This window comes from Apium graveolens, chromosome 11 (assembly GCF_009905375.1).
Source record: "Apium graveolens cultivar Ventura chromosome 11, ASM990537v1, whole genome shotgun sequence".
Lineage (NCBI taxonomy): Eukaryota > Viridiplantae > Streptophyta > Magnoliopsida > Apiales > Apiaceae > Apium > Apium graveolens.
In genome coordinates, this window is record NC_133657.1 from 4,122,431 (window position 1) to 4,254,617 (window position 132,187).

The 132,187-nt window shown below is 34.9% G+C and overlaps 8 protein-coding genes and 7 non-coding genes across 17 annotated transcripts; 9 read left to right on the forward strand and 6 right to left on the reverse strand.

Annotated features, from left to right (window-relative positions):
• Positions 1–5,568: 5,568 nt before the first annotated feature.
• LOC141698803 (U5 spliceosomal RNA) lies at positions 5,569–5,680 on the forward strand. Its single transcript, XR_012565305.1, has one exon. It is a non-coding gene; the product is annotated as a U5 spliceosomal RNA (small nuclear RNA).
• Positions 5,681–6,094: 414 nt separating this feature from the next.
• On the forward strand, positions 6,095–6,197 carry LOC141698907 (U6 spliceosomal RNA). The gene has a single exon (XR_012565404.1). It is a non-coding gene; the product is annotated as a U6 spliceosomal RNA (small nuclear RNA).
• Positions 6,198–7,768: 1,571 nt separating this feature from the next.
• LOC141699349 (U2 spliceosomal RNA) lies at positions 7,769–7,963 on the forward strand. The gene has a single exon (XR_012565818.1). It is a non-coding gene; the product is annotated as a U2 spliceosomal RNA (small nuclear RNA).
• Positions 7,964–8,639: 676 nt separating this feature from the next.
• Positions 8,640–8,754, forward strand: LOC141698792 (U5 spliceosomal RNA). Its single transcript, XR_012565294.1, has one exon. It is a non-coding gene; the product is annotated as a U5 spliceosomal RNA (small nuclear RNA).
• Positions 8,755–26,581: 17,827 nt separating this feature from the next.
• LOC141695273 (uncharacterized) lies at positions 26,582–27,490 on the forward strand. Its single transcript, XM_074499532.1, has 2 exons — positions 26,582–26,780; positions 26,865–27,490. Exons 1-2 carry the CDS (start codon positions 26,582–26,584, stop codon positions 27,488–27,490), a joined length of 825 nt encoding a protein of 274 aa, XP_074355633.1.
• An 8,365-nt stretch (positions 27,491–35,855) lies between these two features.
• On the reverse strand, positions 35,856–39,848 carry LOC141697414 (protein GRAVITROPIC IN THE LIGHT 1-like). 2 transcript variants are annotated; one of them, XM_074501792.1, is made up of 3 exons: positions 39,635–39,848; positions 39,491–39,548; positions 35,856–37,524 (listed from the first exon to the last, which is right to left on the reverse strand). In XM_074501792.1, the coding sequence occupies exon 3, from the start codon at positions 37,508–37,510 to the stop codon at positions 36,143–36,145; it is 1,368 nt and encodes a 455-aa protein (XP_074357893.1). In that variant the 5' UTR covers positions 37,511–37,524; positions 39,491–39,548; positions 39,635–39,848; the 3' UTR covers positions 35,856–36,142. The 2 variants fall into 2 exon arrangements, with proteins under 2 accessions (XP_074357893.1, XP_074357892.1); XM_074501791.1 differs by lacking the exons at positions 39,491–39,548; positions 39,635–39,848 and adding an exon at positions 37,692–39,477.
• Positions 39,849–52,809: 12,961 nt separating this feature from the next.
• On the forward strand, positions 52,810–54,786 carry LOC141698162 (BES1/BZR1 homolog protein 4-like). 2 transcript variants are annotated; one of them, XM_074502791.1, is made up of 3 exons: positions 52,810–53,030; positions 53,247–53,504; positions 53,882–54,786. In XM_074502791.1, the coding sequence occupies exons 2-3, from the start codon at positions 53,274–53,276 to the stop codon at positions 54,566–54,568; spliced, it is 918 nt and encodes a 305-aa protein (XP_074358892.1). In that variant the 5' UTR covers positions 52,810–53,030; positions 53,247–53,273; the 3' UTR covers positions 54,569–54,786. The 2 variants fall into 2 exon arrangements, with proteins under 2 accessions (XP_074358892.1, XP_074358891.1); XM_074502790.1 differs by lacking the exon at positions 52,810–53,030 and having other exon boundaries at positions 53,088–53,504.
• Positions 54,787–66,034: 11,248 nt separating this feature from the next.
• Positions 66,035–72,543, reverse strand: LOC141697317 (uncharacterized). The gene is made up of 5 exons (XM_074501615.1): positions 72,318–72,543; positions 70,144–71,067; positions 69,497–69,697; positions 69,066–69,261; positions 66,035–66,565 (listed from the first exon to the last, which is right to left on the reverse strand). The coding sequence occupies exons 1-5, from the start codon at positions 72,411–72,413 to the stop codon at positions 66,381–66,383; spliced, it is 1,602 nt and encodes a 533-aa protein (XP_074357716.1). The 5' UTR covers positions 72,414–72,543; the 3' UTR covers positions 66,035–66,380.
• Positions 72,544–74,062: 1,519 nt separating this feature from the next.
• On the reverse strand, positions 74,063–86,020 carry LOC141696647 (putative LRR receptor-like serine/threonine-protein kinase At1g53440). The gene is made up of 24 exons (XM_074500765.1): positions 85,889–86,020; positions 85,454–85,628; positions 84,278–84,349; positions 83,483–83,551; positions 83,315–83,386; positions 83,172–83,243; positions 81,078–81,149; positions 80,938–81,009; positions 80,749–80,820; positions 80,566–80,637; positions 80,407–80,478; positions 79,693–79,755; positions 79,482–79,547; positions 79,298–79,366; positions 79,180–79,218; positions 79,054–79,103; positions 78,576–78,940; positions 78,223–78,418; positions 78,008–78,145; positions 76,556–76,677; positions 76,079–76,289; positions 75,746–75,983; positions 75,139–75,289; positions 74,063–74,659 (listed from the first exon to the last, which is right to left on the reverse strand). Exons 1-24 carry the CDS (start codon positions 86,016–86,018, stop codon positions 74,249–74,251), a joined length of 3,069 nt encoding a protein of 1,022 aa, XP_074356866.1. The 5' UTR covers positions 86,019–86,020; the 3' UTR covers positions 74,063–74,248.
• Positions 86,021–86,797: 777 nt separating this feature from the next.
• LOC141696649 (putative LRR receptor-like serine/threonine-protein kinase At1g53440) lies at positions 86,798–98,473 on the reverse strand. Its single transcript, XM_074500767.1, has 25 exons — positions 98,337–98,473; positions 96,583–96,757; positions 95,491–95,562; positions 94,995–95,063; positions 94,796–94,867; positions 94,655–94,726; positions 94,147–94,218; positions 93,970–94,041; positions 93,779–93,850; positions 93,590–93,661; positions 93,438–93,503; positions 92,553–92,621; positions 92,319–92,384; positions 92,120–92,182; positions 92,003–92,041; positions 91,878–91,927; positions 91,435–91,793; positions 91,074–91,269; positions 90,860–90,997; positions 89,817–89,938; positions 89,419–89,629; positions 89,087–89,324; positions 88,553–88,703; positions 87,275–87,798; positions 86,798–86,934 (listed from the first exon to the last, which is right to left on the reverse strand). The coding sequence occupies exons 1-24, from the start codon at positions 98,434–98,436 to the stop codon at positions 87,391–87,393; spliced, it is 3,024 nt and encodes a 1,007-aa protein (XP_074356868.1). The 5' UTR covers positions 98,437–98,473; the 3' UTR covers positions 86,798–86,934; positions 87,275–87,390.
• Positions 98,474–100,282: 1,809 nt separating this feature from the next.
• On the reverse strand, positions 100,283–102,102 carry LOC141695274 (uncharacterized). The gene is made up of 3 exons (XM_074499533.1): positions 101,607–102,102; positions 101,296–101,417; positions 100,283–100,375 (listed from the first exon to the last, which is right to left on the reverse strand). Exons 1-3 carry the CDS (start codon positions 102,100–102,102, stop codon positions 100,283–100,285), a joined length of 711 nt encoding a protein of 236 aa, XP_074355634.1.
• Positions 102,103–103,821: 1,719 nt separating this feature from the next.
• On the forward strand, positions 103,822–103,982 carry LOC141698763 (U1 spliceosomal RNA). The gene has a single exon (XR_012565266.1). It is a non-coding gene; the product is annotated as a U1 spliceosomal RNA (small nuclear RNA).
• Positions 103,983–104,302: 320 nt separating this feature from the next.
• On the forward strand, positions 104,303–104,405 carry LOC141698860 (U6 spliceosomal RNA). The gene has a single exon (XR_012565359.1). It is a non-coding gene; the product is annotated as a U6 spliceosomal RNA (small nuclear RNA).
• A 1,176-nt stretch (positions 104,406–105,581) lies between these two features.
• On the forward strand, positions 105,582–105,777 carry LOC141699266 (U2 spliceosomal RNA). Its single transcript, XR_012565741.1, has one exon. It is a non-coding gene; the product is annotated as a U2 spliceosomal RNA (small nuclear RNA).
• Positions 105,778–106,382: 605 nt separating this feature from the next.
• On the reverse strand, positions 106,383–116,996 carry LOC141696648 (putative LRR receptor-like serine/threonine-protein kinase At1g53440). The gene is made up of 24 exons (XM_074500766.1): positions 116,519–116,996; positions 115,514–115,685; positions 114,291–114,362; positions 113,820–113,888; positions 113,555–113,626; positions 113,402–113,473; positions 112,626–112,697; positions 112,483–112,554; positions 112,296–112,367; positions 112,110–112,181; positions 111,946–112,020; positions 111,228–111,302; positions 110,979–111,044; positions 110,787–110,846; positions 110,670–110,708; positions 110,504–110,553; positions 110,033–110,394; positions 109,679–109,874; positions 109,466–109,603; positions 108,550–108,671; positions 108,038–108,248; positions 107,703–107,940; positions 107,168–107,318; positions 106,383–106,992 (listed from the first exon to the last, which is right to left on the reverse strand). Exons 1-24 carry the CDS (start codon positions 116,613–116,615, stop codon positions 106,567–106,569), a joined length of 3,051 nt encoding a protein of 1,016 aa, XP_074356867.1. The 5' UTR covers positions 116,616–116,996; the 3' UTR covers positions 106,383–106,566.
• Between the last annotated feature and the right edge of the window lie 15,191 nt (positions 116,997–132,187).

Sequence of the window (132,187 nt, forward strand, 5' to 3'; positions counted from 1 at the left end):
AGGTCTAAAGTTTCCTCATGATGATCCTCTAGTTATCACCCCGGTAATTGGAATGGAGCTTACGTGGATATTCTGTTTCATGACGCATTTATAAGGATGGGGTACAATGACTCCCAACTAACCCCTTCAGACGCACCCATCTACGGGTTTAACAGAGTGGAGTGCAAAGTCGAGGGAGGGATACAACTTCCCATGACTATTGGTGAAGAGCCGAGAGAGGTCACGCAAATGCTAAGTTATCAGGTTGTCAAGGCAGTCTCTACTTACAACACAATCTTTGGAAGGACATGAATTCAATCGTTTAAGGTCGTGCCTTCAACCTTTCATATGGTGCTCAAGTTCCCAACCAGAAACGGAGCCAGAGAAGGAAGAGAAGAAAAAAAAGTGGCTGGAAACTGCTATATGGCCGCGCTAAGGCCTAATGGAGCCGCGTGTAGGTCCTCTCAGTAGAAGACATGGATGGCCGCGAGAATGAAGAATATCGAGGGAAGCCAGGTAGGACTTAGTCCCAATTCCCCTAGACTCGTTAGACCCGGATATGGTCACATACATTGTAGCGTCCTTGGAAAACCCCTGAAGGGCCAATTGACAAAGTTCTTACAAGAGAACAAAGATGTGTTTGCTTGGACAGCAGCTGATATACATGGGATCGACCCCAACATTATAACTTATAAGTTGAACATCAATCTAACTTGAAAAGTGGTCCAACATTAGGAGAAAACTTATGCCCTTGATATGCTGGAGGCCATTAAGCATGAGGTTGAGAAGTACCTAGAAGTCAGATTCATTGAGGAAGTTCAGTTCCTTTAATGGTTGGCCAACCCCGTATGGTCAAGAAGGTCAATGAAAAATGGAGGATGTGCATCGACTTCAATGATTTGAACGATGCATGTCCTAAAGATTTCCACCCCTACCAAGGATTGACACTTTGATATATGCCACTTTTGGGCATGAGATGTTAAGCTTATTGATGGTTTCATCAGTTACAATCGAATTAAAATGCACAAAAATGACACACACAATATTGGTGAATAAGATCTTCGCCCATCTAATTGGGAAGATCATGGAGATCTATGTCGATGACATGTTTGTCAAAAGCCTCACCAAGGTCAACCATATTAATCACCTTGGAGAGGAATTCGAAGTGCTGAGGCACCACAAGATGATGTTAAACTCCACCAAGTGTGCCTTCGGTGTTGGGTTTGGAAATTTTTTTGGTCACATAGTTTCGAAAAGAGGAATCAAGGTCAACCCCGATAAAATTAAATCCATCCTAGACATGGAGTCACCACACTCCATAAAGGAAGTTTCAAAGCTGGCTGAAAGAATTGTAGCTTTGGGAAGGTTCATCTCCAAGTCAGGAGACAAATGCCTACCCTTTTTCAAATCCCTGAAGAAGGTGAAGAACTTTGAGTGGACAGATGAGAGCCAAGAAGCCTTTGGACAGATAAGGAAATACATGATCGAAGCCCCATTGTTGGCTAAATCAAGTCTAGAGGACATCATGTAGCTATACCTTGTGGTTTTTTAGCAAACAGTGAATGTTGTCCTTATAAAGGAAGAACATAATGTTCAAAAGCATGTCGAGCAAGGCGCTTCATGGAGCGGAGTTGAACTACTCAACTACTGAAGTTTGTATTTCCCCTGACAACAGCCTCGAGGAATGGGTTACATTAATTTATATTTTTCAGTTTAAGGGTTGTTTGATTTGATCTATCACCCCCCCACACACACATACATATTGGGATTATTTCTAATATTTTACATTTATACACATTCAGGTTTTTTTATGAAAAATTTGATTATAATGTATTTTTTTGTCAAGAATATAATGTTGGATTTATCATACCTGTTGAAATAAATTTTAAATAAATAATTACTAAAATTTATATAGTAACTAGCATAATAGCGCGTGTACGTGCTATTTTCTAGCAATATCGGAATTCCCTGTATAAAGTTTTAGAATTTTATAATATTGAAAAATTTAGAATTTTAGGATAATGAGAAGGTGAAGTTTGAATAACTTCGACCACAGTTAAAGCAAAAACAACTGTGTTCCCACAAATTGAATTCTTGTAATTCAGATATATAGTGATTGTCAGGTTTTTACTGTGCCTTTTTCATATTTTTAGAAAAATGGTAGAATTTTGATTTTTTTAAATCGAGTAGATTTTGATGTTAAGTTCGAAATAAACCTAAATATGTCGGTCTAAATCAAAATTTGAACAAATATATGAATTATGTGTACATCGAACACTATTCCATTTATCTCATAATTGTTGACTTATTTAATTTTTTACTCTCAATTTGGTCAAATGATTAAAATATAGCATTTTATTTTGTTAAATTTTAATTATGTAATATATTTTTTATTGAATAAACACACATTATAAACTTTATTTGTTAATTTTTCGTATTAGTGTGAACTTGATTATTTGACATTGTTAATTAATTCTTATATATAATATCGTAAATATTAACAAGACGATTACTTGGAAACATATTACATTATTTATTAAATATATGTTATGTCATAATTTATTTATATTTTTCGTATAATGGTTATCTTTATATGTTAGATATTGATCAAAATTATGATCTAAATTGTAACTTTAATTATTTAGAAATATACATCTAACTAAATTAATATATATGAACGAAAAAACATGACTACAAATTTATTTCATGAATTGAAATAGGAAGTTCAAATTTTACTCTTTAGCGACAGACAGATAATAAATGCTTGATTAAAAACATAAAAGACATAGTATCGTATTGTAGCGTTAAAACTAATAAGTAGACTGTGGTTCGATTCCCTCCAACACCAATTTTTTAATTATGGTAAATCCGTCATTTCACAGAAAATAATTTTTTAATTATGGTAAATCCGTCATTTCACGGAAAATAAAAAATCCTCGACATGTTAGACTATTATATATATATATATAGAAGAAATATAATTATAAGTATTCAAACTAGCATACATTCATAATTTGTAATACAGTTAAATTTGTTACAATACATTGTAATTAAGTAAAAGTTTATAGTATTTATAGACATGTTGGACTATTATATATAGAAAAGATATAATCATATGTATTCAAACTAACAAACATTCATAATTTGTGATATAGTTAAATTTGTTACAATACATCGTAATTAAGTAGAAATTTATAATATTAATAGGTTTTAAGTATCAAAAAACTGACTACTAAGGCGAGTATTATAAATGAAATACACTAAATTTAAGGGAAAAAAATAATTATCGCAATAAAGGTGTTAATAAATTTTAATACTGATCAACAAGTTTTTTTATCAAGAGATATTATCACTTTAGATTGTATTTCCTCTTTTCAATATTTCACATTTGATTTTTTTGCACACCACTCAAATTATTTTGACCGGGTAAAAGTAATAATTTTTTTGATTATTTGTTTCTAAATAAAAATATATAATTTATACTAAAATTCACTAAAAGAATTTCTTAAAAAGTTATTTTTAATATCTGGTCAAAACATTTTAAACTGCGTGCATAAAAGTCAAATGACCAAAAAAATAAAGGGAGTATTAATTTACAAGGTTCTATGCTCAAAATAATGTTAATGAATTCAGATTTTCTTACATGGGTGAGAGACAAAACAAGCATAGCAAGTACAATGGGCCGTTTGGCTGCTACAAAATAAGCAGTTTATTGGTTTATAAGCATGTAAGTACTTATCGACGAGTGTTTGTCGACCTAACTTATAACTTGAATTTAGAACTTATACGCCCATAAGTCGAATGTTAGTAACAACGTACTTTTATTAACTTATTTTGATTTTTCACTTTTTTATTAATTTTTATTTAAAATTTATGTTTATAATGTTTTTTAAATTTAAAATTCACGGATCAAGAGAATTGTATTTGAAAAATATTTATTTTAGTTCATTGAAATAAAAAAAATCTGACTTATAAGTAAATTATCCAAACATTTATATAACTTATAAATTTTTATCTACTTATCACTTATAAGTTATAATTTACTTATTTTAAAATTTTTAAAACGGGCACAATAGTACCATCCCATTAAGGACAGGTTTTGTTGTTCATATATGTCAAGGGGTTTTGTTGTTCATATGTCAAGGGCTGGTAAAGTTTTGCGCGTTGTATCGAATTAAAAAAGTGCATCCCAGCGCCTCCAAGGAAATTTAGAAAAGTTTTACATGAAAACATCTGCTTCAACTAAAAATCTCAATTCAATGATACCTCATACTACTATTTATCGTCTTAACTAGCTCATTTTGACAGATGCACACCCGTTTCAGAATACAAGTTCACTTAAAAAAAACCAAGCATATTAAGAAAAGTGAACACTGATGAAAACAAATTGTAATTAATTTGAATATAATATTTGAAATATGGTTTATTTTGAAAATATAAATTAGAGAAATGTGAAATAGAGTTAATTTTGAAAATATAAACTTACATAAAGACAACTAAATTGAAACAAAACTTTCTTCCCGAATGGACATGTATTTTGAAACGAAGAGAGTGAGTAACGGAGACAATGACACTCACAATATTGCATTGTTAAGCCTGCACAAACAAAGGTGGGCGTAATACTGCCAAGCATCATTTTAAGATGTACAATTTCAAGCTATCATGACGTATTTTGAAGGGGACAAAATTGCCAGCATAAATTCATCTTCTTGACAAAAAGCCATTCGCTGTTGCAGAATCCACCAAAAAACATAAATTTGTTGCTGTTAAAAATCTGTTGTGCAAGTCCTTTTTTGGCTCGTTAAAGGATAGTTTTATCCTAATTTATTAAGTTGCTATCACAAAAAAAAAACAATTCACTTCTTCAATTATGAGACAATTCACTTCTGCAGACTCATTTCTGCTGTGATGTATATAGTCTTTAGCTTATAAAACCTCGTTTTAGTATAAAGTCCTGTGTTTTCTAAGATTAGAATAAAAGAATTCTATTTCCTAAAAGTTTATAAAATGAATCATCTTAGATTGCAAATGATAAATGTACACATAATATGGATGGTCGAAAAAGACGAACCTAAACTCAGCAAGTACTTGTTTGCATTTGTTACACTCATTAGCTTCGCTGTTATTTCATATTCTATAGTAGTAATACATGTCTTATATGGGGGCCTAGAAGCTACTAAAGGATAGTTAGATTATCTAAAAAAACTAACCAACCAAAATATATGATAAACTAAAAAATATGGTGGACAAGTTGTGAATGTAAGGGTTGAAATTATTATAGAGATCAGTAACACATCGAGAAAACTTAGGAAGAGGTACTACAGCGGTGCATTAAATTTAATATTGGATCTTTCTGGTTTGGGTCCTTGAAAGATCCGTGCCAGTCAATCGAAATGGTCCAGCACGAGGCATGGACTTTGACATGGCATTCCAGCAATGGATTCATCAACTTATGCAACCTAAAAGGTGACAAGTTTGTCACTATGATTCACCCAAAAGCTCTGCTCGAATAAAAACTAATATCTTTAACAGATTTGTAGGAAAAGCAGAACCAAAGTGAGAAGAATTCCAAATGGCAGGCCCAGCCATCAAAATAGTAGTGAGCACAAAGCGAACTATTCTTTAGCCTTTAAAGAATACCGTATGCTCGCTACTTATAGTGGCATAAGACAATATTTGGAGGAAATTCCAGTTGAATGTTGAAGTCCTGATACTTTATTCTGATTTAATTCTAATAATGATATCCCAGAAACTATATAAACTTTATCTCACCTTCTAGTTCCAGTGAAGCATATACGTTAAGATGAATTATGGTTCCAGCATCAACCTATATGGTAAAATCTCTCATGAAAGCCTAGCCAGCCAACTTACGATCTTGAAAATCAAAAATTAACTGGTCAGCTGAATGGTAATCTTACTTGAATGGCCACTATGACGATTCTAATTCAATTTTATTCTGCAATTTCCCCCTCAATTCCAGGTCCCCCCAACCTGCCGCCACTGCCCCAAATTTGAAATTCTGACTTGTTTCCTCAGAATTTCAAATAATGTCCCACATTGGCTATTATCAGTCGCACTAGTATCTAGATATAACCCAGTTCAATGACTAGTAATTGTCCCTTCGGGGACATCCGATAAAATTGGAACGATACAGAGAAGATTAGCATGGCCCCTGCGCAAGGATGACACGCACAAATCGAGAAATGGTTCAAATTTTTTTTACCAATTTAGCAATCAATATTTTTTTACGATTAAACTCTAAGTTGTGACTGTCTTCGGCGGGGATCAACAGACACTCTCTTGCTATTTAATCCCCGTTTTCAATTAATTGGCAATATTTTTTCAGACTACTGGCTATCTTTGGAGGGCACTCCACGCACACTCTGTCTAGCCGACCCTTGTTTTCCGGTTAAAATCACTTAAACTTGGGTCTGGGAGCAACTGACTCATATCTAAACAAGATGTAAGATGAAAAACACTTAATTTGCATAAATCCAAGTTACCATCTCATACTTCACTTGACAATGGAAGGAGCAATTTAAGATTAATGGTCACTTCTATTTGTCATAGTCTTGACTGACTTCCAAAAATAATCCAATTATCATTTGGAACCAGCCCATCCCCATTTTCTTCGTCTTTTTTATTTGTCTTCGTATCAACTTCTAAAAGGCAGAAGAAGATTGAAGATTAACAATTCACTGAGAGCTGCAGGTTGTCCATGGAGAGACCAAAATCTTGAGCATGGCTTTGACATATATTGAGTGCACTGAGTCAACCGAAAAGAACACTTGATATAGTAGATTGCTCGAGAACTATATGATAAGAAGCATAACACGAATGATCGCTTAAACCATCAACTTTTCAACCATTTTTTCATTCTAAGAATAAAAAAAAACTCAAGAACCTATTTTTCCACTATAACGAGAAATCCCGAGGAATATTCTTACGATTAAGAATTACACTTGTATTAACAATAACACAGGTCAGTGTTGCACGTCAGAAGTCCAAATTCAATAACACGAAGAGAATACGAAAGTGTTTCCTAACCATAGATGACAGGAGTTTCAGAATCTCAGGAAGATGATCAGATACTTGTGTTTCATTATTTTAATCACCTTTTTATATTTCATAATGGTCTATAAATTATGAAGTTGACGCAATCATTTTTGTAACTATTTTGCATGATTATGGACAACTTCTATCTATTACACAGTACCGTAAGGTGGGATGGATGCATCCAATCAGGGAGATAAATTATAAAATCGTAATGTTCTTCAGAACACGCACACGCACACAACCTCTTTGGTTGTAGTTCAATAATAGTGTCCACCAATCCTATTTGGTTAACTATAGTTGTACTACAATATATATTTACTTGAAGCATGTGACTGAAATTCCGAGCATTTTCCCTTGATATCTGCTAAGATTACATTACACATACACACAATTTGTATGGGTTGAAAACGAAAAAAAATCTACAAACGCCAAGGAACTGTCAACAAATATAGTTCGCCATTTTAGTCAAAATGTGTTCTAGTCGTCTCTTGTAATATCTCACACTCATTTGAATATTTGTGTATGTTCTGTACCAAATCAAAAAATTCACCGTAGTCCGAAGATCTGTTTCCACTCGGACCAATTCCAAGTGATTTCAGCATACATGTAATTCTCTTCTGTCCATAAATATGGCTGGCAAGCCGTGTCAAAGACCTTGGTACCACATCGGGATAAATTTGGCAGAGGCACAAAGACTGATGTATAAATACAGAATTACACACAGGATAAAGTCATACCTTTCTCGGCCTTTTGGCTAAGATCAAGTGTAGTATCTGTTCTTATCAGTTTAATATCTGATATGTGGGCCATCGGTCCACACGATATTAAATTAATTTTTAAGGGGGAAGGTCCATCACAATAGCTTGCTATTGGGGTCTTCACGTGTCGCCCAAGTGTTGCACTATTGCTCGGGCCTGGCGCACCCCACCAAATCATTTATTCAAAAAGTTTTTGGTTATTTTTTAACATTTTAGACTAGTAATGATGGTAAATTCCTCTCCAACAAAACAGGAACATATGAATGATTTGAAATGACCTCAAGAGCAGAATTTTCAGTATGAATTATGGAAGAAAGCACAATTGAGGGAATTTGTTATCGAATTCATTTCCATAATGCCACATGGCAAAGCAGAAATCATCAAAATATATATGGTCCTCTTTTCCAAAACATAAATAGGATCTTTTATCGAGAATAATTGGTAAAAATGTCATGGCCATTCCTTGGGTGGGCTCATAAACAGGGAATGCATCGGATGAGTCCTGGGAGTGCCTTAGATTAAATGTTTCCGAGGTGTGTGACTACTTGTACTCCTCACGCCCTGCTCACCTATGAGGCAAGGACATATGACGTGAAATTCCAGCAATGGATTCGGCAAGGTGACGGTTTCACTGTGATTTACCCAAAAGCTCTGACAAAAGGCTGATATGTTTTTCAGTGATACGTTTTTCAGATTTGCAGGGAAAACAAAACCAAAGGGATCAGAATTCTCAATAGCAAGCCCGGACATATTTTAGTTCCCAAACAGACCCATATAGAAAAGTTGAAGCAAACATGCTCCTCCCGCAGCAATATGAAGGGGCACTAATTCCAAACACATCTCACGCAGCCATGATGTGAGCACAAAGCGAACTATTCTTTCGCCTTTTACTAAAGAATACTGTGTGCTTGCTACTTATAATGGCATTGCTACTTATAATGGCATATGATAATTTTTGGAGGGAGATTCCAGTGGTAATGAGATAAGGGCACCATTAAAGAATACCGTGTGCTTGAAGCACGTGACTGAAAATTTTTGAGTATTTTCCCTCAATATCTGTTCATATAAATTACATATACACACAATTTGGATGGTTTTAAAACGGAAAAATTCACCGAGAGTTGCAGGTTGTCCATTGAGAACGAAATCTTGAGCTCTTGACCATGGAGGCTAAGGCTTTAACATTTTATAAAACACCCCGAGTCAACCAGAAAGAACACTTGGACAGTATATCAATATTAGATATATCAAAAGAAACAGTAAGCTAAAGCTTTATACACTTCTATTAATTACAATCATAAAGAATCTTCAATCATCTAATTATAGTGCCGATAGCTTATGTGCACGAATAATCCCAAGATATCTTTTTAATATCAGATTATTCTCCTACTCTTTAACTTTTATCAGCAAAATTAGGAGCAATAGATAGAACATTATAACATTATGTACTTAACTTGTATTTTCAATAATATAGGTCACTATTGCACACCATAAGCCAAAGAACAAGAGGGTTAAACAGTGATTTCTTTACCTACTTTGAAGGGGCAGATGAATCTACTCCATGGGTGCAGGAACCGTTTTCTGGATGCCTTACAACTCCAAAAAAGCAGCAGATTGAACAAGAACATTATAATGAGAAGTGCATTGTGACACTCAGCTTATTTGGCATCCATCCAGACCATTATTGCATACAGTGGTAAAGGTTTTGACTTTCTTCTATCATCCACACAAGTCTGACATTGTTAGTTGCAAGTCTTAACGTCAGTGAAGCACAGGAGCAATACGATTTCATTAGCTTTTATAAATCATCTATTGAAATCAAAATATTAGATGTTAGAGTATGCAAAATCAATACCATAATTTGCACTTTGCAGTATATACTACATAACATGTCAACTGCATGCAAACAGGTAACTTTAATTGCAATTGTGGGAAAGAAATACTTGGTGATTAGCTAGTCGAGGATTTGAAACAAAATTCCTATTTAAAATGCTGAAACCAAAACCAGCTACTCATTTGTAATTCAAACAAACAAATTAATGTTTAGATCAATGTTTTAATTAAGTGTTATATGTTATAGAATACTAAATTTGGAAACGAAAAACAAAAGAAAGCAAAGTTTTTACCACATTGTCTAGAAAATGGAGCCTGTGTTTGTTTATACTTATAGTGAAAGGGTTAAACTTTCAGCTTGGTCTTGTAGCGCAGGCCTGTAACCCAAGTGGGAGCTATAAGTTGGTTGAAGGTTGAATTGTTCCAGAAGGTTGGGCCTGTTTGGGGTTATTCACTGGCTTGCCCATTCCAAGTAGGGAGCAGGGTCATGGGCCTTAGGCGGAAGCCTGGAGTTCCTGGCCCCTAAAGAGGAGGGTACTGCGCTAGGCTGGCTTCACAGAGCAGCGAACACTTCCCTCTCCTGTCCGTGGAAGGATAACAGGCCAGTTCTCCACTTGTCCATCAAACACTTGATGGGGCAGTCAACCATACAACCATCTTTTTATACACTTGATGGGGCAGTCAACCATACAACCATCTTTTTATATCATGTTTTCACATGACTACGAAACCAAACACACCTTTGTGTTAAGAATGAGTATATAACAAATTTCGCCATTTTTTTTTAAAAGAGTGGCAGGATTTTTATATCTGGTTTCCATGAGTTAAAACCAAAGACACCCTTTACATTGTGTTAATCTATGTTACTCGGACTCTTCGTTTCATATCCAAGTAAACACACCTTTATATCTGGTTTTCACATGACTACGAAACCAAACACACCTTTGTGTTAAGAATGAGTATCTAACAAATTTCGCCATTTTTTTTAAAAGAGTGGCAGGATTTTTATATCTGGTTTCCACGAGTTAAAACCAAAGACACCCTTACATTGTGTTAATCTATGTTACTCGGACTCTTCGTTTTACCTTCGAGTACCCGTGTCGGACACTCGACATCGACACCCGGAAATGCACACTCGGACCTGGACACCTATTTTAGGCTAAAAACATGTGTGTTTTTCAAAATGTTGACGCGTCCGTTACTTAGACACGTATCTATGTTACTTGGACACATATCCATATCGAAATCAAACACACCTTACATTGTTTTAAGAATGACGTATCTAACAAATTTCGCCATTTTTTCTTTAAAAGAGAGGCAGGATTTTTGTATCTGGTTTCCATTACCTAAAATCAAAGACACCCTTGCATTGTGTTAATAATGACGGACTGGTTTTCAAGACTTAAAACCAAAGACACCCTTACATCGTGTTGATAATGACGTGTATAAAAAATTTCCCCCATTTTGAAAGGAAAAAAAAAGAGAGGCATGATTTTTTATCTATTTTTTCATGACTTACAACCAAAGACACCCTTACATTGTGTTAATAATTACGTGTCTAACAAATTTCACCAATTTTGAAAGAAAAAAAGGAGAGGCAGGATATTTTTATCTGTTTTTTCATGAACATAAAGTTAGTTCACCAGATTCAAGTCTGCCATGGATTTTTCTTGACAAAATTACATGTAGACCCATTTCACTTTAAGCTGTTAAACATATGTCAAAAAACAGTCACTTACACTAAAGTACATAGTTCACGCACGCGCAAAATATGCTCATACAAAATAAAAACCTAAAGTTCATCTCACACGAGCTAATTTACTTTCTATGCCATCAATTAGCCACATAGATATCTTCAAAAAATTAAATTAAATTAAGCAGCACAGATCTCCTAAATCTTTAAATAATACATAAATCTAGATGTTCAAATAAGTAATTATAACATTAAACCCATACTTTTTAAATATACTAATTATTAAGAGAAAGTAGTATTCAATACATATATGTATAAGTACAAAATAACTCTCTATATCTCTCCCTCTCTCCCTCTCTCTCTCTTTCCCTCTCCCCCTCCCTCTCTCTCCCTGTTTCTCTCTCTCTCTCTCTCTCCCTCTCCCTCTCCCTCTCCCCCTCTCCCTCTCCCGCTCGCCCTCTCCCTCTCCCTCTCCCTCTCTCTCCCTCTCTCTCCCTCTTCCTCTCCCGCTCTCCCTCTCTCTCCCTCTCCCTCTCCCTCTCTCCCTCTCTCTCTCTCTGACACATACACATGCATGCCTAATACACTGATACCAAAAACAAGAGATCAAACACAGCAGCGACCAAGAATAAGATAAGAGTTTACTAACCGGAGATGTAAGAAAAAGGTTCAAAATCGGCTGATGATGATCGGAGAGCTATCTCCTAGAAACTCGTGCAAAATAGTAGCGTACGCTTCGTTTCTGCTTGGCACCAATAGTACTAGACTACTTTATGACATACACGCCATTTGTTTGCCATTATTTTCTACCCACTAATTTTAAAATAGATTAAATATATTTCACTTTGTTAACTGTTTAGCATCATTTATTTTAAGTAAATAATATTTTTGTACTACATGTACTTCGTTTTAAATTTGTATTTTCTTTTATATATTTACATATATCTTAATGCAAGAAGGTGATAAATTAATAAATTAATTCTTTTATAAAAATAAATCCAAAAATTATTATCTATTTATACAATATTATTATAAGCGAAACATGGTTTCGTTTATTCAGTTGGTTAACACTTTCCTAAAAAGTCTATTAACACCTTCCAAAACATTTAAACAAATATAATTTAATTAAAAAAATATTAAAGCATGTATTTAATAAAATTACAAACTCTCTGAATTATTATCTAACTTAATTTCTAACCACACTCAACTTCAAGGGAACCAAAAACTTTCAAAAATAATTTTAGTAATTCAAATACTATATTATTATAAGCGAAACATGATTTCGTTTGCTCGGTTGGTTAACACCATCCTAAAAAGTCGGTTAACACCTTTCAAAACATTTAAACAAATATAATTTAATCAAAAAAATTAAAGCATGTATTTAATAAAACTACAAACTCTATGAATTATTATTCAACTTAATTTCTAATCACACTCAACTTCTTTCTTACCTCTTTTATAGGGAACCAAAAACTTTCAAAATTAATTTTAATAATTCAAATTATAATATAACAAAAGAATTAATAAATTAGGAAAAAAAATTAAAAAAAAATAATACTAAAAAAAACAATACCAAATCATTCAAATACAACACTAAAATAGACCAGTGATATTCAAGATCAAAAATCTATAACCCATCTAATATAAATCATTGAATTAAAACTGTACTAAAAGTACATTTTAAGATTTTAATAATCTAAATTTTGAATCCATCAATAATATGATATCTACAAAATAATACGTAAATATTTTAAATGTATTAATCTCTATAATATATTATTATTGTTATTATTTATATAAAATAATAAAATAATAAATTGCACATATTATAGTCAGCCCGTACATAGCACGGGTTATAGGTTAGTATAAGATAAATTATTTTTTTACCTCAAAGTACGCATAAAAATTACTCTCTCCATCTCAAATCACTTGTACCATTTGACCTTTACACGTAATTTAAAGTGTCTTTACCACATATTTCCGTTAATTATTTTTCAAATTTTCATTTTGTGAATAAATTTAAGATTTGAATTTTTATCACAAAAAAATTAAAATAATCAAAAGAGGTATATGGTCAAGATACCTTAAAATACAAAAAAAAAAGTCAAACGAGATAACTAATTTAAAATGGATGAAGTAAACGATTAATGAAAAATGAAAAGAAAAGAGTACGTGGTTGTTTGATCTAGCTATTTTTAACTTCTGATTTTCTTGTAACTAAAAACTCTCGACTTTTTCATGTAATTTTTAGAATAATAAGATAAGAATTATTCAAAAATAATTTAAAAATTAGGATTAAAGTTAGAAAATCGCGATGAGTCTAAATTCTGGATCAGATTTGAGAACAGGTAACTTGTAAGTTAAGAATTATGGTTTCGAAATACTATATATTAATCATATTCGTCCTACTCGTTTTTATTATTAAAATTTAAAAGGATTTTAGGGGTCATTTGTTAAATCTGAATCATTTTTTCTGGACGATTAAAATTCTGAACGATTGATAATCTGAATGTAGGATTGTTAATCCTGTTTGGTAAATAAATATCAAAATTTCTGAACGATAATATTTGTTGATCATATCCTTACGTATATGTAAAAATTAATTTGTATTTTAATCTTAATAATCAATAACAATTTACACGTATTTTGAAAATTTAATAATAATAACATACATATATTTTGAATAAATATTATCCATTTAAAGATTTAAAGAGTAAACAATATTTTCAGTCGTAAACATGAAAAATATATAATTGTAAGTTTAATATTAAAATTATTAAACAAATTTTAGACAAATGTATTCATATTAAAATCCACATTATTATTTGAATATAAACATATTTAAAAACTAAAAATATAAGTATAAATATTAAATAAAATTAATATATGGCATGAAATTTTAATTTTATACTTTTTTTAAGAAAATCACGTATGTATTATAAATAAATATATTATATTTTTGTATTATGGTCTAGTGGCTTGATATCACTTGATAAAACTTACTATATCCTGAGGTTACATGAACCATCCAGCTATATTTTTTTGAATGAGTCATCCAGCTAAATTCTTGGCTCATCCAGCTAACAAAAAAATTTATCAAACAATCTGAACAGGTGATTCAAGTCTCGTCCAGTACTTTTGGTATGGTACAGGGGTTAACAAATGACCCCTTAGACACATAAATTGACTATCTTGTAAAATTTAAAAAAATCATCTTTAAGTTAAAATTCATTGATTATCGACTTTTAAGAATGACATTTTCGTTGTTTACAACTTCATGTTTGTTTTGTGTTAATCAAGAAAACATCTTTTAGAGGTTCGGAATGGCTAAATACATATCTGATCAAAACTGGAATTATGAAAATGTTCGCTATTTTATATGTGTTATTTTTAACGGGTTACTAGTGATCTAATATGTGTTACAATGTTAATTCTTAATTGCGTAATTGAGTTCGGTGATTATTCGTTACTATGTATTTATTGTGTAATCATCTAAATATGTTTGGTTAGATGTTCATAGTTGTAACGTATCTTATTCATTTTTTTATCAAAGTATAATGAATTTAATAAAAAAAACTGGACCGAACCGGGACAAACCCCTAAACGGGCAATACAACCTGGTTGAGAAGCAAATATATGAGTTATACAAATAGTCATTTTATTTCCGGATCGCTGAATATGTAGAATAAATATATTTTTTGAACTAAATAATATTAAAATTGTTTCATGAGAAATATAACCTATACAAACCATCAGTATACCTGCACACAATTAATTGCAGTTGTTATCCAATTCCCAGAAATTTCAGTTGCACCAATTAAAATTAGAGGAACTAATGCTCTCATAATATGAACAATCTTCCATTATGAAAGATGAGTTTTTGCGATTTTCAACATCGTCACAACCTCAATACAGGCTTTCCAAATTTCCAAAATATAAATTGAATCATTATCAAATAGACAAAACAACAAACCGAATAAATACCAAACAGATCACCCAATTCAAATCAGAGGCCAAGCAAACATTTAAAAAATTGGATACATCAACAACCCTAGTAAAAGAAGGATGATTGTTGATGGAAATATAAAAATACAGTGATTGTATGAGGGGGGAAAAGACGAAAATGAATTTTTAAATTAGATCGGTAGATTAGATCAGGTTTATTGCCCGGGCTGAACTGAATATACCCAATCCGGTCCCCGATCCATAAAAAAACAGTTTTAGGTCTGGTCCGGTCCAAGAACAGAAAAAAACTGTCCAACCTTGAATTCATATAAATAATTATTTTAACTTTACTGCAACTCTTAAATTATCATATATTACTTTTATGATCCAAACTAATGGGTAGTAAATTGATGAAATACATAAATCAACACTACCACCTATAAAAAATAAATTGTGTAACCATATACTTAAAAATTGATACTCGTGTATTTACAAAGTACTAATTAATCTTTAAATAATAAAATATGTGCTAATTTTTAAATATTTATTACCTTATGAAGTAGTTAAATTTCTTATATATTTTAATTTATAATAAAAATAAAATTTAATTATACAAGTTAAAATTTTGTATGAACAGTAGCTTAAATCGCGTGTGATACACTATTTTTAGAATGTTCATTTTTCGGTATATTTATTTTATTTTTGGTATTTGTATTTAGTTACAATAAATTTTATAGTGAATATTCTCATTAAAATTGAATTTTAATTAGTGTGCCCATATTTGAATTAAAAACCAATAAGTGATTTAGTTAAAACATGAAATTAAGTATCGAAAGTCAAGTACCTAAATATTATGAATACTTAATTTTGTTTTAGCTTGTTAGGTCCATTTGTACTGATTAAGGTATTTTTCAGTTAGATTCTAATTTTTTTAATACATATCAATAAAATACATTAATTTTATTTTAGCCCGTTAAATTTTTTATACCAGCCACCATATATTGTTTTTGGTTTTAACAAAGAAGTATTGATTTTTATTTGTATTTTAGCCCCTACCATTAATCTATACTAATTTTATTTTAGTCCGCTAAGCCTGTTGTACCGACCAATGAATTATACGAACCGATCGAATAGATTATCTTTAATTTTGTTTTAATTTTGAATTTTCCTATACACTATTTAACCATGTTAGGCCAATTAGACCGATTAACGGTATTTTATATTAGTTTCAATAACGTAGTACATAGGTTTTATTTTAATCCAAACCCCTAATATATATTAATTGAAACGTTCAATCATACTTAGTCTTTATGCTAAAAATAAGCCTGGATTTGTGTGATGGAAGTGTTGTTAAACCTGCTTTTAATTCCGCTGATTTGAAAGCATAGGAACAATGCAATGACCTAGTGTGTTATTGCTTATTATACAATTTCATGAAGTGTCTTTTTTTTAAAACTGCTCGAGAAATTTGGCTAAACCTTGAAGATAGGTTTGGATTCGCCTCCATGACACATATTTTCTCACTCAAACAACAACAACCAACTATCTAAGTAGAATGAAGGAACCAAGTATGTATCTTTTTTATTGAAATTAAGGGGATTTGGGATGCTACGAGTGATATTAGTCATATGCCTTGTTGCACCTGCAACAAGTGCACGTGTAATGTGACTCAGAAGGTGCTTCAAATGATAATCCCTAAAGACGTAAAAAATACTAAATTAATTATGTCCAAAATTGACTTGAAAGTCCGTAGTCAAAGCCCATGAACACCATGACCAAAGTAGGTCGTAGCTACCACCACCCAAAATGGGTCGCGGCGACCATAACCCAAAGTGAGTCATGTCGACCACAACCCAAATTTAGTTACATACTAGTCCCGCCACGGTGACCTAAAAACGAAGTCCAGGATGACCAAAAAAATGTCCAACATGGAAACAGACTCCTACAAGGAAGGTTCTCGAATCCACCGCCTTGAGGAATCCTACTTACCATGTAAGTTAAAGATTTGTTCACTAAGTATCATAACCTAAGTCTAACCCTAAACTCAACATTTATATAAAAGTCTCTACCCCTCAACCTATAACCCCCTTACGGGATGCCTTTGTACCTTGATATTGGAGGAACCGACCTTTCACGTCAAGGGGAAGGACGACTGTCCCAATACATCCGTGGCCTGGCCCCTATTGTTGAAGGACGTGACTTTTTTGGATCTTACTCAGAGAGAGATTCATATTTATCGGAGGAAGAGACCGCTCGAAGGAGGAGACGTGCAAGCAAGGAGCCTGAACAAAGAGCCCATCGTCAGCTTCGGAGGCCCCAATGGACGATTACCCAGGATATCCAAGAGAGGATAAGGGCTCATGAAGCCGAGTTTTAAAGGCTAAAACATGACATGGAGATGCATCAGCCCCCAAGGCCCACGCCAACAGGAAGATCAATGGATTTTTCTCCTGTCATAGACTTGGAAGGTTTATCATCAAGACAAAGGGTTGTTACCCCAAGGGTTGATCCAACTGACTTAATGCCGCTATGAGATCTCGATATTCCTAAGCCCCCATTTACTGAAGAGATTATGAAAGCCCATATCTCAAGGAACTTCAAGATGTCCACCATCAAGGCATATGATGGTACTGGAGACCCGGCGAATCATGTGAGGACTTTCTCCAATGCCCTGTTTCTACAACCCGTGAACAACGATATTAAGTGTCTAACATTCCCTCAAACCCTAGTTGGCATGACTCAAAGATGGTACAGCCGTCTACCCCCAACTTGATTGAGTCCTGCAAAGATCTAAGCCATACCTTCATCATTGGAAAGTGTATAAAAAAGTTGGGCTTCTCACATGAGCCTTGAACAAAGAGTAATTGAATCCCTAAGAGATTATATGAACCAATTCACGAAGGAGGCCTTGAAGATCCCAGATCTTGATGACAAGGTGGCCATGATAGCCTTACAATAAGAAACTAAGAATGAATACTTCAAGATGACTTTATCCAAATGAGCCCCCAAAAACATGTTACATCTCTAAGAGAGAGTCGGAAAGTATATAGAGGTTAAGGAAATCATAAAAAAAGTAGTTGCAAGCAATGAGTCCATAGGCAACAAGAAGTGAAAAGTGGAGCAGAAGTACGATGCCAAGGACAAATATCCGCGAACTGGCAAGAACTTCGACTCTACTTCCAAGAAGAATCAAGGACCGAGGTTCACATTGTACGCAAGATTGAACGCTCTAAGGAACCAAATTATATTAGAGATCGAGAAGGAAAAGGAATTCAGATGGCCTAAGCCACTAAGTGGAGATCCCGATAAGAGAGATAAAGGCCAATATTGTAGGTTCCACAAGGATGTTGGTCATGACACCAACGACTGTAGACAACTTAAGGATGAGATTGGGTATCTGATCCGAAGAGAAAATATGGTCGATTAACCAAGGGTGAAGATAGAGGAGGTCGGAAAATAGATAATGACCGAAGGGGTAATGACTGAGATCGTAACCCACAGCCCCGAGGGCCAGTAATTGACATGATCTTCGGAGGACCAACGACCGCTAGGACAAAAAAGAATTCTTGAAAGGCGTATTCTATAAAGGTAATGAGTAAAGTCAGAGACACACCTACGTGTGCTAAGAATAATATGACACTTAGATTCGGTGATCCCGACTTTGAAGGTCTAAAGTTTCCTCATAATGATCCTTTAGCTATTACCCCGGTAATTGGAAATTGTCCTGTCAAGAGAGTTCTTGTAGATAATGGAGCTTTGGTGTATATTTTGTTTCATGACACATTTATAAGAACGGGGTACAATGACTCTCAACTGATCCCTTCAGATACACCCATCTACGGGTCAACAGAGTGAAGTGCAAAGTCGAGGGAGGCCACGCAAATGCTAAGTTTTCAGGTTATCAAGACAGCTTATACCTACAACACAATCCTTGGAAGGACATGAATTCATGCGTTTAAGGTTGTGGCTTCAACCTATCAAATGGTGTTCAAGTTCCCAACTAAAAATGGAGTCATAAATAAAAGAGGAGACATAAACTGGTTCTAAGCTACTATGTGGCCGCGCTAAGGCTTGATGGAGCCGGGGCAGGTCCTTCTAATAGAAGACATTGATGTTTACGAGAATGAAGAACATCGAGGGAAGCCAGATGAGGAATTAGTCCCAATTTCCCTAGATTCGTTAGACCCGAATAAGGTCGCATACATTAAAGCGTCCATGAAAAATCCCTTGAAGGGACGATTGCCAAAGTTCTTCCAAGAGAACAACGATGTATTTTCTTGGATAGCAGCTTAAATGCATGAGATCGACCCCAACCTTATAACTCATAAGTTGAACGTCGATCAACCTCGAAAGGCGGTCTAACAGAAGAAGAAAACTTATGCCCCCGACATGCTGGATGCCAATAAGCCGAATTCGTCAAGCAAGTTCATTTCCCAAAATGGTTATCCAAACCCGTGTTGGTCAAGAAGGCCAATGGAAAGTGGAGAATGTGAATCGACTTAACTGATCTGAATTATGCATGTCCTGAAGACTGCTACCTACCAAGGATTGACACTTTGATCGATGCCACTGTTGGGTATGATATGTTAAGCTTTATGGATGGCTTCAGTAATTACAATTAAATTAAAATTTTCATAGACGAAACCCATAAGATTGGTGAATATGATCTTCGCCTACCTAATTGGGAAAACCATGAAGGTCTATATTGATGATATGTTAGTCAAAAGCCATGGCCGACCATATTAATCACCTCATAGAGGTATTTGAAGTGCTGAGACACCATAAGATGATGTTAAACCCTGCCAAGTGTGCCTTTGACATTTGGTTTGAAAAACTTTTGGGTCACATAGTCTCGAAAAGAGAAATCGAGGCCAATCCCGATAAAATTAAATTCATCCTGCACATGGAGCCACCACAATTCATAAAGGACGTTCAAAAGATGGTTGGATGAATTATATCTTTGAGAAGGTTGATCTCCGATTTATGAGACAAATGCCTACCCTTTTTCAAAACCATGAAGAAGGTGAAGAAATTTGAGTGGACAACTGAGAGCCAAGAGTCATTTGAACAGCTAAAAAAATATATGACTGAAGCCCCGTTATTGGCCTTTGAGCAGTGAGTGTCGTCCTAATAAAGAAAGAATAGAAGGTTCAAAAGCCTGTCGAGCAAGGTGCTCCATGGAGTGGAGTTGAACTACTCAACCACTGAGAAGTTTGCACTTGCCCTGACAACAGCCTCAAGAAAGTTTCAACCATACTTCCAGGCACACAAAATCGAAGTCTTGACGGACCAACCTTTGAGGAACATCCTTTACAGCCCGAAAGCCGGTGAAAGGCTCATCAAGTGAGCAATTGAGTTGGGCAAATTTGACATCACGTACAAGCCTTGAACAACCATCAAGGGTCAGGAAATTGAGTTGGGCGAAGTCTTGACTCTGAAAGAGTATTGAGTTCTCTATTTTGATGAAACGTCCAAAACAAAATCTACTGGTGTAGTCTTGGTCTTACAAAGAACCGATGGGTCGAGTACGCTTTAAAGTTGGACTTCCCAACAACAAATAACGAAGTAGAGTATAAATCTTTGATAGCTGGTCTAGGCTTAGCTAGAGCTGTAAGGGCCAAGAATCTCAAGGTTTGTAGTTGCCCAAGTCAATGGAGAGTTCGAGGCCAAAGATGATATAATGGCCAAGTACCTGAGAGTCGTGAAGGGAATATTGACTCAGTTCGATGAATGGTACGCATAACATGTTCCGAGAGAGTAAAACACTACGTCTAATGTCCTATCTAAGTTTGCCTCGTCCGAGATCGAAAACTATCCGAGAAGTATCTACTTCCAAGTTTCGAGGACCCCCAGAATCTATCATAAATTTGATAGCACTAATTGGCGTATCAAGCTGTTGGATTGATCCCATCAAAGCTCACCTCGAAACAGGATGGCTCCCCGATGATGCCCAGGAGGCATGTAAGTTTTCGGTGAGAGCACTAAAATATTCATTAATTGAAGGCGTTCTGTACGGAAGGTCTTTCGTCATTCCATACTTAAAGTGTTTGAGACCTCTTGAAGCAGAGACGCAGTTAGGGAAGTCCATGAAGGGATTTGTGGACATCACTTCAGGAGCAGAGCCCACGCTCAGAAGATAACCCGATTGGGATTCTACTAGACAACAATTTTGTCCGGTTTAAAGGCTATATAAAGAAGTGCAACGGATTTCAGAGGCACGCTCCTATAGTCATACAACCCCAGGAGAGGCTAACTTCGATCAACCCTCCTATCCCTTTTGCAATGTGGGGAATGAATATATATGGTCCTTTTTTTCTGAAGCATCAGGACAACAAAAATTCATCGTAGTAGTTATAGACTACTTCAAGAAATGGATTAAGGGTAAGACATTAGCCAAGATAACCACCGAATAGATTGCACAATTTTTTCGGAAAATGTGATATATATATCGATTTGGAATCCCACGTATCCTTGTTACGGATAATGAGCGATAATTTTACAATGAAGATTTCAAGGAGCATTGTAATGACAACAACTCTGTCATCATCTTGGATCTTCTTCCTCGACATAAGTTGTTGAATCTGCCCATAGAGAGGTCCCTGAGACCCGAGACTCATATAAGAGGGAGCCTTCCCCTTTGAGCCAAAGCTTCTATGACTTGAGCTTGATTCAGAGCGATAAAAAATGACCTTAAGGCCGGAGCCGGATGCTTGGCCAAGATTGGCAACTTTAGGCACAACCCATGGGCTTGGAAAATCTGCATGATTCACCGCACCAGAATATAACCCATGGATAGCACCAACGGCCTTATCTCAGCCAAGTGACATGTTCACAGAATGCATCATATCATTATGTGTGTTCATGAGCTTGAGGAAGTCTTTAGACCGCTGATAGATATTAATGAGCTTGTTCCACTACAAATGTTTCTTCTTCATAATGCTTGAGTATTTATTTTGATAAGAGAAAGCCTGATCCTCAACCATGATGGTCTGTGCCTCCCAATCTTTGGCATCTTACTCAAACTTGTTTTTTGCTCTCTCTAAGGTAAGGTTCTCATTTTCCGAGGCATGGCTTTGTATGTTTGAGATTGCAAGTTAAGCATTAGCCTGAAAAAAGTAGGCGTGAAATGAGAAGTTAGTAAGGAAAATTATAAATTGGTCGACTAAACAAGGCCGAGTAGGCTCCAAGAGAAGCCTTTGACCGAATAGACAAGGCCGAGTATGCTCCCAGTGAAGCCTTTGGTCGACGAGGCAAGGCCGGGTAGGCTACTGATGAACCTTGAGAAGACTAGAAAAGTCTGACTAGAGAAATGAACTAATAAAGTTTTACTTAAAAGACGTGCTCACCTGATACAAGGCATGAGCTCCCATCATCTGCAGCTCCAGAAGCTTTTCGGTCGCTGAGACATGAATGAGGTCGGGCGGAGTGATGGAACACTTAGACCAATCCAAAGCGAGACGTAGACTTTTGAAAACAGAGTCTTGGGCACCGATACCCCACGATGGCTCTTGAACGGAATTTTCGAACTCCGTCATAAAATAATGATCATCATCCAAACATTTGCATACAGCTGATAAGGGTGAACTTTGATATCTGCTAACAAACAATGGGATGGACCAGGAACCTCAACCTAGCTTAGAGGTATCCTTCAAAGACACATAGCTTTACCTGATCCTATTTACATGTTTAAAAACTGGCTCAAGAACTTTAACTCAACTTGGAAAGCTATATTTTTTCTTGAGCTTACTCTCATCCGACTTACTCATCTTACATGAATGATAAAAGGAGTCGGGATTCGTGTTGTTTGAGGATGTATCTGTCGTCTCATCCAACGAATTATTCAGAATATCAAAGAAATGATTAAGAAACAAAGGCACGATAGGAACTCTAACTTTAGTAGACCTCCCCTTGCCTCGTTTGGCCATCATCTCAGCCACGAAGACTGAAGATGGTTGAACATTTTCAGACATCGACGAAAATTATAATCGAAAATGGCTTATGGATTGAAAACTTTTAGAGAGTTTGACATAAAGAAATTCTATATGAAGTTAAAGGCACATCACAAACACGAACGACGTAGTTCATGTTCGAAGCCCGTCATGAACATGATTAAGACATGTTGTCCAAAAACTCAAGGTTTAATCTTGGTCACCTATTAATTGCGTTATTCGTCAATATTAGTAATAAGATGAAGTACAAAACTCAAGATTCGAGTTATTGGCCAACCACAGCCACTCAGAACTTCCTTGGACACGACCAAAGGTCTTCGGAGGACTAAGGGGGAGTAACCTCCCGGAAAGGCCTTAGGTCGAATAAAAATGACCAAGTAGGCTCCCGGGAGGGACTTTGGCCAAGTAGAAGTCTCGGCATACTATAACGCACTTGACCATGAACAAAAACTACCGGAAATGTAGGTTTACCTGAGTTGGCTCATAAAGGAGGCTTTTCAGTCGACTAGGTGCCCTGCTCCATGACCAAAAACTCCCGAAATAGTAGGTTCGACCGAGTAAGCTTAAAAGGAGGCGAACTCCACGAACTCCTGAAATAGTAGACTTCCCCGAGTAGGCTGATTGGGGAACTCTTCAGCCGACTAGAACGCCGACTCCATGTACTCCCGAAAGAGTAGACTTCACCGAGTAGGCTCATTGGGAGGTTTTTCCGCCGACTAGGATGCTTACTCGGCCTACTTCCGGAAGAGTAGTTCTTTCCGCGTGGCTCGTTGGGAGGATTTTCAGCCAACTAGGGCGCCTACTCCGCGTACTTCCGGAAGAGTAGACCTCACTGAGTAGGCTAATTGGAAGGTTCTTCAGTCGAGTAGGACGTCTACTCCGCGTACTCCCGAAAGAATAGACCTCTTTGAGTAGGCTCATTGAGAGGCTTTTCAGCTGACTAGGACACTTACTCCGCAAGCTCCCATACGAGTAGACCTCGTCGAGTAGGCTCATTGGGAGGATTTCAACCGACTAGGATGCCTACTCCACGAGCTCCCAGAGGGGTAGCACAGCCGAGTACCCCCCTGGACCCCCAACTGAGTAGCCTACGAGGGAGCTCCTCGACCGAGTAGGCTACCATGGAAAAAAATATTTGTCAATCACAAATGAGGCACCCGAAGCAGCCCAGGCTGACCAGGAACCCGCAGTGGCCCCTGCCGATCAGAGCCGTCCGAAAAGGCACATGGGTAGAACCCTGGCCAAGTAGCCCCGACTAACAAGGCGCCCGCGGCAGCCCGAGCCAACCAGAGCCGGTCAAGTAGGCACCCGGGAAGGGTCCCGACCGAGTAGCCACGTCTGACCAGGTACCCCCTGTAGCCCCGGCCGACCAGGAGGCCGCAGCAGCCCCCCGACCAGGCCGACCGCTCAGAGCCAACCTTAGACACGATTCCGGTCGCCGATAATTTGGTCCGAAATGTAATTTTTCATATTTTTAGATTAGCCCCGATTATGGTCGATTAACATATTTTAGTCTATATTTAGCCTACATTAAATTTAATTAACTTATACAAAGAATTAGCCCTTCAATTAGGGAAAATTAGCAACTTACATGCCACGATTAGATCCGGTTAGGGCCGGTTAGCCGCGATTAAGGCCAATTAGCATAATATAGTTTATAATTAGCCTCTATTAAGATTAATTAACTACTTACTCTCAATAATTAGCCCCGATCAGGGCTAATTAGTTTCGATTAAGGCAGATTAGTAGCTTTGACCCTATAATTAACCATGGTTAAAGTTTAAAGGTGACCAACGTTCATTAGGGCATGTTAGTATCAAATGCTATTCAATTAACCATCACAAAGGCCCAAAGTGTGAAAGATCACTTAAAATATATAAGTCACTATGAATGTGTAGGTCGCTCCACGCTTCATAACATGACCGAACCCAAGAAGGGACAAAATAACTCTCGAGTCACAATTAGATCATTATAACTTCCACGAAAGCTCAAGAAGTTTCCCGAAAGTTGGGGGCAAACGATATGGATGAAAAGTAATCCCTAATAATGCTAAAATAATTATGTTCAAAGTTGACTTAAAAGTCCGTATTCAAAACTCATGAACACCACGACCAAAGGGGGCGGTGGCCTCCACGACCCACCAAAGTGGGTCGTGGGTCGTGGCGGTCACGACCTAAAGTGAGTCATGACGACTAAAGTGGGTCACGGCGACAACGCCCCAGAGTGGGTCGCGGCGAAAACGACCCACAGTGGGTCGTGGCGACCACGGCCCAAAGTCAGTTATGTATTAGGCTCGCCGAGGTGACCTAAAAACGAAGTCCCCGACGACCCAAAAAACGTCCAACATGGAAACGGACTCCTACAAGGAAGGATCTAGAATCCACCGTATTAAGTAGTCATACTTACTATCTAAGTTGGAGATTTGTCCACCAAGTCTCCTAACCCTAAGTCTAACCATAGACTTGACATCTTTCTAAAGGGTCCTACCCCTCAACCTAGAACTATATTTTGGCTTAATCCTCGAATAAGGACATACAAGCCACTCCGTCCTTAGCGTGCCCTCGTCGCCATTGCCTCGAGGGCATCATCAATAACCACATTTTTGGCTTGATCTTCTACAATACAGAGATATGTATGCACTTTATGAGAACCGTTTAGTCTCGAACACAAATGCAGCCATTAAAATTCGAAACTCACAAAACCTATCATTAAAGACAACAGAAATATAGATAGAAATATTAATCAAATTGGTCTGTACGGGTCCCATCCGAGTCCAATTCGATTTTTTTAGATGTCGTCCGGCCCCGAGACCGAATCTAGTAGGTCTAGCCCTCGGTCCAAGAATTCAAAAATATCCGTATTCGATCGGATCCAGTCTTTTAACCTTTGTACAACCCTAAATTGTTCTCTTTCCATCCTAGCGAATTCTTTACGATTTTTTATTTGGAACGTCCATCATTTATTTGTTGGGTTTTAATTAAATCATGTTTATTTATTTAATAATTTTTTTGTTTAATTTCTGTAACAGCTCAGGACTTGGTAGAGATGCACAAAAGGCCCACCGGGCCGGGCCGACTTGGTCATGTTGTCAGCTGAGATAATTTAGGAAGTGGGAAAATAACTGTTAGGTGGTAGCTTGTTTTTAGGAGGTTTGGCCCTGGTTTTTTGCTTTACATCTGTATGCAGGTGTATTTAGTTCTGGAACTTACATTTTGAATAATAACACGTTCAGTGCAGACAACTTTGTTTTACAGTTTCACATAAGTACTCAGAATCTTAGTTTGTAATTTGATACTGACCAACAATCTGGTATCAGAGCTTAAGGGGATCAGTAGTGTATGCCAAAGTACATGCCTAAGGGGGTCATGATGGAGACTGGTAAAACGAAAGAGGGGGTGATCGGGCTGAGTTATCCTATGTTGAACAGGGGAAACCATACGCCTTGGTCGATTAAAATGAGAGTGTATATGCTAGCACAAGGTGTGTGGTCTGTTGTGGAGAGTGCAGATCCAAAGGCGGTAGTCGAGGAGAAGAAGGATAACATGGCTCTGGATGCCAATTATCAAGGTATCCCGGAGGACATTCTTTTGTCCGTTGCAGAGAAGAAAATGGCGAAAGAAGCGTGAGAAGCCATTAAAACAACGTGCTTAGGAGCTGAACGTGTGAAAAAGGCAAAGATACAAACTCTAAAGGCAGAGTTTGAATCACTGAGTATGAAGGAAACAGAGGCACTGGATGATTTTTGTATGAAACTCAATGGGTTGGTGACAACCATTCGAGCTCTAGGAGAAGAAATACAAGAGGCCTATGTGGTAAAAAAGCTGCTACGGGCGGTACCTAGTAAATTCCTTCAAATTGCTTCTACAATCGAGCAATTTGAAAACCTGGAGACTATGACTGTAGAGGAGACAATCGGGTTTCTTAAGGCACGTGAAGAGAGACTCAGGGGACAGAGTGATGCTAGTGGTGGACAATTATTGTTAACAGCTGAGGAGTGGTCAAAAAAGGAAAAGGATGACACAAAACTGCTTCTTACAAGTGAAGAATGGTTAAAAAGACGTGGGAAAAGTGGAGTTGAGGGGCACACAAGTCCAAAGGGTCGAAACAACAGAGTTGTTGTGCGTGGAGTACGTGGCAAGAGTAAGGTACGTTATTTTAACTGCCTTGGTTACGGACACTATGCTGTGGAATGCAAGAAACCGTGTAAACGTCAACAAAAGGAGGAGGCAAACTTGGCTCAAATGCAAGATGATGAACCTGCATTATTGGTGACATAGAAGGTATTGTTAGTTGATGAAGGGAAAGTAGTTCCAAAGTGTCAGGAACTCTAAACTGATAGTTCGGAAATGTAAATACTTTTGTGTTTTTTATGTGTTTATAAGATGTATAAGAGTAGATAAAGGCTAGAAATGAAGTAATAGAGCAGAGATTAGAAGAGATTTAGAGAGAAAAGAGATCAGATTGTAAAACTTGAAGAAGAAGCTAGGTTGTTATAGAGAGAGAAACTAGAGTTAGAAACAAGAGAGAGAGAGAGAGTTGGTGGAAAATACATTCCATTTTCTGATAATAGTTCAAACATCATAATAAAAGATACAGACTCATGTGCTATTTATAATAGCTCAGCAACTAACAGACTTATGTAGAAAGACTTCCCTACCCTTACTAATATACTCTGTAACTAACACATTACTGACATAGACTATTATGCCCTTACTAATAATACTCCTTAGACTACTACTCTTATGCAGTTCTTAACATCCCTCCCTCCTTCAAAACCAACCATAACCTCATGGTTGCTGACATAAAACTGGAAAATTCAGCTGCAACAAATCCTCATCTTCCCAGGTTGCTTCATCAACACTGCAACCCTTCCATTGAATCAACTACTGATACACCATCTTCTTATCTCTAAGAATGCTTCTAGTATCCAGCTTCCTAAGAGGGCTTAGATCAATGATACCTTTTTCATTAATATGAGGTAGTTGGTGTTGAATTTTGAGATTCCCCACAACCTTCTTAAGTTGAGACACATGAAATACAGGATGAATCCTGGAGGTCTCAAGTAAGGCCAATATGTAAGCCACAGGCCCAATAACCTCAAGAACTTCATAAGGCCCAAAGTACTTTGCAGAGAGTTTCAAATTTTTTCTAATGGCCACAGTAACCTGTCTATAAGGTTGAAGTTTCAAATAAACCCAATTTCCTTTCTGAAATACCCTCTCAGATCTCTTAGCATCTGCATAGCTCTTCATCCTAACCTGAGCAGTCTCCAATAACTCTCTGAGTGCCATCCACTGCCTTTGCTTATCTTCCAGAAATGATTCCAGGGTGACCAGATTGGCATGGACTCTGGATTGCCAAGCTAAGTGTGTAGGTTTGGTACCATAAACCACCTAATAAGGAGTAGTATTCAGAGTTGTATGAAAAGTGGTGTTGTACCACCATTCAGCAACTGCCAACCAGTTAGCCCAATTCTTGGGATTGTGGCAAGACATACTTCTCAAATAATGTTCCACACACTGATTAACTCTCTCAGTATTGCCATCAGACTGTGGATGGTATGCTGAGCTCATATTCAACCTAGTGCCAGAGATTTTAAACAAGATTTGCCAAAATTCACTTAAGAATAGGTTATCTCTATCACTCACAATAGATGTGGGTAAACCATGCAGCTTATAGACTTGGTCAAAGAAAATCTGAGCTAATCCTTTAGCAGAAATAGGATGACTCAGAGCCACAAAGTGAGCATACCTACTAAACATGTCCACAACTACCCAAATGACCTCGAGTCCTTTAGATTTTGGTAACCCTGTTATGAAATCCATAGCTATATCAGTCCAGGGTTCATGAGGAATCTCCAAAGGTTTTAGCAAACCAGGGCTATGAACATGTTCTTCTTTAACTTGCTAGCAGACATTACACTCTCTTACCCATTTTCCTACATCTTGCCTTATAGTGCTCCAATAGAAATACTCGTTAATTCTTTTGAAAGTAACCCTATTCCCAGAGTGTCCCCCTACTCCATTAGTGAGTAGCTCTTCAAAAATCTGCTTCCTTAAACCACCCTTACAACCAATAACCCATTTTCCTCTATACTGCAACAATCCATTAACCCAGTAGTGCAGTTGTGGACCAGTTTTGGTTACAACAGCCTCAGAGATTATATCTTTGAGCTCATCATCTCCTTCATAACTTTCACTTAACTGTTCCATCCAAAGTGGCACCACTGATGTCATTTGCTGACAAGCTCCTTCAAACTGCAGTATGGAGTCAGTATTTAAGATAATCTCTTTATTTTGCCACTGAAATTGCATTGTCTGTTTCCCATAATTGAATTGTATGTTTCCCAATTGAGCTAGCCACTGAATCCCAAGTATCATATCCCACTCTTGTAGTTCTACCAACCATGCTTCAGTACTGAACTCAGAAGCCTTCCAAATCCACTCTAATGCAGTGCAAACTTGATTGCTTACCATGATAGAACCATTTGGAAGTTGTATCTGCATTGGTTCTCTTATCTCAGTCTGCATTTTATCCCTATTAAAAGTCAAAGAATTCACCAGATTTAAAGAACTTCCACCATCCACCAATACTTTCAGTTTCTGTCCTTTGTAACTTCCTTCAAACTGTATGGGTTTCAGCTGCTGATGTACTGGTACTCCCATAGCTGCTAGCAAAATCTCCTGATGCATCCAATCATCTTTGTCTTCACCAGGGACTTCATCATATTGAGGAGCTTCATGATATTCATCCTCAACTTCTTCATCTACTATCATTAAGAAGGCCTGAGGTTTCTTACACTCATGTCCCTTGATGAACTTTTCATCACAATAGAAACAATGACCCTCCTGCCTTCTCTCTTCCCTTTGAGAGTATGTCAGGGGCCTTGGTTTATAATTAACTGTCTCTGTAGACTTAGGTGTTGTGAGAATGGAAGATCCCTTAGTACTACTTTGGCTTAGTGGCACACTAACATCTTTGTAGAAGGAGAATGAGTTCTGACTTCCTTTGTAAGCTCCATAACTGTTAATCTTCTTAGGTTGAGAGCTCAAAGTACCCTCATAGTACCTGGCCAACTTAAGTGTCTGCTCCAAGGTACTAGGCTCCAATAACCTAATCATCCCCTTGATTTCCACCTGCAATCCTCCCACAAAATTCTCCATGAAGTACTCAGTAGTTAATCCAGGAATCTTCTTCAGAAATATTACCCCTACACCTCTCAAATTCATCGTAATAGGCTTCCACTGTACTGGTTTGTTGCAATCTTTTGAATTTATCAAACACCGTATCAGTATCAATTTCTCCAAAACTGGCTATAATAGCTTCACAAAACTGGTTCCAAGATATTGACTCCTGTCCAATCATGTATGATTTATACCATGACCTTGGAACACCAGTAAGATGCATAGTAGCTATTGCAGCTCTTCTCCTATCATTTACTTCATAGATAGTAAAGTATTCTTCACAATCCCTCAGCCATTCCCCTGTGTCTAGACCTTCTTTGAAGACAGGAAAGCTAAGTTTCAAGTGCTTTAAGCTCTGCTGATCATGATATCTACTATTCCTGAATCTCTCCTCTTGATAATCATTATCCAGTTTCAAGTTTTTATTCCTGAATTGTTCCCTCTCCCAAGCAGCATGTAAAGGATTTCTGAACATTCCTTTACCCTGAGGAGTGGAGAATTTATCATCATACACCTCTGTATCCTCCTCTTCATACTCCTCCTTTATGTGCTTAAAATTAACCAATCCTTTCATTCCAACAACTAGCATCTCAATCTGTTGTTGCAGCTTTCCAATTTTCTCATCAGTTCCTGTCATATGACCTTGAATATCCTGTTGTAACATCCTCAAGGTACCTTGATGAGAAGTCTCAACACTATCACTCCTTTTATAACTTATCCTTGACCAGTTTCAACTCAGCTTCACACACTTCTCAACAATCAACAAGTAAACAACTCCTAAGTTTCACAGTTCTTCTATCCACCAATAATTAACAACGCAGCAACTGTAGAACTGTAAATCTACTATTTTTGGTGATTTTCTCAATAATATCAAACAAAACAACTAGATCTATGTAAAACTAGAGTAATCAACCACTAAACTTTAACAAGCAGATAATTAAACTGAGTGAGATCAGTAATCAAACACCTGGAGTGCAGAAATCTAAACTCCTTGAATTCAACTGAGATTACTGAGATCAGTAGCTCGATCTGCTCGCCTAGGGTTACACAACATGATTGAAGCAGTGGATTGATCAAATTTGAAGCCCTGATACTAAATCTGTCAGGAACTCTAAACTGATAGTTCGGAAATGTAAATGTTTTTGTGTTTTTTATGTGTTTATAAGCTGTATAACAATAGATAAAGTCTAGATATGAAGTAATACAACAGAGATTAGAAGAGATTTAGAGAGAAAAGAGATCAGATTGCATAACTTGAAGAAGAAGTTAGGCAGTTATAGAGAGAAAAACTAGAGTGAGAAACAAGAGAGAGAGAGTTGGTGAAAAATACATTCCATTTTCTGATAATAGTTCAAACATCATAATGAAAGTTACATACTCATGTGCTATTTATGATAGCTCAGCAACTAGCAGACTTATGTAGAAAGACTTCCCTACCCTTACTAATATACTCTGTAACTAACACATTACTGACATAGACTATTATGCCCTTACTAATAATACTCCTTAGACTACTACTCTTATGCAATTCTTAACATAAAGTTGAATCAAACCAGCCAGGAAAATCAAGTTGGGTCAAATGTATGGTACCTCGACAACGGGGCAAGTAATCACATGTCAGGCCAAGTGTCTAAGTTTCAAGACTTAGATAAAAGTATTAAAGGTCAAGTCAGGTTCGGAGATGGATCCATGGTATACATTGAAGGAAGAGGGACAATTTTGTTGAAAAGCAAGAGTGGAGAAAGCAGACTCCTAACGAAGGTGTATTACATTCCAACATTGTGCAGCAATATAATATCTCTTGGACAGTTGGATGAGGAAGGAAACAGGGTGCTACTGAACGGAGAATATCTATGGGTCTACGAGAAAGGAGGAAAGCTAATAATGAAGGTAAAACGTTCAACAAATCGTCTCTATAAAACTCTTTTCAATAGTGAAGATGCAGGTTGTTTGTTGTCAAAAACTGATGAGAACTCTTGGCTCTGGCATGCCCGCCCTGGGCACGTAAATTTCAAAGCCATGAATCTAATGTCAAATGAAAGGATGGTACTGGGCATGCCAGAAATAAGATCACAAAGTGAGGTGTGCAGGGGATGTCTCATGTCAAAATAAGCAAGAAATTCGTTCCCAAACCAGGTAATTTACAGTGCTAAGAAGGCCTTAGAAATTGTTCACGGAGATTTGTGCGGTCCTATCACTCCATCAACTACAGTTGGGAACAAATATTTTCTTTTATTGGCGGATGATTATACTAGGGTAATGTGGGTATACTTTCTGAACAGTAAAGATGGTGCACTTGAGGCTTTCAAAAGGTTCAGGGCAAAAGTTGAAAACGGGACGGAACGGAAAATCAAAACTCTACGGGCAGATATAGGCGGTGAGTTCACTTCAACATTATTTAACACCTATTGTGATGAAGCAGGGATTTCGAGACAACTCACAGCTCCCTATTCTCCACAACAAAACGGAGTTGTGGAGCGGAGAAATCGAACTGTTGTGGAAATGGCCCGGAGTTTTCTGAAGGACAAAAATGTGTCGTCCACGTTCTGGGTAGAAGCAGTAAGACATTTAGTATATATATTGAATAGATTACCTACCCGAGCCTTGTCTGGAGTGACACCATATGAGGCCTGGTCCATGAGAAAGCCAGACATAGGACACGTCCGAGTATTTGGATGCTTAGCTCACATGAAATTACCAGCAAATCGAGTAATAAAATTAAGTGATCGAAGTAAGATGGTCATAAACCTTGGAAAAGAACCTGGAGAAAAGGCATATAGGGTATATGATCCTGAAAGCAGAAGTGTGCATGTGAGCGGTGATGTGGTATTTGAAGAAAGCAAAGGCCGGAGCTGGGAGAAAATGGAGGAAAATGGAGGTGAACACTATGGCATGTTTACAGTTTTTAGCTTACACACAGGGGTGCCCATAAATGAAACTGACGGTGAAGATTTGCAGAGCCCATTATCTGGGCAATCGAGTCAAAATGAAGGCGGCACTCCATCGAGTCAAAATGAAGGCGGTACTACACCATGTGTTCATGACTCAACAACAAGGTCTGAGAATAAAGCAAGTAGTGAGCCACCCAGAAGATTCAGACAACTGACAGAAATTTATGACACTACTGAAGAAATAGAACTAGATGATGATGAGCTCATGTTGATGGGAACAGTTGAACCTACGAGCTACAGTAAAGCTGCAACAGACCACAGATGGCAACAAGCAATGAAAAATGAAATTGATTCAGTAGAAAGAAACAATACTTGGAGGTTAACTGAGCTTCCTACTGGCAAGAAAGCCATCAGGTTGAAATGGGTTTTCAAAGTGAAGAAAGATGCTAATGGAGAGATAGTGAAATATAAAGCCCGTATTATTGTAAAGGGATATGTTCAGCAACAGGGGAGAGACTTCAATGATATATTTGCGCCAGTAACACGTCTGGAGACAGTAAGGCTACTCCTGGCCCTTGCAGCGAAAAACTCATGGGAAGTACATCATTTAGATGTAAAGTATGCTTTTCTAAACGGAGAAATTCATGAAGAAGTATGTCACCCAGCCGGAAGGTTTTGAGAAGAAAGGTAAGGAACATCTCGTTTACAGGCTCATAAAAGCGCTATATGGTTTGCGTCAAGCACCCCGTGCTTGGTACTCGAAACTGAGTAAATGTTTGGAGGATCTTGGTTTTGTACGGTGCCCGTATGAACATGCGGTTTACACAAAAGAAATTGGGGAGGACAGATTGATAATAGGGGTTTACATTGATGATTTAGTGGTAACAGGTACAAAGGTGTCCATCATTGAGGAATTTAAGGATCAAATGAGCAACCGTTTTGAGATGAGCAACCTCGGAAAGCTGTCATACTACCTGGGTATCGAAGTAGAGCAAGGAAAAAATTACATTGAGTTGAGACAGACATCTTATGCGAAAAAAATCCTTGAGAAGGCTGGGATGTTGGGATGTAATCCTACTAAATATCCTATGGACCCAAAGGAGAGTATATTTAAGGATGAAGGGGGAAGCTTGTGGACACAACTGAGTTTAAGAGCATCGTTGGAGGATTGCAATACTTAGTTCATACTAGACCGGATATTGCTTATTCAGTGGGAATAATAAGTAGATATATGGAGAAGCCAATTGTAATGCATCAACATGCTGCAACACGAATCCTCAGGTATATCAGAGGTACACTGGAATATGGACTGGTGTATACAAGGAACAACAATAACAATTTGTTGAGTGGTTACTCAGACAGTGATCTCGCCGGACATGATGATAGAAGAAGTACTGGGGGTATGGCATTCTACTTAAATGAGAGCCTCGTGACATGGGTTTCACAAAAACAGCGTTGTGTGGCACTTTCCTCGTGTGAAGCAGAGTTTATGGCGGCAACCGCGGCTGCATGCCAAGCTATTTGGTTTAGGAATCTGTTAGGGCAAATCACAGGAGATTGTGTTGGTCCAGTTGTGCTCTTTATTGATAACAAATCAGCCATTGATCTAGCCAAAAATCCAGTCTTTCATGGTCGGAGCAAACACATAGACATTCGTTATCACTTTATCCGCGAATGTATTGAACGAGGAAAGATCGTTGTTAAACATGTGAGCACAGATCTTCAAAGGGCTGATACACTGACAAAGGCTCTGGCAACTGTTAAGTTTGAGAGAATGAGGTCACTGCTGGGTGTCAAAAATCTGCATAAACTCGCTTAGATTAAGGAGAGATTGTTGGGTTTTAATCCAAGCATGTTTATTTATTTAATAATTGTTTTGTTTAATTTCTGTAACAGCTCATGACCTGGTCATATTGTCAGCTGAGATAGTTTAGGAAAATAAATGTTAGGTGGTAGCTTATTTTTAGGAGGTTTGGCCCTGGTTTTTTGCTTTACATCTGTATGCAGGTGTATTTAGTTCTGGAACTTGCATTTTGAATAATAACACATTTAGTGCAGACGACTTTGTTTTACAATTTCACATGAGTACTCAGAATCTTGTAATTTGATACTGACCAACATTATTTACATTCCAAAATATTTTTAAATAGTATACTTTTATGATATAAAAATTAAGCACAATATTTTCTTCCAGCCACTTTATACATTAATTATTAATTGATCCCATTATTTTTCTCACTTTTCTTAAGTCCCATTATTTTCCTCTTCCTCGCTTTTCTTACTTTTTACTATTAATTTATAAATTTTATAATTTTGGGACAGATGGGGTACATAACAACATTTCCTCCCGATCTTCTAAAGGGAAGTCGGACCTTTAAACGGACCTCTATCATAAAAATGATAGCTTAGCAACTCTAGTAGGACTCAAAATCAATTTTTATACAGTGGTCGTAGATAGACCACCACGTACTTGCAACTTTTTTTTGATATGGTTTGATAAATAAATAACACAAAGATGTTTTCTACGAAAACAGAAACAACAAAAATCAAACATGATTTTGGTACACTTACACAATTTAATAAGCACTTGCTAATTATATGCAACCGAGATCATAATATACAACATAAACACCTGGTTCTACCACATTCTGATCGAGTATTAACAAGCCTGGCTAATTAGTACAGCACTATCAAGTAAAAAACAGCAAATGCCCCCCACAAAACATCAAAACCAGGAGAGCCAAGATTCCAACTTTATCACCAAAATTTAATTAAAAGTTGCCTATGTAGTGAACCAAGATTTTAATAATGATCCAAACTCATAGCTAACTAATGATCTAATCTCGGTGGGAGATCAGGTGAGATATACCTGAGACTGTATTATGGTTTTACCAATCTTGAACCCGGGAATCACTGTAAAAGCCACTCGAGGATCAGCGTCCACGGTACCAGTAGGGGTCAAGAAAGCTTCTTGATTTAGACATTCCATGTAAACATCAGAAAATCTACTTTTTTTGTTGACTTGAAAGATTGAGGCCTCTGGCTCTAAAGAAAAGGCCAGGCAATGTAGTAGCCACACCTTCTTCGCCATTTCGGAGAACAGAGAAAAGAACTCTGTTTCTGGGAAATCACCAGATGTCAATAGATGTCTTTCGCTCAAGTTGCCGAATAGTGATGCTTCCATTTTGGGATGGACGAGTCTCAAGTACTTGGTGCGGCAAAATTTTGCAAATGTCGATTTGGGCTTCCAGGCCAGATAATCCTTCACCTTTTGAGATTTCATCGCAGCGAATCTATCGAAGAATTGCCGTTGTTGCCTTTTCTTCTCGGACACGGATTCATGCGAAATAGAGAAGTAAGGGTAATTAAAACCATCAAAGAGCTCTAGGCAAACAAATGACTCAAATGCAAAGCATTTGTGCGTGTCCCTCGAGTAAACAACACCTGGTACAATTGAATTGGCAGCTGCATCTAGATCCCAGCCAGCTGATTCCATCTCACTGATCATCAGCCTTACAAAATTCCTAATAGCTTTAACAGTCTGCCGAAGTATTAATATAAAATGGTTGGGGCTTATGTCTGAAAAGTGAAGATTGTCAAGGGGAGACAATGGCCCACTTATATTCAATCTCTTCTCGAGCAACTTGTTCTCACTTTTGGCCTCTTCAAACTTCTCTTTCATAAAGGTTAGTTCAGATTGTTTTAGCTTATGCTCAGAATCTAAATTCTTGGCCATGATTTGTAGGGTTTTAGTTAGACTCTTCTGCTCCTTGATTTCTGCCTTTAGCTGAGTAGTTCTGGGAGATGAATCATCAATCTGTTTTTTCAAGTAGCATCGCTTTAGCTCAGATAAAATTTTTAACTCTGAGACTACCATCTCATCAGCAGATTGGATACTTTCACTGTCATAGGGAGACTGAGCAGACTGCATTTCAGCATAAGCTGCTTTAATAGATGAAATACTAGAAAATAGTTTGGCAAGAAAAGCTTCAGTAACTTCTTTTCTCCGAAGCTTCTCATTTTCATCAAATGAGTTACATCGATCAGTCTTCACGGAATTATGATTGACTGGTTCATGTATCTTAGGCTTTTGAACATGTTCCTTACCATGCTGATCTCCAGCTGGGGCAATCCCTGTCAAAGCTCGAATGTGTAAAACCTTTGTAAAGGCACGTGCCAACCTAGTCTTCTTTGGGGTCACCGCAATATTAACTGGATCCATCTCTAGACAAAGGCCTGGAGATGATAATGATGACAGCATTGACTAAGTATATCGAAACAAAAACATAGGGCAAGAACTTCCTATACCCACATATACAAGTAATGCAGCACAAACATAGTCAAAAGAAAAACGGGAATAATTAAAATTTCAAAATCATGATAATGGAGTAGAAAATCATAACCTTGCATCAACAAAAAGAGAAAAGCAGAACACTTTAGCTCTTAGATCGAGGACATTTGGTATTTTCTTTACTTTTTGCTGTGGAGTTATTAGTATGCTTTCTCCAAAAGTTTATAACTTCATTAAACTACTAGGCTAAAGGAATAATAGAGAGAATGAACAATGAGAATTAAGAAACTAGAGAATTTTTTAAGGAATTGGATAAGCTCTTAGATTGGTCCAATGTTCAGTACTTCATGTTTATAAAGGCATTCACAGGCCTTTGGTGCAATTACTATAGGTGCACACGCACAAGTAATGCAAATCATATGGAAACATGTCAGTTGAGAAATGAACAACTTGTGTAAAGTAAGCCAACCATGTGAGTATTCTATGTATAGGAAAATGCCATCCTAATGTTACTGTACTTTAGTACTATCACATATATAAGTTTAATATAAGGTTGTTCTTTTTTTTTTGTGCAAGGACTTCTAATCTAAAACTAAAATTTAAACATGTGCAATGCTTCTTCAATATCGAACCATTGTAGCTAACAAAATGGTTGCACATCTTTTCAAGTTTTTTAATTCATATTAAAATTTCGAAATATCACTTAAATTCAAAAATAATCACAAAAGATATTATGTATAGGTATGTTTTAATACACCTTAAAATGTAGTGGAAAAAGTCATAGCCACTATTATTTGACACAGAGAGGTAAAATAACTCTACTAGATATTCTTCTAGTTGTGTTGTAAAACCACTAGATTATACTAATGTAAAGCCATGAATGCGAAGGCCATCATTAATTTATATAAAACATGGCAAGAAGTACACGAAATATATAAAATTTTAGTCTAAAGAATTAGCAGATAATATCTGTCCCAAGCAGACAAATGGAATGATAACTTAAGAGGTCATAAGGCTCCCATTGAGTAATAAATTAAACACTAACTGCCCCCAAATACCCCCTAAAGAAGCAATTAAATAACAGTCATGAGCCAACTGCTCCTGTATATGTGCAGGGCCTACTACATACACATGATTGACACATTAGCTAAACAATAATCCAACAATAAGCTCGAGCAGCTGATTAAGGTCTCTCACCGTAGTTTATAATGAATTCACGAAATTTGCTTTCATTACATCAGACTGAAAGCGAGGGTAACTTTATTTAAGTTACTTTTATCTTGATGAGTGTTCATGATTCACGAAGAACGGTAAAATATAATTCACTTTCGAATGCTTTCCTCTCGAAAAGCTCTCTTAGATAATTTTCCGAAAAGTACACAAATTGAAAATCATATTATTAGGAACTGGACAAACAAACCCGAGCAGCTGTACCACATAGAAAAATGAGCCTACACTCAATATCAATCCAACGGCTATAAATCATTGTTTCGAAACAGTAATGAAAAAACAGACAAGCCTGCAGGTCACGTGACCTCTTACGACCCATTGGGAAGTTCCCACCGACCCGACTTAACCCGAACTCTAAGGACCATATTTATTTTTAACCTAAATCCTCTCTACAGAGCCCTACTGAAAATCAAAATAGCAAAACATTATCGAACGCTCCAAGACAACTAGAGTACAAACAATTTAACGTTAGAAACACACACAAATATAGAATACATAGGCTCCACAGCGTGAATCTCAAGAAAAACAAAACACTACAATCTATCTCCGATAGTTACCTTTCTTCTCTCTTCCTCGTTTTTGTCTCTCTCTCAACTCTCTCTCTCCCTCTCTCTCTCTCTCAGAGAGAAATAACAAAACAAAAGAGATGAAAACACTAGTCCTTGTTAGGACAGACTTTACCTTAAACGAAGCTGAATCTATATTTGTGAAGCACAGCTCAACAGCATATAATAAAAACCTACAAAACCAAACAGAACATCAAACGTTGAGCTCATATAACTATACTTAACCATCATACATATAATACATACATATATAACATACCTTGAGAAGAAGCTTATTCTAGCATAAGCATTCTTCAACTCAGATGACTCTCTTTGCTGTTCAAAAGAGGTTTATATAAATAATATAAATATATTTAATGGGGTTTTTGTAGAATCTGCGGAGTTTTATGAAAGATTTTGGTGTCTGATTTTCAATAGAGAGAGAGGAGAGAGAGACAAGAAGAGAGAATATAAAGCGGAGATGAAGAGGACTTGCGAAAAGACGAAAATGACCTTGGTTTCAGACAATGAGATGCATTGGGATTTTAAATGTGAAGTGTGTTTGGTCTTTGGCATTGAAGTAAATCTGGTGAGATTGGAAATTACTATAAACCCTTTATGTTTGGTTTAATTACGAATGAGCCAGCTAGATATGTTGACTGGGGCTGATGGCGCTACATTCAAAGTAAGAAGGGTAAAAGGGGTATTTTAATAAGCCCAGGCCTGCAAGGCAACAACCAAGGAAAGTCTGTGGAATTAAAGATTGGCTAGACGTGTTATCGAGATTCTTTTTATATTTAGGATATTTTTGTTAATGAAGTTTCTCCGCAATTTAATTACTTATTTTCTTCCGACTCCTCCTCCCCTCACATTAATAATTTTATAGCATTTAAAAATTATACTTCTTCCGTCCGGCACGGATATTAACAAAAAATTAAATGTCTTAAAAAAAATTAAGAAAAATGGGTAAAGTGATTAAACCAATCAATATATAATTTATAAAGTTAGGGCGGTGAAAGAAAATAGTGGGTGTAGTTAATTTGTATATAATATAAAAAATTTATTATTTTTGATAAGTTTTGTAATGTATATAAATGAATGGGACAGAGGGAGTAATAAATTTCTTTTAGTTATATTAAATAGTACATAATTGATGAGATTTGGACCATCAACCGTATTAGTATATTTATAAATAATAATATTAATATTTGTAGTTGGCAAGATCTGAACCTGAAATTTGGATAGCATATAAATAATAATATATAAATTTGTTGTTGGCGGAGTTCAAACCCCAGAATTTTGAGTAGTGTAAAATAATAACATAAAAAAAATTTATTGACGGGATTCAAATTTAAAAACTTGAGTAGTGTATATTATTTTGGTATTTGAATTTAACAAGACTGATTACTTGATTAAAAAAGATATGACGGTCAAAAAAAGATAACCAAATCAACCACAAAAAGACCATACAAAAATATAGCCAATTTCGGTTATTATAATATGGTACAAAAAGAGCATACCAAAATATAGCCAATTTCGGTTATTATAATATGGTATAGGTAATATAGATAATGGAAATGAAAATGACAAAGAACTCAAATATTATTATTATATTTTTTTGAAAATATTTTATAATTGATAACTTTTCTCGAAAATATGAAATACCGCGTGTATTCATATCTGCTCGTGAATTAGATGCTGATACGTGTCATGTCACGTCATTTTATAAATATTTTGATATAAGTTTTGGGTTACTTAGTAATACTCGTAACATGTGTATTCAGCGCCCACGAATTAAATGTCGACACACGTTATGTCACGTCATTTTATAAATATTTTGTTACAAGTTTTTGATTATCTAAAATTACTCGTAAGAAAAATTAAGCATGGGAGTAAATCTCACAGATAGTTCGGTATTAGGTTAAAAAAGTACGACTTGAGTTAGGTTTAATTTATAAACGAGTTAAAAAAGCCCGTTTGAGCCCTCGAGACGGACCTAACCGGGTTTTTTTCCGGGCCGGATCGGATCGGGCCGTTTTTTTTCTAATTTAAATCGGATCGAGTATTATTAGAGATTCCGAAGAATATATATGTTAGCAACTAGATCATCGTAAAAATATATTAGTTTACATGAAATATTTTATGAAAACATTACGTCGTTGAAAACATTTAAGTTCGGTAAAAAATAAGCATGTTTATAGAATAATATGTTTTATCTATGATAACAATGATATCCAAATATATATAGTGTACTTATTATATCTTTTTTCATTATTTATGCAACGAAGTATATATAAATAATATTATTAATCACAAATATGTAAATATATATGTGTTTAAAATATTATTTATATTTATAGTAAATGTGAATTTATAATTATATAAGAAAATATATTAGAATAATCAGATTATATCCGAGCTTTTTCGGGCTTTTAATCGGGTCGGGCCGGGCCGAAGCCCCGGCTTTTAACCGAGCCTTGCCGGGCCGAGCTTTGCCAAAAAATATAGGGTCCGTCGAGTCCCGAAGTCCCGGGCCGGGCTTGACCGGGCTTTGACAGGATCGGGTCGGGTCAGATTTTTGGGTCCGGACTTTTTGTGCATCTCTAAGTATGACTCAATTGTTTGTGAATAATTTTATTTATATATATACAACGTAACTTACTTATTATTTAATTTATTATAGTTTTGTTAAATTTATAAATATTTTAATATTTTTAGGATTTGATTTTTAATACATGTTTTATATCAGTTATCTAATTTATATTCATGTATTTAATTAGTACATCAGTTTTATATAGAAATAATACAATTCATTTAAAATCAAATGCTAAATACTCAAATTTATGTATTTGATTATGAAATATTTGAATTGTGAGAAGAGGTTGCTCAAGAATTTGTAAACATTATTGATAAGTTATTCGAAAAATCATAGTTCGCGGGATATTCGTGAATAAGTTCTCTAATAAATTTTTTCTTAGTTAGTCGACAAATGAATAAAATTTTTGACTTTAAAAAAGTTCGAGCTCCAGTTTAATAAATTTTTAATAAATTAAAACATAAATATTTTAAAAAATTACTCAATCCGACTCATTTACGGATATAATACTTCCATCATATTTTATATAACGATTAACTTTTCAGTACACATATCTAACCTTAACCGCATATAAAATTTGCTATATTTACATCATTCAAGCACCCATCGACCATGTGCAACTGTGCAAGTAACAACAATAGACATGCGTGATTAAGAAAACGTTAAACATCATTTTCTACTACAAGATCGACATGAATGCACTTGGACTCGGTATAAATTATAATCGAAAAACAAAGGAAAGAAATGTATAATAAGCAAGTATAATAAACAACTGATAATAACGTTTGACGTATCAAAACATGTGCATGAGTGACACCATTTTTTACTTGAAAGCGACACACCATATTAAAGCCCATTGGATTGGGCATTATTTGATCCTTAAAAGTCTAGTTTTTTTAAGAAACGACTTGTATTGGACTTTTTTAAATCCAAACTATTATTCATATTTTTCGGGATTCGGGTCGGGTTAGATTTTTAGAAAAAAAGTATGACCGTTTAAGACCCGCGGGTCATACCGGGGCCATATTTTTTTACGGATCGGGCTTTTCTAGTTTCTCGGTTCTGATTAGGCTTCGGGCTTCAGTTTTTTTATCGCAAATGAATTAATCTAATTTTTTACCGTAAATTTTTTTTGATGCTAGTCGAGTATATTAAAATAATACTTATTATGTACTATTATACTACAATATTAAAATTATATAAAATTATTAATAAATTATATGTATATACGAACTGGATTTTAATTAGATCTAATTTCCTATAATACTTACTATATTATATTATCCTAAAAATTATATTTAAATTTTAAGCCTATGAGATATTATAAAGATAAGTATCTATAAATATTTATCATCATTCGTAATATTTTTCTAAAGTTTCTACGAAATGTTACATTAAGATTTTTGAAATCAGTCATTATAATATTCTCATAAAAAATTTCTTATTTCTCTTTAAATCAACTTACCATCTTGATAGTTTTCTAGTTTTTTTACATCTTTAATTAAATATTTTGAAATTAATTATCATGATATTCTCCTAAAACTTCTACTTTCACTTAAATTAACTTACTATCTTGATATTCTCATAAATTTATTTTTTAATACAATTTCTTCTCTTTCTCCTAAAATTAACTCAATATATTAAATGTTACTAAAAAAATATTTTAGTGTTTAGCCTACGAAATGTTACACACATATCTATAAATATATTTTCTCAATATTTCTTAAAGTCATTACATAATTATATTATATATTTGTGTAAATTAAAAGACGAGGGAGGTGAGGTGGCGCATCTAATTTTTTTTTAATTTTCTCAATTTTTATATTATTAAATAAAAAATTTATTATATTGATTATTGACTAATATATAATATAATAATATAATATTAGATTTGTGAATAACATAATATAATAATATAATATTAGATTTGTGAATAACGAGAGAATGAATTATGAGAGAGCAACTCATTGAAGTAAGCATATTTATATAGAACGACGGTTTAAACTTCTTGATTTATTATTCATAACTTCGGAATGACCAAAATCCAATAAGAAATACATAAAAGAAGAAAAATAAAATATTATTTTGGAAGGCTGCTGTTAAGCGTGAATTAGTAAACTAGTTTTCAATGAAATAGAAGTTTAAAATAAATTCGTTGTTATCCTACCTATATATATTCAATTAATACAATTTTATGAATAAAGAAGTAAATCTAACTATATCCTTCCATACTTTTAATAATCAGCCATGTTAAGAAGGTACGAAAAATGGAAAAATTCGAGTATATCGTTACATATGCCGGTGTTTCAGTTATAACATTATAATTTGTTTTAGTTTTGAAATTTAAAATAGTTTGGCTTCTTACTCGACCCAAAAAATATCATTTCGTAACAATGTATACTTTTATTATTAATCACGTGCGAAAGAAAATAAAAATAAAAATTTGGAGTATATCATAATGGTAAGGGTATATAAATTTTAAAATAATAAGTTAATATATCGATCCAAATAATTATTCTTTAAGCTGTTTTATATATATATATATGTCTCTTTTAATTATCAAACCTTTATTATCTAAACTATTTTATCTTAATATAATTTATCTATGTAGATTTGAAAAAAAGAGAGTATTTAAACGGATATATTTAGGTTCGTGTACTATTTGTAACTAGCATAATAACCCGTGCGAGGCACGGGTCATTTTTTATAATTTTTTTACGCATCATGCAATTATAATGTTCTTAATTGTTTTCTTATTTGTAAATGTTGTACAGTGTCTAACGTATATCGAATACAAGTTGATTGTCTATCAATGTGTATTATTTTCATAAAAGACAATACCAAATTACACAGCGTTTCAAATATAACTCATTAAGATATATATATATATATATATATATATATATATATATATTATTACTTGTGTTGTATAATTTATATTTAATGAATGAATATAAATAGGGTAGTCGATGTACGTTTGAAATGAAACGATTATACTTAATCTGTAAAATGCCGTTAGTATGTTTACAAATAAAAAGTTAAAAAATAACATATTTGTTGAATACAGAGTTAACCAAAAATTTTGAATTTTATTAAATAAACTATATATACTCGTCTATATTATTACTGAGTTCACTACTAACTTACAATTAACTTACTCAATTTAAAAAGATAAAAAATGCATAATTGAAGTCATGATGACTTGCAATCATAATATACAATAATGTAAAATTTAAACTATTGTTAATATAAAAGTTGATTTTAATGAAAAATGTTAGTTTTTGAAATTCAACGTATGTATGCATGGAAAAATGTTATTTTTTTATTTACACTACGGTTACCAAAGTAACATTAAGTTATATGTTTGTGTGAGCATGTAAATTGTCGTATGTTACATTTCTTAGTAAATTACGATGGTTTCAATTATTTATATGCTAAATATCTGATTTATGTACATGTATAATCACTATTAACATTTAGTGATACAAATGATTACTTATAACATGCATTTATAATTATTCAAAAATTAAAATTATGTAATAAATAAATTGCAATAATTTATATAAGGTATTCATATTATCAGTGATAAACAATCTATATCTAGTTTTTACGTAATTGAGTATCAATCATGGGTGTAACTTAAAGATAAATTATATATTAGAAAGACTTATCATTGATATTCATGATTTTTTTTCAAGGATTCGAAGGAAAAATTATATTATATCGTTATTTAAACCGTTTTTAAGTTTCTTTCATTATCATTCTAATATTTCTTCATATAATAATTTGATAATATTGTATACTATTCTCCTAAAATAAATATTTTTCAATTTGATAAAGTTTTATAAATATGAGTTGAACTGGTTAATTCATTCAGATTATTGAACAATATATATATTTTAATAGTATAAAATGCATTGAATCAAATGTTACAATATAGTATAGATATAACTTTTATTTGAATAATTCAAAATATAAAAATAATTCAAAATATTTGTACAATATTATCTTGATCAATGAATATTTATTTATCTAGAAGATTTTTTTTTTTAAAAGCTAGTGTTTTTAAGTGAAAAATGAAAAATAGATCAATTTAATATATCATCGTAGTTTTAAAAAATCTCGTCAGATCTCATATCAAATTTCGAATATTTTTAAAATCGGGACAAGTCCCAAAAATAATAATGCGCTACGAGTGAAGTTAGTAATTTTAATATAAATAATCAATTGACTTGATTTTATAAACAGCTCAAACACATTAATTTATATTAACATAATATATTAAAAAACATTCACATTATTGTTAAGATATTCTCGCCAAACTTGTAATTTAAATTTACTAAAGGTAGAATGTGACGATGTTTTTCGGCCGGGTCATGTAGTCAAATTTCGAGTATTTTTTGAAGATTGGGCCAAGTTCTGATTTCAAATTCGAAATAAAATAAAATGTTTTGACTCATTATAATTCGAACTCATCTAAATATGTAATACCATTATAGATTATTTATATATAAGCGATTCTATTTTCAATATTTTCTTTAAAAGTTATATATATACATTTTAATTACTTTTTTTAATAATAAAATATGTTAAAAATATATGAGATACATTTTCAAATTAAAAAAAGATTAATAAATAAGATAATAATTTATTTATGTGCTATGTCTAATTTTATATCTCGAATTTAATTCTTTAAAATTAACTATACAAATATTCAAGTAACTATGTTTTTTTGCGGAATTCAAGTAACTATCTTTAAAGTTAAATAAATTTTTATTTAGCACACTTAAATATTAAGTGTATAATATAAAACACATGTGACATTATGGTGTAGTGGTATGAGGTTATATATATAAAAATTAAAAATAGGAGTAGTTTAGTCTTTTAAATGAGACTTTTTAATCTCAATAATTATCTCCTTGTTCTCCTATTATATATAGAAGAGACTAGCATAATAACCCGTGCGAGGCACAGCTTATTTTCTAGAGTTTTTTTATGCATGCAATTATAATATTTTTAGTTATATTTTTATTTATAAATGTTGTATAATGTCTAATGTATTTATCTGTGTATCATTTTCATACAAAACATTACTAAATTACACAACGTTTCCAATATAGCTCATTAATAAAAATATATATATTCTTGTTTGTGTTGTATAATTGTATTAATGAATGAATATAAACAGGGTAGTCAGTGTAAATTTAAAATGAAACAAATAAACTTAATATGTAGAATGTCGTTGGTATGTTTACAAAGAAAAAGTTAAAAATTAACATATATGTTGAATATAGAGTTTACCAAAAATTTTGAATTTTATTTAAATAAACTATATAACTGGTCTATATTATTACTGAGTTCTCTACTAATTTACAATTAACTTACTCAATTTAAAAAGATAAAAAATGAATAAATGAATTCAGAATTATTTGCAATCATAACATAAAATTTACACTACTTTTAATATAAAAGTTGATTTTAATTAAAAATGTTAGTTTTTGAAATTTAACGTATATATGTTTGGAAAAATGTTAGTTTTTTTACACTACTCTTAACAAAATAAGATTAAGTTATATAAGTCTATGTTAGCATGTGAATTACTGTATGTTACATTTTTTAAAAATTATGATGGTTTCAATTATATATATGCTAAATATATGATTTATGTACCTGTATAATCATTATTAATATCTAGCGAGACAATTGATTACTTAAATAACATGTATTTATAATTATTCAAAAGTTGAAATAATGTAATAAATTACAATAATTTATATATGGTATTCACATTATCACCGACAAATAATCCATATCTGTTTTTTACGCGACCGAGTATCAATCATGTAACATAAAAATTAATTATATATCGTAAAACTTATTATTGATGTTCATGATTTTTTTGAAGAATTTGAAGGAAAAATTGTAATTATATTGTTATTTAAACTATTTTTAAGTTTTCTTCATTATCACTCTAATATTTCTTCATATAATAATTTGATAATATTGTATACTATTATTCAAAATTAATATTTTTCAATTCGATAAAATTTTATAAATATTAGTTGAACCGGTTAATTCCTTCAAATAATTGAACAATATATATATATATATATTTAAATAGTATAAAATGTATTGAATCAAATGCTACAATATAATATAGATATAACTTTTATTTTAATAATTCAAAATATTTGTACAATATTATCTTGATCAATAAATATTGTTTATCTAAAATAATTCTTTTTAAAATGCTAGTTTTTTTAAAATGAAAAATAAAAAATAAATCGATTTAGTATATAATCATAGTTTTAAGAAATCTCGTGAGATATCATATCAAATTTCAAATATTTTAAAAATCGGGACAAGTCTCAAAACACTATTGCGCTACGAGTGAAGTTAGTAATTTTAGTACAAATAATCAATTGACTTGATTCTCTATATACCTCAAACACATTAATTTATATTAATATAAGATATCAAAAAATTTTACATTATTGGTAAGATATTCTCGTTGAACTTGTAATTTAAATTTACTAAACGTAGAATGTAACAATGTTTTTCGGCTAGCCATGTAGTCAATTTTTGAGTATTTTTTGAACAATGAGCCAAATTTCTGATTTAAATTCAAAATAAACTAAAATTCACTGACTCATTATAATTCGAACTTATCTAAATATTTAATACCAATCTAGATTATTTATATATAGCTGATTCTATTTTCAATATTTTCTTTAAAAATTATATATGCACATTTTAATTACTTTTTATAATAAAAAATATGTTAAAAATATATGAGATATATTTTCAAACTAAAAAATAATAATAAATAAGATAATAATCCATTGCCTAACTTTATATCTGGAATTCAGTTCTTTAAAATTAATTGTACAAATATTCAAGTAACTATCATTTTTTTTGTGGAATTCAAGTAGCTATCTTTAAAGTTAAATAAAATATTCATTAGCACACTTACATATTATGTGAATAATTAAAAGCACATGCCGTGGAGTCATGGGAGGGTTTGCACACGCACTGTTTCAAAACAGAGTTTGGGAGACTACAAATATGTATATTATTTTTATAAATATTATATTTTGTTTAATATATTTTGTGGAAGGTTTTAACAAATTTTTTTAGTGTTAACTAACAAACTAGATTATCTATATTGTTTTGTTTTACTTATGGAAGTATTGTATATACGCATCTATTATTTATTATCTTTTATCTATTATATATATAATACAATAATATAGAAGTTCAATAAACAAATATAATTACAAATATTTTAATTAATATTCATAAATATTCATTTCAACCATTAACACTCATTCGTTATTATATATTTAATACTTATATTTATTCTAACTCATTAATACCATATATAACAAATTTAATTAATAATACTTTCATTAATATTCTCCTAATTAATATCCATAAAATATTAATTTCAACCATTAATACTCATTCATTATTATATATTTAAAGCATATAATTATTCTAACTCATTAGTACCATATATAACAAATTTAATTAAATAAAACTTTCATTAAGATTTAATAAATATTCTCCAAACATAACACTTATATAAAATTTATTTCACATTTATTCCCGCAATTAACACATCATTAAATTACATATTTATATCTAAGTCATTATTATATATTTGATCATAAATACATATATTTGGTACAAATCATTTTGATTACATAATATTTATCTATTTAATCTCATCATTCATTTATTAAAAATATTCATGATTACATAATTCATAAAAATATTAATCTATAACTTCATTTATATAATACTTATATAAAAGTATTATACAGTGATTAAAAATACATGAATGCATACATTTATTAGTACATACACATTCATACACACATACATGCATACCTATCTACCTACCTACATACATACATATATACATACATAAATACATGCATAGATACATACATGTGCATATACTATAATATTACAGGTGATATTTTTCTGTGTGATATAAAATAAATTGTATTTATCTTTAGCCTAAGTTTTAATTCTGAAGACGAGTTCATACATTATTAATTATCAAATGAATAATACAAACAAATGAATTATAAACGGAAAGAAAAAATAAAGATAAACATTTATAAATTTTAAATTTTGTTGAGACATAATAATAATAATAACAATAATAATAATAATATATAATAATTATATGTGAGAAACTTGATTATAAATTTTGTTATTTTATGAGCGATCGTCCCTATATAACTAAAATAAAGAACATAGCGGTCCAAATTGCTGAATCAGATGTGCAGGTGACTAAACTGTTGAGTAAACACGACAAATCTAACGTCGTATTAACTAAATACGTCACACCAAATAGCATATCTCTGTGTCACGAAAATTTAGATATTGAACCAACTCTCATATGCGAATATGAACAATACACTAAAACAATCCCATATAATTTGGATAACATTAGAGATAACAGAGTACACGTATAATGCATTATGCTACTGTAGGATGGGGTAAACTTGTATATAAGATATGGTTAAGGCTGCAAAAAGGTCCAAAACAGAACCGACCCGGATCGAGGATCGAACCGGCTCTATCCGGTCTTGGGACCGGATTGGAAAAACCCGGATTGGACCGAAACCAGACTGGTTTGGATCGATTTAATTAATATTTATATAAAAATTAAATTTGAATTATTTAAATTTGAATTATCTTTCAAATTTATATACATAAAAAAGTTCATTACTTCGTATGATAATAAAAATTAAAAAGTAAGTACATATCTTATTTTTTAAAAAATAAATGTTAATTTTTAAATGGATGAATAACAATATTTTACCACATAAACTACAAAATTTCGTAATTTAGAGTGTGGTGTCGATCCATTATATTACACTAATTTATCACCTATTTATTTATATTGTTATAATATGATATGGGGAATATTTAATACCTATACGAGCTTTTAAGACATATGATTAATGTAAAATTATTATATACATGAATTCAAGTCCATACAGGTCTGGACCAGAACTTTTCAGGTCTTGGACCGGAACAGATCGAAGAGCGGATGTTTTTCAAATTTAAGGATGGGAGATCGGACCGGCTATGTTCGGTTCGGTGTGTGCAACCCTAGATATGACAATGAAGCTTATATCTATTCCAATAAATTTGTGTATATTTACCATTTGAGTACTTAAATTATCTAACAAAGCTACTGATAGAGTATATTTTTATATATATTTTAGATAATTTTGTTCTCATATTTATTAATGATCTGGATATTTATTTATTAGGTTTTGATGTTTTATTGTAGGATACAAGAAAATTCTATACTTGGAAGGATTTGGAGCAAAAAGTCTTATTTTGGAGTGAAAATAGAAGAAATTTCATATTATTGGACTACACGAGCTGTAAATATTGTTTGAGACGTATCTAGAGATCCAAAATTCAAATTTTGATGATCGTATAGCTCACACGAAACTCATGGAATTATCTTTAATTCAGAGATGGTCCAATAAAGAGAATCCAACTGAAGAATCCCAAAAATTGCAGTAAACAGACAGCTCCGAATTTTTATTACAGAATCCTACTCGGTCTATAACTCGTACTTGTAATTTGATTATAATAATAAAATACTTTATTATGAGATAGACTTCAGATTTGATTACGAGGTAGTAGCATATAATACATACGTACCTAGAGTAGAAAGAGCTAGGGTTTAATATACAGAGAAGAAAATCATGGATTTTAGTCGGGTGAGAGGATTGAAAATTACAAGTTTTCTTATCTGATTTTATTATTTATTCTTATTAGATGAATTATGTTTCTTTGTTTTCTTAGTTGTTTTACGTGTTTAATTATTAGCGAGTAGTCATTTTCAGGGGCATAAAAAGGGAAGTCATGTTTGCACTATAATCTTAGAGAAAATTATGTGAAGATTATAAAAGGACATAGACGGGGAAGCTATTAAAAGATATAAAATAGGCATGAAGAAAATAAATACCTAAAATTTTGGTGAACATTCAATAGAAATTATAAAATTTATGCAATTTTAGAGTACAAGAAAATAGAACACACAAAATAGTAGAACAAATTAAAAGCCCTAATTTTTTATACAAAAAACGGCATATAAATTTGAAGTAAGAAAATAGAGAACATATAAAAAATTTAAACAACAAACATGTAAATGTTAAATAACATATATAAAAATTACATAATACAAAGTATACCGTAAAAATACATAACATGTATAAATAAATAGAAAAATGGAACATTAAATATTAAATAAAAAAAAATTACATAATACAAAAGTACACCCTAAAAATACATAACATGTATAAATAAATAGAAAAACAATAATATGAATTGTTCTTTATTTTATCCCAGTTAAATTTTTTATTAAAATTCCCCATAGACAAATAAAATATAAGTTTAACGGAAATTCCCGGGAAAACTTACTTTCAGGAACATAAAAGAAATAGTTCATGTCATCTCCTACCAACTTTTATCCTACATTCAGTTCCTGACTTTAACCAACTACTAATGAAAGTTAGAATCTGCGCCAACAATCCTCGTAATGAAAAAAAGAAAGCCTGTTGATGAGCTAATGAGTTGAGTTTGATATATTAACAGGTGTCATCTTAATATTAATATCAGGTCACAACTCACGCGTTCAGCATTGCAGCTTTGCAGATGTGTTCCATATTTTAGTGCTTTATCCACGTATTCTTAACATGGTTCCATTCATATGTTTCATCCTAGTTGTGAACTAGAACTTTTCTGCAGAAGATACTGTGTACATTCCAGGTGGAGATTGATGATTATAACTTGTGTTGTGTACATTTGGTAGTAAAAAGACTTTGAAATATTGTAAAACAAAGTAATTTTTTTAAGATGCAACTTGCAAGTTTAACATCTCTCAGTAAAGGATTTCAAAGATATATCTAGCCATTAAAAAAATACAGTCTAGAAGCATGTAAAAACGCTGTATAAAGGCCAACATTTGTGATTTTTTATAAAATATTTTTCAAGTTCTCATCCTAAATTCAGGTTAAATAAGATGAATGTTTAAGAAGAGGTAGGAGACCAAAAATATTATAGCTGAAGTCACTGAAAACTTGATATATACAAATATTTAATGTCTGTTTGTTCGCCCTTGGCACTATATATTGAACCAAGTCATGTTTATTCATCTGCTACAGTTGTGATTAATTTTCATACCATCTCTTTGTTCGAATCAACTAAAACTTCAACTGAGAGTTTAACTAATAATAACTACTACTTACTGTTGTAGATTCCGAGACGTAGACAGATAAGAACGATGGTAGCAGGAGGTGGAGGAGGAAGAGATCGATTGCTTTCGTGTAGGGAGAGAGAGAACAACAAGATGAGAGAGCGAAGGAGAAGAGCCATCACGGCAAATATATTTGCAGGACTGAGAACTCACGGAAACTACACCCTCCCTAAACACTGCGATAACAATGAAGTTCTTAGAGCTCTTTGTAGCCAAGCTGGCTGGACTGTTGAGCCTGATGGCACTACCTATCGTCAGGTATATCTTATTCTCTCTGTAACTCTTGCTCCCGAGTTTTAAAAGGAAGGAAAGCAAGTGAAGGGTAAGTAAATTAGTTTCACTTCCCTTCATAACCATGCTCCCGAGTTTTTAAAATGAGCGAAAGCAGGTGTTAATGAATGTAAATTTGACATTTTTTCGCTCCAAAACTTTCACTCCAAAAATGGGATGAAAGTACTTTACCTCCTAAACACTTCCTTCCTTCCCATTAGAAAACTCGGGAGCAGGTAGTTCATGGTCTTGGTGCAACACCTACTTGCTCAAGTCTTTTGTTTATTATTTTCTAGCAGAAACTTGTGCCCTTCTTGTTGATTAACATATAATTAAAATGGTTTTCTTAATTGTGGTATTTTAAGCACGGGGAGCTTGTGGAGGCTGTGGGAGGATCTTCACCATTAAGCCCTTGCTCGTCGTTTAACTTTAGTCCCTATGCCTCCTACCACCCTAGTCTTGGGTCCTCTTCCTTACATAGTTCAGCTTCATCCTCTTATGCTGCTAATGCACATGTAGACAGACATTCCCTCGTTCCGTGGCTCAATAAACTATCTGCATCCTCATCAGCCTCGTCCTCTTCCTTCCAGCTTCAGCAATTCTACATGCTAAATGGCTCTACCAGTACTCCTGTCACTTTTCCTATGACTTCCATAGCTGATACCCCTCGACGTACTGAAACCGGATGTAATACACCACAAAACTCTTTACTCCAGTCTTCCACCCCACTGAACCCTGCCTGTCAGATCTTTCCTAATCCTGAATGGATTAAAGGCCTTCAAATTCCAGAAAGTAGACCAGTTTCTCCCACATTAAGCCTCGCCTCTCCAAACTCATTTAGCTTCAAAGAAGTGGCCCGAGCTTTGCCAGCAAGTACTGACCAGAATGCTGATGTTTCAAATGATGAAGTGATGATAATAGATGAATTTGCATTTAGAAGCAGCATTAAGAAACAAATGAATCCATGGGAAGGTGAAAGAATTCATAAAGAGTTTTTTTCCGATGATCTTAAGCTCACTCTTGGAACCTCATGGAGCAAGTCTGACAAGTAAAAAGACGATTATAATGAACATAAGCAGAAGCATGCCACGCTATTACAAGATACTCTTCTGTAGTCTGTGCAGTCACCACTTCACTATATATCTTCTGTCCCCAGGATTCTGATTTGTTGTTACATACTAGTATAAGTGTGTATTAGTTACATATACCCTTCCCCTCGTCAAAACCCTCTATTGTGTGTAATCTGTGTAATTAATATCTTATGAAGTAGTACTGCTTATTATCTTCTCATGTACTAATATAAAATAATCTTGATATGTTCAGTGTAATTAATATCTTATGAAGTAGACACATTTATGAACACTACCAGGAAATCTAAATTGACAGCTCTGATTTGTATATGACTTGAATCTGATACAGCTTACTGATATTAATAACTTGAGAATGCAGTGTGCATTGTCTTCATTACAAGCATTCTTTTATCAGTCTTGTTTTAGTTATAACACACTCTCATCTTGGGCATATGATTGCCGGCCCGTACCATAAATGAGAAAGAATTTACTGAATAGATCATACCATAGACTTCATGGACTTTAAGTTGTTTAAAGGTGAGTTTTAAAAGCTTTCCTCCACAATGCCTACCACTTCAAGTCTAGTTCCAGCGTTGCTTTCTTTCTACAGTACAAACATTTTCAGGCATCAGTCACTTGATTTGAACATTAAACATTGATAACCACAATCATAGAAAAATGTGGCAAAAGAATCAACAATATGATCCATGTTTACATACAACCTATTCCTTCCTGTCGGCAGTAGACATCTCTAGATATTTATGTTTCAATTATTTTAAACAATTCTGAAAGTGCTAGAAAATTGCAGCTGCCGGAGGCATTAACATCTTCTGCATTGTCTACATTTGGAAGCACAAACCCAAGAATGCCCACTTTGTAAGGAAAAAACCCATTTGAGACTTAGTATAAATACAAGACAATAACCTCATTTGAAGGGGTTGACAAATTATAGCAAATAGACAATCTCCTAAAATTATAGACTAATTTCGAGCTTCTAGAACACAAGACTCGGAGACTGCAGGCTAAACTCGAACGAAAACGTGAGATTCACCGTCTCCGTCGAGAGCTCCAACAAACTACAATACAAAATGAAGATCAGGATGATGAATTCTATGACGAAGACGATGATGCCGAGTACGAGTATGAGCCGTCGGCAGAGTCGACATATTCACAACCGTGCGAGCGTCGACAGAGGACAGTGTCATCTGCCGATGTATCGCGTCAGACTGAGTCTACGGAATCTGTCTCTCATGAGGAGTTCGCCAAAATACATGAAGAAATCGCCCAGATGCGTACCATAATGAGAAATCAGTCGGGGTTTGAAACCGTCTCTGAGAGCCCCATATCGTTGGTACTCGAAAAAGCACGCATCGATAGGACGTTGAAAACTCCCGCCCTCGATCATTTCGACGGATCCTCGGACCCGTTAGCATTCCTCAATACCTTCGACGGGCGTATGGCCTTCTTCGGCCACTCAGAGGTCGCCCGGTGTCAGTTTTTCTCCACTTGCCTCCAAGGCACAACCCTTCGATGGTACAACAATTTGCCCCCTCGGTCGATTGACTCATGGGCGGCCCTAAAGAGCAAGTTTCAAGCTCGCTTCTCCAGTAACTACAAAGGAATAAATGTCACAGCTTCCCTAATGACAATGCACCAACGCTCAGGAGAAAGTCTCTGAAGTTTTCTAACCCGATTCAGAGAAGAAATAGCAGAGATTCCAGATCTAATCGAGCAAATGGCAGTCAATTTTCTGACAGCAGGCATTGATAAATCCCGCCATGGATTACTCTTAGAGGAGATCTTTGAGAAAAGACTGAAAACCTTACAAGCAGTATTTCAAATTATAGAACACCGCATGATGCTCCAAGAGGCAGTGAGTTGCATCCAGTCTCCTAAGCGCTCCTCCAGATACGAGCGACGCCGCAGCTACAGTCCGCGATCTCCCGCGCGTGACAGACGTCAAGAGCGTCGCCGATCATCACCTGGTCGTACTGTCGACCATCCACCAAGGGACAGAAGAGAGAGGGATTGGCAACCCCGCAGTCGACCAGAGAAAGAATTTACCAAACTTAACACTGAAAAAACGACCATCTTAGCGGTCCTAAAGACAGAGCCGGACTATCTTCCACCGAGACCCATGAAACTGGGTCATCCTCCAAGCTCTAGATACTGTGATTACCACGAAGATACAGGTCACACAACTGAACAATGCTTTCAACTCAGTAACCTCATCGAGGGGAAAATTCGCCGAGGACAGCTAGTGCATTATGTATAGCGGGAAGATTCTCCTCGACGTCATAGACGAGATGAAGAGGATCGGGTAATTGACGTTATCTTTGGTGGCATAGCAGCTGGGGGACTCTCTCACAATTCCCGAAAAAGCTATGCCCGAGAAGTTTTTAATGTCAATCCACCAACAACTAAGCGCCCTCGAGCAAACCCTTCTCCTGTTATTTCTTTCTCAGATGATGATTATCGCCCTGGTCTCATCGAGGGCCATCCGGACGCTCTTGTCATCACCACACGAGTGGGAAACAACACAGTAAAAAAAATGCTAGTAAAAAATGACAGCTCCGTGGATGTTCTATACCACCATGCCTTCTCCCGAATGGATCTCGGCGATCGACGCCTGGAGAATGCTCGAACTCCTTTATACGGGTTTACAGGGAATGAGGTACATGTAGTTGGAACAGTCGACATGCCGGTGCTCTTTGGTTCCCCCCCATGCCAGATTTAAAAGATGGTCAAGTTCCACGTGATCAGTGCATCCTCAAGTTTCAACGCAATATTGGGACGAACGACGATCACCGCCCTTCGAGCTATAACTTCCATCTCCCATTTGAAAATGAAATTCCCTACAGATTTTGGTATAGGAGAAATGGTAGGTGATCAAGCAACGGCTAGGCAGTGTTACCTAACCACTGTTTCTCCAAGGAAAAAGACATATGAAGATTTAGAGGTCAATCAAGTACTTGATATCGATCCAAGAGAATTGATCGACACATCTACGAGCAATTCATGCTCTCCTCTCGAGGAAACTGAAGATATAGAAGTATTTGAAGGAAACCCCGATAAAATAACAAGAATTGGCAAGAGTCTCTCCTCAGATCTCAAGAAAGAGATCACGAACCTTATCCGGGAATTCTCCGACATTTTTGCTTGGGATCCGAAGAACATGCCCGGGATTCCGGAGGTCGTGGCACGACACTCGCTGCACATTAGTAAGGACACCGGGCCTGTGCGACAAAAACACCGCATACCATCGACCAAGAGGTCGACCGACTTCTCGACGCCGATTTCATCGAGCCTGTGCAATTCCCCGCATGGATATCAAATGTGGTCCTAGTCAAGAAAAGCAATGGGAAGTTGAGAATGTGCATCGATTACTCAGATATTAATGGGGCATGCCCCAAAGATTTTTACCCTTTGCCGAATATCGACAAACTCATCGATGCTACGGCGGGAAATGAACTCATCTCCTTCATGGACGCCTTTTTAGGCTATAATCAAATTAAGATGGATTCCCACGATTGGCAACAGACCGCGTTCATCACGCATAGGGGAGTCTTTGGTTACAAGGTGATGCCCTTCGGATTAATCAATGCGGGTGCCACTTTTCAACAGACGATGGATAAAATATTCTCCTCACAAATAGGAAGGAACATGCTGATATACGTCGATGACATGATTACAAAATCAAAAGTTGCCTCAGATCATGTAACAGATCTTCGAGAAATGTTCACTAACGCAAGGGCAAACAACATGCGACCGAACCCAGCAAAATGTTCATTCGGCCTTACGACGGGTAAATTCTTAGGGTTCCTGGTCACCCAGAAAGGTATCGAGGCCGACCCAGCTCAGACAAAAACAATTCCGGAAATGGACAAACCAAGATCCATCAAAGACCTACAAAAACTCACCGGGTGTATAGTCGCGCTTCGAAGGTTCATCCCTCAATCCTCGAAGAGGTGCCTCCCCTTTTTCTCTGCAATGAAGAAAGCTTCTAAATCATCACAGTTTGAATGGAATGAAGATTGTGAAAAGAATTTTACGGAATTAAAAATATTTTTGACAAATCCCCCAGTTTTAACTTGGCCCTTAACTGGCGAGCCGCTACGAGTGTATCTCTCGGCCTCTGACGAAACTGTTGCGGCAGTATTGGTTCGTGTCGATGAAGGAAAAGACATTCCTGTATACTACATCAGTCACTCACTTCGGGACGCGGAAACAAGGTATCCACAAGTTGAAAAGCTCGTATACGCCCTCGTTGTCGCGAGCCGAAAGCTTCGGCATTATTTTCAAGCGAGAGAAATCCATGTTCTCACCAACCTACCTCTGAAAAGAATTATGCACAAGCCCGATATAACGGGCAGGCTTGCAGCCTGGACCATAGAGCTAAGCCAATTCTACATCGAGTACAAACCTCGAACGACGATCAAAGCCCAGGTTCTCTCAGATTTCGTCGCTGAATGCCAGTTCAAATCCAAAGCACAAAAGCCAGAGGACGACCAATCACGCCCGTGGCTTTTATTTGTAGATGGTTCCTCGACATCCAACTCTGGAGGAGCGGGGGTTATATTAATTAGTCCAGAAGGTTTCAAAATCCAACAAGCCCTCATATTCGGATTCTCCGCCACAAACAATGTGGCTGAATACGAGGCACTCATCGCAGGACTAAAGCTCGCGTCCGATCTTGAAGCAGAGGTCATCGATATATTTGGAGATTCTCAATTGGTCTCTAGACAGATAAATGGTGAATTTAAGACACATAATGAAAGGATGGCCTAATACCTGACAAGAACACAAGAGCTACTTAATAAAGTCTCTTCATGGAAATGTCAAACGTCGACAGAGAGGGGAACCAGTGGGCCGACTCTCTGGCCAAACTGGCATTATCCAATCTTCCTGTTAACCTCAGCCCGATATACGTCGATGTCTTAGCGACCCCCTCCATCGATGAAGTGTCAGTTAATCAGATCCAGACTAAGCTCGATTGGCGCTAACCTTTCCTCGACTACATCATCGACAACAAGCTGCCTGAACATAAAACGGAGGCTCGCGCACTTATGTTCAAAGCCAGAAACTACTGTGTTATGGGTTCAGCGTTATATCGACGTGCTCTCTCTGAACCACTACTCCGTTGCTTGTCTCTGGAAGAAGCTCTCCAAGCGATTGTTGAGATACATACAGGAATCTGTGGTGAGCATCTAGGAGGGAAATCCTTAGCCCTTAAAGTAATCAGACAAGGTCTATTCTGGCCCACAATTAGAAAGGACTGTGAAGATTATGTCAAAAAATGCCAAACATGTCAACTCCATGGAAATGTAAACCGTCGACGCACGACCGAGCTAAATTCGATACGCAGTCCATGCCCCTTTTTCCAATGGGGAATAGATATTGTGGGTCCCTTTCCAAAATCCAAAAATCAGTGCCAATACATCGTAGTTGCTGTGGATTACGCAACCAAATGGGTTGAAGCAAAACCCCTCTCCAAGATCCGAGAAAAGGAAATGATAGAATTATTTATGGAATATATTGTCTTTCACTTTGGGATCCCCAGAATCCTAGTTTCTGATAATGGCACTCAGTTTGTAGGGAAGCAGTTCGAGAAGGCCCTGCTTGAATTAAAAGTCCAACATATCAAGGCATCTGTAGCATACCCCCAAGCTAATGGACTAGCAGAAGTAACAAATAGAACCATCCTGCAAGGTTTGAAGAAAAGAATTGAAGAAATACCCCGGTGTTGGGTCGACGAACTCCCGAATGTGTTGTGGTCGTATAGAACAACCCCCCGAAGCGCAACAGGTGAAACTCCTTTCCGCCTTGCTTACGGAGTTGACGCTGTCATACCCGTTGAGATAAGTCTAACTTTACCACGGATCGATGTGTTCGACCCTGTTCTATCCCTCGAAGGTCTACGACTTCACAATGATTTGCTAGAAGAAATAAGGGAAGAAGCCAGAATGCGGATGATCGCCCAACAGGAAAAAACTGCAAGATACTTCAACAAAAAGGTCAAGCCCAAAGACTTCAAGGTTGACGACCTCGTCCTAAGGAATTCCGCGACATCACAACCCACTGTTTCAGGAAAATTCAAACCAACGTGGGAAGGGCCTTATCGGATCTCGAAGGTGGTAAGTGCGGGGACCTATGAACTTACGCACCTCGACGGCAAGCCCATCAAAAACGCCTGGAATGGGATTCATCTCAAAAAGTTCTACCAGTAATTTAATTTCATCTGTAGCTCGTTATCTTGAGGCAGTTAATGCCATACCAAAGACAAACCCTCGATGCAATGAGGGTCGTTATGAGACCCCCATCGAGGGGCGGTTAAGTTATGACAAATGAATGCTTTTAACTTATTTCAAGGAGTAAGGAACATAAATATCGATTTACTTTATCTCTTGCACAAACAACAAAAATAAAAGGATAACCCTCGAAAACTTTCACCAACATAAACATTTCTTATAATTTTTTTGCAGCTAATATTCTGAATATATGTTAAAATAAGCTTTGGTTCACAGATTAATCTGAAAATATCTAGACAGGCAATTAAAGATTCAAGACTATTCAATTTTAGACAAATATTTATACAGGCTACCCACATCAATATGTCGGGCAAGATCAAATCCTTCTCGTAATATAAACAAAACCAGTATATTCATCAGTGTACTTCCAGTTCCTTCAGCCACATGAAGGCCATATCCGAATTTCTGCCTCTTCAAAATTGCAGATTTAGCAGTCAGATATGATTTACGACTTCGGTGACTTCAAATTCGATAAATGGCTTAATATTTCAGACTCGTGACAGGGAGAGGATAAAGCAATCAATATAAAAAACCAGATCATGGAGCATGTATTTGAAAATTACCCAAACTTGCCAAGTCTAATACTTACTACAAATCCATCATCCGGTGTCATCAATAAAATTCTTGAGTTCATAAAAGCGCTTAATTCAATTACAAAGATCCACGGGGCATACCCCGCCTTCACGCATCATTGCCCTTCGATGCAAGATCCCGAAGATAATCCTCGAAAGCATGACCTTCGACAGCGAAACCAGCCTCCTACATCCGTCGATAACATCTTCCATAACCATCGCCTAAAGCATCGGCGATATCTTCCACACCTTTCTCTACCTCACGCTTCAAATTTTCATTCTCCTTTACTATCAACCTATACGAGCTATCCATCCCCTCAACCTGTCAATCCAAGCCTTGACGCTTGTTCTTCTCCTCATCAAGTTCTTTCTCGACTTCGCGAAGTCGACCCTCGAGCTCCGGCACCCTTTCACTCGATGTCTTCTCAGCAGCTTCCATCTCCGCAATTTTCCTCGAGAACGCAGTATTGGCTTTAGCCAAGTCACCCACCCTTTTCTCGAGCTCCGTAAAACCAGCCCCGATTTTCTTCTTTTCCCCCTTCAGAGCAGCAATCTCATCCTCTAACTTAGAACGAGCCTCGCCATCGACATCAGCCTTGTAATCCTCCACAATGTGCATAAAATCGGAAAGGAACTTCACAAAAAAAAATGAATGATGATGATGAAGTAAATAAACATAGAATACAGTTGGCAAGTGATGTGTGGCATGCAAAAAAAAAGGGAGAGAGAGGGGGTTGAAAGAAGGAAGTACGCATACCCGTCCAACCCGACTTTTACATCGATCAACAAGATCCTCATGCCTTCGACCCTCATACGCCACCGAATCTTGAGGAAGATTGAAAAGATTAAGCACCCTCAAAGGCACGGTGGATCCACCCGTCCATCGTTCAGAGGGCTGAATCTCGACCCTCATCACCTCCTTCTTAGAGCGCGGGTCAACAGTATTCCCCATAAAAACCTTATTTCCAGCAACCGTCAAAGTCTTGTTTACTCCCTCGGCAGCAACCTCCTGACCACCAACCAAGACCTCATTTTCTTCTCTTCAAAGACGCTTACGAGGGTTAACCTCCACACGGACGATGTCCGACACAACCCTTTCATTATCTTCGACCACCTTATTCCCTTGATCATCGAGCAATTCTATAGAAACCGAATGAGGAACCCCCGACGGTCCAGGTTTAGCCGCATCAGAAGGCTTCCTCGAAGCACGTTGCAACAACAGCATCATTGCCTTATCCATCCCTTCTCGAACCCAACCGTCTAAAACCTTTTTCAAAGAAGCTCCTGCCACTGAAACATAAAAGTAAAAAGAAGCAAATCAGAGACTCTATATATACACATATAAAAACAAACAAACAAGAGTTTACGGTAACAACTACAAAAACAAAACAAATCACATAAACAAAATAGGGGCAACAACAAATAAGACATCCCCCTTACAATCGTGCATTTCCAAAAAGCCAGAATCCTTCAAGTCTAAATGCGTATACCACGTTCTCGACCCATGAAACTCATCGAGATAAGCAGTATTGTGTTTCTCCAAGTTGTTCAAATAATCGATCGTACCCTGACTAACCCTCCCACTAGGTTTTACAAATACCAAATCAGGACCCCCAACGAACAACCATTGAGTGTGATAACGGGAGTTCGACGATCTAACGCTAACAATCTTTATCCTCTTACGACGAGAATCGAAGTATACTTGCCCGCCATAATAACGCACACCATAAATAGAGAAAAACAACTTCAGAGTCGACGGTCGACCCTTATCACAACATAATGCCACGAAACCACTTAACTGAGCAATAGAATTCGGCGTCAACTGCCCAAGGCCGCACCCGATAGCCTCATACATCGTCAGGAAAAAGGGATGCATCGGGAAATGAAGACCAAATTGAAACATAATCATTGTAACTCCATGCATTCCGAACTCGGGCATCATCCAAACCCTCTCATCAGCTGTCGGCACCCGGTACCGATAACCATTAGCCAGGTCGATATAACTCTTCAACTTGCTCACAGGAGGGTCGGCGGTGATGTAATAACTAAGATAATTCAGACTAGGTTTACTCTCAAACTTGATCCTACCTAACTGAAGGCTCTCCTCGACTACCCTATTCCTGAAATCTAGGGTATGAGGACTTAGGGGAGGAGAAGGCAAAAGACCGACAGGCATACCCCTTAGAACTCATCGCTCTCTAGAAAATCAAAAGATCCACACTGACCTAAATCCGGAATTTCAAGATTATCCAAGTTCAAAACAGACTCTTCATCACCCTCCTCTAAGGGTCGCTTCCCAGGATCCCGATTGGAAGCACTACGCGAAGATGACGACGAGGAAAAGTCGGCCATTTTAAGTTCGCAAACTATAGACAAGTACGATTGACTCACAAATAAGAAGGAAGAAAAAAAAGAGAAAGAAGATAACTTACAAGCGGTTTGTGAACGGAGGGCGTGCAACAGCTGCTTTTTAGATGGCCTGGGAGGAAACCGAAGAGTCTAGTCTGCCAATCTGCAAAGAAACTTGAAAAAATAAATTCAAAAACACACATGAACAACTATATATATGTCCAATAAAAAAGAAAAAGAAAAGAAAGAGAGCAACAACAAGACAAGAAAACATTGTTTTTATTTCTTTTTCGGACACACACATTTCACTTCTATCTTAAGTTTACAATTGCTTTTTATTTTCTTGTTTGTTCTTTCTTATCATCCCTGTTCATTTTATTACCCTATCCGATCACTAACTTCATGCAGGTACCGAAGCAAAATCTCAAAATTCAAAGCGCAAAAATGAAGAAGTAGAAAAACGCAAATCTAAAGATATTGCGCAAACTGGGAGGGGGACAAATGTTGGACCAGGACAATAGGGCCCAAATGAATTATAGTTAGGATAATTGTGAAATATAATGTAAAGCCCAAGAAGGCCCACTTTGTAAGGAAAAATCCCATTTGGGACTTAGTATAAATAAAAGACAACAACCTCATTTGAAGGGTTGGCAAATTATAGCAAATAGACAATTTTTCTAAAATTATAGTCTAATAATATAATAATATTGTTGGTACATCACTTTGTTTAATTAAAGTTCTTAAAGAAGGTTTTGTCTTTTAGCTGATATTCTTTTATTGATATTGCATGTCTGAAATTATTAGTTATATTAACATTTCACTATATATAATTAATAAAAAAAATACATTGCCAAAAGAAATTAGAATAAATTATGTACTATTTAAATAAAAGATTGCTGACCCTCGGATCACCCTCAGATAACAACCATGAGGTTAAAACAAATACAATACAAGCGGGGTTATTTTTGTAAATACATGAGGGAGATTCAATTATTACAAAAATGTCATAGTTCATTTGTATAGAAAATTGTTATAATGTATGTCAACGTCAGATCCAGATTTCTCTTTAAATAATACAAATGCTAAAGTTTATAATGTTTTTAAAGTTTTCAAAGTAACTAGCTACACAAAAACACTGAACTTGGTTATCTTGGTTTATATGAATAAACATATGCAATATTTTTCAATGACATAAAAAGAACAGTACCATTCATCTTGTGACTAGCACAAGTGTCTTTTATTGTGATTTTTAGTTTATTTGGATCTTTAAATCGTAAAACTCGCAGCTTTGTTCCTCCTGAACGTGAAAATGAAGAGAGTTATGTATGTCTCATTGAGAGTTATACTCCCAGTTACAAACGTTTCAGGTTTCTATGCTTTATCACATCCTCTTGAATTTATATTTTATTATGGTTGTAACCTTTATCTCATTATAAGTAACTCTAATTTTCATTTTTTTACATTTTTATAAAGGCTCTATTGGGTTTTTTTTAATTCATTTTTATGTTAATTGTTAAAGGTGTTGTGTACCTTCTATTTGGAGATTGATTATTACATTGGTGTGCACAAAGATTAAGTAATGTAGAACAATAATTTTATCAATTGTAGTACTTCAATTAAGTTTTCCCATCTGATATTATTTAAATTTATGTGTGTGCTGCTAGAAAAAGTTATTCTCATAAGTTATATACCTGCCTCTCATGAGTTTAGATAATTATATTTATCCATAAACAAAAATTTGTGGCCAGCTTCTTAGCCTTAACACCATATATACAGGTAACAGGTTCACCCCAAGAATCTAGCTACATGTTAACTGGCTCTAGTCACCGAAAGTACCGGATGTAAGCCTTGTTAGAATACTAATACAAGATCCTGGAAAGAGCCTTCTTCTGACAAGCCTCGATTCTCCAACACTCAGTCTCGTCTCTCCATATCCTCATTTGTCTTAGTTGTGGCCCAAGCAGGTGATGGTTCTCGCATGTTGATCTCTGGAAAGAGTGGGACGTGCTCTCAAAGTTTGCCAACAAGTACAAACAGAATACTGATGTTTCAACGGATGAAGCGATGATAATAGATGAATTCGCAGCGAAAAATAATACAGCTAATTGATATTTATAATTTGAGCACTGTACCTCGTTGTCATTATTATTATATGCATTCTTAGCCAACTCTTATTTCAATCATACATAACATACACACGAACCAAAAATGCGAGACAATTCACTAATTAAATCTTATCATATAAACTTGTTGAACTTTCAGCTGTTCCAGGGAGTAATTTGAATTTATAAACTCCTTAGAACTGTGCAACCATGAATTTATATACAATGAAGAGCTTTAAAAGCTTTCACCACAGTGCATTACACTTCAAGTCTAATTCCAATCGGCCTTTCTTTCTACTGTACAACCATTTTCAGGGACCAGTCACTTGATCTTGAACATTAAATAGACGATAACCACAATAATAGACAAAGATGGCAAAAGAATCGACAACATGACCTTGTTTTACACTGATTCATCACTTCTCGTGGCAGTAAATATCTTGTTAATCCGTATTCTTCACAATCATATCCCAATTTTTTTAAACAATTCTGACAGTGCACGGTAGAGAACTGCAGCTGCTGGAGGCCGTGGCAATGATCCAAGAAGGATATCAGATGTATTAATAGAAGGTTTACCATAGAATCTACGGTTTTCTTGCATGCGGGTAGCCACCATGGTCCCCTCTAGAGAGCACCCAACAAATGCACCTGCTTAAAATGATAAAAAGTACGGTTCAAATCATCTTCACATCACCGTGGAATTATGTTTACATGATGAAAAAACATTCATCTCACCCACCCAAGCACTTTAAGCAGGCAGCATGCACGGAAGTGAAACGACTTATAAATAAATATACAAATATTTGTTTTTTGACAGAATTGAAAACACACAATGGTATATATATAATTCCGAAACATTGCAGTATTTTTTTGAGACACCTCATGTTTAAGTTTATCATAATGCTCAAATTTTATGATTAGAAGACCCCAAATTAGTATTACTCTGGTATTACTCTGTTCTGCAGAAGGGGTCTTGGTTTAATTTTCGAAGGCAGAACCATATGAAAATTATGAGTTACTATAAACATTCTAATATTATTTAGAAGGAAAAATATTTACCCTACAGATTCTTTTATTAAATCAAAAGTCAATATGCCATCAATTGACTTCAAAGTTCACAATATAATCATTTGCATGGTGATGCCGCGCATAAAATAATTTACATTAGTTGTTCATTACTTCGTTAATATTTAGATATAAGTATGTGTTTAATTAGTAATTTTATTATCTAGTTAGAAATATATTCTATAAAACAAACAAATAAATATATATATAGTAGATAATTAATAGGTATCAACTATTGCTAAAAGAATTTGTTTCCTTTTATCTTTTTTTTTACTTAGCCTCCAAGTTACTAGTTCACCAAGTCTTGGGATTTCTACATAAACAATTGTAATCGTTTTTATTGCACAAAGTTGAATATTATGAATTAAATCTGCGAATTTATTGTGTTTCTTTCTGATTCTCTGCGGAGATAGGCCCATAACCCCTACTTTAACCTATCCCTAACCCTTGTCCTACATAAGTGGTATCAAGAGCCACTGTTCCTTCACCTAAACCTATTATCAAATACCTTGCCTACAATCCAGCTGAACAAAAAAAGAAAAAAAAACAAAAGCCAGCAGCCGCCGCCAACAGCAGCCACCAGCAGCCTCCATCAGTCACCCCAGCAGCTCCTTACTCACCTAAAACCCTAATTCTGGTCATATATCTATATTAGATATATAGAAGCCTAATTGTTTATCGCAAGAGAATCAGGAAATATGGAAGAATTGAAAAATAATCAGGCTTGTATATATCTAATATAGATATGACCAGAATTAGGGGTTTTAGGTGAGTAAGGGGCTGTTGGGGTGACTGATGGAGGCTGGTGGCGGCTGGTGGCTTTTCTTTTTTTCTTTTTCTTTTTTTGTTGGTTAAATTGTAGGTAAATAATAAGTTTAGGTGAAGGAACCTGATGCAGGACAGGGTCGGGGAAAGGGTAAAACAAGGGGATAAGGCCTATCTCCACATAGAATCAGCAAGAAACACACAAAAATTCACCGATTTTAATTCATATTAATCAAACAATTCTCTTCAATAAATCAGATTACAATTGTTTATATAGAACTCCTAAGACTTGGCGAACAAGTAACTTGGAGGCTAAGTACAATCAAAGATAAAAGGAAATAAACCCTTTTACCAATAACTGATACCTATTAATTATCTACTACCATATATATGTTTATTTTATAGAATATTCCTAACTACAAACGTACTTATATCTAAATAACATAATAAAATACAACTAAGTTAATTATTTTATGCTTCACAACAATCATGATGAGTATGTTAAAACTAAGCAACAAAAGGAGCATGACGTGTTTGTTTGTGAAAAAGAAATCCAGGCCAAAGTGAATTTGGTTGAGGATATCGATTTTGTAATTTCAAAATGATTTTATAAAGTCAAGCGTGAAGATATATCTCAATGGGTTCCACAAATTAATGTCCAAATCATATGGAGTCCCATATGAGAATTATGGATTCTTCTTTATTATAAAACTCGTGACCGAGTTTTTTTAAAGGAGAGGAGAATGATACGGAGCATAAAATAATTAAATTAGTTGTTAATTACTTCATTATAATATTTAGATATAAGTATGTGTTAAGTAAGTAATTTTATTATCTTGTTAGAAATATTCTATTATATATATATAATTATTAGGTATCAGTTATTGCTAAAATGATTTGTTTCCTTTTATCTTTAATTTTACTTAGTCTCCAAGTTACTTGTTCACGGAGTCTTGAGAATTCTATATAAACAATTGTAATAGTTTTTGTTGAATAGAGTTGAATATTATGAATTGAATCTGAGGATTTATTGTGTTTGATTCTCTGCGGAGATAGGCCCATATCCCCTAGTTTAACCTATCCCTAACCCTTTTCCTACATCACATGGCACACGGGAGTAACTTACATATCAAAAGGCCACATATCAACTGTTCTAAACATACACTTGCACAACAATAATTGGAATAATGAGAAAAAGTTACAAATAACAAGGAGATGGAATGTTGATATAATCATAAGATACATGTCAGAGGACGATGACCATGGACCTGAACAATGTCAAAATTGAAAAGAGCACACTTATGTAGACAACACATACCTTTACTGCAGCTGTAAGTATAACATGCAGCATAACCCCCATCCCCAGCTCGTAAATCAGCCCCTGCAGCTCTTCCAACAATACCAACAGCTGCACTTAAACCAGCTCCAATTGAAAAGTGCATGTTTCCTCCAAACATTCTTACTGCCTCGCGTGTTCGTAACACAATTATAAAATCTGTCACTTCCCCACCAACCTGCTTGATATTAAAAGATCACTTTAGAGAAAGAAACTGTGATCTGAATAGATACAGAAACTGCAGCTCAGGATCTCCCAAGAAGTTCTAGTATGAAATGTTCTGTTTATAGGTTGGTGTGGGAGTAGGATACATAATCCTTATAGAATATTATAGTCTAAGAAGTGCGAAATATGCCATTTGATACTGTCAAGGAGTAAGTTTTAAGAAAGAAACATAGTTACACATATTATACCTGAGCTCCCCAACCAATGCCAAAAGAAGAAATAGCAGATGGTGGAGACCAAGATCCATCTTCTCTACGAGCAACAACTATCCCTGTGCCAATGTTGTAGGTCACCATCATACCAACTTTGGCAATTGATAGAATTGCAAGCCCTTTTGCTTGCTTTAATATAGCATCTGGTATGGATTTTTCAGGTGTCAACGAGCCAACCTAAAAAGTGATTGCCCCACTTATGAATCATAAAAGTGTTGCAAGACTAACCATTTAGTTATGAATCCATTTCAAATGTACCAAAATAATATCAAGCCATAAACAATAAACACGTAAATTTCTTAAAACATAGCTCTGGCTTTACTGTTAGAGCAGTTGCCATACTCTCTAATCTCTATGAGGAAGAAACTTTTTCACTCTGAATAGGATAAATCTCTAAAGTCGGAAGGTAATTTATAGAGCTTAAACTGGTAAAAGCAAGAAGTACCAAAATAATTAACTAAAGCCTAATTAGTCCAAGCTAAGATGGCTACTCATCAGAGCGGATAAAGCTGAGTGCAAAGATTATAAATATTTTTTAAATATAACCAGATGGATATCTGTTCAAATTGGTGAGCGTTAAACTAATAATCTTTATACGTAACATTAAACACATCAGGCAATACCTTTTCATAGCCTCGAATGGTGTTTGCAGCTTTATAGATTTCATACTCCATGGACTGGCCCCATGGGAAATTAAGCCATGATCTAAGTGTACTGAGGTCTGTCAGATCATTGGTTGGTGCTTGTGCCGCACGGCTAACTTGGTCCATCAGATGTGACTGGACTGATTCCAGCCGAACACAACATACATCACAGACACGTTCCGGATTCTCCTTTCGGAACTTAGGAGGCAATAAGCTTCTTCCTTTAGAACATTCGTTGCAATAAAGCCCTCCACAGAAGCGGCAATGATGTCTGGAGCACATAATAGGATGAAAACGAACATTACATAGCATACAAGCAGAAGCAGCACTGTCAGCTAACCACTTAGGAGGAGGTGCTTCAAGGATTTCCTGTATGCTGCTAAAATTAGCCTCTGTAAGAGTTTGAGACATCTCTTTCCAAGTTTGCTCAAGAAGAAGGTGGTTTGTTAGCCAGGTAATTTGGCATGCACGAGCATCACCAGAAGCAAGGGCACTGACTTTTCCTCTAGCCGCCAGTAACATGTCAAGAACCACATCCCACATAGTCATTTCCCTATCTTCTCCATCAAACTGTTCCCAGCCCAGGTCACTATCAGGTGTGTACCCACCATTTAAGCACAGTCCTCTATTCCATTCTTTACGTTCAGCTTCTGACATTGGTGGGACTGAAACTGGTATCCAGACACCAGTTTCCTCAAAGAGAGGGGGATCATAACAAAAATATTCACTTTGGTTATTATTGTTAGTATCTGAATCATAGTGAACAGAACGTGACACACTTGTGACATTGACGTCAGATGAAAAACTTGCACCATCTGTTGGTTTTGTCTCTTCTTTGGATAGATGTCTGCTAGGCCCTTTCAACTCACTAGCTTGGTTCTGCTCTTCTAAGTCACTATCAACCTGAACTCCGAAACAAGTATCTCATCATTCAACAAGAAATGACATAGAATTTGTATTGGAGAATATACTAATCCTAGTAATGAAGTAGTGCCTGGTGTTAAAAGATGTAACTAATTAAAAGATCACATTAATAGAGATAACTAGTAACCATTATGCTTCAGCTATAACGAGAGCTTTACTTAATTTGCAAGTGCATATTGGAACCCTAACTTGACACTTCTATTTTTTCATCAGAATACATGCTCCGTCAACTATGCCCCGCAAGTAACAGGAAAATCTTTACTTAATTTCTTTAATATGCAAATAACTACTAATAAATTAGTACAAAACCGGTAATCATTATCTGTGATATACTTCTAAAGTCCATTCCAATTAAAGGATCATCTAAAGCGTTCTAATTTCTGAAATAGGGACTTCACAACACATTGATAAATCCTGGTCTTCAAATTGTGATAAAAAGTTACTTATTTGCAAACAAAAATATCTGTTGCCATTTACACCAACTCAAATACCAAGGGAAATTCATCAGTTTCTGCTTCATATCAGTAGCAATATATCTAGTAGCAATCAAGTCTATCTCAAAGAAAACGTTCTAATCACAAATCGAGAGCATAATTAGCATTTAAACTTCAGTTTTTTCAACATCAAAATATACTATGCACTTCCAACTACCTCCAACTAGAAATTACGAAAATGAGTAAATAAGCATTCGAGACAACAAAACCCCAAATAAGCAATCATGATCAGTAAAAATTCAATCTTTGCACACAGACAAAACAAATACCTCAAATTATTTCAACATAAATTACAACCCACCTACTAACAAACAATCCTAATCACCATCCTAAACTCGCGTAAAACTGGGCTATTTTGTTATACAACAAACAATCATCAAAATTAACAAGAAACATCAAAACCCAACTAAATTCATCAACTTTACACAAATCCAACACCACCCATGTTAAAAAGTTCCAATCTTTATTTAAATTTCATAAACAATTCAATAAACAGAAACAAAAAAGCTTGTGTAAAACTGGGCTATTTTGTTATACAACAAACAATCTTTAAAATTACCAAGAAAAATAAAAAAACTAACTAAATTCATCAACTTTAAACAAATCCAAGACCACCCATGTTAAAAAGTTCAAAACTTTATCTAAATTTCCTAAACAATTCAACAAACAAAAACAAAAAAAAATCATAAACACAAAAAAATATGTGTAGAACAGTGGAGAAAATGAAAAAAATACCGATAAAGAGCGAAAATTGTGATCAAAGTCATGAAGATGGATTAAAGGGTATTGAATTTTGGTGTCAGGAGCTTCCATTAATCCATTAGACGGCATGTGTTGGATTACAGTTGAAGATATATACACACATATTTTGTACGTAAATTACGAATGAATTTATAATATAGTGGCGTGATGAATGGAATAATAGTAAATTAAGAAGTTTATTTGTTTAGGGAAACTGTGAGCAATTGCTCAGCAATCATTGATTTTAACTTTAGCAATCTATTAATTTTTTTCTGTAAATTCTGTCTAGGACGAGTTTTTTTTTGACAAATACGGCCCCGTGAGTTTGTATTCTTACGATTGAATATTTATTCACGAAAATTTTCGGAGAAATGAGAGGATCGAACATCGCGAGATAAAAAGGATAAATTTTTAAATACTTGAATTATCGAACCGTGTTCATTTAGGACCAGTTATTACTTAAGAAAAATGTAAAAATATAGGTAGTCATTCTCAAATATATGCTTTATGGTTGGCTGACTGATAATTTTTCTTATAAAAAAATGTGATTTTTTTTCCAAAAATTTCTTAAATGTTGATATTTTACAAGGTAGATAGTAATTGGACACTTATATATATATGCGCTCAAAAATTAAAATTAGTCATGTATTAGTAACAATATTTGTTAAAAAAAATTGGGGATTTTTTTGGGGAAGTTAGCACTACTTTACGCCAAATGTCATGTCACGTTATTCGAGAAAAAAAATTGCTAGTGGCCTCTCCCCGGATTTTGATGTGTTATGTATAAATAGCAACGGTCTCCTTTAATAATACGGGATCGAGTGTGTATAAATATGCGCCCTAAATCAAAATTCGACATGTATCATGACACGTCATGTATAAACATTTCTTCGTGAACCAGTTCGGGTTATCTAACATTACTCGTTACTTAATTTGGATCTAAACTCATTATAAATTTTTTCTAATTTATTTTAAAATTTAAAAAATATGTATATATATTAACAAATTATTAAGTATATTTTTTTGAATTATACACTTATAATAAGAGTATTAATTCTATAAATTTCGGAATTAGCGAGAAAAAATAATATGATATATTTTATATTAATTTGGATAGCCATTGATTTTATATATTAAATTACTGAAACTAATACAATAAAAATTCAATTTTGTAAAATAATGGATTATCTGTTCTAGTAAAAATAAAAATACTACCTGTCTATTTTTTAATAGATGTTTTTATCCAATATTGATACCAAAATGTCAAGATTTTATTTTTTGTTCCTTCTGTAAATAACTGCTAGTTCTACAAGCAAACTGTTTCTTATATCATTAACAAAAATTGAATTTTTGAGTTAATATTTTAAAACTCGATAATCGAATATTGTTGATACCGAAATATTTTATTTATTAATCAAGATTTTTCGTTTATTGAGGTGAAAGATATGTTCTCTCTATCATGTTAAGACCGAAAAAACATATTAATTTGACAAGATTATTTGTTACTTGAATATTTGTTTATCGAGATTCTAGTGTATTCTTTTAACAATTCTACCAAGTGAAATGTCTAATCTTATGGTTCTTAAATCCTAGGATTATCTTCCTGATGATGCCTGTAGGCTAAGGCTGCAGCTATATGTACTAGCATTGAGCAATTTTAAGTTACTAAAATTAACAGACATATAACAACATTGGAGCTTTACATGTCTGGTGAACAAAGTAAGAAACATAAATATGACGATAGCAAATGCTGCATTCTATTGAACCTTGTTTCATCAAGTAGATCGTCATTCTCAAATAGGTAACAATTACATAGATACCATACTAGATAAATGAGTACAGAATTCACTTGACACTAGTGAGAAAGAAGCTTTATTATGGGAGCGAGTACACGTGATATATTATTGCAGATAACTTACAGAAAATCAATCAATATTCACATCATACAGATCCGAAAGAAGCTTGCTAGTTGAAGTGTCTTTGTTCTTGATTGATATTGAAGAATCAGCCCAGGGACCGTTCATTGACATGCTCCTTTCTCGACTTTCCTGTGAGAATGTAGAAGACTGTGTTGGGGTGTCATGTGCACGCTGTTCAAAGGCTTTAAACCTCATATCATCTCCTGTCATGGTTCGTTTGATTATCGGAGCTTTAACTTCCGTTTTCCCTTCAAACATGCTCACTATGGTGGACATTAATGGCCTAAGGGTAGGAGATGGATTCGTGCACAACAGTGCCATGTTTAACATCCTTAGCGCCTCTTCCTTGGAGTAATTTGAGCCAAGAACCGGGTCAACAAGATCTAAAAGATTTCCCTGCTCTTCAAGTACATATGCCTGTAAAGAAAAAAACAATAAAATTAATACCAGTTAAAGATTATAGATGCAAAACAACATTTATCGTGATGTTTATATGTCGTCTTAAGAAATTAAAGTGATTTTAATTTTTATCACTTGATAGGACGTAAATTCTTCTAAAAACAGTGAAACTTTATCAGCCTACACGACAAAGTTCATTTTCTAATAATGTTATGAATAAAGCTCAAATTACTCCATCATGTCAATGACCTACTCCAGTTACGATCCTCTACATATAAACAATGAAAGTAGTGTTTTTAATCTGAGGATTATGTTGTTTGACAGCATGGACAGTAAACAACATCAACCAGAAAGTGTGATGTAGCTCACTAGCTCTAGTGAATATCTTGCACATATTTTACACACACTCTGGGAACAGTTTCAACTATTTAAATTAATATCTGATAACAGAGTAAGAAATCAATATTAATTAGCATCCATTAAAGCATGATGCTTACCCAATCAAGCAGATAAACGAACTCCTGTTTTGGTCTGTAATTAGTGTTGCTTTTGCCACTAACAATCTCCAGCGCAACAATCCCAAAGCTGTACACATCTGCTTTGTCCGTCAGGTAACCCCTCATTGCATATTCTGGAGCCATATATCCGCTGAGAATAAAATATCAGAAATCACCATAGCGGCAAGTGTTGGAACATTAGCATTATCTTCAAGGCAACTTAACTCAATAATCATATATGAAGATAAAAATGAATAAATTAGACATTTATGTGTTGCTCCTGCTTATTAAGATAAAACTTAAGGCTTAAATAGTGGTCAGCTTGTGCATTCATCATATCACAAAGATAAAGATATCATATTATATACTTTATACGTGTGAGATAAGTCAAAAATACCTCTCTCTTTAGTTATCTGATAAAGTTCTGTGACATAGTTATCTCAATTACATATATTCAAACTTTAGTATCACATTTGATGATCAGTTATATTACCATGAAGATACATTAAAATTCACTAGTTCTTGACATGGCATAATAGGTTGTTTCTATTAATACTCGAGTGATACATCATGAAATAGTAAAATATTAAGAAAAGAAAATGCTCACATTGTTCCAGCAATTCGTGTGCTGATATGAGTGTTTTCTTCTTCATCAAGCTTAGCTAAGCCGAAGTCTGATATTTTTGCATTAAGATTTTTATCAAGCAACACATTAGTAGCTTTAATGTCCCTGTGTACAATTTTCAACCTTGATTCCTCATGAAGATAAGCTAAGCCTCTTGCTATATGCAAGAAAATCTTCTTTCTGGTCGGCCAATCCAGGTTTAGCTGCTGTTCCTCGTGACCTAAAAAATTGAAGAGCCAATTCAGAGAACAGATAAAAATCACACGTCCGTCATGATGAAGATAAAACAATGTAACCCATCGAAGATGTATATACCAAAAAGTGCTCTAGCAAGACTATTGTTTTCCATGTACTCATATACTAGCAACAACTGGTTTCCTTCGATACAACAGCCAAAAAGCTTCACAAGATTTGGGTGTTGCAAAGCAGATATCATGCCTATCTCATTGATAAATTCACGGTTTCCCTGTTTTGATTTGGAGGATAGCTGCTTAACAGCTATTACTGCATTGTCTGATAGGACGCCCTACAAGAAGACCAATATAAAAGTAAATTTACTTTTGGTATAACAAAACTATTTGAAAAGCCCGAATTTCTAAATTTTTATTTCCCTTTATGCAAGATTATGTTGCAGAGACCTCAATGAGAATATGTGAGAACTGCAAACGAACAAAATTAATCTGCTAGCAACACACTGCTTAAATAAAATTAGAATTGCAACTGTATTCCTGTGGACATTGGACTGGATATTTAAGCAATGTTTTAAAATTTTAGTTTTGAGGAGTTAGTTACCCTGTAAACTGGACCAAATCCACCTTCACCAATCTTATTTGCAGGATCGAAGTTGTTGGTGGCAGCTTTGATATGCCTTAAGCTAAAATAGCCAGTTTGTAGTTCTATAGCTCCTCGGAGTTCTGAAACAAGGATTGATGTCAGAAATGTGTGAAATACCTATTCCTCAATGATTTCTCTTGTATTCCAAGTGCTCCTTTAAATAATATAATAATATCTGCGCTATTTAACCTTGTTAATTGGGATTTGGCTATGTGTGCTTGTTGTGATGTTCAATTGGAGAGGACGCAAACATGGGTTATGCAGCTTACTTGGACAACAAGTAATAAAGGAGCGAGGCATGAAGTTGGACAAGTAGCTGATTATTATATAATTATTAATTTGATCTAAGCAATTTGAATCTCACCTTCAAAACAATCCAGTAATTGAAGTTTAGAGAAAAGAAAAACTACTCATAGTTTATCTCAAAACACAAGTTTTATATCATCCATTGTCTCTCTTAAAAGATTCCATTAGAAGGGTATTTATAGGCTTAGACAATAACCCAAACCCAATAGGATTCCGAGAGAAATTCAATATCAGCTTGAATTAGCCAATATCTGAATCCTTCCAGGAAACAAATTTAAAAACCAAATCCGAATAGAAAAAAGACAAAAACCAAATCCAAATAGGAAAATAAAATCCTAAGTGCTTAGAACAAGAAAAACCCTTTCAAGTGCAAGGTAAAAATTTGCAAGCAAAATTTGAATTAATAATTATATAATAATCAGCTACTTGTCCAACTTCATGTATCGCTCCTTTATTCCTTGTTGTCCAAGTAAGCTGCATAACCCATGTTTGCGTCCTCTCCAATTGAACATCACAACAAGTACACATATCCAAATTCCAATTAACATATTCATTCCTTGATCATCATTTATTTATGTCCTCGCTCTATATTCCAGAGCACTGGAAATGTACACCATTCTGAAGTGATGTTAATTTCTCAACAGATCGGTTCTGCCTAACAAATTAGGGGATCTTATGCCTAATATACTTACTGGCAATACAATATTAGGGGATCTTATGCCTAAATTTGCTTTTACTGTATTTAGTTGTAGCTACTTTTTTTAGTTCTTCTGCAGGTGCTAAAAGTTCATTTTTAGTGTAAAACATTTGAAGCAGCGGGTACAGATCCGTGCTACCTGCATTACACTGCCAATGACATTTGTAAGGTTGAGATGCTGATTAGTGTTATATTTCCGATTTCCGCACATTTTACCGTTAAGGCAAACTTTCAAAAATATAGTGGCACCTAATTATATTTATATACTTTAGTGCAAATCATGTATTATGTAAAAGGATCCATATCTGACCCTATTCAGGGTGAAGATACATTATATAGCATAGAACAAATTAACAACCAATTACCCTTAAGAGTGCTTGTATTGACTTATGTAAAAAATCTCTTACCTTTATCTTCAATGTCTTTTCCTCCTAGGAAACCTTTTCTCCAAAGTATTAACAAAATCAAGGTGACACCCGAAATTGAACCAATCACAATGCCGGCTATGGTTCCAGTAGATAAACCACCGGTGTCAACCTTAAAGTCTACAAGAATAAATGATAACAACTCAGGAGGTGTGGTATGAACATAAATTGAGCACACAAATATAAGAAGTACTAACTTGGTGTCACAGTGATTGCCGATATAAGTGGTCCATATACACCCCTGTCAGGAATTGCATTAGTCCCCTTACCTGCCCAGTACAGATGGATCTCCAAAGTACCATCTTCGACAGTAACACTGGATTCTAAGGTGGTTGGCAATCCAAATCCTTTGGCAGCTTCAGCTATGTTGAAGTTCTTCTGTATAACTTTCCCCTTCATTAAAGAAGGAAACTAAGCTCGGAAAAGTAGCTATAACAACCTTAATTATGAGGTAGAGAGTTTATGACCCAGTTCCCAGCCGTTTTGATTCTCATATATGTATTAATTAAATATCAATAATTGCATCCCATAATATATATAATCTGCTTACTTGGATAGAAACATCAAAAATGCGCCTACCGATGCTGCCAAATGTGCTGTCATCAGAATATTGTATTTCAGCAAAGTGGAGGCGAACTTTATAACTACCTTTTCGCAAACAAAGACCATAATACTTAAGTGAAGTAGGGGCAAGGCGGGCTGTTTCATAAATTTTTCCTCCAGTCACGTTAATGTTCTTTGCAACATAATTAGAATCCTCTTTGCGATACAATCCTGCACTGCCATAAGCCCATTTCTCTGAATGATCTGAATTAGAAGAAAAGGACGATGGACCTCCTCCAACTGAGTCACCTTCATACTCGTTTTTCTGCCATTCTGTTTTTTCTCCTCCGCAATTTATAAACAGTGAATAATCTGCCGATTTGAAATAAACTTTTCTTATATCAGAATATAGAGGTTTCTCTGATTTATAAAGTGCTTCCAGCTTTGACGTCAAAGGTGAAGAGTCAGATTGGTTATGCACTTACATTGAGGTTTTACGGAGCAAGGGAGGTCTTTCTTTAAGCACCAACCAAGTCTACAAAACAAGCTATGAATTAGTTCATGTAATGTGCTAAAAAAAAGTAGTAGATGCCATGTCCATTAGAACTCACGAATTGTTTGCGGAAGATGAATAGCTGGAAACTAAATTCCTGTAACACATAAAAATCAGAAATCTTAGCAACATGGATATTGGAATTAATAGAGGATACAAAGTGGGAAGAATCTTACACACGAGACGACAGACAGCTATATTGAGGCGTGACAGGTGTCTGTGTAAAATTGTTATAAGATGCATCACTGCAGCAGATACAAATTTTGACATTTGTAAATGAAACATAGCACATGTGTTTCTAATTTATTTGCAGATAAATATGTACTCATAAATATATCCAAAGATAGACGAAGAACTAACATATTTTTACTGCTGCTAAATATCCAGTTTGGTACCTCCCCATTCAACGAATTATTATTAAGATACCTACATTCACATAAAGTTCAGTGTCACACTTCTGAGTAGCAAGCAATTTAACTGAAAACACAAAAACTAGCATGTATGTAAAAAATTAACAAGTGCATGTCTTTTTGCTAAATAAAAAGTACAAATGTGAATATTGGCCACATACAAATACTTCACGGGTTTCAGTGAATCTGGAATTCGGCCAGTCAAGTTGTTGAAACTCAGATCTCTGCAAACAAAAAGGTTGTTAAACTCAAACAAATATGGAATTGTTTACAGGATATTAGCCTGTAATGCCAATTTAATAAGATCCAATCATATATACAATATTTTTATGGGAATACTAATTTTCTATTTGATGTGATGTAACCTTCATCCTGTTATCATAATTTAATTTTAGATCTCGTACTCATTTATCGGGTCGGGTTAGAGTTGACCTCTAATTTAAAACTCAAGAACAACCCTACACGAACACGACGTGTAACCCTAAATTGACATCCTTGTCACCTATCGCCTCGAAAGAGACACAGTACTTGAGAGCTAACATCTCATTGCTTGGACCAAGTGCCGTTTGTAAGAATATAGCATCAATTAAACAAACTCCTCAAACTAAAAGGAATTCTCAACTCCTGAAAGTACTCCCATAAGTATCTACTTAATGCTTCATCTTTGTCTAAGCTCCGAATAGATGAATTTCAAAGAATTCTAAATAGTGATACTTATCCTTGTAACTAAAAAATCAGTTCACAAGTGTAGATAGTGCATTGTAATTTCTCAATAACACACTCTGGACCCTGGAGAACTACATACATGGAAATCATCACCGGATATAAAAACACAAAACAATTAAACTCATTCAGATATAATGAGATCAGCTTACAAGATTTTTATTTCACTCGATGCTCCTATGTATTTCGGAATGGCACCACTAATCAAGCAATTTCTCAACACCCTGCACCGTAGAAAGAAACTCGTTAAAATGATATATTAAGGGAACACATTTTCATGGCAACATGAAATTTATTCATGGTTAACTCACAAAGCTTTTAGGGTTGTAATATCTTTCAAGTCAGGGATATTTGAATCAGTTCCACTCAAATCAGATATCCTCCTGCCAACAGAAAGCATAGAAGTAATCGACTATTCTCTAAAGTCCAGCTTAAAATTTATTATAACTGTAATAAAGTAATTAAACATCGCTAAGTACTCTATCTGTTCTCACAGTTCTTCTAGGTATTTCATACGGGAGATGGTCGAAGGAATCGGACCACTCATTCCTGTGCCTTGCAAGTCCCTACAACAAACTTACAAAAGTCAAGTGATCGGTACATGAAAGTATGGTTTTTTATAATTTTACCCAAATATCCAAGTAGAAAAAAAAACTGGAGGATAAAAAACAACCAGCACTCACATTTTCGTGATATTTGTCCAGTTTCCGATGAAATCTGGTATCTTCCCAACTAATGCACTCCCATCTATCCTACTGCAGGCAGTAGATATCTTTCACAGTCTGCTAAGTTTAATGTATTGTACAAACTGAGTATTACTTACAAATCTGTTAGATTCTTCAAATTGCCATATGATTCTGGTATCGTTCCACTAAAATTATTTGACGATAGTAAGCTGTGCAAATTGTTTGCAAAAATTAGGCTCCAATGGAATGAAAAGAAAACAGATACATTTAGAACAATATTGCAATGATAAGAATTTCAAACAAAAACATGCACATTCCCATTTCTTAACCAATCCATAAAAGAGTTTGTAAAAATCTATCTCATCATGATCTATGCAAAAACATAGAATTGAATTTTTTTTGTCAATATTATATTAATACCAGAATTCATGAATAAACACCGAAACTTGCTAGAAGAAACATGTGTGGCGGATGATAAAGTATATATTTATATATATTAAGAGATCTTATCTCATATTTATAATATTTCGTATCTAATTATTGGGTTAGGTTCTATGGAGTCCCCTATTTCATTGGAGTCCTTGGAGTCCATATATATTCTGCAAGTAAAATATAGCTTAAATTGTTGCATAACGTATTATTTTTCGAAAGATACTCAACAAATATCACAATATTATTGAAAATCTTGCAAATTGCATAGATTTTACAAGTAGAACATTGCAAAATATATTATTATACAAAACATGCTTAGTTTGCAGAACATTAATGTTCATGTTGCAGAACATACATATTGTATTTGTAAATATATGAGATTTGCATGATTTTATTGAAGTAATGATATTTATAAAACAAGTTTTGTAAGATAACACGTTTTAGAAGATATTTTATTTGCAGAATATAAATGGACTCCGAGGACTCCAATTAAAAGGTGGACTCCATAGAACTTTACTCTTATTAACCTTTTATGACATGAAGTAAAAAAATTCCGAAGTTGGAAGGAATTTGGGCATATTTGGACTAAAATGAAAAGGAAATCCAAACTTAGTTAACTGCACTCCAATATCTTGGCCCTAACTAGAGTTCAGATATCATTAGGAGATTTTACAACCCATGCCAAGATTAATGAATTGTCTACAATCCAAAACTGGTCCAATATCAAGATTCTAACTGGAATAACCCAGATCAGACCTGAAAGACATACTACGATTTTATATTTATAATCCAATATATTTCGGGAAATTACTTGTATTTCTTGAAAATTATTAAAACCTTTGTTATATTAAATGTTTATATATTTTATAGAATACCACAATAGCATAATATAAAATATATAGATAGTCGTACTTTTTGGGAGAACATAGAGTGGAGCACGTTGAGAGGGTGATTGGAAGGAGTGAAGGGATTCATTTGGATTTCAAAGAAACTTTTAAAATTGTATTATGTGTGCTTTAATTTTTATGCTCATGGTTTGTGTTATTAATATGTGTTTGATTTAATGAAAATCTCATTATCTAAGAGTTGGACAACATTCGAATGTTGGCTTATTGTAATTGTTTAGTCGCATTGGTAACTTTTTTGTGATTGTGAATATGTCATTTAGAGTTTAACACAATTAATGGAGTCACGAACTTTTGATTGCATCTCTAGGAATTATAACGAATCTGGAGAGAATTTATAATTCTAATACATGATATAATAGACATAATTTAAATATTAGATCAGGATATTGATATGTGAATTGTGAAAATGATAATTCTTGGTTCTCAGTAAGATTATAGTTACACTTTGTATTACCATGAGAATGGCGTTCAAGTGAAAGTTCTAGACACTATATTCTACCTTGGGAGAGGATTTTACAAATATTAGAAGGATTATTTTTAGAAAAACAAGAAACACCAAATAGGCATTCATGATATACAACTTAATAAACTTAATTCTTGAATTATTTTCTCTCATATTTATTATATAGTTTTTATTTGTTTATAAGATTAACTAGTTAATAATCACACACACCATCAAATTCTTTCTCCACACTTATAGATCGTAAGAAATAAAAGATTTGAAACTGATAATGATATTGATCTAAAATACATATCGACAAACTGGCGCCGCTGTCGAGGAAGGCAACCATAGGTATTGTCTAAAAATTAAGGGAGCAGTGCACAAGAATAGATTACGATATGAAAACAGATGAAAATGACGGATAAATACATAATCAATAAAAGTCTTACAGTCTCTTCAAGCGACTCAACTTCCCAAGGTTACTAGGAAGAGGCCCTTCAAGTTGATTATTTTCCAACACCCTGAAAAATTTACCTCAGATTTAGTCAAGAAACTAGTTTACTAAGAAGTCCATATCATATTTGATACTCACAATTCTTCAAGTGTATCAATGTCGCCTATTTCTGAGGGAATCAAACCCTGGATACGATTTCCCCCGAGGGACCTGCGGAAAGAAGAGTGCTAATGTACTTGGTGCTTTCTCAATTCATGCAACACAAAGAAGCCTTCAGGATGTAAATAACTCTTAAAAAAATCATACAGATTTGTGATGTGCAGCTGACCAAAAGCTCTAGGAATGCTTCCGCTGATATAGTTACGGGAGAGATCTCTGTAATTAAAATAAACAGAAAAGATCCTGTTAGTTTAATACTATTACCTTAAAGTTAAAGGAATGATCATTTTAACTGAACATTCCTAGCAAGTCAGCATACCATCGTATCTGAATTATGACAAAATCTGAGACAAACAAGAGAGATAATTTGCGCGAGTCTATGACACTGAACCATTCTTTCACGCAGTAGGGATTAGAACCAACCTAATTCCTTTTATACAACACTGTTAGAATAATATAAGATCCTGGAAAGGGCCATTCTCTAACACCTTGAGGTTTTAGAGTAACTGGTTCCTTAACATGGTATCAGAGCTCGGGCTGGCAGAGGACTCAGGTTCGATCCCTGCCACCCCCAATATTTCTCACAATTTATGAGGGACACGAAAGGCAAAGTTATGCCCCAAAGATGGGCGCCCGTGATCCACTCTTCGACCCATAAATGGGCTTTCGAGTGAGGGGGGTGTTAGAATAATATAAGATCCTGGAAAGGGCCATTCTCTAACACCTTGAGGTTTTAGAGTAACTGGTTCCTTAACACTTGTTAAATCAGAGTTGGTAAATGAACACTTCAGCATAGTCATGATTAAAATCGTAAATGTCTGTTCTGGAATTGCCCAAGCAAGGTCATACTAAAAACTTAAGAGAGGAATGATAGCGCATATGACATATATCGCATATTGGCATACAACTTAGGTACACAATCCAAAAGAAAATGATACTTACATCATGAGTAGATGAGTCAGGTTTGCAAATTCAGTAGGTAACTCTCCGGTTAGATTTAAACCCTTCAACTCGCTGCAAATATTTATACAATTAGGTTAAGGCTGAAGAAACACTATAATTTCTGGCAAACCCTAAATGTGCAACAGTGCAAGTAATAGCTAATTTACTTAAATTATTTTTATGTCGCGTCATTGAATAATATTTTGCTGAGAATCTCAAAATTAACTTAAATTACATTTTATATGTCCATATGGCATTTTGCATAATAAGAAATCTGAAACAAGCTCTCACTCCAGAAATTGGCATCTATGGCAACACTTTGTTCATAATGCAAAGTAAACATTCAACAACGTTTTCAACTTGCTACAAGGAAGCAAGTAATTTGTGATAAACAAGCTACCCTTGTTGAGAACATATTTTACAATTAAATACACCCCGTTTATCAAAAAGAAAGGAGCAAACTGAATATTATGTTAAGTACCGGCTTATCTAAAACCTAAGGTGTTAGAGGAAGGTTCAGAATCTTATATGATATTATAACACTCCTCAATCGAAAGCCCATTTAGGTCGAGAAGTGGATTACGGACACCCATCGTTGGGGCAATAATTTGTCTCTGTCCATAATAAATTAAGCGAGTCGAACCTAAGGCCCTATGAGCCATGCCGTGTTAAGTAACTTGCTCATATAAAACCTCAAGGGCCATCCGGATCTTATATTCTAAATTCTAAAATATTAGTCTAAAAAGTAGATGTAATCATTCTAACAAGGGTAGAAATATGAAGCTTCAGTTCACTTTCACAAAAACATGGGGAAAACTTTCTTTATTCTAATTTCTAAGTGAGCCAAACAAAATGACCAACATTCTACATTATATGAAGCAGGAACACAGCTCAGTTTGTATATTAGTAAACATATAAATTATTTCCATTTAATAGATAGTGTTCCAAATTAAAACAAACAACTAGTACTCTAGACATAGTGTAAGCACAACTAAGCCCCAATATCATGTGTTCTATGAGTAGAATTACTCATAGAGCACAATGTGGCGTCTGTTGGTGCAAGGTAATTTTTCAGAATATATATAAATGGCGGGGAATTTTGAATTACTATCTCCTTTCTAATGTTTTAACATATATAATACTGAAAATGTTGAGTAGAATAGAATAGGATCATACATGTATGTAACATGGCACACAGAGTTACTATTGAACGAGCAGTCGCAACTGACGTTGCTATAGATTTTCTCAAGAAAAGACACATTGAAATCTTCAGGTCTGCGGCATGAACTTTGATTGAGAGCCCTCCAATATTTGTTATTTAGCTTTGAGGATATTAGTTGAAGAGTTTGAACTGTCACTCATAAAAAGTTCAGAAAATTATAGTTAAACATTAGTATTACATAAAATAAAAACAGCATGCATCGTACTATCATTATATTCAACATACTGCTCAGTGCCCACTACCATAACTGTGAATTTCGAAACAAAATGAGCCAAGAACAATACAAAGTTAAAGAGGAATCGAACTTGTGATCTATCGTACACTTTAGTACCTTTCAATGTATGATAACTATAATTATGTGTTGACGACTAAACGGGAAGTAGGTGTACCTTCTTGTGCAGGCAATAGTTGAGCATCAGATCTGAAGCAACTGAGAAACATGAAATAGAACACAAGTAGAACAAATATATTGCTTAGAGACCCCGTTGATTCGAGCTTGTATACACTCTGTCTATACATTTTTGTGTTTAAGTTAATATAGAGATGAACAACAACATAGATGAAGAGGATATAAGTGTAGAGTAATCAGGGATATATAAATTTAGACAGGGAACAGAAAGAAAATGAATGGTTGTTGATTTATACAGAGACGGGAAGGAAAAACCTTTAATTAATGAAAACTCTTCTCGCAGTAATTTTCGTAGGAATTATTCTTTAATTTATTTAATCGATTACTACTTATCACATTTAAGTTTTCGTCAATATTCATAGAATTGGAGCAAAATTTTGTGCTGAATGCAAACATATCAAAATTTTATCAAGTCGAATTTTGAATTGAGAATCATGATTTAGTCGAGTTCAGAGCCAAACTATTTTAGTAAAGATCGAACTTGAGTTGAGAGTGCTCGGTTCGACTCATTTACACTCTTTGGTATCTCTAGTACTACTATTCTGGAGGATCAACTGACCTGGTCAAAGAGTAAAAAACATGTAGCTGGATGAAGGCCCCAAGCCCCCAACTCATAAATGCATGATTGAGCCATACTACCTATCCCAGAAATCCAACTACTCAGAATAAAGGGTCTCATCTGTGTATATGAGCTTTTGTCTTGAGTGTTGACTTTTTAAAGTTGACTTCTGAAATTAGAATTAACAAGTTACTTTACCAACAAACTTATTGCCACACTTATGTTAAGGTTTTAATGGCCAGAAGGGGTCCTAAAAATTGTGTAAATTACTGTTTCTGAAATTTAACTATACAATACTACATTCATATGTACCATACTACCATGCATTTGCTTTGAACTCACTTGCAGATTTGCAGTACATAAGTTTCTGATTCGATGTAGAGACGCCTTGTCATTTTTACGAGAGGATCATTGTTGTCAACCTTACCTTCAAAGGCTCAGAGTCGTATTGATAATTCCTGGCACAACTGCAAGAACACCCAGGTGTAAGCTACTCGTGTACTCAAGAATCGGATATATATTATGCTTATCAAAAATCAGCAACATATGGTTAATTTGTTTCACACTTATTACAAATATGTATAAATTAAATTAAATACATTTCACTTGTATAGAATTATCTAGGATTGCAAGTTGATTCTTTGGTTTAATTAAACCAAATAGACAAAAAGTAATCTGAATGATAATATGTTCATTCGGATCCAAACCAAACAAGAAAACAATACAATTCAGGGGTCAAATTGATCAATTTTTGATTAAAATGATATAAAATGTCAAATTATGATGAAAAAGAACAAGAGGGTGTACAATTAACAATTAGTGTTTGCAAGTATCACCACCCAATTTGTTATTGCTGATCACTTCATTGCCTTGACTGTCGGAGTGGGTAAACTTGATAAATTGTTGCAGACAATACTGACAAATCAATCAATATTCACATCATAAAGATCCGGAAGAAGCTTGCTTGTAGAACTACCTTCACTCTCGAATGTTGTTGAAGAATCAACCCATGTACCATTCGTTGATATCATTTCCCGACCACCCTGAGAGAATGTATCAGACTCTGTTTGGCTGTCATATGCAAGCTTTTCAAAGGCTTTAAACCTCATTTCATCTTCTGTTCTGGTTCGACTGACTACTGGTGCTTGAACTTTGGTTTTTCCTTCAATCATGCTCACGGTAGTAGACATCGATGGCCTAAGGGTGGCAGATTGATTCGTGCATAACAGCGCTATGTCTAACAGTCTTATTGCCTCTTCCTTGGAGTAATTTGAGCCAAGAATTGGGTCAACAATATCTAACAAATTTCCATGCTCTTGAAGTTCATATGCCTGTAAAGAAAAAACAATATATATTAATATCAGTCTAAGCTTATAAATGCTAACAACACTTAGTTCGATGTATATTTGTCGTCTCAAGTAAATAGCTGCTTCATCACTTGTGGCTTCTCTGTTGACAGGATGAGAATTCTATTTAATACAATGAAACTTGATTAACCTACATGACGAAGTTCAGTTCTTATTAGTGTCATAAATTAGGCTTGTTGACATTTTAAGCCATAAGGTTTAGACCAATATACCCATGAGCCCCTGTAGTTCGAAATTGTACCTTTTTGCCCTTGAATTACTGAAAACGTATCATTCTACCCGTGGACCGACCAATTAACACCATTTTTTAAAAAAGATACGTTTTCAGTACTTTGGAGGCAAAAAGGAACGGTTTTGAACCACAGGGGCTAATTGGTAGGTTGGTGCAAACCTTAAGGCTTAAGAGGTCATTAAGCCCATAAATTAAGCTTAAATTATTTCATCACATCAGCAACCTAATTCAGTTACTATCCTCTATATACATACACTAAAAGTATATTTTTTTAAACTGTGCATTATGCCGTTTGGATGCTTAAACATAGACATTAAACAACATCAATCAGAAGTTTTGATGTAGCTCGGTTTGAATACAGTAATGAACTTGCACATATTTTCCGCACTCTGGGAAGTGGGAACGGTCTCCATAATTTAGAACAATCTCTCATGATACAGTACGAAAATCAATATTAATTAGCACCCACTAAAGCATGATGCTTACCCAGTCAAGAAAATAAACGAACTCCTGTTTTGGTCTGTAACTAGTGTTGCTTTTTCCACTAACAATCTCCAGCGCAACAATCCCAAAGCTGTAGACATCTGCTTTGTCAGTCAGGTAACCCCACATTGCATATTCTGGAGCCATATATCCGCTGAGAAAAAAAGAGTAATCATTATAGTAGCGAGTGTTGTGACAAATCTGTATGGCAACTCAACAATTATAAATTAAAATAAACATGCATAATTAGACATCAATTTATAACTGTTCCTTCTGATTATTAAGCTTAAACAGTGGTTATCTTGATAAAAACCAAAAAAAAACAAAATATGAGTGAATTCTGCCATAGTGCCATTGAAACAGAAAAACACGCAATTACATATCATACAGGCTTTTTAACTGTACATGAGAAAGTTGTGCGACTGACTTTTTTCTTAATATATTTGAATTTTACGTGTTCATGACATGACACTGGTTGTTTCTACTACTCAAGAGATACGGCATGAAGTACTAGTTAGTATGAAAAAAAATGCTCACACTGTTCCAGCAATTCGTGTACTGATGTGAGTGTTTTCTTCTTCATCAAGCTTAGCTAAACCGAAGTCTGATATCTTTGCATTTAGATCTTTATCAAGCAACACATTAGTAGCCTTGATGTCCCTGTGTACAATTTTCAACCTTGATTCCTCGTGAAGATACGCTAAGCCTCTTGCTATTTGCAAGAAAATCTTCTTTCTAGTTGGCCAATCGAGGTTTAGCTTCTGTTCCTCGTGACCTAATAATGTCAGGAAACAATTTAAAGAACAGATGACAAATACAAGTCCATCCTGATGAGGAAACCAATGTAAACCATGTAAGGAATTATATACCAAAAAGTGCCCTAGCAAGACTATTGTTTTCCAGGTACTCATATATTAGCAACAACTGGTTTCCTTCAATACAACAGCCAAAAAGCTTCACAAGATTCGGGTGCTGCAAAGCAGATACCATTCCTATCTCATTAATAAATTCACGGTTTCCCTGTTTTGATTTGGAGGACAGCTGCTTAACAGCTATTACTGCACCGTCTGATAGGACGCCCTACAAGAAGCGTAATAAACATGAAAAGCAAATTTGCTTCTAAGACGGCAAAATTTAAATTAAAAAGGCCTAAATTCTTAATTTCCCTTTATGAAAGTAAATTTAATGTATTCCTGTTTGCATGTGGACATATGGATCGGATATTTAAGCAATACGCTAAAAGCTTTAGTTTTAGGGAGCAGGATACCATGTAAACTGGACCAAATCCACCTTCACCAATCTTATTTGCAGGATCGAAGTTGTTGGTGGCAGCTTTAATATGTCTTAAGCTAAAATAACCAGTTTGTAGTTCTATAGCTCCTCGGAGTTCTGCAACAAGGATTGAAATCAGAAAATTCGTGAAATACCCATTACTCTATGATTTTTCTTGCATTCCTAATGCTCCTTTAACTAATACAACAATATATGGGTTATTCAACCTAGTCGCACATGTTATTTGTGTCCTCACTAATCCAAAGCATTGGAAATTTACACAATGCTGACTGAAGTCATTTTCTCAACAGATATGTTCTGCCTGTAGCAGGCATATTCATACACTTCCATTACTGACAACACGATATTAGGTGATCTGACTAATACATTTGATTTCTCGGTATTTGATAGTAGTTACTTTTATTTGTTCTGGTGCAGGTGCTACAAGTTCATATTAAATGTAAAATATTTGAGGCTTGGGTACGAATATGTGCTACCTGCATCACACTGGGAATGAAATTTGTAAGATAGAATTTCCGATAAGTATTACATTTCCGATTTCTGCATATTTCCGTTCAAAGTTTTTTAGTTTCTTTGGCATTCCCCTACTTTTTTTAACTCTATAAACCTAGGGGAAAGTCAATGCATAGCTATATTTAGTTAAATCACCAACATATAAAACTAAATCTACAAACGTTCACTCCAAAGCAGAGCTATATATGGATTATTGGTTCTAATAGAAAAAAAGGAGGGGAATGACTTTGGTGGATGAACTTTAACTTGAATGTAACAATAGCTATACCCATCTTAGCATTAACATGGAAGCACAACTTGTATTTTAGCACCAAAAGTAACTTTTTAATTCCAAAACATAGCAATGGCTATAACTATTTTAGCTTTAGCATTGGACTTGCCCTCATGTAAGGAAATCCATATCTGACCCTTTTCATGGTGAACGTGATTCAGGTAGCATGAACCAACTCAACAATCAATGCATCTTAAAAGTGCTGGTATTAAATTATGCAATGGATCTCTCACCTTTATCTTCAATGTATTTTCCTCCTAAAAAACCTTTTCTCCAAAGTACTAATAAAATCAAGGTGACACCCGAAACTGAACCAAACACAATGCCGGCTATGATTCTAATAGATAAACCGCCGGTGTCAACATAAAAGTCTACAAGAAGAATATGATAACTCAGAAAATGTGGTATGAATATAAATTGAGAGCGCAAATTTTAAAAATTACTAACTTGGTGTCACAGTAATTGCCGATATCAGTGGTCCAAATACACCTCTTTCTGGAATTGCGTTAGTCCCCTTACCTGCCCAATAAAGGTGGATCACCAAAGTACCATCATCGACAGTAACATTGGATTCCAAGGTGGTTGGCAGTCCAAATCCTTTGGCAGCTTCAGCAATGTTGAAGTTCTTCCGTACAACTTTCCCCTTTAACAAAGAAGAAAATCAAGCTTGTAAAAGTAGCTATAACAACCCTAGCTATTTCTGAGGGAGAAAATTATGACCAAGTTCCCAGCCAAGTTCAGCCAGTTTGAAATATTACATGGCATTAGTCAAATATATGAGTTGGAAGCAAATAAACAACCTCCTTACTTGGATAGAGACATCGAAAATGCGCCTACCAATGCTGCTATATGTGTTGTCATTAGTATATTGTATTTCAGCAAAGTGGAGGCGAACTTTATAATTACCATTCCGCAAGCAAAGACCGTAATACTTAAGTGAAGAATGGGAAACGCGGGCTGTTTTATAAATTTCTTCTCCATTCATGTTATCGTTTATTGCAACATAATTAACTTTTTCCTTCTTCAAAAACACTCCTGTCGAGCCATATGCCCATTTCTCTGAACTAGAAAAAAAGTACGATGGCCCTTCTCGAACTGAGTCATCTTCGTACTCGTTTCCCTCCCATTCTGTTTTCCTTCCTCCGCAATTAATAAACAGAGAGTAAACTGCCAATTTGACAGAAGCTGTTTATATCAGAATATAGAAGTATTTCGCATTATAGCTGAAGAGTCATATTGGTTAGCACTTACATTGAGATTTTTGGGAGCAAGGGAGACCTTTCTTTAAGCACCAGGCAACTCTATATTACAAACTACAAATTATTTCATGCAACGCCTATATAAAAAAGGTAGATGCTATGTCCAAAGGAACTTACGAATTGTTTGTTGAGGATGAACGGCTAGAAACTAAGTTTCTGTAACAGATACAGTAAGCATTTTTAGCAACAAGGATATTCGAATTAATAGAGGATACAAAGTGGGAAGAATCTTACAAATGAGATGGCTGACAGCTATAATTAGCAGGTGTCTGTGTAAAATTGTTATAAGATAAATCACTGCAGCAGATCCGATTTTGACATTTGTAAAAAAAGTTATTCGGGAAAATAGAGATTCGGAAATGCATGTGTTCTTATTTATTTATAGAAAATATTTATAATGATAAATATATCCAAGGCTAGGTAAAGAACTAACAAATTATTTCTGCTGGTAGACATCCAACTTGGTACTTTCCCAGTTAACAAATTGTTATTCAAATACCTGCATTCACATACAATTCAGTGTCACACTTCTTGTAGTAAGAAAATTAATCTGAAGAGAAACAAACCAGTAGGTATAAAAAGGTAAAAACTGCAATAATTTTTTATGTTGACCACATTAGGATTATTAGTATTAGTATTAGTATTATTTCGAATATTAGTCACATACAAAATCTTCAAGTTCAAGGGTTCCAGTGAATCTGGGATTTGTCCAGTCAACTTGTTGAAGCTCAGATCTCTGCAAATAAAAAGGTTTTTTAAACTCAGAAGTATAAAAACATTATTTACAGTATACAGACATGTAATGCTAATACTATATGACCAAGTTTATATGAATCCTCTGGTTGATGAATATTTTTCTGGCTGTTTCCAGATTTCATTATAGGATTTGTAATTAAAACATGAGACTTTAGAAAAATTCCCAGGAACAGGCGTCAATACGACCTTTAACATCAAATTCAGCAATAAACCAGTTTAGACTGAAATATGAAATTCCTAATTCTCTCATAGAAGAATGTTCTAACATTCCGTGGCCATTTAAATTCCCTACAAATGCATCTAAGTGAATTTTATTGACATCTATTTACAACCTCAATTTGATAGAATTTGTTGAACTTCGGCAATCAATTCGGAAGTATACACATACTACCCCATATAAGTATATAACTATCGTTATGCATGGATTCAACAATCAAAATAATTTAAAAATGATAGAGTTCCCAAAAAGATTTCCATATGCTTAATTGGCAAGATTTAATTGGATGCATATTTTAAAAATGAAGATTTAATTTGATGCACATCTTAAAAATGAAGAGCACCCAGATGAACATCGCAAATCAAAATGTGACACTTGGAATCGGGGAACAATTTTGGATCCCTGTCACTTTGTCTTCTTAATACTGATACAGTGATACTTACCATTCTATCTCATAATTCATTTCGGAAAACATAGATAGTGCATTGTAATTTCTTAAGCACACATATTCTGGACTCTGGAGAACTATTTTTACAAAAATAATATCAAACTTATGAAGAATAAATAAGATCAACTTACATAGTTTTTAGTTTAACTCCTACGTTTGTTGGAATAGCACTACTGATCAAGCAATTTCTCAATATCCTGCACCATCAAAAGAAAAACTTTTTAGAGCCATCTGTTAAAATGGGACACATTGGCATGGCGATATGACATTCATGATAACTCACAAAGTTTTTATGCTTTCCATATCTTTTAAATCAAGGACAGATAAAGCGGTTCCACTCAAATCAGATATCCTCCTGCAAACAGGAAGCACTGAAGTAATCAACTATTTTCAGCAAGTCCAAACTAAAATTGGTTATAACAATGAAGATTATAAAAGTACTAGCAGGACAAGATACTTGATCTGTACTCACATTTTTTTTAATTTTTTCATACGAGAGATGGTCAAGGGAATGGGACCGCTCAATCCTGTGCCTTGCAAGTCCCTACATTAAGCTTTCCAAAGTCAAGCGAGAGGTACATGGAAGTAAGGTTCTTTATAATTTCAACCGAATATTTTTCAATGTAGAAACAAACTGAAGTATAACCAAAAAACAGTACTCACAATCTCTTGAGGTTTGTCCAGTTTCCAATAAAATCAGGAATCTTCCCAGATAATTCACTCCCATCTATCCTACTGCAAGCAGTAAATATTTTTCACCGACTTTGCTAAGTTAGATATGTAGTAAAGGCTGAGTATTATTTACAAATCTTTTTTTGTTTCCTAAATAGTATTACTTACAAATCTTGTAGATTCTTCAAATTGCCATATGTCTCTGGTATCCTTCCACTAAAATTATTTGCTGAAAGTAAGCTGTGCAAATTGTTTGCAAAAATTTAGCTCCAGCAGAAGGAAAAGAAAACAGATAAATATAACAAATTGCAATGCTGAAATTTGAAATGTTGAAACTTAAAACTTTAGCTCCTAATGGAATCGGAAGATTCTAGCCACATAATCAGATAAAAAACGCACACATCCCCATTTTTTCACCAATATATCGAAGAGTTTGTAAAATCTATCTCATCATGATCTATGCTAGTACATTAAACTGGAAATTTGTAGCCAATCTCACATTAATACCACAATTCACGAATAAATCCCGACACTTGCTAGAAACAGGTGCTTAAAAGCAGCATAAATATAATAAGCGCTTTGCCAGTCAGTTGAGTAGTGCACAAGATTATAATGCGATATGAAAACGCTGATAAAATTTAGATATATATATATATATAAAGATTAGAAGTCTTACAGTCTCTTTAAGAAACTCAAATTCCCAAGTTTTTCAGGAAGAGGCCCTTCAAGTTGATTATTTTCCAACACCCTAAAAATATGAGCTTAGATATAAGTCAAGAAATTGGTTCACTAAGAAGTGGTCATATTTTATACTCACAATTCCTCAAGTGAATTAATGTTGGCTATTTCTGGAGGAATCAAACCAGAGATACGATTTCCAAGAAGGTATCTGCAGGAAGAAGAGTGCTAATGTACTAAGTGCTCTATCAATACATGCAATTGAATATAAGATAATGTTTAACATAATACTATGGCCACAGAAAACAAGAAATAATTAAGTTTAAAAAACACCATACAGATTTGTGAGGTGCAGCTGACCAAAAGCTCTGGGAATACTTCCGTTGATATAATTATGGGACAGATCTCTGTATAGCAGATCGAGAAGTTTCTGTTAGTACTATATCATTCTTTGCTCTTACCTTAATATTAGAGGGATGATTATATTTCTGCTTCTAAAGAAAGAAGCATAGCAAGTCAATATACCATCATATGATATGATTCATATCTGATTCTTGACGAAATTTGAGGCACACAAAACACACACACACGCACAAATGTGAAAGTGAAGCGTTCTTTAAAGCAGCAGTGAGGAACCTGATTCTTTTTATACATGACATGTTAATCAAAGTTGTTGAATAAATACTTTAGTATACTCACAAATATAGTCGTATGTACTTGTCATGAAATATTACAAAACAGAATCACACCAAATACTAAAGAGAGGATACAATCATTCAGACAGCAGGTGAGCATAACAATTCTGAATACACAATCCAAAAGAAAGGTACTTACATCATGATCAGATGAGTCAGGTTTGCGAATTCGGCAGGTAATTCTCCTGTTAGATTTAAGCCATTCATCTCGCTGCAAAAACGTATACAGTAAACTCAAGAATGAAAATACTAAAACTTTTAGCAATGCCTGAATGTGTAAGCAATTGCGCCTATACTAATTTCTACAGTGTATTGTTACATTGACGATAATATTGCTGACAACCTTAAATTTAACGTAAATCACATTTTATATGTTTAACTGGCATACTGCTTGCATATTAGACTGTTAGCATATAATAAGATACCTGAAACAAGCTTTCAATTCAGAAACCGGCATCTATGGCAATAAAGTGTTCATAATGCAAACTAAACATTCAACAAAACTTCGTAATACACTGGCTTTCCGGCTCTCCTAAAACCTCAAGGTGTTAGAGAAAGTCCCCAATTGAATCTTATATTATATTCTAACACTCCCCTCACTCAAACCCCCATTTTTTTATCGAGGGATGGATCATGGACACCCATCTTAGGGGCAATAATTTGCCTCATGTCTCAAATAAATTGTGAGAATATTGGAGATCACAGGGTGTCGAACTTGAAATGCCCGCCAATCCGAGTTTTAGTATCATGTTAAGTAACTATTTCCGTTAAAACCTTAAGGTGTTTGAAGAAAGCCCCAAATGGATCTTATATTCTAACACTTTCTTTGTCAACAACATATTTACATAAAAATTACACCCTGTTATTCAAAAAAGGAGCAAACTGAATATAAGTGTGAAAACAGAAAGAACTAATCTGCCGCAACTCTCAGGCAATCTCGTACCTTTCAAGAATGAACAGCCATAATCATACAGACCAAACAGATAGACAAATAGCTAAACCGAGCTCTGTTACTACGTTAAACCATCCCTCTAACTTTAAGTAGTTAGAAAAAAGACCTTCACCTTAGATAGATAATATATTTTTTAGCATAACATGATCAATTTATGTATAAAGTCCACTTCAAGATTATGATTTCTACTTGTTTCCTTTGTAAAACAAATTTTACTAAATTTTTTTTCTCTTTAACATATAGACACTGAATTTTAAAAATGCTAGAATAGGATCATACATGTGAGTAACATGGCACACAGAGTTATTGTTGAACGAGCAGTCGCATCTGACATTGCTAAAGATATCGTCGCGAAATGTGACATTGAAATCTCCAGGTCTGCTGCATGAAGTTTGATTCAGGGTCTTCCAATGTTTGTTATTTAGCTTGGAGGATATCTTTTGAAGAGCTTGCACTGGCGCCCATGAAAAGTTTTAAATGTTAAGCAACCAGATAATAGAACATCTTAAGTTGTTAGAGACATATAATTATATCAAACAAATTTAGGTGGGAGGACTCAAACTCGGAAAATACTAGTAAACATAATAGACGAATATATAATTAAATTAAACAAAAGGACTTGAAAAACTCGAAATCGAAATCCCTGCATAGTAAAAAAGGGTTTTTTCCTCATTGGTAAAAAAAAATCAAGCTAAATTCCTAAAACATGAAGGTATAACAGGAAGGTTCTAACAATATTGATCACATATATTCAAATAAATGTGAACTACAATACCTATATGTTTTAAATTTAGTAATACAAACTACTAATAAGGTAATAACCTGTGCAAAGTATGTATGATTAAAACGTAAATTTATTAGTAATACTATTTCCTAGCATAAATATTTAGAAAATTACAAGTGAATATATATTTCTCTATTTTAGTTGCATATTATTTATTATTATACATTTAATTTTGCTCAAGAATATAGTTACATGAAATTGAACCCGATATTATTGTGAAACTATATAAGTAAAACTAATTTATAAATCTTGTTTGATCATATAATTGCAAAGAATCAAATATTGGGACAAAATTAAAGAAAGTATTTATAACGGAAAGAAGCTAAGTTTATAAATTTTATGTAATCATGTATTTTGCGAATAATTAAATCAAGATTGAGTTCAAACAAATATATATATATATATATATATATATATATATATATTATGAATGTTGCTAGTATGTAGCTATAGATCCAATCAAAATTAGTGTAAATCAAAGAAGTGAAATTAAGTGGATAAATACTGTTTAATAATGTAGTTGGGATCAATTGAACCCAAAATTGGGTTGAAATAAAAAAAACAAGTTTGATACTAGAATATGATTAAAAGAAAATTTCAATTATAATAAAGAGTACTATATATATTTTTATCTTGGTATGATAATCCCATCTAATTATCCATCAGGTGTTCCAAAAATCGAAATTCGGAGTGCCAGTACTCGGATTAATTGTGTAAGAATCAGATTCAGTATCTGGATGAAAAATGGGACATATTAAAAATAATTTTAATATATTATATTACAAGTATATAAATGTATCTTGTAATAAATTAAAAATCAACTAAAATAATACATACTTGGTTTTCTTATGAATGCATATTCTTTTAAATAACAAAAAAAATCAATAATTGATTCTTATTCGAATAAGATGAATTTCATACTTGGGGTTATGAAAATCGACATGTATAGGCTATATAATGAGATAATTAAGTGAATTTTAGAAAATTCTTAAATATTTATTTCATTACGTTAATTTAGTTTTTTTACTTTTTTAATTTTTTTTGAATTTTTAAAAATTTAACCAGAATTGACCCGAATTATGTTCAAAACCGAATTACTATCCAAATAATGATGAAAATTCAGCTTGGATCATTCCGGTTATCGGCCAAGTTTTAGAACACTGACCACCTTTCAGTACACAGGAACTTATGATAACCATGATTATAAGGATCATGAGTGGTGAGTAGAAGGGGAGCAAGTGTAGTGTACCTTCTTGTGCAGGCAATAGTTGAGCATCAGATCTGAAGCAACTGAGAAATGCAGAATATAACAGAAATGGAACAAACATAATATGAAGAGACGACCCCATTGCTTTAAACTTGCTTGCACTGTATGTGTTTTTATGATTTACGTTAATATAGAGATGATGAGAAACAACACAGAAGAAGTGGATTTAAATATGGATGGTTAAAAAAAAGCAAGTTGCCAAGACAGTGACAGGACAGGAAGTAGGTTAATAGTCGTCGCCTTGCGCGGGAACGAGAAGCCATTTAGTTGGTAATTTTTTGTTTCAAAATATTAGAGCCCCTCTTCAAATATGTTATTTTATTTGGAAAAAATGACAAAAATAGCCGATTTTTGAAAAAATTTAACAAAAATAGTCATTCTAAAAAAAGTGGCCAATTTTGGCCGATTGAATACTCCACTGTTAGTTGGGTATCCCAATTTGTATAAGATACTTCACTGGTAGTTGGGTATTTCATATATTAATTCATGAATTTTAAATTTGAATAATATTTACAAACATATATTTTAAAGCTAAAGTTAATAAAAAAATCGTAAAATGTAAATAAGTTGAGCAAAAGTACGTCACTGCTAACATTCAACTTATCAGCTTATAAGTTGTAAATTTGACTTATAAATTGGATAGATAAACTGTCGTCGATAAATACTTACGGGCTTATAAATTAATAAGTAGCTTAATCAGAACACGCCAAACAGGTCCAAAATCCTAGAAAACGATACTCAACTTTTCTGTATTACAAAAGCCAAACTCCAATAACACTGCATTATTTAGATTGTTTTTTTAACGAGAGCTAACATAACAAAATACTACAGCTAGTATGTAATGTTGTATATAGCAACGTGGGAATTAAATGAGTACTGTAATAGTATTTTTACGAGAACGTTTTTTCATAATATATGTTTATTTTTAATTTTTTTTTGTAATCTGTTAAAATTACTTTAAAACTATTTTTTAAAAAAAAAATATTTAACAATTAACGAGAGTTGAATTATTTTATTATATTTTTATTTACCTACATTAAAAGAGATTTGTATTATGGGAGGGGAAAAATAAACAACGAGGACTTGATACTCTGAGCATGTGCGGACAGTCTAGCCATCCGTCTTGAGTAACAATTATTACTCCCTCCGTACGGAGAAGTTTGAACCGGTCAATGCACAAATATAAACAAAGGTTATATACTTGACTAATGTTAGTTTTATGTGATAAAAAATTGTAAAAAAGGCAGAATGTTCCCTCTACTTTCCCCGCGGAGCAGTGGTGTACAGATAAACCGCTCAACCGCATCCAACCGCATCCAACCGCTAAACCGCTCACAACCGAATTGTATTTGCGAATAATCACGAAATGAGGGTTGATTGTGGATTTAAATTTTAAAAACCGCTCATTCGCGGTTTGAATGCGGTTTTAAATTCTTGAAATCGCAAAATCGCAACCGCAACCGCAACTCGTAACATATATTTATAATAAAATATATTTCCCAAAATGTAGTTGATATCATATAAATTAATAAGTATACACATTTATCAACTAATCTTAAGTTAATGTTAAGATTTCGTTCATAGGATTCACAATCATTATAAGATATATAACCAAACAAATGGAAAATATAATCAACGTGTACATTTTTTTATGCTTTTCTTTTTTTTTTGCGCCCGCCTCCATATTTTTGTATGTTTTTAATATTCTTGCTCCAGACATAACATTAGTTTGTATTTTATTTTTGAATGTAAATTTATCACGTAACTTAAACTTGAATTTATCAATATTCCGAATATTTTTTTTACAAATTATTAACTATTTTAAAATAAGTGGTTGAACCGCAAACCGATCCGCAATAACCGCAAATTTGCAACCGCAGTTGACGCGGTTAACCGCAACCACAAATGCGGTTGCGGATGACAATTTTCTAAAACCACTCTTCGCGGTTTGGTTCGACTTTTACCCCAAAACCGATCTGATCTGAACCGCGTACACCCCTATCGTTGTCCACAAATTCATGCTGTACTTGTATTTAATTTAGTAGCATATCATATAAAACTGTTGTGGTGTACTCGTGCCTTTAAAGCACCCGCAGCGGTAATGGACGTTTTAAAATTTAGTGGTCCCATGTAAATATAAGTCCAAAAAAGAATGTAAATTATATATCTCTAGTGGGGTCGGTTCTCACACTTTTCAAAAAAAAATTATAATATTTTATAGTCGATTGTAACTTGATTAATAGATTTATTTATTCAATTAGTCAATTGTATTAGTTTAAATTTTAAAATATATAATAATTTTAAAATTATAATAATCAAATAAAAGTGATTAAAATTTTAAATATGTTAATTAAATAAGATAAAAACGTAATTAAAACATATCATATTATTAAAAACATGAAATAAAAGAATACATTAAATTTAAACGTTACAATTAAAAAAAATTAACGATTATAATGAAACTGCGAGATAAGCTCAGTCAAGTCATTTTTCAGTTGACGATGTATCTGTCTATCACGCATCTGCATACTATTTTGAACATATGTTTCATACAGGACAAAAGGTTATTCCCCTAAATTTGGTTCCGGTAAGACATTTGTTGTATCATCATAGGTTGGTAATGGACCAATTGAGTAGCATATGTGTTTCTCTCATCTTCAACAATCATATTATGTATTATGATGCATACTCTCATCATTCTCCCAAGATCTGCTCTATCCTAAAAGCGTGTCGGACCACGTACGATTGCGAAACGGGACTGTAACACACCAAACGCTTGTTCAACGTCTTTTCGTTGGCTTTCTTGATATTTTGCAAATAATTTTTTTTCCTCACTATGTGGACGAGATATCGTTTTAACGAATGTTGCCCATTCAGGATAAATTTCATATGTTAAGTAATATCACATATTATAATTATTTCCATTGACAGTATAATTTACCTCTGGAGCACGACCTTGTAGTACATCATCAAATACTGGAGACCGGTCTAAGACATTTATGTCATTATTTGATCCAACAACTCCAAAGAATGCATGCCATATCCATAGATCAGATGAAGCAACTGCTTATAGTATAATTGTTGCAACTCCTTTGTGACCACTCATGAACATTCTCTTCCATACTTTTAGACAATTTTTCCATTGCCAGTGCATGCAATCAATACTTCCCATCATACCAGAAAAGCCACGAGCTTCACCCATTTGTAATAGACGTTACATATCATTTGAGTTCGGTTTTTGTAAGTATTCACCCTCAAATATCGCATATACAGCGGAGACAAATTTTTTCAAGCATTCAACTGCAGTATTCTCTCCAATACGAACATAATCATCAACAGCATTTGCAGAGACACCATATGCCAACATACGCATTGCCGCTGTACATTTTTTTAAAGGTGATAAACCTTTTCTTCCCACAACATCAATCCTCTGTTGAAAGTATGGATCGAAATTTGAAACAACATCCACAATACGAAGAAAGGCATGTCTTCCCATACGAAATCTTCGTCGGAATATATTTTCTGGATATACAGGATTCAGAGAAAAATAATCATTCACTAGACGTTGATGACCTGCTTCACGATTTCTATAAATACTTTGACGAGGCGTGGATGTTGTTGAGCTTTGTCCATTTATTTTTTTAAAAAGCTCGAGTCGACGATTGTGTTTAGTGTCATCGCGGAACTCTTCAATGAATTCTTCAGTGAATTCCTTAGCAAAAAATTCTAATGTGGGTGTTTGATTCATGTTAGTGTTTGATGTGAATTGAAAGAACTAACAGAACTAGTTTATATAGAAGGTAAAAAAAGAATATATTCTAACGGCTAGTATATGAACAAATAAAAATAAACACTAGATTCAAACGGCTAGTTTACAAACAAGAAAAAACAAACACTATATTCTAACGGTTAGTTTACAACAAGAAAAGATAAACACCAGCTAGTTTCTTGCCATAATTTTTTCAAGCAGTTTAGCATGAGCCATTCGCTGAGCATCATTCATTTTAGTTGTATTTAGCCAGAACTACTTACTTTAGTTCTCTTAGAACTTGCACTAGTTTGAGTAGGTCTCCACTTAGGGATGTCTACGAAGCTCACGTCAATGAAGCTCAAAGTTATACTTCTTATTGAAATTAGTTAAATGATAATCACGAGCTTTCTCAATTAAATTATCCATCCGGCTGTTCGTTGAGCCTCGTCATAAGCTGCTCCAAATTTCTGAGCACCTTCATTTATTCGTTGTCACCTTTTTTTAATTGCCATAACCCCTCTCTTAATGACGCCGGGAGATTCATCTTCACAATATTGTTGAATTCGATTCCAAAATGCTTCGTCCTTTTGACCAGTACGACTAGTGGATCAATTGACACATTCAACCATGCACTTATTAGTAGTTTATCTTCAACCCACTTCCACTGGCCGGTATTTTCTCGTACATCTTCGTTTTCTTCACAATCATCATTTAGATCAATAATATTTTTATGGCTAAAGGCCGACACTTGTGTTTCCGGAGAATTTTGAAAATTAATTGGTGTTTGTTGGGTTTCAAATTGTTTGTTGGCGTTATATTAATTTTTTTTTTGTATAATTATGTGTTTGCACGAAACAAACCTACGTGAAATTATTGAAGTGAGTACTATAATTTGGTACTTTTGGTATTGTTGTGTTTCAAAAGTTTTTCTTATTACTCCCTCTGTTTTCTTTTATTTGTCGGTTTGACTTTTGCACAGATTTCAATGTGATTTGACCGGCTAATTAGAATTATCATTTGTAAAATTTTCCTTTTGTAAATAAAATAGACAACTTATATTTTAATTCACAAAAAATATAATTTGAAATCATACTTCTAACTAGCCGGTCAAAACACATTGAAATGCGTGTAAAAGTTAAATCGACAAATAAATCATTTGTAATTTTTTTTTTGTAAATAAAAATAGACAACTTATATTTTAATTCACAAAAAATATAATTTGAAATCATAATTATAACTAGCCGGTCAAAACACATTGAAATGCGTGTAAAAGTCAAATCGACAAATAAAAAAACTGAGGGAAAAAGTCAAATCGACAAATTAAAAAAACACATGGAAAAAGTCAAATCGACAAATTAAAAAAACACAGAATAATAATGAGAGGAATTGATCTGGATAAGAATGTAAGGGAGTAATAATGAGAGGAATTGATCCTGATAAGAATGTATAAAATAATTCATATTAAAATATGTTAAAAAATTTGAAGAGGGCAAAGAAAAAATACTCATAATAAAGGCCTATGTAATCTATGGGTTGTTCAACAACCTTTCACACCAACTCCTCTCAGGGTTGTTTCACAATGAAGGTTCTCTTAGGTGCAAGTTTTTCAAGTTATCAACTTTACTTGGCACTTTACAAAGTATCCCACATCGAAACCTTACTTATTCAAACACTAGAAACTAAGTATTAATATCGACGTGCTTGCAAACAATCAAATTACTTACCTGGATGGGGTCAATGGACGATCAATAAGGTTCATGGCCTAGGTTAGTGACCTCCATTGCACTCAGGAGGGGCGCTTGCCTAAGATCTACCCAAGTGGTGGAGTCTACATCATAATTTGTGACAGGGGTGGCTTGCGTTCGCGCAGCCCCCGCCAATCGAGTTCTTAATTTTGTGTAGAGGTAACAAGATATTGTATCTAATTTGTGCAGCAAATCAGTTTAAACTTAGATAGTGTCAAAAGAAATTAAAGAGATGAATCATTTAATGAAAGTGAATCAAAAACAAAACAAGAGTTCTTTAAACACAGTAATGGGAAAGAATTCAGAACAGTGCCTAAAGTTTGAGAGCTATGAGGTTTACTGTGAAATGTAATTTATTGGTTCAAGAATTTGAGTCAGTCTAAAATTTCCCACATCGCTTAATATTATATAATATATAGTCTTCATATAGCTGGACACTAGTATCTTTTACTGTCCCTTCGGGGACATCCGATAAAATTGGAACGATACAGAGAAGATTAGCATGGCCCCTGCGCAAGGATGACACGCACAAATCGAGAAATGGTCCAAATTTTTTTTGCAAATCAAACCATCCAAGTTTCACAGAATCTGCACCAACAAGTATGCTTACATTCTATAAACCAACCTGCAAAGCTAGAAGGTGATAAATCTTTTTCTTCTTTTTTTTTTGTCTCTCCAAATTTCACAGAATCTGCAGCAACAGTTTACCATGAATCTATAAACCAACCTGCCAGAATCCGCAAAGATAGAAAGGTTTGAGAACTAGCTCCCACTGGTTATTGGCTGGATAGTATGCGACACAGATTGAATGATCACGGAGTAGACCAGGATCCAGTTATTCTGAGAGACAGCTACAGCAGATGTAGCATATAATGTGAGTTGAAAAAGGCCACACTGGATGGTGGAAGCAAGGTCTCTCATTTATTCGAGACATGATCAAAACATTGCTGTGAAAAAAATATATCTTACCCCCAAACGCGAGAACAGCAGGACTAGACTCGGACCACTACTCAGGCAAGGGCCTTCTCCACCCATCTCCAATGTCGTTGGACAAATCCAAATAAGATATAAACTTGTGATGGTGGCATTTTGAGCCAAGGACCAAAGTGAAATGTGCAGGTCTCTAAACCAATTTGATGAAGCTTATGATTATAGGGATTTTTGGTGGAGAATGTAGAATACTTTTTAAGACTGTTTTCCTAGTTACATATAAACTCACATTAGAATTCCTACGCATGCTAGTTTTTAATCAAAAGAGCCTATCATTTTCTTGTCATTCAATGTTCGGTCGAATTTGATGACAATATACTAAAGCATGATTAATGTCTTTAAGCTGGCCAACCATGGGGGTGAGCATTTATCGAAATCACAGGAGTTTTTAAAGTGCCACCAACTTAGGTCGTGAAGGCCACCAACTTAGGTCGTGAAGGCCGTTGTTTTTCGTGGTGTTTATAAGCAAAATATAGTTGGACTCTTAACACAATAATTAAGCCGGATTTGTAGAATCAGTAATTGGAATGTAGAGCAATAAAAATTAACATTATTGTAAATAGGACTACCTATTATGTCTTACTAAAATTTTTAAAAAAGGTTTTGAGGTCACTTACAAACGTTAATATAAGAGTTTTGATCTCGAGGTCGAGGGCAATGTTCAGTACCACATCGAGAACCTTAAGCTTCCGGAACAGGAGCTAATTGTTTAAAACCAATAGTCACGCAACAGTTTAATTCATACCTTTCTCGGCCTTTTGGCTAAGATCAAGTGTAGTATCTGTTCTTATCAGTTTAATATCTGATATGTGGGCCATCGGTCCACACGATATTAAATTAATTTTTTAAGGGGGAAGGTCCATCACAATAGCTTGCTATTGGGGTCTTCATGTGTCGCCCAAGTGTTGCACTATTGCTCGGGCCTGGCACACCCCACCCCAAATCTCAGTTCAAAATTTGTCACAGTTATTTGCTGCAGTACAAAAATGGCTTGAGGCATGTGCTACATATCGTTGTACTTGTCGTTCAATTCCAAGTATGAATAATGCTTAGAACTCCAACATATTAATCAAGTTTATTTAAACTGTACTTAATACTAAATGTCTATTTTGTATAAAATTTGGTACAAAAATTACACCAAATGTAATTTTGCAGCAAATCTCACTTTTTATTTGTTTGGTTTGCACTATAATAGAGTTGCTCTTAGTATAATAGGGTTGCTCTTAGTATATATATTTCAGTATAAGTGATCAATGTGTTTAAAAGATTACTCAGTGATCAATGTGTTTAAAAGATTACTCCCTCCCTCTTTTGGCACTATTCATCGTAAGCGTAAGCGATTGACTGACTTTGTTGGATTCGTACTTATGAGTATTTTAATATAATGAAATTTTTATATTTAATATTAATACGAAATTAAAAATATTATATTGTTAAAAAAAAAGTAATTGACAAACGTGTCCAACACAAATAGTAAACGTTTTTAGTTTTTAGCGTAGGGAGTACTAAATTGAAATCATAGCTTGTACATAGACAAAAGAATTGTAAATCCAACTACATAATCAAAAGATATGTCTATTTACACGAGGAATGGAACAAAATTTGTGAAAGTATTGCCAGTCACTAGTCACCTCATGATATGTACATATATAAATAATATACTTGATAATTGAGCAAGAAATTCACTACACACTACATGAATTATATAGCCAGATGGAGTGAGAAATCACTCTATATTGACGTCATACAAATCCGGCAGAAGCTTGCTTGTTGAATTAGAATTGTGGACATCAGTATCCTTGCTCTGGAATGACATTGAAGTATCAATCCATGGACCATCCATTGACATGCTCCTTTCTGCTCGACTTTCCTGAGAGAATGTGTGTGACTGGCTGTCATGCGAAAGCTTTTCAAACGCTTTAAACCTCATATCCTCATCTGTCGTGGTTCGACTGACTGTTGGTGCTTCAACTTTCTTTTTCCCCTCAATCATGCTCACCACTGTAGACATTGGTGGCCTAAGGGTGGGAGATGGATTCGTGCATAACAGCGCCATGTTTAACATCCTTAGTGCCTCGTCTTTGGAGAAGTTTGTGCCAAGAATCGGGTCTACGAGATCCAAAAGATTTCCTTGCTCTTGAAGTACATATGCCTATGAAGAAACCAAAACGAAAACTATTTATACTTGCAAATTTACAAAAATTGAAAGATCAAAATGATCACTCAAAATCTTTCAGCTGCAAACGAATGTTTATTGTGATGACATTCCTCTAACAAAAAATCATATACTAACAATCAAGAAGTGCCCAAGAAGGCGTGATGCTTACCCAATCAAGAAGATAAACAAACTCCTCTTTTGGTCTGTAATTAGTATTGCTTTTCCCACTAACAATCTCCAGTGCAACAATCCCGAAGCTATACACATCTGCTTTGTCAGTCAGGTAACCCCTCATTGCATATTCTGGAGCCATATACCCTCTGAGAAGAAGAAGTGCAGAATCTATAGCGGTAAGTGTGGTGACAATACAATATCCGAGAAGGAAACTTAACTTTGGAATCAAAAACAAATTTATATCTAAATAAGTAGTTATCGCGGATAAAAAGGTACTATAATTGATACCTTTTCTTTCTATTGATGCATAACTAAGAAACCAATATTGAGATAATTGGTCCATGGAAACACAAAAACATGCCGCACGTAATATTGTCTTGTTTACATATATAAACATTAGTGTTGTGTTTAATAATTTTATTATATCTATTTTAGAAAATTGGAATGTAACTGCTTTTAACACTAGGCTGTTTCTAATACTGAAGATAAGTTCCGAAGTACCCAAAATACTATGAAAATCATATGCTCACATTGTTCCAGCAATTCGTGTGCTGATATGGGTGTTTTCTTCTTCATCAAGCTTAGCCAAACCAAAGTCGGATATCTTTGCATTAAGATCTTTATCAAGCAATACATTAGTAGCCTTGATGTCCCTGTGTACAATTTTCAACCTTGATTCCTCATGAAGATAAGCTAAGCCTCTTGCTATCTGCAAAAAGATTTTCTTTCTAGTTGGCCAATCCAGGTTAAGACGCTGATCGTCACGACCTATAAAAATTGAAGAGCCAAATTAGAGAAATAGATGGAAACTACAAATCCTCCACTATGGAAAAAAACAATGTAAAACATGAAGTGAAGTTCCTACCAAAAAGTGCTCTAGCAAGACTATTATTTTCCAAGTACTCGTATATTAGCAACAATTGGTTTCCTTCGATACAACATCCAAATAACTTCACAAGGTTTGGATGTTGCAAAGCAGATATCATGCCTATTTCATTTACAAATTCACGGTTTCCCTGTTTTGATTTGGAGGATAGCTGCTTCACAGCTATTACTGCGTCATCTGGTAGGACGCCCTACACGAAGCCAATAAATTAAAAAGTTATTCACCTTGGAGGTTACAAACATAAATTAAGCAAGCCTGATATTTGTAATGTTCTATATTGGAAGAATGTGTTGCGGAGAACCCTAAGAGAGAATGTGAAAACTGACATAATGCATCTGACAGCAACACATGACTTGAATATGCATAACGATACAATTGTATTCCTGTTTGCATGTGGACGCATGGCTAGGATTGTAGATCCAAGGTAGCAAGTTTCTTGAAGGCCTATGTTGCAATGCTATAAACTTTAGAAACAAATGTGCATAAAATACCTTGTAAACTGGCCCAAATCCTCCTTCACCAATCTTATTTGCAGGATCAAAGTTGTTGGTGGCAGCTTTGATTTGTCTTAAGCTAAAGTAACCAGTTTGTAATTCTATAGCTCCTCGGAGTTCTGTAACAAGGATATAGATCAGGTCATCAGAAATACTTTAGATGCATCATAATTCCCATTATTTTTGCAAAATAAGGATGCATAAGTAGTATGAAAATTTTAGGGCAATATTTGAACCTAGCTGCATAAGTTTATTTGCATCCACACCCCGAATTGCAGAACATTGGAACACAATGCTGAACTGTGGTTAAATTCTGAATGAATATGTTCTGCATGTAATTGCAGGCATGTTCATTCACTTATTTTAGTGGTGATACAAAATCAGGTGATCTTAGACAAATTTCTTTTCACCGCATATGATTTTAGCTACTTCTATTAGTCACTCTTTTAGGTATTTACAACCAGAACCCTAAAAGTGCATTTTTAATGTGCAGCATTTGGTGCCGTAAGTACAAGTCTATGCCACCTGCATCGCACCACCAATGGAATTTTAAAGCTTAAATTTGCTTTTCCATGGAAAATATATAATTTAAAATAATTTAAAAATTTAAAAATTTAGCAAATGAATAAAAAATGTAATAGTTTCCAAAATCCAGTCAGTTTACCATGGAGATACAAATTTAAAATGTAGTGTTGCAATTTCAATATATCTTTGGTAATTGGTAATCCTCTATGTTATTTCAACTCTATACACTGAAGTGCGTGTCATATACTATACAGTATGTAAAAGAATCCATATCTGACTCTTTTCTGGGCAAAGGAAAGTTAGGTTGCATAAACCTACTTGACAACTTGTATTAACTTATGTAATGGATTCTTTCAAAAAATAAAAACTTATGTAATGGATCTCTCACCTTTATCTTCAATATATTTTCCTCCTAGGAAACCTTTTTTCCAAAGTACTAATAAAATCAAGGAGACGCCCGAAATTGAACCAACCACGATGCCGACTATAGTTCCAGTAGATAAACCGCCAGTGTCAACATGAAAGTCTACAAGAAGAATATGATAACTCAGGATAGGTGGTGTGAATCTAAGTCCAGTGCTCAAGTTTTGGGATTACTTACTTGGTGTTACAGCGATTGCGGATATAAGTGGTCCATACACACCTCTGTCAGGAATTGCAGTAGTCCCCTTTCCTGCCCAATACAGGTGGATCTCCAAAGTACCATCATCGACAGTAACATCATATTCCAAGATAACTGGCAAACCGAATCCCGTGGCATTCTCAGCAATGTTAAAGTTCTTCTGAACAACTTTTCCCTTTATAAAGAAGAAATTTAAGCTCGGATTAATAGCTACTACAACCCTATTTTTAAAGCTAAAAAGAATATGTTATCCCGCCAAAACTTAATAACTAGACGTGTTAATCCAAGATTTCAATCATTGCACTGTGCTGACATATTTAACCTCCTACTTACTTGGATATATACATCGAAAATGCGCCTCCCGCTGCTGCTAAATGTGTTGTCATTAGAGAACTGTATTTCAGCAAAGTGGAGGCGAACTTTATAACTACCTTTTCGCAAGCAAAGACCGTAATATCTAAGTGAAGAAGGAGCGAGGCGGGCAGTTTTATATATGTCTGCTCCGGTTTTATTATTGTTTATTGCAACAAAGCTAGCTTTGTCATTGTTCAGAAACAGTCCTGTACTACTATATGCCCATTTTTCTGAAGAGTAAGCAGAAAAGTATGATGGACCTTGTCCAACCGAGTCTTCCTCGTACTCATTTCCTTCCCATTCCGTTTTCGTTCCTCCACAGTTGATAAACAGTGAGTAATCTGCGGATTTGACAAAAGCTTTTTACATACTAATACAATATGGAGGCAAGTTTGACTCTTAAATTACTTCTGCATCATAAATAGAGATTCAGATAGGTTTTGCACTTACACTGAGGATTTCGGGAGCAAGGGAGGTCTTTTTTTAAGCACCAAGCAACTCTACAATAATAATTAGAATCAGTTCACTTAATGCTTCTAGAAAACTAGTAGACGACACAAGTTAGATCACTGAATGCTTTGAAAAACTAGTAGATGACGTGTCTGTAGGAACTTACGAAGTGCTTGTTGAAGATAAATGGCTGGAAACTAGGTTCCTGTAATAAATACAGAAGGCATTCTAAGCAACACGGATATTTCTATTAACAGAAAATACAAATGGAAAAGAATTTTACACATTAGACGGCTGACAGCTATACTGATCTGTACGTGTAAAATTGTTATAGGATACATCACTGCAAGCAAAAATGGTTATGAAATTTGTAAATAAAGTTTAAAATGAAATTAATAAAGACTTAACCATGTATACGGCTTCACTTATAGCTGAGTACAAATATATTGAACCAAAAGCTAGGTAAAGAACTAACAAATTTTCTTTGCTGCTAGAAATCCAACGCGGTACATCTCCCGTTAACGAATTATTATTCAGAAACCTACAGTCACATACAAAATAGTATCAGACTTGTGAGTATTAAGCATATTACATTAAATAGATAGATAGAAATTTGAGAAAGAAACTAAAAATTACACAAGCCCGAGTCAGTTGCCAGTTTGCCATTTAAATTAATAATTTTATGGAATTAAAAGGTTCACGTATTTGATTATAGGTCACGTACAAAAAATTCATATTCAAGTTCAAGGGTTCCAGTGAATCTGGGATTTGGCCATTCAATTTATTGAAGCTCAGATCTCTGCAAAATAAGAAAATTGTTAAACTCAACCACATAATAAAAATGGAAATGCGATATCTTTCCACAAGCATAAATGTTTCTACAGGTTTCTTTCAGCAACCGCAGCAGCATAATAGACACTATTTAGTATACAAGCATGTAATGCTATTATCATAGGACTTCAATAATAAAATAAAATATATCTAACTGAAAATCAGTCCCCTGACATGACTAAGAAATTTAGTTGTTGTTGATAAAATTCACCAATTGACAAACACATCAGGAGAATGAGAACAGCTTTAATATGATTATTTTCTACATTTTTATTCTACGAACACATAAAATATAGAATTTGTTTAACTCCAATAAACAATCCAAAGAACCTTGTATTTTACAGAATTATTTTCTAAATGCATGCACGGAACAAGTTAATTAATTTTTAACAGAAAGCTTGAAGTATTTTACATGTATTTAAATAGGAAATTGCGATACTTACCAAAAAGAGGTCTACGTAATAATTAATTTATTTTAGAATAGGTAAAGAGTGCTTTGTAATCCACACACATACAAAACACATTTTGGGGAACAATATATCTAAAAACTATCATTAGATAGAAGAACACAAAATGATTAGACTTATTGAGCAAAAACAAGACTAGCTTACAGGTTTTTAAGTTTAGTAAATCCTTCTCCTAGGTATCCTGGAATTGTACCCGTGATCAAGCAATTTCTCAATACCCTGCACCATTAAAAAAAGATTGTACGAGTCATAAATAAAGGGGACACGTTTTCATGGGACATAAAAAATTTATTATACAATTAACTCACAGATATTCCATGCTTTTCATGTCTTCTAAATCAGGGAAGGTTGAGTCTGCACCACTCAAATCAGATATCCTCCTGCCAACAGAAAGCAAGAATTTAAGCAACTATTCTGAAAAGTGTGAACAGAAAATTTATTAAAACAACAGATTGTAAGTTGTTAAGCATGGCTAGGTACTTGTCTTTTCTTACAGTTCTTTCAGGTTTTTCATACTGGAGATGCTCAAAGGAATGGGACCTGTCATTCCTGTGCCCTGCAAGTCCCTACAACATATTACTGGAAATTTAGTGCAAGGTACATGGAAGCATGGTTTTCTTAAATTTTTAACAAGTAACCTAATAGAAACAAACTGAAGAATAATCGACAAAAAGTACTCACAGTCTCGTGATATTTGTCCAGTTTCCAATAAAATTTGGTATCCTACCTGATAATCCACTCCCGTCTATCCTGCTGTAAGCAGTATATAATTTTCAGACAATCTGCCAAGTTTAGATATGAAGTACAGATTGAGTTGTACTTACAAATCTGATAGATTCTTCAAGTTGCCATAAGTCTCTGGTATAGTTCCATTAAAATTATTTGCTGATAGCAAGCTGTGCAAATTGTTAGCATAAATCCCGTCAATATATAAATAACTATTACAATGTTATATAATGATGCGAGATGTTCAAGGTACGTTTTCCTTTTGAGTAAAAGCATATTAAGCTTAAACATATGAAAAACAGAACAGAAAAATCCAACAATATTGGAATGCTAAAAGTATAACTCCTAGGCTATTGAGAACGAATCAAATCAGATCGTTCTATTTCTCAATCTTCCTGATTTGCTCCTACAGAACCAAGACAGAAAAGATTGAAAAACAAGTGGAATTGGAAGAATGAAGCCACTTGATAAAAAATAAATACACACATTCCGAGATTCCGCCAATAAATTAAAGAGTTTGTGATTTCTCTCACTATAATCTTTGCTTAAAAAACATTAAACTGAATCTTACATTGATAACACAAATCGTGAAATGAAACTACTAGCAGCCAATATATCTTTAGTTTTTGCCATTCCCACAATTCACAGATTTAGGTTGAGCACTACACTATAATACAATGTGAATCATAGAAGGAAAATAGAATCTAAAGGCCAAAAGTTTTCTATTAGTGCGCCTCAAATTCACAATATTTAGACATTTAATTAAATATAAATATCTATTAAAAATAAATAGATATGCAAATTTTCAAATGGTTTAGTGATTTGGATCAATTACTAGCCAAAGATCGATGGATATTTAGATTAGAAGTCTTACAGTCTCCTCAAGCCACTTAAGCTTCCAAGTTTTTCAGGAAGAGGCCCTTCAAGTTCATTATCATCCAACACCCTGGAAATTCAGTCCAGATTAAGTCAAAAAACGGTTTTTACTAAGGAATCCAATTATGTACAGATCATATTGTTTACTCACAGTTCCTCAAGTGTAGAAATATTGGCTATTTCTGGTGGAATCAAGCCACCGACACGATTTCCTAGAAGGGATCTGCAGAAAGAAGAGTGGTAATTTACCAACTGCTCTAGCAGTTCATGCTTGGAAAACTAAAATAAAAGACGACTTCATTGTTCTACTATAGCCACACACAGAGGCCCTTAAAAATAAATATATGTTTATTATAGTACTATCGCCACACAGAAAGGCCCTCGTGAAATAAGCAAGTTTCAAAACAAAATCGTACAGAAAGTTGACGCGCAGCCGACCAAAAGCCTTGGGAATGGTTCCGTTGATATTGTTACGGGACAATTCTCTGTATAATAAACACAAAAGTTTCTGTTAGGTCAATGTTATGCTTCAATTTCAAATTAATGTTAAAGGAACCAGAAAAGTTGAGCTTAATTAAAAGAATCTTGGCAAAGTTAATATACAACAATGCATAAGACTGAAGAATGCTCCAAGAACCTAATTCTTTTACATAAAATTTCTTAAATCAGAGCTGGTGAATAAATATTTCAGCATACTCGCAATTTAATCCGTAAATACTTAACTTGTATTTAGCAAAAAAACACCTAACTTATTTAGCAAAAAAAACACACCTAACTTGAGGTTTGACCAAACAGGTTCAAGGAAAATACTATGTAAAGGATGGCAATCACTCATATGGCATATGAGCATCCAAATTATATCAGCAAGCCAAAAGACAGATACTTACATTTTGATTAAATTAGGCAGGCTTACAAATTCAACAGGTAATTCTCCGGTAAGATTTAAACCCTTCATCTCACTGCAAATATGCACAAAGTAAACCTTAGAATGAAGAAATACTGAATATTTCGACTAAGTCCTAAATGCGCAAGCAATAGCCAGTTATCTAATTATATGAGGTTAGTATTGCATTAAAAATATAGCACAGAGAAGTCTCAAATTTAATTTGAATCACATTTGTTTTGTTTAACTGGTATATGACATGTTATTAACCATAGCAAGATGATCTTTTTTGGTTTCAGAAATACTGCATTCACTATGCAAACTAAACAGTCAATGCAACTTTTTTTGACTTTTGCTACCAGGAAGCAGGTGCGTTGGAAGATGCAAACTTTCCTAGTAAAAACGTATTCTTAAAATTAAGTGAAAAAAACCCTGTTCCAAATGGAGAGGAGAAAACTGGATTTAAGCTCGGAAGCTGGAGTAAATTTGCAGCTTCTATCAATTGAAACTTAAAAAGAAAACTAGAAACACCTTTCTTTAATATTTTAAGTGAGCGGATGATTCTCTCTCTCTCTCCCTCCCTCTCCCTCCCTCTCCCTCCCTCTCCCCCTCCCTCTCCCTTCCTCCCTCCCTCTCCCCCCCTCTCTCTCTTCCCCCCCTCTCCCTCCCTCTCCCCCTCTTAAATTTAAGAGTTAAAAGGATTACAGGATCAGATAAATAAGTGTAGATTTGATTTTTATAGATTTAGAATAAGGTGATATGGGGATATTTGGAGGATTAATGTCAGAAATCAAGTTCAAAATATATTTACCAAAGAAATATTACCAGTAAAGTGATAATAAATTAAGTTACTAAACAATGCATAAAATGTTCAAAAGATTAATTATTAATAATTAATTAAATGAAAATTGTACAGATAAAAGAAGCTAAGAACTGAAACTAAAAGAAATCCAAACACAATTAAGCCACACTTCAGCATGTGATCAGCTCTAGGTACTAGCACCAAGTAGCCCCAAAAAAACATGAGCTTGAGTGAAATTTTTTATGGTAGTTTGCCAATATAATTTTAGATTGTAAAAAAATTAACATTATCTGTTACGAAGCATGATTTAAAATGTTCCACAGTGCAAGAGCAACAAGAAAAAACATTACAGGTCCTTTGTTATGTTTTTTAACATATCAACAATGGGGAGTTGAAAGTTTAGAGTTAGTAGAACAGGATCATACATTTCGGTAACATGGCAAACAGTGCTCCCGTTAAACGAGCAGTCACAAATGACGTTGCTAAGGATCTTGTTACCAAGTGTCTTATTGAAATCTCCAGGACTAGTGCAGGAACTTTGGCTGAGGGTCCAATATGTGTTACCCAGTCTCGCAGATATCGTCTTAAGAGTTTGAACTGTTTCACGAAGATAATTCAACAAAGATAATTCAGGAACATGTAATCAAACCTAATCATAAAACAATCCCATATTAATACAAACAATATGCATGACAATAGCTAAAAAATTAATATTTACAGCACGATAACCATCCCTTTCAATCTCTATGGCTATCTAATAAACTTTGCAGAATTTCGACATCACTTGGCAATACAGGTATGTAGAAATACATCCATCTACTGATAAAAATATAAGTACACTGGATTTACTACATTTCACAGTTGATTCATGTCTTAAGGAGATAAGCTATGTTACTCAGACTCGGCTAAAAGTGTCCGACATGGATACGTGTTCCAAGTATCGGACTTGGCAACATCTTGAAAAATATACATGTTTTTGGCCTATATTAAGTGTCCAACTCCGAGTCGTGTCCGACACGGGTACTCGGAAGTAAAAGAAGAGTCCGAGCAACATTGGAGATAAGACAGTTACTTTAATGGACTGTGTATAATGCAAAAAAAAAAATAAGACATTTAAAGCCTAAAGACAAGGCATGTTACTAATCAAGATTTATGATTCATGAAAGGTCAAATATCATTTTTAATAAATTATGAAAGTACCTTTAAGCCAAAGTTTCAACAAGTGAACAAATTATATGAGCAAAGCACCAAAACCAACAAAAATCAAGATAATTTCAAAGACCAAGTAAAAGAACTAACCCAGATTCAGAAAACACATTTACAGTTAACACAACATCACCACATATTAGTAGAAAAACAAAAGGTTAATAAAATTATTTTTTTTAAAAACCATTTAAAAGTAAAAAGTTGAAGAACAGTAGATATAGTACCTTCATCTTCAGGCAAGAGTTGAGCATCAGATCTAAAGCAACCAAGAAACATGAAATTAAACAAAAGTAGAACATATATGTTGTTAAAAGACTCCATTGGTTTGAAACTTTGTACACTTAGTATGTGTTCTTGAGGATTTAAGTTAGTATGGAGATGAGCAAACACACATGATACAGAGAAAAGTTTAGTGTGGGTAAATGGATAGCAAAACAACAAACTTGAAAATGAGATGGTAAGTAATATCTAGTATAAACAAACAAAGAACATATGTAACAAGGGATGTTGTAGGGAAGGGAATGGTAGTTGGTAGAGAGAGAGAGAGAGACAGACAGAGAGATATAGAAAGAGAAAGGGAGAGATGGATAGATAGAGAGAGAGATAGAAAGAGGGGGGGGAGAGACTAACAAGGGATGTTGTAGGGAAGGGAATGGTAGTTGAGAGAGGGAGAGAGAGGGAGAGAGGGAGAGAGAGAGAGGGGGGGAGGGAGAGAGAGAGAGAGAGGGGGGGGAGAGAGAGAGAGAGGGGGGGGGGAGGGAGAGAGAGGGGGGAGGGAGAGAGAGGGAGGGAGAGGGAGAGCGAGAGAGAAAGAGAGAGGGAGAGATAGATAGAGAGAGAGATGTGCGAGAGAGAGAGAATGTGACAGAGAGAGGCGGGAGAGAAAAACCGTCAAAAAATGGAAACGAAATCCGTGTTTTTTGAATATTAGTAAAGGGAGAGGTATGCAAATGATACACGGTCCAGAAGCATTAAATGAAGCAAAAGGTTCCTTAAATTATTTAATGTGTTTGGGTTTTGTTTAAGATTTGGTCAAAAGATTTATGTATGACATTTCTTTTAGTTTAGTTGGTAGGAAATGAATAAGCCGCCGGCTTATGTGAAAACTGAAAAGTCATCGTCATCTTAGTTAGTCGTTAATCATTTGTTAATTCAAATTACTACTCCCTCCGTATCATTTTGTTCTTCCTCTTTTAACTTTCGGTACTGTTCACGGTAAGCGATTGACTACTAATTTACGTCTAATCTATAATATCAAACATAGTCATGAGTGATCTCGTTGGATTCGTATTTATCAGTACTTTAATACAGTGAAACTTTTATATTTAATACTAATACGAATTTAAAGATATTAACAATCAAAAGTATGTATTGGCAAATGTGTCACACACAAATAGGAAACGTTTTTAGGGACCGAGGAGTAACAAACATTCACTTCAATATTTAGCAACAACAAAAAACCTAAAATATCCCCGCTTGGATTGGAAGAAGTCACATCTATTATGATTTTTTTTAAATGACCTAACCCGACATTTGTCATGTTTTAATTTCTTGATGCATATCTATTAACGAATTTTAAAAGTATATATCTTATACATTAGCATTTGAAAATAATTATTATATAAATATATATGCACATAACATGTAAAATATTGAAAAATAATATTACGAGAAAAATAATATATAGAAATTAACTGAAATAAAATTAATAATCATCCCTATCTCATCACTTTTTAAAATAAAATATTAAAATTATCATTGATCTTTTATTGGTGAAAAATTAAGATAACCACCATTTACGCAGATTTGTCCAAAATGTTGATTGGCGGGATGTCTGCCCAAAATACCCAATGAATACGCATTCTCCGTGTGCGAATCCCACTTTTAAAAAAATTGTAAAGAACACACATGTAGAACATGTGTCATTTTTTTACTTTTAGCAAATACGCATCACGAAAATGCGTATTCTTATTAAATTCAAAAAGAAACACGCATGCTTAACATGCGTGTTCTTTACAAATTCTAAAAAACTAAATACACATGTTAAACATGCATAATTCGTGGGCATTTAAGACGAAACCTCGCGTATACATGCATTTCGGGCACTAGAGACTGAAAAGTGGTGTGTTTTGGGTATTTTTTCCTCTTTTATCTCCTACCTTGTTCACTTTTTAAAACTGCAAATTGTACAGATTAAGTAAAATTGTGGGAATGTCACAATTTATGATTAAACTTTATTTAAACATAGTGTTACATTACTGAGCTAATTTAAAAAGAGTAATATTAGAGTTAAAAAAATTATAAAATATTATTATAAAATAATGTTGACAGTATAAAATAATTTAATTTATATTATTGTGTCAATAGGGGAGGTCCATTTACAATTAGGTAATAAAAATATCACGTCATTTGGTAATCATTTGAAAACTAATTTTATACCACTAAGAGCATCTATAATGTCATTTGCTATAATTGGTTGGCTAAATTCGACTTGTAGGATAAATTGTAAAATTTGTTGAACCAAGTATTGGCTATATTGGTTAGTTATATTTTAAAAATAGTATGTTAATAAAATTTTATGTTGTTATAAATAGAATATATTATTTCAATATGTTAATAAATGAATAATTTTTTTTACAGATTTCTTACTGGTCTCTAGTGGTTCAACAAATATAGCCAACACCAAGTGGTCGGCTATATTTATAAATAAGGGGAATGTAACAGTGTAGATGATTTTTTTTTACATAATTTCTATATTTTTTATTTATAGTATGTATTAATGATTTTTAGCTAGATTTTTAGCTAAAGATTCTATGTGGTTGGAGATGCTCAAGAGCATCTCCAATAGTGTTAGTTATAATTGGTTGGCTAAATTGGATATGTAGAATAATATGTAAAATTTGTTGAACCTGTAAGGTATTGTGTTTCGATGGTATTGCCTATATTGGTTAGCTATATTTTAAAAATAGCATGTTATTAAAATTTTATGTTGTTATAAATAGAATACATTACTTCAATATGGTAATAAGTGATTAGTTTTTTTTTTTACAGATTTCTTACAGGTCTGTAGTGGTTCAACAAATATAGTCAAAATCAAGAGGTTGACTATATTTATAGATAAGGGGAATGCACCATTGAAGATGATTTTTTTTACATAATCTCTATATTTTTTATTTATAATATGTATTAATGATTTTTAGCTAGATTTTTAGGTAAAGGTGCTATGTGGTTGGAGATGCTCTAATGGTCTTTTATTTGACAAGGTTATTTATTTATCCTTTTGACTAATTTGACTTATATGTCTTATAATTGAGTATATATCCCCACAAATTTCGGAGGTGAGCGAGAATCGAATCGACGACAACAAATAAGCCCTTAACTACCTGACTTATCTCATCGCGCTCAAATAAACAAATTTATTTAATCGTAAATGTATTTGTTTATCAATGTTTAACTGTACCTATCTTCGACACGGAAGGAGTTGACTAAAATGAACGTCTTTAGTTACAGAGGAGGTGAGTCCTATCCTATGTGTTTATTTCTATTTTTATTGCAAGTTGCTGTTCTGATCAAGTTTGTTTTTGCAACTTGCATTTAGCTAATGCCATTCATTTCTAGCGAAATTAAATTAACCAGTTGTGACGAATTATGAATTATTGGGGACTCAAATATTAATAATACTGTCTTTCTCCCTCTACATAGTATATACTGGGGACTAGATTCAACACATATTTTAACGTTAAAGATATAATTTCGTAAATAGTTTTGATTTTTTTTTCTTTTTGAATAAAAATTTGATATTTAAAATTTAATATAAAAAATAAAAAATAAATCGTAAAAATATACTTTATATTCAACTTAAAATACGTGTCGAACATTGAAAAACAGTATACAATTGGATGGGACGAATGAAGTATCACTTTTTTACGAGGAATTACAAAGATCCCAAAAATAGATTTAAAAATTTGTCAATGACACACGGTAATAATTTATTGATAATAATTGTATAAAATGACAAGCTGATGAATACATAATTGTATACAACTGGTGTAGTAGAAGTCAATGACATAATTTAGATCATTTGGATTGAGGACTCTCCTCCTGTTTCAGCCATCATTTTGAGTCTTGATACATGCAACAGTCCATGGTTTTCTTCTATACCTGTATGATCATGATTTATGTTATGTTTCCGTCCCTTTCAATTTCTTAACAATGAAAATGATACGAAGAAATGTATATTCAATACTGAATTTTACTTTTCTTTTACTACAATTCGTTTCAATTTTGATATATAATTCATATAAAAGAAAACTGGACCTAAGGTTGTTCTCAAGTAAATTACATGATATTGTTGATGGAGGAATCTGGTAACAACAAAGATTGAGGTTTCTCGCCGGAATTAAGATCTATGACGGTGGTTCTTCGCCGAAAAATCAAGCAGTGTATGGTGGTTTGTGGTTGTTTTGGGCTGAGATTGATCAGAGTAAGTGGTGGCTCTGTTATCAGCTCTCAACTTCTTACCCCTCTCAATGTGCCTACGTACCCTTTATGTAGGGATCAAGCCTGACGTAGTTTTTGTGAAACAAGAAATCTAATAGGCTTAGACTTCTTATTCCTAGGCCCGGTAGAAACCCATCCAGAATCCATCTTCCGCTAGCTTTAGGAATGTCCAACAATGAGGCCCAACCGCGAAAGCCCAAGGCTCGTCCGTAATCGTAGGACTTCACGGATAGTGCATCTCCCTACGCAAGGATAACATTCCGCTACACCTATCTCCCTTGATTTACGAACACAAGTATAGCCACGGTTCACCCCAAGTGCCAGACGCATCTCTGTCCCCCGAATGAGGATAACCCACCAGATAACAGGACAGGTGATCCCAAGCTCTTGGGTGCAAAGTGAAGGATGACTCAAAAGTTCTCCAACGAGGACACCCGTTGAATACAAGAACAGAGCTCCCAAAGCACACACCAAAGTTAACCCCGCATCCCCAACGAGGACACTCGTTGAATACAGGAGGAGGCCTTCAATCATCAGGCATACCCCTGGAGGCCTTCAAGCTTTTCACGGACATCCCCCTCCTTGACCGTCTCAAGGAGGGAATTCTTCAAAGAGTACCTGCAACAAATACGTTAGTAAAGATAGCCATCCATTGCTCATTTCCATGTACTTTTGTCCTGATGTCACTATTGAGAGTGTATTGACCAAACACAGGACGCGTCCTAAGACCCTGGGCGCGTCCTCACCTTTATGAAGCATGTATTGTTTCCTCAACAACCGCCTCTCACAGCATTTCACAGTGACAGGACGCGTCCTCCAGCTTCCATTGCCAGAAGACCACAATTGCCAGATACTTTCACCATGGTGGACGCGTCCACAATGCCTGGGCGCGTTCTGCCCTAATCATGTACCTTCAAGCTTTCTTATCATAAAGCCATCCTCACAAAACACACCCTCAAAATTGGGCGCGTCCTGTATGTCTTGACGCGTCCTCACCTTCTACAACGCAATACTGAGTTTGACCGTAATTAATCCGTGTTTAACCCACGTCAATCAAATGCCAAATTTTGGGTATAACAACTACCCCCCAAATTCCATTTGCAGTTGAAAATAAAATTGGAATTTTACTTAAAACCATAAGCAAAATTTGGATTGACCTATTTGTAATACATGAGGACGCGTCCAGTTTCCAGAACGCGTCAAACCTTTAGACATTCAATATCTACCGTTGCGTGACAGCTGATGTACACGTCAACATCCTTCTCTCTATAAATATCCTAAAACACAACCCCCATCAACACTTTACTTTCTCTCAACAACCGCCATCGCCACCCTTTCAAGCAGGAGTCTTAAAGTTCAGAAATCCGGCGATTTATCCGGCCATTTCTTGATTTTCTCAGCTTAATCGAATCCCCAACTCACAAGGTACGTGAATCTTTCATTGTTTCTTAATTTCATCGAACAAATCGTCCGTAATAGGCAAAAAACCGTTCGTATACTTCATTTACCCATGAACTGTTCTTCCTCTCTTTTCATTGTATGTATATGTGTATCTATCCGTAAATAGGCCATATTTTGCCTCTTTGATCTTGAACTAAATGTTTTTAGGGTTTAAATGAATTTCCCCCAAATTAATTATAGCCGATTAGAATTCCACTGCATTTTTGCTAGTTTAGGACGCGTCTACCATGTAGGGCGCGTCTTAGTGCTTGTCTATCGCATAGATTAAGGATACGCGACCATACCAGGACACGTCACACTCTTATGACGCGCCTTCCTATTGAATTCCTTCTTTTCACTTTCTTTATTACTATTATTATTTTTTCTTTTGCAAACATGGACGCGTCCTCAAAATTTTCTTCCTTCTTGTTTCAGCTGGAGGACGCATCTTCATCTCCTCCTTTCCACCCGTTCAAGGTTCTCAACAAACGCCTTGTGATTTATTCCTCACCTTCTATTTCTTTCACACCTGAGCTCCCTGAACTTCATAGGACAAATTCCTTTCTTGGAGCAGAAACACGCGTCTTTGAACTCCTCAAATCAAAAACCTCAATAATGTCAGATTCCAGTTCCGATTCTATGGATCATGTCCCCATAAGCTCTAGAATGAAAAATAAAGGATTAAAATGAAAAAGAACTCCAATTCTTAATACTAGGTCAGCCATCGAAGATTGGTCTGATGAAGAAATTATCCCCACAACCAGCCAACAGCCCTCACGCGTGATTGTTTCTGATGAGGACGCGTCTCCCGCTCAAGCAGCATCTCCAGCCAGGGTCGCGTCTCCTGTTGAGGGCGCGCCCTCTCCTCACAGCGAGGGCGGATTTGGGAAGAGAATCCCTCAGCCTGACAAGTACCCCATCTCCCCTCAACAATCCGTATCCCCTTGAGGCAATGAGAGCCAAGCGATGTAGAGCTCGATTTCGATTGGAAAGAGCTAGAAGACCTCCCTGAGACAGAGAAGAATGTTTGGAGGAAAAGGGAAAACAAATTAGCCTGTGTTGGCATGAAATCTACTGCAACAGATTTGGAGATTGGCTGGACGATGAAGTATTATAACATGGAGGGAATCTGGGCGCGTCCTCTCAGGATGATGAGGCCCCATATCTTTAATGTGGAAAATCTGAGGATTCCCAGGATGGTCCTAACTCCAAAGCTCATCTTTTTAAGTGTGGGCGCACCCTTACACCCATACATCAAGAAAATCCTAATATGGTATGATGTAGCCCCTGTCCAACTCTCTCCCAACTCATATAAACTGTCCTGGGCCTTATACATCATGTACCACAACTTGGAGTTGGGTGCGCCCTCTATGAAAGAGTTCAGCTATTTCTTCAGCATCAGGAAGTCCATCCCAGTGTACCATTTCTTGGTTGTCAACAAATGGTTAAATAACAAAGGGTTTAATGAAGGAAAATCAGCCATGAACGGGACTGGAAGGAACCGTTTTTCTACATTTACGATGTGAAGAGGGCCCGCGTACGCTTCAATCTAGAACCAAGTAAGAAACATCAACATGACGCGTCCTCACTTTAGGACGCGTTTTACTTCTTATAATTTTTTTTATTTTTTTTTCTTACTCTGATTTTGACATCCTCATCTCTTCTTTAGACAAAAGAACCCAAAAAGAGCTAACAGGAAAAAGAAAAAAGAAAGCAAAGAAGGTGCTGAAATATGCTGAAAAGCATTTCAACCTCAAGGATATGATTACTGAGGAAAACTTGAAGAAAATAGGGGCTTTGTCCCCACGAGTAGGCTCTCTTTGCAAGTTTCGAGATTTTTATAACGGGAAACCCGTCCTCGCTGCTTCCGAGAAGGCTAGAAGACTCAACGCCACAAAAATAGTCCAACTGGACATCAGTAGGCGAGTGGACTTAGAGCAAGGTAAGGACCATTAGGGATAGGACGCGTCACGCATCTACGACGCGTCATGAATATGTTCACCTTTTCTCTTACACACATAAATTTTAACTTAATCTGGTTTACAGACGTTTCTTACATCCGTGTTTTTATTTTGGGCGCGCCTTAGTATCAGGGTGTGTCTTCCTGTAATATTTGTGACTGATGTCGTTAGCATGTCACTTATATCTTCCTCCTAGTCCATGTCATAGTTGATGTGTCCTTAGGTAGGACGCGTCATATGGTAAGGATGCGTCATTGTCACCTTGTTCATCATATACACATGCATTCTTCATGTCTTTACATGCATTTTACTTGACACATGTATAGGTATTGACAATCTATAAATTCTGTTCTCGGCGCGTCTTACTATCAGGACGCGTCTATATTTCTCGGCTAATCGTTTTTCCATGTTTATGTCACAGACATGACTTCTCTTCCAAATGGATTTGCTATTGGGGCCACCAAAAAGCTGAGAGCCAAGAAGCAAACTCCTGTTAAGCCTGATCCAAAGGTCAAAGACCCCTTGCCTGCTGTTACCCCTCCCCCTCCACCAAAAATCATTGACACTACGGTGTTGGACATTCCTGTTAAGGAGGACGCGCCCATAAAGCGTCAGAAGACAATGCCAGATGAGCAATCCTTTATTCACAGATATTTGGGCGTGTCCTCGGCTGGCGAATTCACTGAAGATGAAGTTCGAGGTTGGACTTTCAGGACAAAGGAACAAACAGAGCAAGCCATGGTGAGAGCCGCGGCCGAGCTCCACTTGCATGCTAGGCAAAGTGCCAACATGGCCGCTAGGCTCAGGGCGCGTCTTGCTGTCACTGATACTGCTAAAAGCCAGGCTGAAGACAAAATCAAACTTCTGGAAAGGAACACTGCTTTGCTCATCCAGGAGAAAGATGCTGAGATCAAGGCGGTGCTGGAAGGTAATGTCACCTCTGTGGAGAAGTCTATGGAGGATGTAATCACTCTGAATTCCACCATGCAGCTGGAGCTTGACACTCTGAATGATGACAGACTGCATGGCTGGAAAGAAGAGAAGAGATTAGTGTATCAAAATGGTTTTGCAGTCGGGTTTGAAGAGTGGTGTTCTGGATTCATAGCCAATGACCCAGAATACACCTTTTCCAAATTTGATGAGGACACCCGGAAATGGGTAAATGATTTCAGAATCAGGGCTGCAGATTCTATCAAAAACAAGAGGATCATCCTTGGCCTGGAAGAGGATGACGCGTCCCTGCGCCTTCTCTACTTAATACTCAGCCTCCTCCACCAGACAACCAGGAAAAGCCTCAGGACGCGCCCCCGGCCTAGGACGCGCCCCCGGTCTAGGACGCGCCCCCGGCCTAGGACGCGTCTTCATGTTTATTTGTGAATTTATTCTGAACTATCCCAAGGGTGCAGGCTCTTTTTAAGCCTTGCAAGTTGTAAAATTATGACCTATTGTTTCCTGGATGTCATTTGCTTGTACTTTTGATAAGGTTTTCCCTTTCTTAATTACCTCCATGTGCATCATTTTACTTTATTAATCTTGTTTTATCATAAATATGGGCACGTCATACGCTGAGGACGCATCATCTTTTAGATCTTGCTGTTATTTCTTTTCTTTTTATTACAAGCTAAGTAGATGTCATGTAAGGACACACCATCGTTTTAGGACGTGTCTTCTTTATGTGTTAATACCATTTCAGCACCATAGACCATAGGGCGCGTCCAGATACCTGGATGCGTCTTTATTAATCTATTTACTTAGACTATTTTTTAAACTTTCTGGATGGTATATGATATCATGCTGTACTTCTGTATTTAGATAAGGCACAACACATGAGGGGCGCGTCCTATTGTTTTGACGCGTTTACCCTTTATTCCTGAGGATATTTTCATCAACTCAGGCTGGACGTGTCCTTCTTGAAGACACGTTCTTGTTTTCAGTTATGAAGTACCAAAATTGGAGCATAAAATGAGCATCAACCAAGGCTACTTGGGTGCGTCCTTAAACCCAAGACGCGTCCTATTTTCCATTTTTACTTGGGTTTTCTTTAATATTTTCTTTACCAATCATGCCCTCTACAAATATGTACAAATAATTCACTCTGAGGACGCGCCCTGTGACTAGGACGCGTAACATAACCAAACTAATCATGCAAACACCCTTTGGAATTTTTTAAAGTTTTTATTAATACTGCGCTCTGGTGTCAAAAAGTGCACCAGTCCCACGGCTACTATGCTCTTGTGGGGAATTTATTTGAAAAATGATCCTTCAACTAGTTCTAGGATAAGTAGTACATACACTACCCCCCTAGGCTTGGAGGAATTTTATTGCTTCTAGTCTATAATCTGGGCATAACCCTAAGTACATAATAAAAAAGATATGTAAGGGGCCAAAGCCGCGCCTTACTGGTAATACTTTCGGAGATGTTCCGCGTTCCAGGCTCGCGAAACCAGCTTTCCTTCCAAATCTTCAAGGTGATAAGTCCCTTTCCACAAGATCGCTTTTATCTTGTATGGTCCGTCCCAATTAGCTCCAAACACTCCATGCTGGGGATTCTTTGTGTTTGGCATCACCTTCCTAAGCACCAAATCCCCTATCTTCAGCAGCTGTCCCTTTACTTTCTTGTTATAATACCTTGCAGCGTATAACACCCCCAAATCCGGGGTCGGGGATCCGGATTATCACGAGTTCCATTTCCCTTAATAATACTTAATCTTAATAATCAACCAACTACTGCGTACTGTGACCCCACAATATACACACACACCACAAGTTATAGTCTCAGAGATGAATATCCAAAAATAACACAAGTCATTTTATTCCACAATTATAAGCCATTACACCTCAAAAGGGTTTCTGAATAAATTTACATATTCTTTGCCATTATTACAATCCATAAATATACATAAGTCTGGTACATCAAAAGTTGAAAGCCTAGCCTATTGGTAGTTCCTACCTCAGCTACAACGACATCAACGCCTATAGGAAACTGCGGAACGTTTCCTATCCACTCACGAACTGGGAGCTTGGTCCTATTCATCTTGTCTATCTGTTGTTGTGTGATGAAAGAAGAAAGCAAGGGCGAGCAACAAGCCCACCGAAATAATATGTATAATAATATAAAATATATGAGTATTCTCATAGTACTCATAAAGTCCAGGTCAATAAGAAATGAACCAAGTTTGATATCGTAACGCGACCACGTCGCAAAATATTCAGTATATATGTATATATATATACTTTTGAAAATCTTTGAAATCCTCTTCCAAGCATAATATACACAGAGTTCCGGTTTATAACTGTATAAAAATATCGTTGCAAGGTGATCTCATATATCTAACCTTGTCTCAACGTTTTTTTCCTGAAAATCCTTGTCATGCATAAGATAATCATTAACCAGATATAAGTTGAAAAGATGAAGTTACGAGATACTCCAATATACTTATATCTTTTCCGAATACTACTTGAACTACCACCGTTCAAGGTATAATCAGTTTCAAAAGTTCATCACATAGATGAAACTACAAGATAAGACTTGAATAGATTCAATCTTTGAATATCATTTGAAAGAATGAAGTTATGAGATACTTCATTAGTCCCGATATATATATAGACCTATATATATATATATTTCATACACTCTTCTGCTATGGAAGTATAAACAAAGTTGTCATTCCCAAGAATTTTGGAAAGAAGAAACTTTGACATAAACCTGATATCTTGCTGATCAGGTAAAGTTACCAATTAAGTCACCTTTTCTACTAGTAGATGGATGAATCCCCCACTGGTCATCACCCTGGCCGCATTAGGACCTTATGCTGGACTGCCACTCAGCCACTTACGCATTGATGGACTCCCACTGAGCCACTTACACTTTCATGGATGCCCACTGAGCCCATGTTGCTTATGCCGACTCAAATAGATGGACTTACTTCCCGAACGTTGGGCAAGTAATCAAAATGTTTTCTCAAAACAGCAACCTCATTGCGAATATAAAATACACCACATATCCGGATCCCTCATATTTTTAAGCGAGTATTTAAATCCCCTTCGAAAGGAAGATCTTAAATTTGAAAACGAGTTTTGGGATCCGCTCTAACTTTTAAAATCATTTTGAAGACTCGAAAATATTTTTAAGAATGTTTGGAGTAATGCTGATTTAATAAAATAAATCAGTCCCGATATATTAGAAAATATATGAATATTATTATTTAAATAATATTCCCATAAAGGATAATCTCTATAAAATAACTGAAGTAGAAGTTTTAAAACTCATACTTGAAATGAATAATAAATAATCAAAGATATACTTATACGAAAGTACGATCTTTATTTGAATAATCGAAAATAAGTTTGAAATATCGAAACATTATTCTTTAATAAAATAAAGAATATTATTTAATCAAATAAGCAGAGTCATAAGTCCTCTAATGAATATTAAAAATAATATTCATTAAGTAAAATAAGCGGAGTCATAAGTCCTCGAATGAATATTCAAAATAATATTCATTAAATAAAATAAAGTTATCGAATAAACCTTATTCGATTAATAGTTTTGAAAACTATTTATATATATACATATACTATACTCGGGAACATCGACTCCCGGTTTAGAGAAATATTCACATTTGGGTCTCTTATACTAAAGGTATACGCAACTACTGTTTATCTCTAGCATAGGTGTTATGCAGTTTATAAGCATTTGAATTGATAATAGAATATCAAGATTTCACAACATGCATATATATACCATATCAACATGCTCCAATATATCGCAAGATTTGCTAATAACAGTCATGCACTTATCTCAAGATAATGCATCAATATATTTACATCACAACAACAGTATAACGGGTAGAAAACTTGCCTGGGTGTTCCGGGATAGACTTAAGCTTAGAGTGGGTCCGGTAACCTATGAACAACAACATAAGCCGTAATTAGACCGCAGACGCTTAAGAAACTAGTCAAAACTCACTCATACCCTAACGGTCGCTTACGGTCGCTTATACGCTTAACGATTTGCATTAATCGCTCGCGTACCCTCGGATCCACTAATTTTAAATAATTAACCGTTACAAATTTTAAGGCGACTCTTTCGCGAATACTTTACTAACTTCCTAATCCACCTTACATAATTGTTTCGTAATCCAATTAGTCTTTTAAGGGCCTTAAACAAGGTTTCAAAGTTAAGCGAGGGGTAATGGTTCGCTCGCGAAACGCCGTTACTTAAAACTGTCGTTTCTCCTAAACCGTACATCGGATCTAAGCGAACCACATACCGAAACGAAGATTACGACATGATATAGCTAAACATGGCAAGGGTCAGAATCTTACAGTGAGTTCTCTGGTCCAAGATTCATGCAAAAACAGTCTAAGGAAAACGGTCATTACGACGGCTATGTTTACGAGATTCCCAAAATAATTACCACTCTAAGTCCTCGTCAATTCACTCACAACCACCAACACAACAATATTCAACCATCATACTACAAACTCAGTCCCCAACTCCAAGTTTTACCAATTTATCCAACCAATCAAAGACCTGATATTCAAAACCAATACAAATCCACCAAAACTACTTATAATCAAAGATCAAGCCTTAATACTAACAATGCTTGAATAAAACTTAATGGAATCATAAAATCAAAGCTAGGTTTTGAAGTTTATACCTTCCTTGGGAGGTGTTAAGTTTCTAGGAAGCCTTAGGGAGCCTCCTACAAGCTTGATCTTTCCAAAGAAATCAAGAACACAAAGTTAGGTTTTGAAGTTTCTACAAGTACGATTGAAAGAACTGTAAAAATAAGGGTCTTAACATGCTTATTTGGATGAGACTTGTGAACAAGAGTTGTAGGCCATCTCAATACCTTTCCAACGAGCTATAGAACACAACATTTGAGTGAGTATTGAAGGAGATATGGCAGTTTGAAGTTGCTGGATTTGTTTTGGCCGAGAACTTTCTTCTTGGAAGGCAAAGTCAACTTCCAATTTTGTGTGTTATGATTTTGCTTGGTTGCTTCTCTTGCTTTGTTAATTAAAAATTTACCATGTTAAATAATACTTGGCTCACATTCAACCAACTAAACATATCCATTTGTCATGCTTATGTCATCTTGATTGTGTCATCTTGTTTGTGTCATCTTTTAACACATGTCTCTTCCTTGTGGTTTGATGATGTCATACTCCTTGGCTTCTTGTACAAGATTGTCTCTTGATCATTCATTTGTTTTACTGTTCGCTTAACTTTCGTTTCTGTTCGTCGTTTGATGGATCATATCCGAGATCTTATTACTTGGGTTCCCCTAAACCTTTCTCAATATCTTAAATTCCTTTAATGATCCTCTACTATAATCCTTAAATAAAAATCCTTTTAATCATATTACCTTATACTCAATTGTTTCGGTATCTGGTGGATTTTCGGGAAAAAAATCAAAGTGTCCGGATTCGAATTCTAACGACCTTTACATACACTCATTTACTTTATGGAATACTAATACGATCTCAGAATTTCCATAACAGTACTCCTATATAGCGTGGTCTGATAATTTTCCTTAATCAGCATAGTCAGCAAAATTTACTATTTATCAGGGTTTCAAAAATTTCCAAAAATTGGGGTTATTACAGTCTCCCCTCCTTAAAAGGATTCCGTCCCGGATTCAGATAGAAAATGGTTGGGATACTTTTCTAGCATTGCACTTTCTAGCTCAAGTCAATTTTTCCACATTGTGATTCTATTACAAAACTCTGATCACTTGTTTTTTTTTTGATTCATAGCCCTCACTGGTTGCTCCACATAGGTTAAGTCTGGTCGGAGGTTTACGTGTTCATATTCCCCTATGTGTCTCGCATATGGATCATACTTCCTTAACATTGATACTTGGAACTCATTGCGAACTTGTTGCAGGTTCGGGGGTAGGGCTAGTTCATTTGATAACTTCCCAATACGTCTTAATATATCCTAGGGTCCATCAAATCGTGGACTCAACTTTTCTTTCTTTCTGAACCTCATCAATCCTTTCCAAGGGGATACCTTTAACGACACTAGGTCCCCCACTTCATACTATTTGTCCTTTCGTTGTCAAATCTGCATACTTCTAATGTCCATCTTGGGTTACTACCGGCCGTCCTCTGATTAGATCTATTATATCCTTGGTCCTTTGGACCACTGCTGGTCCGAGCATCTTGCGCTCTACAACTCCATTCCGATACAAGGGAGATCGACATCTCTTTCTGTATAGGGCCTCGTAAGGCGACATTCCGACACTGTCATATTATCCATCGTCGTAAGAAAACTCGATACGTGCTAATTGATCATTCCAAATTCTTTCAAGTCTATCGCACAGACTCTCATCATAGCTTCTTGCGCTATAGGTTTTGCTTCTCAATACCCACTTTTTTCCCGTCCGTAATCGTGACTATCATCCGTTCCTAATACTATACTGGTTACACTTTTGCTCATTAGCGTTCTATAACCTTTTAATAACCGCGTTAACCTTAGCATCACGAACGCGTTAGATTCGGAATACCACCGCGCTGATACTACTCCTTTCTAGCTGCTTCTATCTTCGAAAGCTTAATACATCGTATAGAAGTAAAAGAATTTATTGAGAGATCACTATGATCATGAACACTTGTTACATCGCATGGTTAGTACAGAAGGTGGCCAGCCTTTAGTACTTGACAAGCAATTAAACAACATGTGGTATCCTACTAGGCTTCTATCACACAGATAGATAATCATTCGGCAATACTTCCCCTTCTGGAAGGGTTGTTCTTCTCAGTTTACACGAAAATGAAAAGAAGAGAAAAGGATGAATTTAAGAGAATTATATAAAAAAATATTGCCACAAAACATCTGGCTTGGAGTCTACCCCTGAACTATAGAGGTTTATCACAGGAGAACAAAACATAGATATGTATATATCTCAACATCAAGTATTATAGCATCGCAATTCATGTTCCTGAATCTTTACCTATTCCGTCCATCATTCTATGGACCCA

Coding starts and splice junctions, on each gene's coding strand:
- LOC141695273 (XM_074499532.1), top strand. CDS start 26,582: ATGGAGACTGGTAAAACGAAAGAGGGGGTGATCGGGCTGAGTTATCCT. Junction 26,781..26,864: donor TCTGGATGCCAATTATCAAG/GTATCCCGGAGG, acceptor CAACGTGCTTAG/GAGCTGAACGTGTGAAAAAG.
- LOC141698162 (XM_074502791.1), top strand. CDS start 53,274: ATGGTAGCAGGAGGTGGAGGAGGAAGAGATCGATTGCTTTCGTGTAGG. Junction 53,505..53,881: donor ATGGCACTACCTATCGTCAG/GTATATCTTATT, acceptor TGGTATTTTAAG/CACGGGGAGCTTGTGGAGGC.
- LOC141697317 (XM_074501615.1), bottom strand. CDS start 72,413: ATGCCGTCTAATGGATTAATGGAAGCTCCTGACACCAAAATTCAATAC. Junction 69,262..69,496: donor GCATTGGTTGGGGAGCTCAG/GTATAATATGTG, acceptor AATATCAAGCAG/GTTGGTGGGGAAGTGACAGA. Junction 66,566..69,065: donor TACTTACAGCTGCAGTAAAG/GTATGTGTTGTC, acceptor CATTTTAAGCAG/GTGCATTTGTTGGGTGCTCT.
- LOC141696647 (XM_074500765.1), bottom strand. CDS start 86,018: ATGTATAGACAGAGTGTATACAAGCTCGAATCAACGGGGTCTCTAAGC. Junction 83,552..84,277: donor CTGACTCATCTACTCATGAT/GTAAGTATCATT, acceptor TTTTAATTACAG/AGATCTCTCCCGTAACTATA. Junction 81,150..83,171: donor TTGAGTCGCTTGAAGAGACT/GTAAGACTTTTA, acceptor CAATTTGCACAG/CTTACTATCGTCAAATAATT.
- LOC141696649 (XM_074500767.1), bottom strand. CDS start 98,436: ATGGGGTCGTCTCTTCATATTATGTTTGTTCCATTTCTGTTATATTCT. Junction 94,042..94,146: donor TTGAAGAATCTACAAGATTT/GTAAGTAATACT, acceptor TACTGCTTGCAG/TAGGATAGATGGGAGTGAAT. Junction 89,939..90,859: donor AAAATACATTGAAGATAAAG/GTGAGAGATCCA, acceptor TCCTTGTTGCAG/AACTCCGAGGAGCTATAGAA.
- LOC141695274 (XM_074499533.1), bottom strand. CDS start 102,102: ATGAATCAAACACCCACATTAGAATTTTTTGCTAAGGAATTCACTGAA. Junction 101,418..101,606: donor TGTATATGCGATATTTGAGG/GTGAATACTTAC, acceptor TACTATAAGCAG/TTGCTTCATCTGATCTATGG. Junction 100,376..101,295: donor TACAAGGTCGTGCTCCAGAG/GTAAATTATACT, acceptor ATACAAGTACAG/CATGAATTTGTGGACAACGA.
- LOC141696648 (XM_074500766.1), bottom strand. CDS start 116,615: ATGGAGTCTTTTAACAACATATATGTTCTACTTTTGTTTAATTTCATG. Junction 112,021..112,109: donor ATGAAAAGCATGGAATATCT/GTGAGTTAATTG, acceptor TTAATGGTGCAG/GGTATTGAGAAATTGCTTGA. Junction 108,672..109,465: donor AAAATATATTGAAGATAAAG/GTGAGAGATCCA, acceptor TCCTTGTTACAG/AACTCCGAGGAGCTATAGAA.